Source organism: Sorex fumeus, unplaced genomic scaffold (genome assembly GCF_029834395.1).
Source record: "Sorex fumeus unplaced genomic scaffold, SorFum_2.1 ptg000029l, whole genome shotgun sequence".
NCBI lineage: Eukaryota > Metazoa > Chordata > Mammalia > Eulipotyphla > Soricidae > Sorex > Sorex fumeus.
The window spans coordinates 18,477,584-18,620,070 of NW_026606086.1; the positions used below are offsets into that span (position 1 = coordinate 18,477,584).

The 142,487-nt window shown below is 44.0% G+C and overlaps 3 protein-coding genes and 1 pseudogene across 5 annotated transcripts; 1 reads left to right on the forward strand and 3 right to left on the reverse strand.

Moving 5' to 3' along the window:
• Nucleotides 1-54,637: 54,637 nt before the first annotated feature.
• ANHX (anomalous homeobox) lies at nucleotides 54,638-65,372 on the reverse strand. The gene is made up of 9 exons (XM_056115565.1): nucleotides 65,124-65,372; nucleotides 62,832-62,959; nucleotides 61,826-61,949; nucleotides 61,064-61,274; nucleotides 60,494-60,611; nucleotides 59,153-59,433; nucleotides 57,208-57,355; nucleotides 54,932-55,016; nucleotides 54,638-54,765 (listed from the first exon to the last, which is right to left on the reverse strand). The coding sequence occupies exons 1-9, from the start codon at nucleotides 65,370-65,372 to the stop codon at nucleotides 54,679-54,681; spliced, it is 1,431 nt and encodes a 476-aa protein (XP_055971540.1). The 3' UTR covers nucleotides 54,638-54,678.
• A 15,011-nt stretch (nucleotides 65,373-80,383) lies between these two features.
• Nucleotides 80,384-82,806, reverse strand: ZNF10 (zinc finger protein 10). The gene has a single exon (XM_056115558.1). The coding sequence runs from the start codon at nucleotides 82,561-82,563 to the stop codon at nucleotides 81,181-81,183; it is 1,383 nt and encodes a 460-aa protein (XP_055971533.1). The 5' UTR covers nucleotides 82,564-82,806; the 3' UTR covers nucleotides 80,384-81,180.
• Nucleotides 82,807-83,608: 802 nt separating this feature from the next.
• Nucleotides 83,609-120,161, reverse strand: ZNF140 (zinc finger protein 140). 3 transcript variants are annotated; one of them, XM_056115557.1, is made up of 7 exons: nucleotides 120,081-120,161; nucleotides 117,518-117,644; nucleotides 117,002-117,097; nucleotides 104,054-104,368; nucleotides 89,051-89,139; nucleotides 84,569-84,695; nucleotides 83,609-83,889 (listed from the first exon to the last, which is right to left on the reverse strand). In XM_056115557.1, exons 1-7 carry the CDS (start codon nucleotides 120,087-120,089, stop codon nucleotides 83,726-83,728), a joined length of 927 nt encoding a protein of 308 aa, XP_055971532.1. In that variant the 5' UTR covers nucleotides 120,090-120,161; the 3' UTR covers nucleotides 83,609-83,725. The 3 variants fall into 3 exon arrangements, with proteins under 3 accessions (XP_055971532.1, XP_055971530.1, XP_055971529.1); XM_056115555.1 differs by having other exon boundaries at nucleotides 83,609-83,892; XM_056115554.1 differs by lacking the exons at nucleotides 83,609-83,889; nucleotides 84,569-84,695; nucleotides 89,051-89,139 and having other exon boundaries at nucleotides 103,207-104,368.
• Nucleotides 120,162-139,053: 18,892 nt separating this feature from the next.
• LOC130024972 (uncharacterized) lies at nucleotides 139,054-139,172 on the forward strand (annotated as a pseudogene).
• Nucleotides 139,173-142,487: the final 3,315 nt, after the last annotated feature.

Consider the following 142,487-nt stretch of genomic DNA (forward strand, 5'->3'; position numbering starts at 1 on the left):
GGAGTAGCCACATGTGCCTGTGATTTTTCTTATCTCCTGAGACTGTTCACGAACCTGGACTTCCTGCAGGCTAGTACAGGACTGAGAAAGAGGAGACAGGGTTTGGATACATTGCTATGGACCAGCTATTGCATTGACCTTCCTGTTGACATCAAATCTTGGTGCAACTGACAAACCCAAGGTCATGTACAAACAAATAAACACTGTCCTCCCATTGTTCATCGATTTGCTCAAGTGGGCCCAGTGACATCTCCATTTTGAGACTTGTTGTTACTGTGTTTGGCATATTGAATACGTCACGGGTAGCTTGCCAGGCCTTGCCAGTGGGCGAGATACTCTTGGTAGCTTGCTGGGCTCTCCGAGAGAGGCAGAGGAATCGAACCCGGGTCGGCCGGGCTGTCTGCGCGCAAGGCAAACACCCTACCACTGTGCTAGTTCCCATCATATTCATGCAGGAGGGATATCCTGGGCAATGAGCACTGGCCATGAAGCTGGGTGCCCTGAAGAGAAAATCATAGGCATTTAATGATAGTAATAGGCTGCATGTGACAACAGATGTGTCTTTGCCCACACAGATTTTCTTTCCTTCATTTATTGCTCGTTCTGCATCTGGGGATGGCTGAACACAAGGGCCAACCACAGGAATGTGCCTGTGGTTGACACAGTTACTACCCATACCAGTAAGTGTGGCTTAGAACTACCTGTGGACCCATTTGTGAAAGATACTATGTGACTACCCTGGGATAAGAAGAGATTAGAGGTTCATATAGACACAGAGACCACAAACAGACTCAGGTACAGACATGTACAACAATAATCTACCGAGAGAAACAATCAAATATATTCACAAACGCGTACTCGCATACAAAGAACCCTCCCATATCACACACGTAGAAGAGACCCACACCACACACGTGCACACAGAGAACAACCACACCACATACATAGAACACACATACACACAAAGAACACCCACATCACATGCTATACATCACATACAGAACACACAGAAAACCCAAATCACACACAGAATACAACCATATTATACATATACAGTACATCTGCATTGCCCAGGCACACACACAGAGAACAGATCAACAGCATACAAACATCTACAACATACATACAAAACACATCCATCTCATGCAAACAAAGTATCCATATCACATACACAGAACACACACATCACATACATCACATACAAAACACATATATCACACAAAGAGAACACCTACATCATATACACCCAAATCACACACACAGAACATCTATGAGATACACAGAACACACACATACACACAGGACCGACTCACAACTACTACATCACAGACACACACAACACTTACATACCACACACAGAACATACAGAGAACACCCAGGTCAACCATAAATATGCAGAGAGAACTCTCCATTTGCATGTCCTCAGACATCTTTGCACTTTGCATGCCCGGAGCTAGGTGGATAAGCTGAAGATGCATGGTCTAAGTAGGATCGGAGGAAGATGTGGTAGTCATCAGTGGGGATTTAGAGAGGCCCATGTTGCCTTTCTGCCATGATCCCTTCACCATGTTCACATAGGATCCTGCTCTGCCCATCTCTACTTCCTTGTCCATGTATCTGGAAAACACATGAGGTAGTGGTGCAGACTTGCTATAGGCAATTGTCTTAACACCAGGACTTGGGAGGCCAAGCTGTGGTTCTGGCTGTCCCCTCACTTTGAGCCCAAAATCCCAGCAGCCAGGGAGCCTGAGGAACTACCTCTGCTCCAGGGAAGGGTCTTGAGGAGAAAGTCTCACAAGTGCTCCTGCACCGCCACCTGTTGGCTGTGGAGAGTCAACATACACTGGACCCAGAGCTCACAGAACAGACCACAGGTGTGGTGTAGGCTGCCAGAGACAAAGCCCCAGTTCGAGGGGAGGCAGAAACAAACATCTGGGAGCAGTCTCAGTTCCCAGATTTACCCCTTGAACGTGGGCAAGAGTGGGAGGGATCCCATTGCCTTGGCTGGTTCCAGAATTGAGGTTTCTTCCTGAAAGAGCAGCATTCCAGGTCCGTTAAAGTGTGCTCCTATGGGACACAGACATAGGTCCCACAGACACAGGTGGCCATTGCCATGGACATGCCAGAGGCTCCAAGGAAGGGACAGGTGGATGGATAGACAGAAAAATTTATGAAAATACAAATAGGGAGATGAATGGATGGCAATAAATATAGTTTGGATGAGAAAGGAAGTGGGATACAATTGAGAGAAAAAGAAGACATGACAGAGAGGAGGTTGCAGGGGTGGGGGTGAGTCCCTTAAGAACTGATTACAGGAGCTCTCTCTTCCCTTCCCCAGGGTTTTGTTGACTGGTAAGCCCTTGGTCTTGGTCCAGAAACCATGGGTGCAGATGGTGCTTCCTGAAAGCCCACACTTAGGTGCCTTTTCCCACTGTGGGATTACCCTAGTTGATTTACCAGGGTAGGTCTTGGTATGGGCAGTAGGGTTGATTTTAGAAAAGTGTCCCTAGCTCCACCCCACCGGTAGTCTATGTGCTCCTATATGCATACACATATATGCACCGTTCCTTGTCTTCATTGTGTGCTTCGTGCTCAGGGATTTGTTCAGGGGATCATGTGATGCTAAGCATCGAATCTGGGCCACCTACATGTCAAGTTCATTGAGCTACCTGGACACAGGTTCTAGTCTCTAGGTTGCAGAAAAGTATTTCCAGAGAAGATAGTCGAGTGATACATTTTATTTAGGAAATAGGAGAGAGAGAGAGAGAGAGAGAAGATTAAAGAGCCCCCAAAATCAAAGGAAATGGTTTGTAAAGGAGAGCACAAGTACTTCCAGAGGGGGGGGTGCCATAAAGTAAAATGAGATCAGATGCACCAGAGCTGGGATGTGGAAAATCCTGGATGCAGACTGCAGAGCTGCTTTGGGAACTGAGTTGAGAATTTTCTCCTCCCAGGCTGTCTCCGCTTTAGTTGAGGGTTGCTAGACTTGTCAAAGAGAAAGGTTTTTGACCTTGGGGATTTCTTTGTTCTCTGGGTCTTCTCAAGACCTCATTTCTGCCATCTCAGACAAGACCTAGATTTCATGCTGAGTTGGCAGCAGAGTATGCCTTTTCAGACACTGCCTGGGTCTGCAAACATTCCCTGTTTGTTTTTTTGACTTTTTATCTCTTTGAAATTTACTGCCAAGGGGCTCCCTATCTGACTGCTGCCTTATCACCACCTAGCTCATATGATCACAAGGAGCAGGTCTTCTGTTTGCTTGTCTCTGGAACACAACTGGTGGTTCTGGGGATGAGGGGACCATGTAGTGCTGGGGACTGAACCCAGGCCTCCTACAGGCAAAGCAAATGCTCAGATCTTTGAGCCCTCTCTCCAGCCCCAAGACGTTTTTGTTGCTTTTTTTTAATAGGAAGATTTTTTTTAAAGTTAGAAACTCTTTTATAGGAAAAGAGAAGAGGGAAGCACATCTTTGGGAAGGGCGAGTTGCAGAATGGTGGGCATTAGAGTGATCAATAAATTTCCTCCTGGGCTGGTTCCTGAAGCACTCGCCATCTTTTTTTTTTTTTTATATGAGTTAGTATTTTTTGCTTGTTGAGCCACATCCAGATTGTACCAGTATGGGGCTGGATGTCTTAGCATCAAAGGGATGTAGGGACACAAAGCTAGATGTAATTTCAGTTCTTTATGTTTGTTGGAGAAAAACTTCAAGGACAAGCAATGTGGTTAACAGAAGAGAGATTTATTAAGAAACAGTATATATATATATATATATATATATATATATATATATATCTCCTGTCACTGTCCTCCTGTTGTTCATCGATTTGCTCGAGCGGGCCCAGTAACGTCTCCATTGTGAGACTTTGTTGTTACTGTGTTTGGCATATCGAATACGTCATGGGTAGCTTGCCAGACATTGCCATGCGGGCAAGATACTCTCAGTAGCTTGCCGGGCTCTCCGAGAGGGGCGGAGGAATCGAACTCGGGTTGGCGATGTTGGCTGCTACACACACACACACCCTACACACACACACATACACACACATATGTGTGTGTGACGGAAGACAGACACTGGGTTTGGGGTGAAGACTTCTGAAGGAGTGAGTGAGCTAAGGGGAGGAATATATATCAGGGACTGGCATGGGGGGTGTCAAAGGCACACGTGTGTAAAAGGACTACACACTTGCTCCTTAGTTGCCTGTATCACAAGCATCTAATTATGCAGTCTGGGATGTATGTACAAGTGAAATGTATCAGATTAAAACCACTGGGCTTGCTCCAGCAGCTGTGTGGAAATGCTTTTCCAAAATCCTCTCTTTATCAGGAAGTCAGTGATCACATGATTTTCTGGATAGGAATCTCCATGCCCTTTTGTTCTTTAGACATGTGAGATGGCCTGAACACTGGAGGGCCACATGGTGCTGGCAACGGAACTCAGGCCTCTCGCATGCAAAGGTATGCTCTTGCTTCCAAGCACAGACATACTCTTTCTTATCTGCAAACCTAAATACAGGTTTCCAAAGGAGGGTTCAACCTGCCCTTATCCTAGCTTTGGGGGAAGGGCAAAAATCAGAACAACTTTCCCCCCCAACAAAGTAACTTGTTGGTCTTTCCTTAATTTTGAACTTTGCTCTTAATCTGTTTTGGTTTGGTTTTACTGAGTCCCATCCTGCTCTGCCCCTGACTAGGAGCAGAGGACACTGAACTGCTTCCTTGGGAACTAGACTTTTGTTGATGAAGCCCTATTACTTTTTCCAAGGCTATTATTTCTTCCGGGCTGGAGCGATAGCACAGTGGGTAGGGCGTTTGCCTTGCAAGCAGCCAACACGGCTGACCCAAGTTTTATTCCTCCGCCCCTCTCGGAGAGCCCGGCAAGCTACCGAGAGTATCTCGCCCACACGGCAAAGCCTGGCAAGCTCCCCGTGATGTATTCGATATGCCAAACACAATAACAACTGTCACAATGGAGACGTTACTGGGCCCGCTCAAGCAAATTGATGAACAACAGGAGGACAGTGACAGTGATTATTTCTTTCGTTCAAGCCTCTCTTCTACTGTAAAGACACCCACTAAAGAGTCCAGGGTTTATGTTAGCAAACCTTAGCAGGAGCTCTGGGACCTTTCTGACTGGGATTTTATGCACTACTGCAATGGGCTGGTACTAAGAGCACCCATCTGGGTGAGAGTTCCTCAGATGTGTTACTTCTCCAAAGGGAAGGAGGTTTTCCTTGTCAACAAACAGTACCACTGGGATGGTGGGAGAGAGGCAGGACATTATTCAGGTAGCACAAAGTCCTTCATCTGTCTGGGTCTTACATGGCCCTGGGGGTACTGATTGCCCCCAGGTGTTTGGCATCCGGTCTGTTTGGTATGGTCCCCCAGCACCAAGCTAGGAGTAACCCTCACCCCACCTGAGTACCACAGAATGTGGCCTCAAAACAAAAAGCCACTTCCAGTTGCAGACTCAGAGCACCTCACCAAATCTGGGTATTGGGATCAGAACTTGCCCTAAGGAAGCTCAGATCAGGAGAAAAGCAAGCAGCAGAGCTCAGCAAAACAAAAGAACTGAATAAAACCTTCTGCTGCAGTCCCTAATGCACAGCTGCCTGGTCCTGGCACTGAGAGCTCAGCCCTGTCCTCTGCTGCCCTCAAGCGTTCTATATGGAGAAGTTGACAGAACCTCTTCAGTTTACCCCTGTTTCACCCCAGGAAAATGCTGAGGAAAAAACTACTTAAATGAGAGGAAAAGCCAGTTTATTAGGAAAATGCATAACAAAAGACTGAAAAATCCATAGGGTCATCACAAGGATTCTGGATAAATAGTATCATTTTCAGAAGACCTAAGATTCTGACTGTGACTGGGAGTGGTGCCACACTTTGGTCATGCAAGCCCTGGCTTCCTGAGACTCCAGTGCAGACACCAGCAGTCACTGTGAAGTTCTGAAGGCACATGGAGGGGGAAGTGAAACAGGATTCCAAAGCTGTGGGGTGACCACATCCAGCCCCAGAAACAATTCCAGACTCTACCAAAGTGAAATAGGTATAGATATGTAACCGTGAAGGTCTAGTTTGACAGCCACTTGAGGGCCCATCATTGGTGACAGGCTAAGAGAGAACTTTATTTAAGTTGACAGGAAGATGGAGATGGACAATTATGTCCTCAGAGTGGCCACACTGTCTTTGTGGCCACAGAAGTGGTAGTTATAATGACAGAGGACAGGGAAGCATGTTTTTAGGAAGGTCAGCTGCAGACAAGTGAGCGCCAGAGTGATGTGTAAATTCCCTCACGGTGGGGGGGGGGGGTCCCCAGGTACACACAGTTTAACTACAGACCTAAACAGAAGTTTCCAAATGAGTTGCTTTCAAGGTCATATGACTTAATGATTGGGAAAAGTGCTAGCTGTTAAATCAAATATTACCATTGGGTAGATAAATTATAAATGGTGTGGAGATAAAGAGTTGTGAAGCAGACAGTTTTTGAGAAAGAAGAGAAAGAAGAAGAAACAGATCGGAGAAAATATGGGTCCCCACTAAGGGTTGAAAGGCATATATGTAGATATAAGAAAAGGACAACGCAAAGGGAACAAACTTAGTGACCTATCACCAGATGTCTCCTTTAGAGTCTTAGTTGTTGGCATTAGGAAGCTTGGTTTGCATAAGCAGATATTTTGGGGATGAGTTTTCAGCTACTTGTCACTTGCATGACATGGGCAGTGTTATGTTTTTACATTGAAGTCTTTATTTTTTATTTGTATTTTTGGTCACCCTCCCCTCCCCCCCAAAAAAAAACCTCTCCTGGTTCTGCACTCAGGGATCACTCCTGGTGGGCTTGGGGGACCATATGGAATATAGGGAATCAAACTGGGTCAGCTGTATGCAGAGCAAGTGCACTCCCTGTTATACTATTGCTCTGCCACCACATGTACCTGCTTTGCATTCAAGAGGCCTGGGCTTGATTCCCAGTACCACATAGTCCCCCTTCGCCACCAGGAAGTGATCTGGACATAACTGTCTTCATGTTTCAGTCCTGGAGCTCAGGTGAATAGCCCAACATCCTGGTGGCTGACCCGTGTCACCGTCCTCCTGGCACTTGCACATACCCTTCTAGCACTTGGACAAAGCTCCTACATAACACCCACAGAAGGTGCAAGACATCAGGTGGGAGGGGTCCAGCCTTGGACTCTGAAGATTGGGACAATGTGCAAGAAGAGTGGGCACTCATGCTCTGTTTGTGCACCTGCCACTCATGTACCAGCAAAGCCTGAAGCCCATATGGGTGAACTGTGATGGGGCAAAGGACTGTCTGCATGCAGGTATGACTTTGAGACCTTCAGGAGGGAATTTTGGGAGGGACCAGGCACTCACATCCACCCAGTCTTGGGTTGGGTGTGTATAGGTTGGCGCTCAATGGTATCAGTACCCTCCTTTCCTTGTTAGCTGTGCCTCCTCCTCCTGTGCATAGCCCCCCCTCTTGCCCCTCCTGCTACCCTTAGATACTCCTCACTCTGAGCCTCCTGCCCCCCTCAGTCATGACACAGTGTCCTCAAGCTTCTGAGTCTCTGGTACACCTCGTGTCCATTGTTACTAAATAAAATGGACAAATACAGAAATATAAAATAACAATTAGAGTGGAATTAGAAAAATCAAACACAGAAAAATTAAAATAAACTAAGAAAATAAATGTTAATAAGATAGGCCTAGTGAGCAAGTGCAGAGGTTAAGGCACTTGTGCATGTGGAGGACTCCAATTTAATTACTGGCACTGCACTGGGCTCCTCAGCAACCCCTGGAAGAACCCCGAAGCACAGAGTGGCGGTCACTGAGCACTACCACACTCTTCTAGGTGGTTCTGAGAAGTCACATGGGTTGGATGGGGCATCCGGAAGTGAGTGCAGTGTGCAGGCCCGCTGCAGGCTCCACCCACCCTCACCAGCTGGCCAATCGCGACAGGTGACCGGCGCACATGCGCACAGAGGAGCAAGACCTTGGTGAGCCATAGACCTGGCTTCCCCGTCCCGCGCAGAAAGCTGAGGCTGGGGCGGGGGGGAAGGGGGGAAGGAGGGATGTGCCCGAACACTGCCCCGGAGTTCTGGTGGGCGCGGGGCATGGGGTTGAGGGGGACCTGGGGAGGGGAGACTGTAGGCGGTCACGGGCTGTGGCCACTTCACACGTGTGGGGGTGGGGAATGGCCTGTGGCCCACCTCCCAGATGCTCCCGTGGGGTGTTGCCTGTCCCAGCACCCCAGGTCTGTTTATTCAGGCTGTAAGGTTGGGTCCCATGTGCCCCTCATCTGGTAGGTCACCACGTGTGGGGGTGTGTTCCTCTCAGGGCTCCCCAGGGGCCACCATGCCCCACCGCATCCCCGCATGTCTGGTTGGTCAGCATGTATGGGGGTGTGTTCCTCTCAGGACTCCCCAGAGTCCGCCATGTCCCATCCTGTACCCGTGTGTGTTTGGTCAGCGTGTGGGAGTGTGTTCCTCTCAGAGCTCCCCAGGGTCCGCCACACCCTACCGTGTACCCACGTGTCTGGTTGTTCAGCATTGTGGGGTGTGTTCCTCTCAGGGCTCCCCAGATTCCACCACGGCCCACCCCATCTCCCCGTGTCAGTGTGGTTTGGGTTTCTCCGAGGAAAGCCTCTGTGTGGCTCTGGAGACTTTCCTCGGAGAAGTCCGTCTGTGTCTCTTCAGCCTCAGGCTGCTGACCAGCTGCCTCCCTGGAGGTGGTGAGGAAGCCTATTGCTCTCCTCTGCCCTGGAACCGGGCCTTCCCTGTGCCCCTCACCCCGAGTCCCTTGCGGGGCTGACGGCGTGGCCCTGTGCTGTCTCTTGCTCCCGCTGGTGGCTCCTCAAACCAGAGCCTCACAGTTCATGGCAAGGGCTCTGTTGTTAAGACTCCGTGTTAGACTGCTCCAGACAACCCACCCACTCCCGGCTTTGGATTTGGGTTCTGAACATGACACGTTTTAGGTGTACACACGTTGATAAGCTGCCATTGTTCCATTTTAAAATGGAGTAAAAATCCATTGTATTATCCTCTTATTTTTAAAATTTATCTACCGAAGTCTGGTTTGGAGTAATAGCACAGTGGGCAGGGTCTTTTGCACGAGGCCAGCCTGGTTCGATTCATGTTTCTCTCAAAGAGCCTGGCAAGCTACCTAGAGTATCCTTCCCACAGGGCAGATCCTGGCAAGCTCCCCATGCCATATTCGATATGCCAAAAACAGTAACAACAGGTTTCATAATGGGGACTGTAGGATAACATTGGCTTTCCTTTCTCCCTTGCCCCAGGGAGCCTAGGTTTATTGGGTTACACCCATCACAGTGTTCCCGAGTCATTCCCATTCCTCTGTTTATCTGTAGACTCTTCTCTGTGCTCTCCTCCCCAGCCAGTTAATCACCTTTTTCCTTAATCAGATTCTGTAAGATCAGATCCTTTTAGGACATTGAATTTGAATTGTAGGTTAAATATTGCCTTTCTCTGTCTTTTGCATCACTTGATCACTTGATACCCCATTACTCATCAATTTGCTCAAGCGGGCACCAGTAACGTCTCCATTCATCCCTGTTGCGTGCTAGCGTAATTTTGCATAGTTTACCTTAAAGCAATGTCCTTTCTGTATGGACACAGGAAGACAGTTAATAGTATGCTTTGTAACTTGGGAGTTGATTAACTCCAAATAATATTTACTCCAGGACATCTGCTTTCTTGACTCGATTGCCCTTAGTTCCTAGCACCTCAAAAGCAGGGTCTCGACAAGGGACTGAATGGACCCAGGGAAAGCTGTGAGCTACCCTGGCATCGAAATGGGCCAGGCCAAAGCACCACAGTACTAACTGTAAGTTAATAAATGCTGTCATGATCCAAAAGTAACGACGAGACTAGGACCTGCTGGGGTTAGGAAGACTAACCTGGCCTGAGGACTGCGGTCTACATATAGATAGATAGATAGATAGATAGATAGATAGATAGATAGACAGATATTGTGGAATATAAGGTGAGATGTCCTCAGGAAGAATCAAACCTTAAGTTTATCTCTTACTGTGCTCATACAGAATGACACTGCTAGAAATATTAGAAGTAGATTTACTACAACTATTTAAATGGGTTACTAGCTGAGACTATAAAACCAAGCTCCCTGAAGAGAATAGCACAGAGTCTCTTGCCCCCACCTGGCTGTCCTCACCGGGGCCCCTTGGAGGGGAGCAGGTTGAGTATCCCACCTGGAGCAGAGCTGAAGACCTCCGGAACCAGCCACAGCCATGCTTAAGATGAGCCTCCACATGTTTGGATGAGCCTCACGCATGGAGGAACCAGCAGAGGAACCCGGGTGTGTGGGACCTGGGGCTGAGATCTCCAAGCCTGCTCGGATCGGGACTGGGCCTCCTCCACCCAGATCCTCCATCATCCAGTAGCTAGGCGTTACACCCACCAACTGTCCCCGGCACCGTGTTATCCCATCAACAGCCAAGACCCAGAGACTATAAAACCAAGCTCCTGGAAGTGCGCGGCCGCAAATGTGGCCCCACGACATCTTATTATCTAGTTCTTACTTTTGGAGAACCCGGCAGGCTACCAAGAGTATCCTGCCCACATGGCAGAGTCTGGAAAACTCCCCATGGAGTATTCGATATACCAAAACACAGTAACAATGATGGGTCTCATTCCCCTGACCCTGAAAGAGTCTCGAATGTGGCACTTACTAAAATCTCAGGGCTAGGATGAAGAAAATGTTACTGGTGCCTGCTCGAGGAAATCAATGAACAACAGGATGACAGTGATACAGTGATACCAGCTGAGGAAAGAACACACCCTTGTTGGGATCCTTGAGCGGATCTCCTAGTAATCTGGAGCAATCTCTTTAGATGAGATTTTATCCTTGAGTTAATCTCCTGGAGGAGTGGTCTTACCTCTCTTTGTTGATTTGTTAATGTTCAACCCACATTTGTGTCACCACCCTACTTAATTGCTATATAAACTAAGACGGTAAGATTGGAGGGTTCGCTCCAGAGGGCAGAGTCAGATCCAGAGGCCAGAAAGAGAATGATGGGGAGAGTCAGAAGTGAGGGGGCTGAGGCTTGAGAGAGAGAAGCAGAAGGGGAGTGGAGATTGGAATTAACTACAATTGATGCCAACCAGCCTGGCCCTCATTCCGTTCCTTCCTTCACCTACCTCGCCGTCGGCCTCCCCAGGGTAGGGGAAGTGGCCTGAGACCACCGAATGCATGCAGCAAGAGAGACAGAGCGCTGCCGGCCTTTTGAAAACACACAGGAGATATTACTGGGCCCGCTCGAGCAAATAGATGAACAACGGGAAGACAGTGACAGTTGTGAGTCATGCTGCTGTTGGGATGGGTGTACAGATTTCTGTTAGAGACTCTGATTTCAGTTTCCCATTGCATTTGTGCTTGACATGGATTTACATTTATGCCTATCAAGACTTATTGCTGTGTCTTGTAATTTTGATGCTTTAGTTGTTTGAGAGGATTACATAATTTTCCTCTCCCAGGAGTTGACCTCTTTTACTTCTCAGGTTGCTGAATTGTCTTCGAGTTTTTGGACTTATCACATTTTCTCTACATGCCCATTGGTGGACATTGGCTCTGTTCTGCCTTTCCTTTGCTTTGAACATTGTTGCCGACATAGCCACATACAGTTCTTTGAACACTATTAACTTTTGGTGCAGAGATGTTAAGACTTCTAGTGAATTTTTTGAGGTCATGACAAATAATTTCAAATATAGGGTCACTTTAAATTTACTCAAGCAGCCTTGCCATATTTGCTTTGCATTGTGTTTATCATAGCTTTTCCATCTGTGTATGCTTTAAGTTTTCATTTCCTCTGTGGCCAATGATATTTCCAATGAATTTCCTATTTCTCTTGAAAATGAACTTTAGCAATTATTGTGCAGTAAAAATTTTCAATTTGTGGATAGATAAATAGTTTAGCACAGGTGAGTTTGTGTTTTAGATCCTATAGGCACATGTTGGAGTTCTTCCTGGCGCAGCTTCCTGGCCATCTTGGCTGCTGGGCTGGTGCAGGAAACCCGGGTCCCCACCTTGAGGAGGGTGACCTGTTGCCAGTGGAACCAGCATTTCCCAGCTCAATGGCCTTGCAACTGCCAGTGGCTGGGTTTGAGATCAGAGAGAGTCGACACCTATAGTTTTTGTAAAGCTTATTATTTCACCTCTTCATTAGCTCATAGAAATCCTGTGACTCCTCGTAACACTCCATCTCCCATCTAGCTCATGTAACCATAGATTTCACCTTCCTCTTTCTATCTCATGATCCCCACACGATGGTATAATTTAGTTTGTGTTTAAAGTTGAGAGTGACAATAAGGTGTAGGCAGTTGTTTAATTTAGGCTAATTAGGTTTAGGCCAGGGCTGGAGCAATAGCACAGCAGTAGGGTGTTTGCCTTGCACATGGCCGACTTGGCCGACTTGTTCGATTCCTCCGCCCCTCTCAGAGAGCCTGGCAAGCTACCAAGAGTATCTTGACGTATTCGATATGCCAAACACAGTAACAACAAGTGTCACAATGGAGACGTTACTGGGCCCGCTCGAGCAAATCAATGAACAACAGGAGTGACAGTGACAGTGACAGGTTTAGGCCAAGCTTGGGTAAAGTTAGTCTAGGGTTAGAGTGAGGATTAACATTAGGATTAAGATTAGGGTTTGAAGAAGATTATAATTCTAGTTTTGCAGTTTTGAAAGTTGAAAATGAAAATTAATAATAGGGTGATTGTTAAATTTAGGCTAATTGTTTAGGGCTATACTAGTGTAATGTTGTATGGAGTTAGGGTTTGTATGAGAGTTAGGGTATATGTTTAATTGTGTTTAAAGTTGGAAGTGAAAGTTCTATATATGTCAATTGTTCTGTTTAGGCTAATGGTAGGTTTAGGCCTAGCTCATGTAAGGTTAATCTAGAGTTAGGGTTAGAATTAGCATTAGAGTTAAAGTTGGAGGAAGATTAAGCTTCAGGTTTCCCCATTTTCAAGGTTTAAAATGAAATTTCACTATAGGGCTATTGTTAAATTTAGGCATATTAAGTTTAGGCCTCAGCTAAGGTAAGGTTGTTATAGAATTAGGGTTGGGATAGGGTTAGGGTTTATGTAAGAAGATATATATTGGATATGTATAAAATTGAGAGTGTAAGTTAGATATAGGGCAATGATTCAATTTAGGCTAGTTAGTAGATTTAGACCTAAATGGGGTTGGGTTAGGTTTGGGTTCAGTTTTGGACTAGCATTAAGGGTAGGGTTGGTGAGGATTATGTACAAGTTCTGGCTGTTTTTGAAGTTGAAAATTAAATTTAATTATAGGGATTTTGTTAAATTTAGTGTTATTATATGAAGTTGGGTCTAGACTAGGGTAAGATTGGTATAGCACTAGGGTTAGGGTTGTGGTTAGGTTTAGGGTTTTTGTGAGAGTTAGGATAAACTTTTTGCTACATTTAAAATTGAGAGTGAATGATTCATATAGGCTTATTATAAATTTAGGATAACTTTTAGGTTTATGCCTCGCTCAGGTAAAGTTAGTCTTAGGGTTAGGATTAGCATCAGAGTTGAGTTTGAAGGAAGATTACAGTTCAGGTTTGGCTGTTTTCAAAGTCTAATTTGAAAGTTAATTTTAGGGGTATTGTTAAATTTAGGCTTTTTAAATTTAGGTCAAGGTAAGGTTGCTGTACTATTAGGGTTGTGGTTCAGTTTAGGGTACATATGAGATTTAGGATATATGTTTAGTTATGTTTAAAGTTGAGAGGTAAAGTTTGGTATGGGGAGAGTGTATAGAATTAGGGTTCTATTAGGGTTCTATTCAATTTAGGCTAATTGATAGGTGCAGGCCTATCTTGGGTAAGATTAGTTTCCCTAGGTTTAGGATTAGTTTTAAGGTTAAAGTTGGAGGAGTGTTATAGTTTTAGTTTAGGCTGCTTGTTAAATTTAGGTCTCACCTACGGTATGGTTGGTATAGGGTTAGGGTAGAAACTATTGCTAGGAAGTAAGTATTGCTATGTGTGATATAAAAAGGGAAGTGAAGTACTGGGTGATAATTAAGTTTGGACTAATTGGTAGGTTTATGCTAAGCTAGGATCAGGCTTATTATAATGATAGAATTAGCCTCAGGCAAAGTTTAGGCTTAGATTTTTGGAGGTTGTAGGTGTTAGGTTTTTCTGTATATATTTTTTTAAATGGAAGTATAGAGACACATTAAATTTAGAAAATTTGCTAGGTTCTGCCATCAGTAGAGATCAGGCTTACTATGCTTTAGGGGTTGGGTTATAAATCAGGCTAGGGTTAGGGAGTATAAGATTAGGATAGCAAGTATTTCCATGTTCCAAGATAAAAATGGAAGTGAAGTATTGGGCAACTGTTAAATATGGGCTAATTGGTAGGTTTGTGCCTATGCTGATTATATTGATGGGATTAGGTTTACTCGAGTGATAGAATTAGTTTTGGGCAAGTGTTAGGGTTAGGTTTCTGGAGGTTGTGTTAGCTTTTCTGTGAAAATTTTTCAAAATGGAAGTCAAATGTAGAAAAATCATTTAGGAAATTTGATAGTTTTGGGTATCAGTAGAGATCATGCTTTCTATGGGTTAGGGTTAGATTTCGGGCTAGGGTTAAGGTTGTGTAAGGTTTAGGTGGAAAGTATTGTTGTGTTACAAGATATAAAGAGGAAAGCAAATTATCTGATGATTGATAAATTTGGTGTAATTGGTAGGATTATGTCTATTCTAGGGTCAGGCATATCATACTGATAAAATTAGCCTAGGGCAAGGATTAGGTTTAGGGTTTTGAGGTTGTAGGTGGTAGCTTTTTTCTGTATAACTTCTTAAAAATGGAAGTTAAGAGAGAGAGAGACATTAAACTTAGGAAATTTACTAGTTTTTATTATCAGTAGATATTAGGCTTCATAGGGATAAGGGTTAGAATTTGGGCTAGGGTTAGGGATGTGTAGGGTTTAGGTAACAAGTATTGCTGTGTTCCAAGATAAAAAGAGAAGTAAAGTATTGGGTGAGTGTTAAATATGGGGTAATTTCCCTCTCCCTTTGTCTGAGGGTTCCCTTCTCTAAATTATCCTCCACACCCCTGCCCCAGTGTCAAGCTTCCTATTGAGGACCAGTTCTATTATCACTGGGCATTGATATTCCCTTTTGAAGTTTCCTTATATCCCAATACGAGAGAGATCATTCTGAGTCTATTCCTCCCTCTGACTGATTCTATTCAGCATGATACTCCCCAGATCCATCCACGTTACAGCAAATTGCATGACTTTATCTATTTTTATGGCTGAGAAGTATGTACCATAGTTTCTTTATCCAGTCATCTGTGTGACTTTGGGTTGTTTTCATATTTTTGCTATTGTGTATAGTGTTTCAGTGAATATAGGAGTGCAGATGTCTTTTCTGCATTGCGCTTTGGGGCCCTTGGGATCTATTCCCAGCAGTAGAATTCCTGGGTCATAATGGAAACTCAATTCCTGTGTTTTTTTTTTTTGAGGAATGTTTGTACTGTTTTCCAAAAAATCTGAGCTATTCAATGTACCAACAGTAGTGAGTGAATGTCTCTTTTCCCCCCACATCCTCCCCAACACTGGATGATGTTGTTCTTTTTGATGAGCGCCAGTCTCTGAGGTGTGAAATGATATTTCATTGTTGTTTTGATTTGCAATTCCCTGATTATTATTGATATAGAGCTTGCCAGGCTCTGCCGTGCGGGCGAGATACTCTTGGTAGCTTGCTGGGCTCTCCGAGAGGGGCGGAGGAATCGAACTCGGGTCGGCCATGTTGGCTGCGTGCAAGGCAAGAGCCCTACCTGCTGTGCTATCGCTCCAGCCCCACATCTCACCATATTTTCAGTTATTATGTCACTAAAGTTTTTTTCTTAAAACTTTTGCAAGTTTTCTTTTTAAAATATTATTATAAAGTTGTTCATGATTTATTACATTCAGTATTCCAACACCAATTCCACTGCCATTGCACCTTCTCGCCACCATTATTTCCAATTTTTCCAACCACCCCTCAAGCCTACCACTATATCAGGCCCTGAATAATTTATTTTATATTGCTTGTTATAATTCACTAAAAATGATCAAAAATATTTCCTCAGAATAAAGTGTGTGAATATTATTGTATCTGACCATGGAACCCTTGTAGAAGAGTTACATGTTGTTACAGGTTAAGTCTTGTGTGTTTGTATTTTCTTATGTTTGTATTGGTTGCCTTCTACTTTACATGCAGTCCAATGTGATGTGCTATTCCTGGTTTATCATTAGTTTAGAGTTTGTGCTAGGAATTCAAAGAGTTTGAAAGGGTGATACAGCTGGAGTTAAATTTTAACTGGATGGTGACTTTGGGTGCCCTGGGTGACTCAGTGAAATATGCTTTTCTCGTTCCCTTATATTCTTTGCATAGTTTACTTTAGAGCAATGTCCTTTTTGTATAGACACAGGAAGACATTTAATGCTATGCTTTTATAACTTGGGAGTTGACTCCGAATAATATTTACTCCCGGACATCATCACATTTACTCGTATTAAGCCTCAGTTGCCCTTAGTTCCTTACACCCCAAAAGCAGGGTTCCAACGAAGGGACTTGGATGGACCCAGGGTAAACTGTATGCTATCCTGGCATCCAAACAGGAAATACCAAGTGCCATAAAATTTACAATAAGAGCACAGCCATTGGACAAATTCTGTCATGACCCAAAGGGAAATTAACTGGACAAGGACCCTGCTGGGGTTAGGAAGGACTAATCTGACCCGAGGACTGTAGTCTGGGATCTATAGTGAGATGTCCCCAGGAGAGCCACCCTTTAAGCTTACTATATCTCTTACTATGTCCATACAAAATGACAAATATCATTAAGTAGAATTGTGATGATTATTTATATGTATATGAACTAAGAAAAGGAGAAATACGCCCTTAGATGAAATTTTACCCTTGAGCCCCTTAGATGAAATTCCACCCTTGAGCGGCTAGCAGGATGAGTTCTTTCTCTTAGAAGCTTCTCTCCCACCCCACCCAGAAGGAAGGGCTTTACATATGTTGATTGTAGCTTCTCACCCATGTGTATTTGCTACCCCAAACTCCAGGGGATGGGATCATGACTAAGGCAGCAAGACTGGGCATGGGGGGGGGGTCTAGCATGAGGAACAATAGGAGATGGGAATGAGCGGCAGATGAAAACTGGAATGGGGCATGCAGTGAGACTTGAAAAGGCGTGTGGGGAGAATAAAATAAATGGCGAGATCGAGGTTGTAATAAATGGAGACTGATCAATGACCAGCTTGGTGGCCTGTTCCTTCCTTTGTGTGTCTGTTTGTGGTGGTGACAGGATAAGTAAAAGTAAAGTAAAGGCCCTCCCGTTGATCATCGATTTGCTCAAGCGGGCCCAGTAACGTCTCCATTGGAGACTTTGTTGTTACTGTGTTTGGCATATCGAATACGTCACGGGGAGCTTGCCAGGCTCTGCCTTGCGGGCGAGATACTCTCGGTAGTTTGCCGGGCTCTCCGAGAGGGGCGGAGGAATCGAACTCGGGTCGGCCATGTTGGCTGCGTGCAAGGCAAACGCCCTACCGCTGTGCTATCGCTCCAGGATGGGGTAGGGAAATGGCTCATCGCCACTGAATGCATGCAGCAAGTGCACCCACACACATTTTGTGAACACACAGCTAGGCTCTCCAAAAATATTACACAGAGTCAGAGTTTTATCTTGTATCGAGCAGTATTTAATAGCTGGCAAGCAACTCCTCTCTCAAGCCAAGCCTGGTTAAGGGAGGCAGCCCTGAGGGCAAAAAGTGAGTTTTTTTTTTTAATAGGGCAAAATCACATCCTGGAATTCCACTAAACAAGCAAGCAAATTACAGAAGCAAGACAGTAAAGCAATTAGTGAATGCATCTGGACCTAAGCTGCAACTCAGTCATAGTGTAATTATTCAAGCACTTGAAAACAGACACAGTAAGTTCCCTTTGAACCTTTGAGAACAGAGCTTAGTAAATTCCCTTTTGTATTTTCCTGCTCTAACTCATTTTAGGTGGAAAATTCAATGGTTTTGGATAAGTACTACTGTGAAATATTGTTAGACAAGATACAGATTCAGAATATATCTACCATTCCAAGTGAATTTCTTGATACTCTTCTTGCCAGTAAACTACAGTAATTAGCTGCATCTCGTTCCTAGGCACTTAGCAAACAGAGTTTTTGTCATATAATTTTGCTTTTTATGGCATTTTTACATGATTGCAGTCATAGAACATGTGTATTCTTTCATTTTGGTCACTTTCACTAAGCTTATATCTTAATTCATAGGAATATTAAAGTTCTTTCTACTGCTGGCTAGCAGTCCTTTGTGTAGATGTATAGCACAGTTTGTTTACCATTTACTGATGTAAAAATTTTTTGTTTGGGATTATAAGCAAACCTGCAAAGTTATTCAAGTACAAGTCTTTGTGAATGCATACATACCTACAAGTGGGATTACTGGGTCATTTTGTAAGCATGTCTCAATTTCTGGGCTGGAACACAGCAGGTAAGGTGTTTGCCTTGCATGCGGCCGACAAGGTTCGATTCCTCCGCCACTCTCCGAGAGCCTGGCAAGCTATCGAGAGTATCTCGCCCACACAGCAAAGCCTGGCAAGCTCCCAGTGACATATTCAATATGCCAAAAACAGTATCAACAAGTCTCATAATTTGTTGTGAGATGTTACTGGTGCCCACTCGAGCAAATCGATGAACAATGGGAGGGCAGTGCTACAGTGACAGTGTTCATTTATGTCATACAACTATTTTATGAGTGTGTTTATTTACATCACTATAAAACATAGTAAAGGATTAGATTTTAAGAAATCCACCATTTGCATCATTAAGGAGTGACAATTATTGGCCTCTAGTTGTATTTCTTAAAGTCCTGGTACTATGGAACTGTATCTACACATTAGAGGGATGCTGTTTGTCTCTTAGGCTGTCAAATCACCCAATTTCATTATATATATTATATATATGCCCTAAGAATAGGACAGGGGTTCAATTATGAGCATATGGACAGGGTTAGGCATTAATCACCTAGACTTGAAATTAATGCTGAGGCTTGAAACTGGGGTATAGTCCAGAAATATCTCCTAAGGCATGATTATAGGATTTCTGCTTTCCTCCAGGTGCTGCAGATGGGCCCATGGTAACCTTCGGGAATGCTTGGTTTGCCTTATCATCAGGCCACTGGGAACACAGAGGAGGCTGGTAAGGGACCACCAGTCTTGCACATTACATTGCTATGGTTGGGACTTAAGTGGCAGTTACTTAGCTCTGGATCTTGTATGTGTAAGGGCTGTGCCCCCACCCCCTTCCTGAAGTGTTTTTTTTTGTTTTTTGTTTTTGTATTTTTACCCTTGATTTTAAGCGGGTGAGGATCCAGACAGAGGGTACTGCAGCTTGCAGGAGGTTCAGATTTCATCCCTACCATTAACTTCATGATCCTGAACCTAGATCCAAGTGTTACCTCTGAGCACTGGTCATTGTATATGTGTGATTTTAGTGCAAAACCAAGTTAGAGTAAAATGTATTTCTTTTCCTTTTAATTTTATTAAAAGTTTTCCCCCCTGTACTTCAGTATTTTAGTTTATGTCTCATGTTGCTGAGTGAGTGCTAGGGCAGATTTTGTAGATCCCACTTTCTCTACATGCCCATTGTTTTGCATTTACTCTCTTTTGAGCACTGATGCTATGAATAGCACATACAGCTCTTTGCCCACTGTTTGATTCTGCCCAATGTGGAGATCTTGAGACTCGTAGTGAAATGATTTGAGGTATAGTATTTGTTTATATTTCCTTAAGCAGCACTGCCGTATTTGCTTTTGCCTTGCATGCAGCCAGCCGGGCCAACCTGCGTTCGATTCCTCCGCCCCTCTCGGAGAGCCTGGCAAGTTACCGAGAGTATTCCACTCACATGGCAAAGCCTGGCAAGCTACCTGTGACGTATTCAGTATGCCAAACACAGTAACAACAAGTCTCACAATGGAGACATTACTGGGCCCACTGGAGCAAATCGATGAACAATGGGAGGACAGTGCTATAGTATTGATGTATGATCTTATTTCAGATGTTTTTTGGCGGGCACAATAGAGCTTGACAGAACCAGGAGTATCACATAAGCAACACTGGTAGTCTATTTAGTACTACTGATAAAAACTAAGGAAATTTGTGTTGATAGGTTCACTTTTAGGTTTCATGCTGGGGTTTGTATAACATGGTGGTTCCTTATATCATTTTGGAGCTGTGAACAATTTACTCGATTCAAAAGCCCATTTGTTGTTCAATGACCCCTTTGTTGTGATGCAGGGTGGCTTTTTTGGGGGGTGGGGTGAGGAGGGGAGTGTGTGCTGTTTGTTGTTAAAGTAGGAATTGTGTACATTGATATTCACAACCAGGTCTTTTCCGTTCCTGCTCTAGACATGTATGCATGTCTTTAGTAATCCCCTACAGATTATTTTAGATTTCCAAAGTGGTCCTATGCTACCCTCACTTCACTTGTTTGAATTTATGAGCCACCAAACTGTGCTTATGCCTTTGGATGCAGTTTTGATTCCCTCTTAGTGTCATATGCTTCATTTGAATTATTATGACCTGACCTTGGCCATTTTTGCTATTTTACACACCTGTTGCTTTATGCACCCTGCTATTCTTGTCTTTGTCTTCCAGGTTTCTCTCTCTAGTCCAGTACAATGGTACTTTCATTGCATATTTAAAGGTGCTGTTATCAGGGCCTGAAGTAAGCAGCTAGTAAAGTAGCCAGGCACTTGGCTTTCACAAGGCCACAATAGGTTTGATCCCTGGCACTCCATGAAGTCTCAAGCCATGCAATAGTGATACCTGAGCCCTGAGCCAGGAGTAAACCCTGGGTGCTGCCTGGTGTGTCACAGATAAACAAAACAGGCACAGTTACCAGTATTTGTCATTAATTGACTTTGAAACTGTTCTTATGCTCAGGTTGCTGCTATAAAATTTTGGCTATGACTTACAGTCCTTTTGCAGTATTCATTGCCTTGCTGGATTCTATATTTGTTTATAAAGCCATCCATCTGAATGGTCCAGTCTGCTGTGATGTACTATTACTGTACACTTTTAACCATTGCAAAGTCCTTTGATTGTGAAGTTCACCTCATGACTCGCAGTTGTTCAGATTGTTTTACCAGGCCCTGTATGCAATAGCCCCGCACTTAAGCTGTGTGCATTTCTGCTATACACAATGTTGTTTCTGCTACTTGCAGTACCCTATGTCACTGCAACCTTTTTTAAGTTTTATTAAAAATAGGTATAGCATGATTATTACCATAATGCTATCCAAAAATAAAATAAACTTTAATGCAATATACTTTAGATTCCAGAATTATACTTATTTAAATGGGAATAAGAATTTTATTATATAGTATGAAAGGGTTTTATTTTCCTTAGTTAGATAGGTTGAAATCATATATCAATCAAAAATTGGCTCTTGCTGATTTATTTTCTGATCATTGTACTTACCATTTTAAAAAAAATTTTATTAGTGAAACACCATGAGATACAGTTCTAGATTTACAAACTTTCACGCTTGGGTTTCAGTTATACAATGATCGAGTACCCATCCCTCAACCAGTGCCCAATCTCCACCACCAATGATCCCAGTAACCTTCCTACTCACCCCCAAAAAACCTCTGTGGCAGGACATTCCCTTTTGCTCTCTTTCCTTTAGGGTGTTGTGGTTTGCAATAGAGATATTGAGTGGCCCTCGTGTTCAGTCTAAAGTCTACTTTCAGCACTCATCTCCCATCCCAAGCATGTTGTTCCCTTTACTTGGTGTTCCCTTCTCTATCTAAGCTGCCTTTTCCCCCAGCATGTGCTGCTGGCTTCCAAGCCATGGAGCAAATTTCCTGGTACTTATTTCAACTATTCTTGGGTGTTAGTCTCCCATTCTGTTACTTTATATTCCACAGATGAGTGTCACTGATAACTTTAATCCTCTAAATTTCCTCCTGCTGGTTTTAATGCTCTTACAGCCTCTGACAATCTATCTTATCCTTGTCAAAGACTAGATACACAGCAGCATATCTTAAGCTCCACGAATGGGAACAATCTTATTTAAGCTATCTTTTAATTGGGCAATGAATGCCACATAAAGTTACTCAGGCTCTTGCTTAACATTAACAAAGATCTGGTCTGTGAAACAGGAGCAGAAATTTTTCCCAAGCTTTCAGACAACAGTCATGAACTTGGGAAATAACCTTATCACCATAAGCAGATGGTAGTTCTATATCTGCCCAAATCCCAGTTTCTGTCAATTGATTAATGGAGATATGGATCTGGGTGTTAGCTTTTGCATTTCTAATCTCCCACCACAAGCCTCATCCCCCCAGTATGTTTTAAGTTGTAAAAATTTGGCAGGGGAGAGACACGTGCCAGGCAATTGTTCCCACTCTGCAGGAATTATCCATCTATTGTAGTTAAGCCAAGAAATCCCATAGTATAGGGAGAGTCAGTTGCTTACTACATGTGAGCCTGATAAAATTCTTTTAAAGTCTCAAAATGGAAGAGTATGTGTGTATTTGTCCGCCCCTTCTGGAATTCATTTTCAGCTACGGGAATAATGGACACAGGGTACAAATATGCATTTGTAGCCCCTCCTAGTGAGACTGCCTAATTCCTTGCTGAATTCTAGATAATATTGACAAACTGGCTTCAGCTATGACTATGTTTTTCTGGTGGAGCAGAGGGAGGAGCAGGTGATCTGGGAGGCCAAAGGCACTCTTACCTTTTTTTCTGACAGATTTTTCCAAATTTTCTAAGAAATTCTTGTGATGAGTTTGGGTGGATGAAGGTTTAACCTTTTGAACAGGAACGAGTAGAAAACCATCACTTTCCTTAGATGGTTTCCTCTCAGATCTGTTCAGATTCCTCCTCACGTTCCTTTTACTCCTTTTCATCTGGTCCTCCTCCTAACTGTAATGATTCTAAAGCTGATAAGACAAGTAACAAAGGGAACACACAGAATCAGGTACGGATGCCCCTTTTCTTTGGGTCTCTCAGTTCTAAGGTCACTTTCTCCCATTGTTTGGAACCTAAAATTCCCTGTAAGGATAGCCAAGGATAATGTTAATAATCTGAAATAAATGTTAAAAGACTTCCTTTTAAATTTGTAATCTTGATGTGTGCATTAGTGATTTTGAATGTACTCCCCCTCTTCGGAAGTACTTCGCATATTCATGGTTCTGTGTCCCTCTGGTGGCTCTTGGTTGGATGTCACATCAGACAGTCTGCAATGGCATCCTTGTTATGTTGTCCAGAATTTGTCTTGCAGTCTGTGCCATTTAGATTTTGTGGCACGCATGCAAAAGTTTTAATGGCTTGATTTCTGAGAGAATGCACAGAGAGCATTACTACTAATATGCTGTATAGTGGGAGTGCTTTTCCTACTGCAGTTACACAGCCCACTTCTATCACAGTATCTGGCGGGATCAGAAACATGGCTGCATCCTTGTCTCAGGCACCATTACTTCATAATTTTCTAGTGCTGTGTTCTTGTATGTGAATTCTTGCACTCCATTTCTGTGTGACACATGATTTACTAATCACACATATGCACATACCCACACCTAGAGACAGGGAACTGTGTTTTATGCCTTAGTTGCTTGCACATATCTTTCTGGCATGTGTAAGCCTGCATAATTCGTTCCCTGTGTACAACTGCTATTGCTTTATTTCCTTACTGAAGTGTCCTCACAACAGAATCAGGCATATGTGTTCACTCACATCAATTTGTGTGCACATTTACTATGTGTTCTCTTTAATCATGCATACTTCGAGATCAAAGGCAGATGCAGAAATGCTAGTCACTCAAATCTTTTGTTTCTTGCATGTGCACACACACATTTGCACTAGACCACTTGTGTTTATGGATGAACCTATACATGCACACAGGTACTCTCTCCTTAAACAGTATTTATAGCTCAGATAGTCATGGGTGGGCATACTAACAGGTGTGCACTTGATTGTTCCTTTACTCCTTTTGGTTGTGCAAATTTTCTTTACCCTTAAGTCTGTCACGTTTGCATTTGATTCTCAGTACTGTTGTTTGTAAACTCAAAAAGACAGCAGCAGTCTATCTCTCCCCGCCACCCGCGTTTGGTAGTCTCAGGCTGTTTCCCCTACTCTGGGGAGGTTGATGGCGATGGGGCAGGTGAAGGAAGGAAACGAGGGCCAGGCTGGTTGGTCTTAGTTGCAGTTTATTCCATTCCCATCTTTATTCTCCTCTGATTCTCCTCCTGCTTCTTCCTCCCCCATGCTACTTCATTCTCCTCCTCAATCCCCCTTCATTCTCCTTCTGGCCCTGGAATCTGAATCCCCCTTTCTCCTCTTGCTCTGGAATCTGGATCTTGATCCCCCAGCCCACACTTATCCCCCAGCATGAGGGGTTGGGGCTTACACATAGATGTGGTCACAATCAATATGGGTCAAATTCTTTCCCTTGGGGAAAGCTGCTTCTATGACAGATACTCTCTCAGCAGGATGACCCACCCAAAAGTGGAATCCCGTGGGTGTGTTTCTCCTCTCCTTGTCCAACAAACATATAAAAGGCCCTCCCGTTGATCCTCGATTTGCTCGAGCGGGCCCAGTAACGTCTCCATTGAAGACTTTGTTGTTACTGTGTTTTGCATATCGAATACGTCACAGGGAGCTTGCCAGGCTCTGCCGTGCGGGAGAGATACTCTCGGTAGCTTGCCGGGCTCTCCGAGAGGGAAGGAGGAATCGAACTCGGGTCGGTCATGTTGGCTGCGTGCAAGGCAAACGCCCTACCGCTGTGCTATCACTCTAGCCCCTTTGTTTTTACTGTGTTTGGCATATCGAATACGTCATGGGGAGCTTGCCAGGCTCTGCCGAACAAACATATAAGCATTCATAATATTAATCATTTTGTATGGACACAGTAAGAGATACATTAATCTTATAGAATTGCTCTCCTAGGGCCATCTTGATCTCAGACTACAGTGATCAGGCCAGATAGTCTTTCCTATCTCTAGCAGGGTCCTAATCTCATTGCTACTTTTGGATCATGACAACATCTGTCCATGATTGAGCTCTAAACTTATAGTTAAGAATCGTGGCATGTTGGCCTGGCCCATTTCGATGCCAGGGTAGCTCAAGTTTGTCCTGGGTCCATTCAGTCCCTAGTTGGGACCCTGCTTTTGGGGTGCTAGGAACTAAGGGAAACTGAGGCCTAAGTCTAGAAAGCAGATGCCCGGGAGTGAATAATATTCAAAGTCAATTAAATCCTAAGTTACAAAAGCATAATATTAACTGTCTTCCTGTATCTATACAAAAAGGACATTGCTTTAAAGTAAACTATTCATAAGACATAAGGAGAGGAGAAAGACAATATTTCACTCATACATATAAAATCACAGATTTCTGAGGAATCTGACCTTACAAGTTAACAGAGTCTGATTAGGGGAAAATGCTGATTAACTGGTTGCAGAGGAGAGCATAGGGAGGAGCTTACAGATAAACACAATGGAATGGAAGTGCCCCAGGAGCACTGTAATAAACCTGAGTTCCTTGTGGCAAGGAAGGAAGGACAGATCAATGGCATCCTACAGTTGTTGATTTGTGGGGTGCACTGACAGCTTGTGCTTTCACAAGCAAGTCTTGCTTCAGTGCACGTTTCACTGGTTCCAGCATCCTGGAGTGTGAGTATGTACACACACTCATAGACACACACATGCACAGAATTAGGCTTATTCCATTTTCCAGCTAGTAAGCACTGCAGTTTTCCTCTGGGTTAACAGTAGGACATACTGGCGAATATGTGCCCAGTCTTCTTTACTTCACACAGTATATTTCTTTTTTTTTCTTTTGGGGTCATACCTGGCGATGCACAGGGCTTATTCCTGGCTCTGCACTCAGGAACTACTCCTGGTGGTGCTCGGGAGACCATATGAGATACTGGAGATTGAACCTAGGTTGGCTGCATGTAAGACAAACACCCTATCTGCTGTACTATAGCCCCAGCCCCACACAGTATATTTCTTAATTGGGACTTCTGACCAGCTTGGGAAAAAAAGGGCATGCTTCAGCCTTGTCTTTCATTGAATAAAGGTTTTGTACTTTAGTCACACACACTGTTTTCTTGCTCCCTAACCTCCCCTCCCTTCGAGCTCACAAACACACATGTGCACATCTTATGCTGTAAGACTGTGGTGCTAATAATACTACTGGTTCCCTACACATACTAATTCTGGATGCCATAGATCTCACCAGAATTCAATTATTTTTATTTTTATTTCCTACTTTGTGGCATGGAATAATAGTGCAGGAAGTAGAGAACTTCTTTGGTTTGGGTACAGAACATTTTGGGATTGCATGCCGTTTGCTTGGTGTGACATAGCTATCAGTCATTGAAAATTGGTCATCTTATCCCATAAGGAACTTCCTGGGAAGTGCCATCTGTATTTTATGACAGTGAGTCCTGAAGAGCTTAGGTAAACAACTCCATAGCAAAGCATATGTTGAAAGACCACTGTCAACATTTTCATAATTTTATCATATATTGCTTATATGCAATATTTCTGATGGATTTCCACTTTCACATAGATGCGAAATGAGTCCTCAAGTTTCTTTTGGGCTGTCCAGACTAGTTGCATTCACATATGGATTTGCCACCCTTGCTTATGCACTGTGGCATGCTATACTCTGTTTCCATATATTGTCTAAGTATAGTTTTAGTCTCTACTGAGAATAAGACACTGCCAGTGTTTTGGATTGTCTGCTACTGCATTCATCCTGAAAGATGATTATTCTTATGGACTCGTTCTCTCAATGTGTGGCTTTGCAAAGTTTTCTCACTTTTCCTGTGCCTTAAAAAGTGGGCCAGACCTAGATTAGTACCAGGAATTTTACGCCATGGCTTGGAGGCCAACCACACATGCTAGGGGAAAAGGGAGCTCAGATAGAGAAGGGAACACCAAATAAAGGTGTTGGGAGGATCCTCCCAGGATGGGAGAAGCATGCTGAAAGTAGACTATAGATCAAACATGATTGTCACCCATTGCCTCTTTTGCAAACCACAATACCCAATAAGAGAGAGAGAACAAAAGTGAATGCCCTGCCACAGAGGCAAGGTGGGATGGGGGGGGATAGGGGGTGGGAGGGATACTGGGATCCGTGGTGGTGGGAAATGGGCACTGGTAGAGGGATAGGTATTTGATCATTGTATAATTGAAACCCAAGCACAAAAATGTGTAAGTCTGTAACTGTACCTCATGATGTCTCACTATTAAAAATAAAAAAAAATTTTAAAAAGTGGGCCAGAGAGGAAGTCCCAGTGAGGAAGGGGAAGGAAGTACAGTGAACTGGAGGACATGGGAGGCCCACATTTTCAAGGCACTAACTGATCCCTGAGAACATGCATCCATGATGACATTCTGTAAGATAGGCACAAAATAAATTAGTGTTCAGAGTATTCACTATCAGTAAGAACAGGAGACCTTTATTTCTTTTCTCATTTTACTCTTTGCCTTTTCTTGTCTACTTTTAGTGAAACCATATACTTCGGGTAGATTGCTCTGCAAGTTATGTGTGTATTGTCAAGTCTATGGTCTGTGGATGGACATTTTAATCCCTGTTTCTCTATTTGGCATTCTGGTAGTAACTCAGGAATGCCCCGGTGAGTAAACAGATGAGTGTTAACTGTTATTCTGACCTCAAGACTGCCTCGTGGACACTTGCGTGTCTGTTATGATGTTGGCCATTGACTTTTATTCTGGAATTATTGGAGAAGCTGGATTTTGTGTGGTGTGGGGTGCAGTTGCAGTGTGTCTTTATCACCATGGTGTCGGATGTTTTAAGTTTTCTTTACAGGTTGGCTGTGGTCGCCCAGCCAAGCTGGGACCACCCACCCCCCATTGCTGGGTGTGTTTTGAGGAGACCAATAAAAGACTACAAAGCCTGTGCCTGGATATTTTTTATAAATTCACTTATTTTCTTTTGGTAATGTTTGTTTGTGCTAGTGTCCCCATGCTACTTCCATATATTTATGTGATGCGTTTGTTTATGCTTCATGGTGCTGCTTCTTTTGCTGTTATGTTTTACATCGTTGTTAGGATGACCATGTTTCTGAACATTGGTATGGTTACATTAGAATAATGTTATAGTGGTTACACGGGTATGTTAAAATTGTTGTTACTGGTACATAAAAACTTGTTAAAACTGGGATCACAGGATACAGGTGAACATTAATGGTCTCAAATTCATTACTCACATAAGATGCATTTGCAGAAATTACCTTTTATCCAGCCAGCTGTTGAAAACAAGTTTCAAGTTATTAGTCATTCTCTCATGTGTTGTGGTTTTCATGCCCTGGCTTTGACTTAAGTAAGCTGTTGCTTAGCATGAAGTGCTAACAATTTTCTTAAATTCTCTATGTTCTTTCTTGTTTTACCAGTGTGTTTCATATTTCTTGTTATGACTGTATGTTTCATTTCTTGTGTACCTATATTTTCCATATTTCTAATTCCATAATTCTGTGTCATATATGTGATTTAATAACCATGATTTACCAATTATGGTCCACTAATCACACATGGGCTGGAGCAATAGCACAGAGGGTAAGGCGTTTGCCTTGCATGTGGGCGACATGGGTTCGATTCCTCCCCTCTCAGAGAGCCCAGCAAGCTACCGAGAGTATCCTGCCCGCACAGCAGAGCCTGGCAAGCTCCTCGTGGTGTATTCGATACGCCCAAAACAGTAACAACAAGTCTCACAATGGAGACGTTACTGGTGTCCACTCGAGCTAACGGATGAACAGCGGGAGGACAGTGCTACAGTGCAATAATCACACATGAGCACACACACATAGACACGAAGTTTTGTCTTCTGCCTTAGACGCAGGTACAAGCTGCATAGTTCACCACCTAGGTATGATTGCCTTTGCTTTATTTCCTGATCCTTAGAGCAGATACAGTCATGCATGTTCATTCATATATCTGTGGAATATCATCCATGTGTGTGCACATTCACTGAATGTTCTCTTTAATCATTCATGTTCTTTGGAAGAAACTGGCAGATGCAAAAATCAGACTCAGCCATGCTCAGGCCATGGCAATTTATTCTTAAACAAGAAATTTTTGCTAAGCTTCTCATACTAACACGCACCTGCTTGTGTTACGTTAGTGCTTACTTGGGTGTGCAAATTCGCTTTTATGTGCACCGACAGCTTAAGTAGTTATGCACAAGCAGCTCTTGCTTCAGTGTACATTGTTCTGTTTTCAGGACAGTCTGGCTTACGGCACTTTGCAGCACTTCTCAGGGTGCTGCTGCTATGGGCTTTGGTGGCTCACAGTTACGTGTGACTTTTGATAGACTTCCAGAAATCCTAGGTTCTGCTGTCCAACATTCCTATTTTGTGGTTGGCATCATTATAATTTCGTCACATGAATATCAAAGTTATAAGTATTTTATTCCTTGATCACATATGTCCGGCATTAGTACTAGTCAGCACACAGTTGAAGCATGCACATCTGAACTAGTTCTAAAATAAGGTCATGATATTTTGGTTGGTGCAGTCCAATGTACGTATCCTTCTCTGGGAATATTTTCCTTGACTACTGCTATGTGCCCCTGTGTGCATTCTTGTAATATTTGTGTGAGCACAGTTAGTTTCCCCTTTGCACAAAACATTGAGTTGCTCCTTCTCACATAATCACATGCAGGCATTTGTTCTCTTGAGCTATCCCAGCATTCAGTGGCTTATTTTCTTGTTTGCTAAGCAGACACATGCCATTGCTGCTGCTTCATTTATTTCATGATACTCGCTGTAGGCAGTCACACGTCTGTGTGTGTTAATGTGTTTGAATGTGCGTTTTTATCAACTAACTGTCTCCATTAGGGTTCTACAATATTTTTCCAAGTTTCACATGCATGCTGACATCATGACAAATCGTCAGTTTATTGTTTCCCTCCCTCCCTTTTCCTCTTTCTGCCAGTCTGTAACACAGATGTGTATAGAAATAAACATACACACAGATTTTGGTATATTCCATTCCATTAAACAGGAATTTTATTGACAGGCATACTAACATGGCTGTGTGTTAAGTGATAACACACAGTTACGTGTGACTTTTGATAGACTTCCAGAAATCCTAGGTTCTGCTGTCCAACATTCCTTTAACCTCACTTGTATTACTTTAACCTCACTTGGATGTTCAAATTTGATTTACCTTTCAGTTTGCCATATGCTTGAATTTGATTTGTGGGGTGTGCTGATAGCTTAAGCTTTCACAAGCAGGTCCTGCTTCAGTGCACGTTTTACTGGTTTCACTGTAGTGTGACTTACAGCACATTACACTGCAGTCTTCACTGCAATCAGCAGTAACAAGTAATCACTGCACTTTCCCTCAGGGTTAACACCTGAACATAGGGTAAAATATTTGACCACTCTTCTTGACTTCACATGGTATGTTTCCTAAGTGGCATTTGTGACTTGACTTAAAACAAGGGTGTGCTTCAGCCTGTTCTTTCATTGAGTCAACGTTTTATACTTCAGTACACACCAGCATTTTTTACTACCTAACCTACACTCTGTGTCTCTATCTTACCCTATAGCACTGTGGCACTAATACTAATTGTCCTCTACTCAGACTAATGATAGTGCTCTTTCCAGCATCAATAACTGTTTATATTGCCTACTTTGTGGCTTGAAGTGATAGTGCAGCATATAGAGCAGTTCTTTGCACTTGGCCAACTTGGGTTCAGCCCATGGCCTTCCATATGGACTCATAACTGCCAGGAGTCATCACACACAGCCATGAGTAAATCCTAATTGAGGATTGCTGTTATGGCCCCAGTAACATTAAGAAAAGGCACCTGTTTGTTACCTGGTCATTTAGCAGCTATTCTGAGTACCCTCATTCCTGTGATCACAGCGATGCCTGCAGGCACATTTTCATTTCTGTTCAGGGTATGCACTTAATGCTTTCATTGTGGACTTTCAATTTGAATATTATTTCCTGTTTTGCTTCACTGTATAGTTATATTATGTGCTTTGGTGCCATGCAATGTCAAGTTAGTCAGTCTTATTGACATCATATAGGTGCCTTTTGATTGCAGGTGGATCATGTGCCCTGCAGTGGTTGAACGGTCTCAGGTAGGTGACTGGGTGGTTGGGTGATTGGGTAGATGGTTATGTAGGGGCAGTTGGAGAAGGTGATATAGAGTATAGGATTACTGTTAAGTGTGCAGTTGAAGTTTGTATATATGTGAGGTAAACTATAGGATTATCTTCAGCCATAACTCAACGCTAACTCTAACCCCAAACTCTAACCCCTAATTCTAACCCTAAACCAATCCTAACCCTAACCCTTACCCTAAACTACCCTAATCCTAACCCTAAACCTGGACAGTGAGAGTAGAATTCGGCTTGGGTTCCAGTTAGGGTTTAGGTTAGGGAGTTAACAGATTAGTTGTGTGGGTTTGAGATTGGGGTTATGGTTAGGGTTAGAGGGTTACTGGTAGGGTTAGAGGGTGGTATTAAGGGTTATAGTTGAGAGTTGGGGTATGGGTAGGAGTAAAGTTAGAAGTTAACTAAATTTTGGTTGAGGTCCTGGTTGTGCTTGGGGTCTGAGTAGAGAACAAGGGTCAGGGGTTACAGTTACTGTTACACTTAGGGTTAGAGGGTTATATTACAGGGTTAGGGGGTGGGGATTAAAGGGCTGTAGTTTAAGGGGTTGGGGTTAGATTTAGGGAAAGGGTTAAGATTTGAGGTTAGGGTTAAGGGATTAGAGTTGGGAATAGGATTAGGGGGTTAGGGTTAAGGTTAGAGTCAGGGGCTTGGGTTTGAGTTTGGGGATAGGATTAGGAATAGGGTAAGAGGCTAGGGCTGGGGTGGAACTGGGGCTGAGGTTAGGGTTGGGGTAGGGTTAGGGATTAGGGATTATGGCTAGGTTTAGGTTTAGGGGTTACGGTTTGGGATAGGGTAGAAGGTTACAGTTAGAGGGTTAGGGATTGGGGTTGGGGTTGGGTTAGGGTTAGGGTAAGGGGTTTGGGCTAGGGTTGTGGCTGGGGTCATGGTTAATGTTAGGTTTGGGTTAGGGTTAGGGCTAGGTTTACGCTAGAGGTTACAGTTCGGGGTTTAGGGTTTGGGCTTGGGGTATTAGGGGTTAGGGCTAGGGCGAGAGCTGGGTATTGGGTTGTGGCTGGGATGGGTTAGGGTTAGGGTTGGGTCAGGGGCGGGTTATGGTAAGGGTTAGGGTTAGGATCGGGATGGGGGTCGGGGAGAGAGTAGGGTTAGGGTTGGGGTTAGACTGAGAGTTGTTAGGGTTAGAATCACAGTGTTAGAGTTAGGGTTTAGTTTTAGGGTTTTAGGGTTAGGTGTAGGGACTGGGTTAGGGTTAGGATCGGGATGGGGGTCGGGGAGAGAGTAGGGTTAGGGTTGGGGTTAGACTGAGAGTTGTTAGGGTTAGACTCACAGTGTTAGAGTTAGGGTTTAGTTTCAGGGTTTTAGGGTTAGGTGTAGGGACTGGGTTAGGGTTAGGGTTGGGTTAGGGTGGTTAGGGTTATGGGTAGGGTTGGGTTAGGGTTAGGTTTAGAAGGTTAGGGCTAGGGTTGTGTTAGGGTTAGTGTTGGGGCTAGGTCTAGGTCTAGGGGGTTAGGGTTAGGTTGGTTTTGCAGTTAAGGTTAGTTTAACCCTATCCCTAACCCTATCAGTACCCTTACCCCAACCCCTAACCCTAGCCTTAACCCTAGCTCTATCCCTAACCCTATTTCAACCCTAACTCTATCCCAACCACAAACCCAACCCTACCCAAACCCTAACCCAACAATAGCCTATCCCAACACCTACCCCTAAGCCCAACCCCTACCACTACCACAACCCTAACCCCTACCCCAAACCCAACCACCTAACCAAACCCAACCCTACCCATACCCTAACCCTAACCAGACCCTAACCCTAACCATAACCCAACCCAAACCCTAACCCTCTGACCCCCTAACACTAACCCACTAACCCAACCCAAACTCTAACCCCCAGGCCCCAACCCTAACCCCCTAACCCAAACCCAACCCTAACCAACCAAACCCTAAACCCTATCCCAACCCTAACCCCCTAACCCTCCAACCCCAACCCAAACCCTAATGCTAACCCATAACCCTAACCATCCTAACCACCTTAACCTTAACCCTAACACTAACCCAACCCCTAACCAACTAACCCTAGCCCTAACCCAACAAAAACCCTAACCCCCTAACCCTAACCCTAGCCCAAACCCAGCCCTAACCAAAACCCTTACCCGACCCTAACCCTAATCCTTTCTAACCCTAACCTCTAACTCCTAACCCTAATCTAAACCCCCTAGCCCCTAACCGTAATGCCCTAACCCTAAACCCAACTCCTAAACCAAACCTCAACCCTAACTCTAAAAGCCTAACCCAACCCTAACCCTAAACCTAACTCTAAGCCTAACTCTACTCCCTATCCCCAACAACAACCCAACCCCAAATCCAACGCTAACTATAACCCTTAACCCAAACCCTAAAACCCTAACCCTAACCCTAACACTAAAACCCTAGTTCTAACCCTACCCCTAATCCTACCCTACCCTAGCTCTGGCCCTAGCCCTAACCCTACCCTACCCCTAACCTTATGCAATCTCTGACCCTATCACTAACTCAAACCCTAAACCTAACCCCTAACTCTAACCCTGACCATGACTCTGACCCTAACCCAACCCAAGTCTAATCCTATCCCTAACTCTAACCCCCTAACCCTAACCACCCTAAGCCTAACCCCTATCCTAACCCTAACCCTATCAAAACCCTAACCCTAACCCAACCCTACCCCTAACCCCTACCCATAACCCAACCCTAACCCTAACCCCCAATCCCTACTTCTAACCCTATGTCTATTCCCTAACCCTAAACCCTAACCCCTCACCCCAACCCGTGCCCTACCTCTAGCCCTAATACTAAACTCTAACCCTATCCATAGCCCTAACCCTTACTGTAACCCTAACCACAAGCCCTAACCCTCGTCCTTGACTTAGCTCTAATACTAACTCTAACCCCAGTGATCCTAATCCTACCCTACCCCAACCCCCATCCCTTAATCATATACTTAATTCTTTAACCTTAAACTTAACCCCCTAACTGAACTATAACCCTGTATCTCTAAGCATAACCCTCTAATCCTAACAGTAACCCCCAATCCCATACCCACACTCCTAACCTGTTAACTCCCAAACATGAACACTAAAACTGGTATCATAGTCCTATGCAACTCACACTGAAAATAGTTCTATTGTTTACCTCACATATATACAAACTTCAACTCCGCACTTTATACAGTAACCCTGTGCTCTCTACCACCTACTACCACTACCCCTTCGTAACCATCTACTCTTGCACCCAACTACTCAGTCTCCTTCCTGAGACTCACCGTTCTGCGACTGTGGGGCAAGTGATCCACCTGCAAACAAAGGGCACCTATGTGATGTCACTGAGGCTGACTTACCTGGAATTGCAGGACACAAAAAGCACATTAATATATATGTATAGGCTGGAGCGATAGCACAGCGGTAGGGCGTTCACCTTACAAGCGGCCAACATGGCCGACCCGAGTTCAATTCCTCTGCCCCTCTCGGAGAGCCCGGCAAGCTACCGAGAGTATTCGATATGCCAGACACAGTAACAACAAAGTCTCCAATGGAGACGTTACTGGGCCCGCTCGAGCAAATCGACGATCAACGGGAGGGCCAGTTTGTTTTTTGTTTGTATAGTTATACAGTGAAGCAAAAGAGGAAATAAAACTCAAATTGAAAGGAATGCAGTAAGTGCATGACCTGAACAGAAATGAAAATATACCTGCATGCATCACTGTGATCACAGGAATGAGGGTATTCAGAATAGTCTCTCATGACCAGGCAACAAAAATATGCCTTTTCTTAATGTTACTGGCGTGATGCACAGCAATACTCAGTCAGGGTTTATTCATGGCTGCGTTGTGATAACTCCTGGCAGTGGTGAGTCCATATGGAAGGCCATGGGTTGAACCCAAGCTGACCAAGTGCAAGGAAATGCTCTACATGCTGCACTATCACTTCAAGCCACAAAGAAGGGAATATAAATAAACAGTTATCAATATGCAAATAGTACCATCATTAGTATGGAGTAGGAGACAATTCGTTTTAGTGCCACCGTGTGTACGATAAGACAGAGAGAGTAGGTTAGGTAGCAAAAAAATATGGTAGATGTGTACTGAAGTACAAAATGTTGACTCAATGAAAGAACAGGCTGAAGCATACCCTTGTTTCAAGTCTAGTCACAAATGCCACTTAGGAAACATACTATGTGAAGTAAAGAAGAGTGGTCAAATATTTTACCCTATGTTCAGGTGGTAACCTTGAGGGAAAGTGCATTGCATACTTGTTACTGCTTACTGGAGTGAAGACTGCAGTGTAAAGTGTTGTAAGCCAGTAAAATGTGCACTGAAGCAAGACATGCTTATGAAAGCTTAAGCTATCAGCACACCCCACAAAGCAAACACTTTGAGAATCAAATTTAATCATGTGACAACCTGGAAGTTAAATCTAAGTTGCACATTCAAGTGAGGAGTAAAGTAACACAAGCAGGTGCATGTCAGTGTGCCCGTGCATGATTAGCTGATCAATACAATTCCTATGTTTAACAGAATGTTATATGCCGAAGTCTAAGTATGTATATACATTTATTTGTGTGCATCTCTCAGAGACTGGCAGAGAGAGGAAAAATAAGGGAGGGAAATAATTAACTGACATGATTTGTTTTGATGTCAACATGCATGTGAAACTTGGAAAATATTGTGGAACCCTATTGAAGACACTGAGTTGATAAAAATACACATGCATACACATGAACACACACAGACATGGGTCTGCCTACAGCAAGTATTATGAAATAAATGAAACAGCAGGTGTCTGCTTAGCAAACAAAAACATAAGCCACTGCATGTTGGGGTGGCAAAATAGAACATACACATGCATGTGACTAGGTGAGAAAGGGAGCAACTCAGTGTTTTGTACAATGAGGAAGTAACTGTAGTCACACAAATATTACAAGAAAGCACACATGGGCTTCATAGCAGTTGTCAAGGAAAGGATTTCCAAAGAAGGGTCCATACATTGGATTGCACCAACAAAAACATCTGACCTTTATTTTAGAATTGATGTGACAAACACTCGTTGAGATGTGCATGCTTCAACTGTGTGACTGACTAGGACTAATGCTGGACATGTGTGATCAAGGAATAAAAAATTTATAACGTTGATATTCATGCCATGAAACTATAACGATGCCAACCTCAAAACAGGGATGTTTGACAACTGAACATGATTCCTTGAACAGTCTATCAAATGTGATAAGTGGGAGCCTCCAGAAACACAGAGCAGCAGCATCTTGAGAAGTAGTCCAAAGTGCCTTACGCCAGACTATTCTGAAAACAGTACAACATGCACTGAAGCAAGAGCTTCTTGTGACAGCTTAAGCTTTCAGCACACTAAAAAGTTTAACACAGTACTCAGAATCAAATTTAAGCATGAGATAAAACTGAAGGGTAAAGCAAATTTGCACATCCAAGTGAGCACTAAGGTACCACAAGTAGGTATTAGTATACCCAAGCCTGAGAAGCTTAGCAAAAAAATCCTGTTTCCTAGGCAAAGAATAAATTGCCATGGTCAGAGCATGTGTGTGCATGTAAGGGTGTGTGTGTGTGTGTGTGTGTGTGTGTGTGTGTGTGTGTGTGTACATGCAAGAGATAGTAGGCAGACATTTGGCTGTGAATTTTGCATCTGCCAGTTACTTCCAAAGAACTGTCACTGTCACTGTCACTGTCACTGTCCTCCTGTTGTTCACCGATTTGCTCGAGCGGGCCCAATAACGATACCATTGGAGACTTTGTTGTTACTGTGTTTGGCATATCAAATACGTCACGGGGAGCTTGCCAGGCTTTGCTATGCGGGCGAGATACTCTCGGTAGCTTGCGAGGCTCTCCGAGAGGGGCGAGGAATCGAACTCGGGTCGGCCATGTTGGCTGCGTGCAAGGCAAATGCCCTACCAGTATATGCACACAAGGATGGGGTTCCACAGGCATGTGAATGGACATGCATGCCTGTGTCTGCTCTAAGGATTAGGATCAGGAAATAAGGCGATGGCAATCATACCTAGGTGGCAAGCTATGCAGGTTTACTTGCCAGCTCATATCTGCATCTAAGGCATAAGACAAAACTTCATGTCTGTGTGTGTGCACATGTGATTAGTAGATCATAATTGGTAAACCATAGTAAATTGTGTGTGACACAGAATTATGGAACAAGAAACATGTAAAATACAGCTACACAAGAAACACGAAACATACAGACATAATAAGAAATATGAAACATAGGTAAAGGAAGAAATAGGGCACAAAAAGAATTTAAGAAAATGGTTAGCACTATGTGTCAAGCAACTGCTTACTTAAATAAAAGTCAGAGCATGAAAACCACAACACATGCAAGAATGAGTAATAACTTGAACCTTGTTTTCAAAAGCTGGTTGGATGAAAGGTATTTCTGCAAATGCATTTTTATTATGTGAGCAATTAATTATCAAGACCAACTGTGTTCACCTGTATCCTGTTATCCCAATTTTAGCGAGTTTCAATAACAATGTAACCATACCAATGTTCAGAAACACTAAATCATGATCATCTCAGCAGTGATGTAAAGTATAACAGCAAAAGAAGCAGCACCATGAAGCATAAACAAACACGTCACATTAATATATGGGAGCACAGGGGAAATAGCACAAACAAACATTACAAAAAGAAAATAAGTGAATTAATAAAAAGATCCAGGCACAGGTTTTGTAGTCTTATATTAGTCTCCTCAAAACACACCCAGCAATGATGCATGGGGGGTCCCAGCTCAGGTAAGCAACCACAGTCAACCTGTAAAAAAAAACTTAAAACACCTGACACCATCTGGTGGTGGTAAAGGACACACTGCAACAGTACCCCAACCACAAAAAAATCCAGCTTCTCCACTAAGTCCAGAATATAAGTCAATGGCCAACATTATAATAGACATGCAGATGTCCACAAGGCAGTCCTGAGGTCAGAATAGGAACCCAGCTAACACTCCTCTATTCAGTCACCAGGGGCGTTCCTGAGTTACTACCGGAATGCCAAATAGAGCAACACTGACTGAAATGTCCATCCATAGACCACAGACTTAACCATACACACATAACTCGATGAGGAATCTACCCAGAGTGTTTGGTTTCACTCAAAGTTGACAAAAGGCAGAGTAAAATGAGAAGAGAAATAAAGCCCTCCTATCTGTTCTTACTGACAGTGAATACTCTGAACACTAACTGACTACGTGCCTATCTTACAGAATGTCATCATGAATACATGTTCTCAGGGATCGATGAATGCCTTGAAAACATGGGCCTTCCAAGTCCTCCAGTTCACTATACTTCTTTCCCCTCTCTCACTTGGACTTCGTCTCTGGCCCACTTTTTAACGCACAGGAAAAGTGAGAAAACTTGCAAAGCCACACATTGAGCAAACCAGTCCTTAAGAATGAATCATCTTTCAGGACGAATGCAGTAGTAAATAATTCAAAACACTGGCATTGACTTAGTCTCAGTAGAGAATAAAAGTGCACTTGGATAATACAAGGAAACAAAGTATAGCATGCCACTGTGCTATATCCATATGTGAATGCAACTAGTCTGAACAGCCCAAAAGAAACATGAGGACTCAATTCGCATCTATGTGAAAGTAGAAGTCCATCAAAAATATTGCATATAAGCAATGCATGTTGAAATTATAAAAATGTTGACAAAGTATACTTTGCCATGTAGTTGTTTACCTGAGCTATTCAGGACTCATTGTTTAAAATACAGATGGTGCTTCCCAGGAAGATCCTTATGGGAAAAGGTGACCAATTTTCAATGACTGATAAGCAGTGCAAGGACACTTGTGTCACACCCAGAAAACAGCATGCAATCCCTAAAATGTCCTGTACCCAAACCAACAAAGTACTCTGTATACTGCACTATCATTCCATGCCACAAAGTAGGAAATATAAATAACTGAATTCTGGAGAGAGCAGTGGCACCCAGAATTAGTATAAGTAGGGGACCAATCGTATTGGCACTACAGTCTTATAGGGTAAGATGTGCATGTGTGAGAGCAGAAAGAGAGAGAAGGAAGGTTAGGGAGCAAGGAAACACCATGTGTGACTAAAGTACAAAAACTTTACTTAATGAAAGACCAGGCTCAAGCACACCCTTTTTCCCCAATCTGGTCAGAACTTCAAGTTAAGAAACATACTGTGTGAAGTAAAGAAGTCTGGGAACATATTTGCCAATATATGTTAACCCAGAGGAAAACTGCAGTGCTTAACTAGCTGGAAAATTGAATAAGCCTAATTCTGTGCATGTCTGTCTGTGAATGTGTACAAACTCACACTCCAGGATGTTGGAACCAGTGAAATGTGCACTGAAGCAAGACCTGCTTGTGAAAGTGCAAGCTATCAGTGCACCCCAAAAATCAACAACAGTACCTAGAGTCAGATGCAAACATGTGACAAACTTAAGTGTAAAAAAAATTTGCACACCCAAGAGGAGTAAAGGATGTAAGAGAGTGCATACCTATTAGTATGCCTATGCATGACAGGCTGAGCTATAAAATACTCTGTTTGCTGTATAAAATACCATGTTTTCTGAGTGTGCCTGTGTGCATGTATAGATTGATGTATATACACACCTGGTCTTGTGTAAGTGTGTGTACACATTTAAGAGACAGAAGATCTGAGTGACTAGCATGTTCTGAATCTGCCTTTGATCTCAAAGCATGTGTGATTAAAGGGAACACGCAGTAAGTGTGCACACACATGGATGTGATTACATAGGCATGTGAGTGAACATGTATGCCTGACTCTATTGTGAGGACACTTCAGTCAAGAAATAAAGCAACAGCACTCATACACAGCGGGTGACCTATGCAGGTTTATATATGCCAGCAAGTATACATGCAAGTAACTAAGGCGTAAAACAAAGTTCCATGTCTCTAGCTGTGGGTGTATGTGCATATATGTGATTAGTAAATCATGATTAGTAAATCATGTGTCACACAGAAATGGAGCACAAGAATGTACATACAGGAACACAGCACTAGACAAAAAATGAAGTAACAGTGCCTGAGACAAGGACGCAGCCACATTTCTGATCCTGGCAGACCCTAAGATAAAAGTGGGCTGTGTAACTGCAGTGGGAAAAGCACTGCCACTATACAGCATATTAGTAGTAATGTTCTGCATGTGTGTATCAGAAATTAAGTGATTACAACTTTTGCTTGCATGCCACAAAATCTAAATGGCACAGACTGCAAACATATTCTGAACAATAACAAGACATGCCATTGCAGACTGTTTGATGTGACATTCAACCTAGAGCCACCAGAGGGACACAGAGCCATGAACATGCAAAGTAAGTGCTGCAGAGCATGTAACATGATTCAATTTTTTCAAAAGCATATACATGAGAATGAGTCATGACTTACTCTTGTGTTCAACAAATTGCTAGATAAATGGTGATTTCTGCAAATGCATTTTATGAGAGGATTGAGTTTATGAGAGCATCTGTGTTCTCTTACATCCATGTTCTCAGTTCATGAGGCCCCCTTACCCCAAGCTTTTTCTCTCTTACTTCTGTCTTTTTCCTTAATCCTTACAGTGTTACTGCTTCAAAGCCTGTTCACTTTCGACTGGTCCCAGGCTACTGGCACCAGAACAGGACCTGAACAGTGAGCAAAGCTCCAAGGGTGAGTGTGTTCTGAGGATTTGTTAATCAGGGTAATAATCTGCCAAAGTACTACCAGAGAGGGGAAGTACATTCAACTCCCAAAATCACCAATGCACACATCAGGATTACAAATTTAAAAGAAAGTCTTTCAACAATGATTTTCAGGCTACTAGCATTATCCTTGGCTATCCTCACTTTAGGTTCCAAACAATGAAAGAAAGTGACCTTAGAACTGAGAGAGGCCCAAAGAAAAGGCAGTTAGGCAGTCTCACTTAAGAGGGACTATGGATGCATATTTGTACCCTGTGTCCATTATTCCTGTAGCTGCAAATGAATTCCCCAAAGGGGTGGATGAATACATGCATACTCTTCCATTTTGAGACTTTAAAAGAATTTCATCAGGCTCACATGCAATAAGGAACTGACTCTCCCTATACTATGGGACTTCTTGGATTAAGTACAACAGAGTAGATAATTCCTGCAGAGTGGGGAAAATTGCCTTGCACATGTCTCTCCCCTGTCAAAATTTTACAATTTAAAACAGTGGGGGGATGAGGTTTGTGGTGGGGGATTAGAAATGCAAAAGCTAATACCCAGATTGGTATCTCTATGGATCAATTGACAGAAATGGGATTTGGGCAGATACAGAACTACCATCTGCTTTTGGCGATTAGGTAATTTTCCAAGTTCATGACTGCTGCCTAAAATCTTGGGGAAAAATTTCTGCTCCTGATTCACAGTTCAAGCCCTTTGTTAGTGTTAAGTAAGGGCCTGAGTAACTTTATGTGGCATTCACTGCCCAATTAAAAGATAGTTTAAATAAGACTGTTCCCAGTCATGGTACTTAAGATATGCGGCTGCATTCTAGACATTTGACAAGGCTAAGGTAGACTGTCAGAAAGCTTTAAGAGCGTTAAGGCCAGGAGGAAGAAAATTAGAGGATTAAAGTTCAAAGTGACATAGGGTACTGCGTATAGCAGAAACAACATTGTACACAGCAGAAACTCACACAGCTAAAATGTGGGCTATTACTCAATGCCTCTTTTGCAAACCACAGCACCCAAAAGGAGAGACAGAACAAAAGGGAATGCCCTGCCAGAGAGGCGGGGTGGGATGGGGGGATAGGGGGTTGGGAGGGATACTGGGATCATTGATGGTGGAAAATGGGCACTGGTGGAAGGATGGATACTTGATCATTGTATAACTGAGACCCAAGCACAAAAATTTGTAAGTCTATAACTGTACCTCATGGTGTTTCACTAATAAAAATTAAAAAACAAATAAATAAATAAGGTAAGGTAAAGGCCCTCCCGTTGATTATCAATTTGCTCGAGCGGGCCCAGTAACGTCTCCATTGGAGACTTTGTTGTTACTGCGTTTGGCATATCGAATACATCATGAGGAGCTTGCCAGGCTCTGCCGTGCGGGCGAGATACTCTCGGTAGCTTGCCGGGCTCTCCGCGGTAGGGCATTTGCCTTGCACGCAGCCAACATGGCCGACCTGAGTTCGATTCCTCCGCCCCTCTCGGAGAGCCCGGCAAGCTACCGAGAGTATTCGATATGCCAGACACAGTAACAACAAAGTCTCCAATGGAGACGTTACTGGGCCCGCTCGAGCAAATAAATAACAAAAAAATTTTTAAATGGGGGTATAGTTCTGCCAGCAGGTCAATCTGTACCTGTGAGGTGAGTGCATCAGCAGCCTGATGGCACCGTCAGACTTTCAGATACTCCAAAATTGCTGCTGTGCCTTTGGCCAGACCCGAAAAACTTGGGGCAAAGTTTCCCAAGAAAGTAAATGACCAAAAGTTAGGTATGTGGGAGACACACCCACAAACCACCTCTGGCTCAGCTATATAATTGGAGGCAAGGCCTCTCTGGTTCCTGATTGAAACTGCTTAATGGCCATGATCCCAGGGACTCAGAAACAAATATCAGAACCCAAAGACTTTTGGCAGAAATGCATTCGGTTCCTGCAGTAGGTTATTGGCGCTGGGCCACTCCAGGTGGGAATAGGTTTTGTGCCTTGGCCTGTTCCTCCTGGCGGCCCAGTGATCACCATCCTCCAGAGGCCACTGGACAGTCAGGTTTGGGCCTGCAGTGACGAGATACATGAGGCCTCACCAGATGGGGGTGGAACTGGCCCTTTCCTCCCCATCCCAACAAGACCCTGAGTTGCCGCCTACAAATGGCCTCTCTGGCTCCTGATCAAGCTATTAATGGCCATGATCCCAGAGACTCAGAAATAAATCTCAAAACCCAGCGGCTTTTGGGAGAAATGCATCTGGACCACATACAAGGTGGCCACCACCTCAGAGCTTATAGGAAAGCCAGGTATGAGTCGGCAGTGATGGGGCAACTGCAGTCTCATGGGAAGGGGGATGGCACTGGCTCATCCTTCACGCCCTACCGAGGTCACGAGTTGCCCCCCACGAGCAGCTCTTCAGCATGGTCATGGCTCCAGAGGCAAAAGGACTTAATCCAGAACCCGGCAGCTTGTGGCAGAAAAGTGAATGGACCATGCGTTAAACTACGGCGCCATGCCTCCCAGGGAGGGAAAGGGTGTTGGTCCCTTCTGCCTTCCACCCCTCCACACCCCCCTGGCAGCAAGGAGGCCGCAGCCTCAGAGCTAATAGGAAAGCCAGGTATAAGCCGGCGGTGACGGGACAACTGCAGTCTCAGGGGAAGGGGGATGGTACCGGCTCGTCCTTCACGCCCTACCGAGGTCACGAGTTGCCCCCCACAAGTGGCTCTCCGGCACAGCCATAACACCAGACACACAGAAAACAATCTCATAATTATCTGGCTCTTTGCAGAAATCCAAAATTGCGGCTGCATGACATTATATGATTCTCATAACCAGCTATAGAAAACAAGCATTTCACAATGCCTTTTCAGCAATTCTGATTGTTGGGGGGAGGGAATTCTAAACAATAATGGTGCATCTTTTGTCGAAATAATGAATGTAATCAATGTAGAGAAGAGTTAAGTAGAAATCATCTGCCTCACAGGCATTGGGAGGGGTGGGGGGTATATTGGGATTCTTGGTGGTGAAAAATGAGTACTGGTGAAGGGAAAGGTGTTTGATCATTGTATGACCGAGACAAACCTGAAAGCTTAGTAACTTTTCCCACAGTGATTCAATAAATAAATATAAGAAGAAAAAAAATAAAATTATGAAAAAAATTTAAAAAAACATACTGGATCTATTTGAAGAATAAATAAATAAATAAAAATAAAATGCAGGCTTATAGAGCCTGGTAAAACAATCTGAACAACTGTGAGTCATGTGGTGAACTTCACAATAAACGGACCCTGCAGTGGTTAAAAGTGTATAGTAATAGTACGTCACAGCAGACTGGACCATTCAGATGGATGGCTTTATAAGCAAATATAGAATCCAGCAAGGCAATGAATACTACAAAAGGACTGTAAGTCATATCCACAATTTCACAACAGCAATCTGAGCATCATAACAATTTCAAAGGCAATGAATGACAAATATTGATAACAGTGCCTATTCTGTTTATCTGTGACACACCAGGCAGTACCCAGGGCTTACTCCTGGCTCAGGGCTCAGGTATCACTATTGCATGGATTAAGAATTTATGAGTGCCAGGGATCAAACCTATTATGGCCTTGTGAGAGCCAAGTGCCTAGCTGTTATACTAGCTGCTGCTTTAGGCCCTGATAACAGCACCTTTCAATATTCAATGAAAGTACTGGACTAGAGAGAGAAACCTGGAAGACAAAGACAAGAATAGCAGGGTGCATAAAGCAATAGGTGTGTAAAGTAGCAAAAATGAGCAAGGGTAAGGTTAGGTCATAATAATTCAAATCAAGTATATGACACTAAATAGGAATTAAAACTGCATCCAAAAGCATGAGCACAGTTCCGTGGCTCATAAATCCAAACAAATGAAGTAGAGTAGCACCTGAGTACTTTGGAGATCCAAAGTAATCTGTAAGGGATGATTAAAGACATGCATACATTTCTAGAGCAGTAACAGAAAGACCCAGTTCTGAATATCATGTACACATTTCCTACTAACTACAAACAACATATATTCCCCTCCCCACCGCCCCCCAAAAGCCACCCTGCATCACAACAAAGGGGTCACTGAACAACAAATGGGGTTTTGAATCAAGTTGTTCACAGCTCCAAAATTATATAAGGAACCACCATGTTATGTGAGCCTCAGCATGAAATCTAAAATTGAACCAACATATTTTTCCTTAGTTTTTTTATCAGTGGTGTTAAACAGACTCCCAGTATCACTGAACCTCTCATATGTAAGTCACATGCCATGGACTACTACAACTAATGTGCAAATTCCAAACATGCCATAAAATAAAGGGTTTCAGACAGTACACAGTACATGAAATTCTATGACTGTTATTGCACACCATGCTTGTCACGTGTGACTGTTTTGGCCTCTGTGATCTAGGTAGAAGGGCCACAACTTGAGAAGCAGAGACTGAACCACAGACCTCATGGACCATACCACAACCTCCACCCACCACTACTTACTATTAGAGGACAGTTATAAACTGACTTCTCCAGATTTTTGCCAGTGTATCAAAAGTCATCAGGCTCACCATAACAGCAGACACACCAGGGATCTCTCAAGTTCCTGAGCTCTGCCAACTTTTCTTGGTGGCCATCATTCCTCCATAAAGCACCTAAGGGGAAGGAACGACAGCATAGACAAGCAGGTAAGACACATTTCTAGCATGCATGTGGATTAACCAGCATCTCCCTGCATAGTGCTGGCACTGCATGCTACCATGAAAACTGCCCAACCAAGAGACTAGCAATGCTGAGCAAGTCAAAATCATCACCACATATCAAGTGGCAGTATCTTCATGAAAAATTCAGCGAAGTCTGTTGCTTAAGAGCAACTGTAGATAGACGAGTTCAACCAGGCCTTGTGACACCATTTCATAGGCAAAGTGTAATTCTGTTGATGATGAGTAAAAAAGCAATTAAGGGACCAGAGCGGTAGTACAATGGGGAGGGTGTTTGCCTTGCACACACCAAGCCGGGTTTGATTCCCGGTATCTCATATGGACCCCCAAGCACTGCCAGGAGTAATCCCTGAGTGCAGAGCCAGGAGCAACCCCTAAGCACTGCTGGGTGTGAGCCAAAAAGAAAAAAAAAAAAACCCAGGCATTTCTAATGCCCTGATGGATGCGTATCATCCCATGACATTCACTGCCTTTCATGTATGGAAGCCTAATATTTGATGAAACGGTTCAAACACAGGAGGGACCCTATCCTGGGTGCATACAAATAATCTGGAATCTATGCCTGGCAGAAATCAGCACTACAAAGTATCTACCTAAAGCACCACCAGGAGCAACATGAAAGGTATGCTATTAATGAAACACTGCAATGAATTTTACCTGCTTACCTCAGAAAACTCAGCAGACACGACCACCACCCCCCAAAGGAAAAGGAAAACAGAAATCTCCACACATAAAAACTTATTCAAACAGGGTCCCACCCATATCCATGCAGAGTGGGGGGGCTTACCAGTGGTGCAACACAGCTACTTGGGTGCCCAGGCTAAAACCGCAGCCCCCAAAGGACAAAACCTGCACTCATCCAGGCTGTTTTCCAAGCCCAGCTCTCAGCCCTGACCACCAATAACTTCCTCTCTCTCTCCCTCCCTCTCCACTCACATCTCTCTAAATCTTTCTCAGAAAGCACTACTTTTCCGGGGGGGGGGGGGGAGAGGGGAGGGTGGAGCCTACACTCCGGCCAAGAAGCTCCACTCTCTGGGCCCTCAGTGGAATAATTTAAGGAAAAAGCCAAATGTGGTCACGCACTTCACTGCGTAGGAGAAAATGGTGCGAGCGCAGAAGCAGCGCTGACAGGGAGTGTCAGGCGGGAAGGGCTGGAGCGAGGCACGTGGCCCCCAGAGGCGGGGGTGGGGAGCAGCGCACGTGACCTCCAGAGGGGGGGGGCGAGGAGCGGGGGAGAGACGCACGTGGTCGGGGGGGGGCGGGGGCGACGCACGTGGCGGGGGGGGGGGGGAGCGATGCTCAAGGCCCCCAGAGGTGGGGGGAGGAGCTACGCAGCGTGGCCTTCAGAGGCGGGGCAGGAGCGATGCGCGTGTCCCCCAGAGGCGGGGCGGGAGCCGCCACAGGCTCGGGGCGGGCCAGCTCTGTGGGAGCTGGTGGGGGGGGGAAAGGCCGCGGTCTGACGGAGGCCTGAGTCTGGAACCCCCAGAGAAGAGTCGTGGCCAAACTACACGGATAGTCAGACCCCCAGTCCCGGCGCACTTCATCCCCATCCTCCGCTCACGCACCAAGCCCCTCTCCCGGAATGGCATGCAGAGGTTAGGGACAGACAAGGGCCCGCTCGATGGCGGGGTTGAGGCAGGAAGAAAGAAACCGGAACTAGTCGAGAGGCGAGGCCCCGCCCCCAGGAGGCGGGCCCGGGAGACCACGCCCCGCAGAGAGAGAAAACAGTAGAACGAAGCAGCTTCGCCCTAGAAGCTGTCTGAAAAGAAAAGAGAAAAAGAAAGAAAAGGAAAAAAGGGGTTGGGGAGGTAGTAGAATGGGTAGGGCATTTGCCTTACACAGTGCCAAACCAGTTCCATCCCAGCACTCCACATGGTCTCTGAAGCGCTACCAGGAGTGATTCCTGAGTAGGAACAAGAAGCAACCTCTGAGGACTGCTGGGTATGGCCAAAAAATAGGGCCTGGGGTTCAATCCCTGCCAGAAATCAACATTGCAAGGTGCGCCAAGCTCCACGTGGAGTGACCCCCAACAAACTGAACAAGAGAAGATAGCTGTTCATGAAAAAGTTTGTTTCAAAGTGGAGGGCATCTTACCTGCAGTACTGGGAGGGAAACCTAAGTAGACACCCCACAAAGAAAGAAAAGTATTAGTCTCCCTCCAGAGTTCTCAAAATAGGGGCCCAGGACACTGCAGGGTGTATGGGATGTGCAGCAGTTCAGGTGGTAGAGCGGAAACGTGTGGCCAGCAACAGCACTGGGGGCTGTTTTCCAAACTTTTGTTCACTCATGATCACAACCCCTCTCTTTCACTCAACTTACACCGTGGCTTACAAAGTGGTTCATTGTTGGGGATTGCCCTTGGTAGCCCCTGCTTGTTTCCCCTGAGAAGGGAATGAGCAGGGGAAAACCTGGGCGTTTGGGACTGCATGCCCTGACGGCTGACCCTATAAAGCAGAGGCGAAGGGAAGGCTGCACCTGATCCGCCTTGGCCGGGCCAGGAGCCATATTCTCATTCCTGAGAGAGTTCAAAGAACTGTCCGCATAGGCAGCTGCAAAGCAGAATAACAGATAACATAGCTTGCTCACCTTGTAAATCCTTGGCTTTCCCATGGAGTGTTCACTACATACTATAAAAGAAAATGAGCTTTGGAATAAAGTCGTATGTTTCAAAAAGTCCTTTCTCCCCTCCCCCCCCCCCCATTCAGCTCTCATTCCCTCTCTGTGGCAGAATTCAAGTTGGCTGTGCCAATGCTGCAGTTCATGATGCATTTGTTATAATCATTCAATATTCCAATCCCAACCCTAGCACCACTATGACTTTCCATCCATCGCTGTCCCCATTTTCCCAACCAGGCCCCCCAAGCCTGCCCCCCTTAGTACCAAAGTAATTTATTCTATATTGCTTGATACTACTGACTAATGAAATTAACAAAAAAATACTTCAGTAAAAGAAAAGTTGTGTCTCTGGATTAGAACTGTATGCTGAAAGTAGGCAAAGGAACAAACATGATAATCTCTCAGTATCTGTATTGCAAACTAGAATTCCCAAAAGAGAAAGAGAGAAAAAGGAAAGTTAGAGTGAGGTTGCAGGAGGGAAACTGGGAACATTAGTGGTGGGAATATACACTGGTGGAAGGACAGGTGTTGGAACATTGTTATGACTGAAACCCCATCATGAACAGCTTTGTAACTGTGTGTCTCACATGATTTAATATAAAAGGAAAAGAAAAGTTGTGAAAATTGTCATATATCACCACTGGGACCTTAAGTCCTTGCCTGAAGTTTACTATGCGGTTGTTGCTAGTGTAGCCATCTGTGTTAATGTTTTTGTTAATCAAGCCTAGTTGGTTTCTACGCTACATTCCCAGCCAACCTAGTGTGCTCCTACTGGGCTGTTAGTATTATAGAGTTTGGAGAATCACAGCCACGCATTCCAGAAAATCCAAAATATTTAACTGAGCAGTGATTTTGCTTGGCAGCAATGTAGGTGTGGCTGCCAGAGTTTCAGGAACTGGGAGGTAGGAAGTTGCCCACTCCAACTCCAAGAAGGCCCTGAGTTTTCAGTCCCCCCAAAACTTGACTTACTTGAAGTTTTCAGCAGTTTGGCATCTGGGAGCTCAGTTGTGAAGTGGTACAGTCTGGCCTAGGCATGGCGGGAGCAGGAGTATGACATGGCATAGGCATAGTGTAGCTGCTAGGGCTTTGGTTGGGCAGAGAGCTGAAATGCCCCACTCCAGAGGTTTCTCAGTTTTTTCAACTCTGGAGAAGCACTTTGTGTGAGTGCACTCTCTCTGTCTCTCTGTGTATCTGTGTCTGCATCCCTCTCCTTGTCTCTCACTGTATTTATGGCTGTCTTTCTCTCTCAGTGTGTATCTGTGTGTCTGTGTATGTCTCTTCCTGTCTCTCTCTGAGTCTCTCTGTCTCTTGCCTTCTTTCTCTGTGTCTGTTTCTGTGTGTCTGTCTGCCTCTCTTTCTGTATCTCTCTGTAAACACTATTTTCCTTCTTAAAAAAAAATGTCTGCACTCTCACATTAGGAACCTTCTCTCTGAGCCCCTGACTGGGGCAGCTGGAGGGTAAATATATTCACCTGCTTCACCTCAGGCATAAGTTAGCACAGGAAAACGCATGCAGAGGATCATGGAGGACCAGGAAACCACCACACAGGATTCTCCCATCACCAGTTCAAAGGCAAGCATGGAATGAAGAACCAGAAAAGCAGAAGCAGCACAAGAACCAGGGTGCAGGGGCGAGGGCAGGGTGAGGGGGCGGGGATGAAGGGTGCAGTGGTAAGAGGTGGGGGAGTGAGCTTGGGAGGAGAGAAGAGGGCAGGGTCAAAGGCCTGACCACCAGCACCTGTGCTGAACCACCAGCTCTGTGGAAGCCAGAGGAGAAAAACAAGGTGCCCTCTGATGAAACCAAGAAGTGCATGAGGTGACCTGAGCCTGGAACTGGGAGAGAGAAACAAGGCACACTCCAACTCCACAGAGATTGAGGCGCGGACACACCTTGAGATCACAGCATAGGAGAGTCGATGGTCTAACTGTGCAAGGCAAGGCTCCTGGTTACAGGACATGAGCTGAGAGTTGTGGAGAGAGGCAAGGTGGTCCAAATGCTAGGTGAAATACTTCATGCTCGTACACGCAGCCAGTCAGCCGTCAAAACTGTTTTCTCAGTGAATGGACTATGCGTTAATCCACGGCACCATGCCTGCCCAGGAGGAAAGGGTGTTGCTCCCTTCCAACTTTTTCCCCGTGGACAGCAATATGGCGGCCACCTCGGAGCTTTTTGGAAAGCCAGGTATGAGCGGGTATGGGCAACTGAAACCTCATGGGAAGGGGGGCGTTCTCGGCTCATCCTTCACGCCCTACCGAGATCACAGGTTGCCCCCCACGAGCAGCTCTCCGGCACAGCCATGGCTCCAGAGCCACAGAAACCAATCTCGTAATTATCTGGCTCTCGGAAGAAATACTTCCAGGCTTAATAAGTAAAATATCAGAAATCCAAAATCATTTGGTTCTTGTAACCAGCTGTAGTAAACAAATCATTTCACAATGCCTTTTCAGCAGGTCTGATTTTGGGGTGTAAACTCTAAACAACAATGGTGCATCTTTTGTTGAAACAATGAATCTAATCAAAGTAGATAGAGTATTAATTAGAATTCATCACAGGCATTGGGAGGGGTGGGAGGGGGGTATACTGGGGTTCTTGGTGGTGAAAAATAAGTACTGGTGAAGGGAAATGTGTTTTATCATTGCATGACCGAGACCTAAACCTGAAAGCTTTGTAACTTTTCCCACAGTGATTCAATAAATAAAATAATAATAAAATTTAAAAAACCTTTTCTCTCCATTTTCTGCATGGCTCCAAGAATTCTGAGAAATACCATTTAAGCTGAAACTTGTGGGTGACTCCCTCCAGTCCTCTATCCCAGCAGAGCTTTCCCACCAAGTGTTTTAGAGCTGTGAGCAGGTACATGCGTTTTTCTCTCCTTTCGGGGTGAGGGAATATGTACCTGGTTCTTCACTCCGATTTCACTGGGGTCTGGGAACCCAAAAACAAAAACGTGTTGTTGTTACCTCTTGTTAAACAGAGTGTAGATAGGGAATAGCTTCATGGCTTATACTGTCCCATACACACTCCATGGAAAGGGGTCTGAGCACACCACCTCACTGCAGGGAGCACAACAAAGCAGCCCTACAGGTACACACCAGACCTCTGTGTGGAAGAGGAAGCAAACCCACAACCGCTAGACTTGTGTACCCATTCCCCAGGTGAAGTCATGAAACCAGAGCATTACAACAGGAGAAAACACGGGAGATCTGATATTTACTGAACTTAGGAATCCAAATCATTTATGAGTGCATATTTATGTCAATGTTTATGTAATTGTAAATTTCTTCCTCATTAAATCGTTGTTGCCTCCTGAAGACAATTCCCTTCCTCAAAACACACCCCCTTTCAAACAACAGTGATTCGAGTTGCTGGATGTGGGGGAGGAGTGAGAGGGGAAGGTCTCTAGGACACTGGTGGAACAGACACACTCTGGTGTTGGGTGTGCTGTTGATATATCCAAAAATACCATTTTTGGTATTTTACAGAATTGTAAAGCATGTATCCAAAAAATACCGTTTTGGTACTTTACAGTATTGTAAAGCATGGTGCCTCAATAAACACAGGATTAATAAATAATGAACACCACCACTGGGCCCAGGGCTGTGACTGAACAGGCGTGAGTCTGCTTGCATACACGTGGCGCCATCCCATATCACCAACACTCCAGCAGCACTGACACATAACTGTGCCACCTCCAATGCTCTACAACCAAGTGTATGATCCCCAGACATCATGGGATAGAGTTAAAGAGTTAAATTTATGTTGGGGCCAGGGCCTAAGCCAGATTTCCTCCCTTGGGACCACATGGCTCCTCCTAATTACTGCAAGGGGTAGCTCTGAAGGTCCCCACGCATCACCAGATGTGGTCCTTCTGGCCCCCAAGACTGCAGGGTCCGAACAACACTGCATCCTCTGACCCTAGCACCAAACAACAGCTTTACTGGCTGAGTGTTACCAGTAATATCCCCTGGGATCCCTTTGGGAAGCTCCTCTTCTCCAAAAGCAAAGACACGTCAAATGCGTACAATGTAGATATGAGAAGAAATTCAGTATTTTAGACATCTGGTTACATTAAAATGGAGTATGACAGTAGGCAGAAGAATTTCCCTATTTTGAGGGTTGTGCAATGGATATGTCAAATTTCTGATCTGAAGAGAACACTTTAAAGTATTGTTACGGGGCTGGAGAGAACATAGCTGGCAGAGTGCTTTCTTTCATTCACTGCATATTGTCCCCCAAGCACAGACAGAAATGATGAATGATTCCTGGACACAGCACCAGGAGTAATCCCTGAATACTACCACCAGGTGTAGTCTCCAAAAATAAGAGCTTAAAATTTTAAGAAGTAGGTGCCACAGATAAAGTATATCAGGCAGGGCACTTGACTTGCATGTGGCTAACAGGGGTTCAATCTCCGGAACCCCATATGGCTTTTTGGGGGGTCACACCCGGTAGTGCTCTACACTCAGAAATTACTCCCTGGCAGGGGCTAAAGGGATCATGTGGGATGCCAGGGATCAAACCCAGGTTGGCCACATGCATGCCAAGTGCCCTACACACTGTACGATCTCTTTGCCCCCCTGCCAAAAATTTAAGTATTAGGAGAATAATAGGATATGAGGTCAGTAATAGTTTTAATGGTTAAAAGAAAAAAGGTCTTTGTATCTTATTAACAGCTCTGAAAGTTGATTATGTTTAAAAAACACACACACTGTCACACTGTCCTCCCGTTGTTCATCAATTTGCTCGAGCAGGCTCAGTAACATCTCCATTGTGAGATTTGTTACTGTGTTTGGCATATAGAATACGTCACAGGGAGCTTGCCAGGCTTTGCCTTGCAGGCAAAATACTTTTGGTAGCTTGCTGGGCTCTCCGCGAGGGGCAGAGGAATCAAACTCGGGTCTGGCTGGGTTGGTTGCGTGCAAGGCAAATGCCCTATCCACTGTGCTATCGCTCCAGCCCATGTTTAAAAAACAGAGAATATATTTAGTAGAGTATATAGGGAATACAGAGAGTGAGTGACTGTCCTAAGTGCAAATACAAATTATTACTGGACATACATTTTGGGGCATACTTGGACATACTGTTTTGGCGATGAAGGTGGATTCCATGGTCCCATAAGAGTGGAAATTAGGGAGATGCATGCTCTGGGAAGGTCCTTGAGCTGTAGGGTTGAGCAAGAATGAGCAAAAAGATTCCAGTAAAGACATTCCCTTCCCAGGGAGCTCCAGTCCACACATCCTGGATTCTCAGTCACCTGCACTGTCCCTTCGTAGCAGCACTCGCTACCCACAATTGCCAGTGTATACAAGTATCATTATCATAATGCTGGAAGTCTCCTGAGAGCAGAAACATGACTTTGGCTCCAGCTATACCCCACAGTCTGTCCGTTAACTCGCTGTACTTGGTGAGGATCTAGAGCCTGAGCATTACAACCCCCCTAAGGGTCAAAGCAGTTTGTTAAAAACAAACACCAGGAGATTCCAGACTCTTGGCCTCCAGGGCACCGTGCCCAAGGGAGTAATTCATTCTTCTCACAATAAAATAAATATACAGGGGCTGGAGAGATAGCACAACGGGTAGGGCGTTTGCCTTGCACGAGGCCAACCCGGGTTCGATTCCCAGCATCCCATATGGTCCCCTGAGCACTGCCAGGAGTAACTCCTGAGTGCAGAGCCACGAGTAACCCCTGTGCATCACTGGGTATGACCAAAAAAAGCAAAAAGTAAAAAAATAAATAAAATAAATAAATATACAATGGGCAAAAGTCAGATGTGATGCTGCCTATAGAAAAAAAAACCGAAGAAACAATCCCTGATTCATTGACAAATGCACCTCCATATGAGGAATGCTGACCAAGGTCTGAAAGGTAGTGAGTAACAGGACAGGTGCTCCAGATACAAGAACATGAGTAAAAGTGCAGTGTTCACAACATCAAACTTATTTTATTGAACAGAAAATTTTGTTTTCCAAACAATAAATTACAACTAGAGGGGGAAAAACACCACACCCCACCATGCCTGAGCATTCCCACCATACCTGTCTCCCTGAAGAGGCACCAAACACACAATGTTAGGCCCTGCCCACACTTCACCTGCCAATGATCTGGAAGAAGTCTGACCTGTCCCTGATAGGACTGGGGTTGGGAGCAGTGGAGGGCATGCTCCTCACACTAAGAAGTTTTCTCTGCCTAGAACCTGCAGGGAGGTTGGCGCTGCAATCTACCCTGCCAGGTGGAAAGACCCTAGCTCTGACTTCAGCTCTCATGAACATTTCTCAAATGCTTCCTCCGGTACAGGAGGTTGCTAAAACATTCAAACATTACATGGGCTAAGCAGCCCTCAATGAAGCTCAAGAGAAAATCCCAGGAATTCCAGGGGACTATTAGTTCCAAATAATGTGCTCTACTCTATGTCGATGAAGTTGTATGTTCACATCTGCTTCCTGTGGGGGCTGAACAGGTTCACAAGTGGCGGCTCAAGCCAAACTGCCTCCAGAAAACTCAAGGAGCATTTGGGCTCCCCAGAAGGCATCACTGGAGGCCTGGATGTCTGGCCATTGCACCTGAGAAATAAACATGACATTACACAGAGGCACCCACAACACCCACGCCATCCCTGTCCCATGCTCATCTCTGCCCACTGGTTCACATCAAAGCATAAGATGACTCCTCCCAGTACCAAGAGCAAAGGATCCAAGAGCTCAAGGAGAAACCCATGAAGAGCCTCACCTGGTTAGAGGGCAGTGGCTGGTTTACCTTTGCAGCAGACATTGAACTGGAGAAGGCAGATGGGGCAGCCTCCAGCTCTGGCGAGCTAGAAGACACACAGCATCAAGGCAGATCAAAGGGCACCAGGTCATACCATCCACCCCTAAGCAACAAGCCCAGAGAGATCTCCGCACATGAGCTCTCCCAAACAGTCTCCTTCCACCGTGCTCTCAGGTGTGCAGGGTGCTGTGTGACACCTGGAGTATAGATGTAGGCAAGTCAGAAAACATACCAACGCAAAACAATATGGACGGTTCTCAAAAAATTAGAAATTGAGCTCCCATTTGACCCAGTAAAACCACTCCTGGGATTATATCCCAGAGAGGCAAAAAAGTATAGTCGAAATGACATCTGCACTTCTATGTTCATTGCTGCACTGTTCACAATAGCCAAACTCTGGAAAAAACTCGAGTGCCTGAGAACAAATGACTGGTTAAAGAAACTTTGGTACATCTACACAATGGAGTACTAGGCAGCTGTTAGAAAAGATGAAGTCATGAAATTTATGTACAAGTGGTACTACATGGAAAGTACCATGCTAAGTGAAATGAGTCAGAAAGAGAGGGGCAGACACAGAAAGACTGTATTCATCTGGGGAATATGAAGTACAAAATAGGAGACTAACACCCAAGAATAGTTGAGATAAGTTCCAGGAGGTTCACTCTATGGCTTGGAGGCCAGCCACACATGCTAGGGGAAAAGGCAGCTCAGATAAAGAAGGGAGCACCAAGTAAAGGGTGTTGGGAGGATCCTCCCAGAATGGGAGATGCATGCTGAAAGTATACTATAGACTGAAAATGATTGCCACTCAATGCCTCTTTTGCAAACCACAGCACCCAAAAGGAGAGAGAGAACAAAAGAGAATGCCCTGCCACAGAGGCAGGGTGGGATGGGGGGGATGGGGGAGTTGAGAGGGATACTGGGATCATTGGTGGTGGAGAATGGGCACTGGTGGAGGGATGGGTACCCGATCATTTTATAACTGAAACACAAAAATTTGTAAGTCTACAACTGTACCTCATGGTGTTTCTCTAATAAACATTTTTTAAAAAATACCAATGCAGACTCACAGAGAAGGCACTGGTTAAGCAGTAACCATAGGAGGAAGAAGTCACAAAAGAGGACCCAGGTTTGGATGTGCATGGGATGTGCAGAATACAAGAGGCCCTGAGGACCAGATCAGGGAATAGCAGGGAGGGTGGCAGGTGTAGTCACTGAGGACAACAGTCTAACTGTTAGAAGGTAAACACATGAGCGGTGGGAGTAAGCCCTAAGCACAGCAGGGTATAGCCCCAAAACCAAAAGGAAATTAGATGGGAGGCCAGAGGTAGCTCAATGGGCTGAGCATATGCTTTGCATGTTGGGAGGACCAGGTTCCATCCTCAGCAGTTCATATACCTCCCCCAGCACCACCAACTGCAGCCAATAAAGGGCGTGAAGTATTGATTTTCTTACCATCCAGCAACTTTCATAGGACAGCAATGAGTTGAAGTGATTTGCTCTCCTACATCCTCTGTGACTCTGTCCTGGATGGATTACCTGGCCTTTAACTCCCCAAACAGGAAGACCCTGGACCTAGCCCTGAGAGTCCTCCACCATAGATTCCCTTATCCATGCCTCTGTACCTCTGCAGACTCCAGGATTATCTCCACAGCCACAGGCTGCAGTACCGAGGCTGGTCATAGCCCTCCATGTCCCTTTAAAACCAATTTCAAATATTAAACACGAATTTTGATGGGGCTAGATTAATAGTATAGTGAATAGGGTGCTTGCCTTACAAGCAGTCAACCTCTGTTCAATTTCTGGCACCTCATATCGTCCCCCAAGTCTGCCTGAAGTTATTCCTGACACCTGAGCACTGAGCCAGGAGTACTGAGTATTGCCTGCCAAAATGAATAAAAATAAGACCAGGCTTTTGATACTGTTCAGAAATTACAATAGAAATTACAATTCTTCTTTGGAGAAAAAAAAGGTGCCATAAGGAGGCTACTGGGGCCCATGGCAATCTAGGAGAAGAGGCTGAGGACCATCCGCAGAACAATTTCCATGTCAGTTCTGTTTCTGCTATCCTGTGGTACAAGGGAAAAATATATGCTCTACTTTGGGTAGACACAGCAACTGCTGTTGCACCTCAAAATCCCTGAGGAAAAGCATCAGTCTGCACCTGAGAATTGAATAGCACCATATACCTGGCACACAAAAAGCACTGCCAAGCCTCGTGGCTCCACAGAGCTTACCTCTGTGTAAGGATGAATTCAGAAGTCTGTGACTGGAGCTGTGTCAAAAGGAAGCCGCCCACCTGTCCTTCTGTTTGGCTACCACTGGTGCCTGGACCTTCTTCTGGGTAGGTCATCTGATGGTTGCTGCTGACCGGGTCAACAAATCCTGCACAGGAAGAAATTCCTAAGCCTAACTTCAGGAGGAAGTACATACCAGGTCCTAGAGGCAGCCCAAACAAGGCTCCCAGAAGAATGTCAGCAACTCCTGGCCATGATGGGAAAGAGGAAGAAAGAGACACTGATCCTTTTAGGGAGTCAGAAACCAGGACAAAGTCACACCACCTCCACTTCAAATTCTGCATTCTCATTCCTGAATTTACATAAGAGCCCATTCCAAAGACAGCCTCTGAATCTGGCCCTGCTCGGGACTGGAGGTGAGGGCAGAGCTGAGCAACTGGTCTCTCAGTTCCTCCTACGCTGGTTTAAGGGGAAACAAATTACCATTTTCCCCTTTAATCTTATACAATTTTACCTTGCCACTTCTCCCTATACAGATGTTTCAAAAAGTATCTCAGCCATCTTTAAAAATAAGCCACTATGGCCCTGACCAGTTTGGGATGACAAACAGGAGTCAAGAGGAGGAGGATCCATCCTGCCCACTGTTCCAAGATGCACAACACACTTGAGTTGCCAGTCTCAGACCTGAGTCGAGGAGTTGCAGGTAGCACTCACAATGGGGTTCCAGAAACAAAGTTTGTTCCAGAAGTAAATTGACCAACATGAAACCACAGCTGAAATCAATGACTTAATTTAATAAAAACTTAACAATTCTTTTATAAAATGGTTTCAACTAAACTAGCTGGAAAAAATTAAAAATCTGCCACAAGGGGTCAGAGTAGTAGTACAGCAGACAGGACGCTACCCTTGCATGTGTCTGATCTGGGCTAAATCCCTAGCACCCCATACCCACCAGGAGTGATCCCTGAGCAACGCATCAGGAGTAAGTCCTAGGTACAGTCATATATGTCCCAAAAACTAAAAATAAAAGTGTGAAACTCCATAATAAAAGGTTATCTAAAAGTGGGGCTGGAGCAATAGCACAGCGGGTAGGGCGTTTGCCTTGCACACGGCCGACCCAGATTCGATTCCCAGCATCCCATATGGTCCCCCGAGCATCACCAGGAGTGATTCCTGAGTGCAAAGTCAGGAGTAACCCCTGAGCATCGCCGGGTGTGACCCAAAAAGAAAAAAAAAGGTTATCTAAAAGTAAGCACTGGTTCACACCAGTTCACTGGTCCACATAAAGGCCAAGGATGCTGATGGTTTAATAGGGAAAACAGGATCAATTCCCGGGCTCAGGCATCAGCAGGAAAGGACCTAACATGAAGAGTAACTCCCTCTACTGCCAACCATCAACAATCCAGCCCAGTTAGCAAACGTGGGAAAACTCTGAGTCTCAACAGAAACCCGCAATGGACAAGATCTGAAAGAGTGGGGGAGCAGACTAGAACCTGCCTCCAGAGGGCCTCAGTCCTCCCTCTTTCTGGCCCTCTTCCTCTGTACTACATTGAAGACAATATCCACTAACCACATCATTTGAAATTTCCAATTAGGACACTAGAAATACAAGACATTGCATCTGCTCAAAGTAGTGTGAGGCTAATCATCAGGGAGATGCAAATCAAAACAACAATGAAATATCATCTCACACCACACATCCAAAAGAACAAGAACAACCAGTGCTGGCGCAAATCTGGGGAGAAAGGGACTCTCTTTCATTGTTGGTAGGAATGCCGACTGGTCCGGCCCTTTAGAAAAACAATATGGACATTACTTCAAAAACTAGGATATGACCCACAATACCACTTCTGGGAACATATCACGACGGTGCAAAAAAGCACAGTAGAAATGACATCTGTACCTGGATGGGGCAGAAACTTGTGTTTCCATGGAGCAGACCCACCTGTAGGATAGGGTTCACCCAAGGCAGCAACAGACACAGCCACGGCAGTATCTGTAGGATGCAGCATGAAGTCCATGCCAGGACTATGGGCCAGAGGCCCCGTCTGGAAGCCAACTTCCTTGGAGGACGCCAGTGCAAGAGACATCAGCCATGATTCAGGAGCAGCCAGGGAGTGGTCCAGCATGTCACTGCCGCCAGCAAGAGAGCAGAAGCCAGAGCCAGGGCAAACAGCAGGGTCATGTCCAGGCCCTTCCCGATACATCTCACCACTCTGCAGAGACCTGGAAGACACAGTAAACACCATCACTGTGTGATCACAGGCTCACTGAGGCTGGGCCAAAGGACCCAGGAGAAGAATGCAGCCCAGTCTGGGTTCCTGGTGCAATCCAGACGCCAACAGCTGTGGGCTCAGCACTGCCCCCATCCTGCTGCCTTCTCCTCTCCCTGTGGCTGCAAGGCCCCAGAGACACTGAATTTATACTTTTACTGGAGACCTAAAAAAAATCAGCAGTTTATTTAGAATGACTTTGAACAAAGCATTGCTCAATAATACTGAAAGCTGAGATCATTAGAAAATGTTCAGAGTTAAGTATATTAATGATTGATCCTAAAGAAGCAATGCAAAGTAGTTGATAACACTCTGAATAATTAACATTTCAAAAATACTCACTGAGTCTAGAATGGTGCACCTGAACTTTAGCGGACACTCCCCACCCTAGCCCTGTGATTTCTAGATAACCTGCATAGCTGGCCCTACCACTATTCCCATTTCACAGATAACAACAGCAAGGTACTAGGAGCTAGGCCAGTATTGGGCAGTACCACAGGCACTGAAATGGTAAATGCATGGCTAAATGATTGCACAAGACACGGACTTGACCCTGCTCTCTGCTCTAAGGCCTAATCCTTTCAATGGCCAGTGCATCACACAGTCACAGATCTGGTGCTCGCTTCATTCTTAAGAGATCAGAGTGTGAGGAAAAGTGTTGGACAATACTTGGCACAAAGCAGGAACTCAGGAAATGTGCATGGTGCTAGCTCACTGCAATACACACCATAAAAGATTCAAGAAAAAAAACAAAACAGTCACATGGACAGCTGAGTCTGTCCTTAGGAAGCAGGCGAAATTATTTTCTTCTCTGTATTCCCAATCCTAAAAAACAAGCATAAAATCAGGTTCCTAAGAACAAGCGTGGGAAGCCATGAAGTAAGTTCCTTGCTAGTAACTCCACATCCTAGACCGGTGGCGGCTTCTGCTCCCTGTTGTCATCATGTGAGATAAGGGAAGCTGAACAAGGAGAGGACCTCAACCTCCCACCCCACCTGTGGGCTTGGCAGTACCTGGGCAGTGGCTCTGACAAAGCCTCTTCTCCACGGAAGTCTGAGGCCAAAGCCAACGCATCCCACAATCCATGGTCAGTCTGTGGGGGCTGCATATGCCCATTTTTCTCATGTGATGCTGAAAACAGGGAAGAGAGAGGAAAGGCCGCCTGATGCTCTAGGTCCCATCTCCCCCCACAGGTAATAAGGTTTCAGTAGACTGAAGAATGGTGTGGCTCCCAACTCATCACAATGTTCCTTTGTCCCTGAGTCTGACACTTGGGTCTGAGTGGAAATCCATAAATACCACCCTAGGACACCCTAAGTCCCAGTGCTCATCCCACTGAGCCCTGGCCACATAGTGCCAGTTAGTGCATAACAACAAAGCCAAGTCCCACCTGGGTCCATTCGCAACATCACCCCAGTTTCAGTGATCTCCTTCCCATGTGGTCAAATGCCAAACAGGCTGACTGTGGTGGGAGCGAGCTTCCCATACTACATATGACCAGACCTAGGCCTGACAGGGGGCCCCGTAGCACTAATGTCAGAAACTAGTCCCCAATACAGGAAACAAGAGCAAAGGTTACTCACCTTTCCAGTGTGGCCTGTCCACACTCTTGGAGTCAACACAGGGTTGAGCTGAGGGCTGTAGAAGGTCCCTCACTGTTGCACTGGAATCTTCTGCTATGGCCTCTGGGGCTGTCTCCATGTGCTGCACAAAGGCCCTTTGGCGCCGCCGATAATTGGCAAACCAGTTGTAAACCTGCTCTGCTGTCAAGTTCGTCTCAGAGGCCAGCTTCTCCTGCCCCCAAACAATACGACCTCACTTGGTCCCCCTCTCCTGACCCACAGGCGAAATGAATGGTGGGAACAGAAGGTATGAGGCAGAGGGTAGTGGGAGTGCAGAACAGTGACCACATGAACACAGATACTCTGCCTCAGACACTGGAGAGCTGGGTGGGGGACAACTGAACTGGTTGATGACCCTGAGCTAATGACATGTGAGTGCCCAGGGACACTGCACACACCTCCTTTCCTGCCTCAGAAGCAGGCCCCAACCTCTGAGTCAAGAAGAGAGCTCAGGGAGAGCCCTGTAACAGGCCCAGAGAAAGTCCCTCTCACCTGAGTACAGTGGCCAGTGGGTACTCATGAGCATCTGCCGCCACACCTGACAGGGGACATTACAGCCCTGGTGAGAAACAAAACTTCTCCCATATAGGCTTGAAACTCGCTGACATCCTTTCCTCGGGTGATTTCAAAAATCAGAAACCACCTAACAGGGGAATCTCTCAGGACTGAGGGGCAGCTGGGAGGTCTCTAGGGATGGGGTCCCTGAGGGGAGGTTGCTCTTACTCGCTCAGCCTTGCTGGGGTTGATGCTCACACCCGAGGCAAAGTCCTGCAACTTCTGGCGAACCTCCCTGGGAAAGTTTCTGCTCTTCAGACCGTCAGGGCAGAGGGAAGGTGGTGGGGGGTTCCTGGTGAAAACAGTGAGATGGGTGTAGATGTCTGCTCCCCTGGATGCACCCCAGATTTCTCCTCTCAGCACCCACTCTTCCACCCTTGCAGTCCTGAAGGGAGCGTATGCTGCAGCACAGGACTGAGCTCTGCTCAGCCACACAAGACTCCACACTCCCCTGGGAGTCTCCAGAGGCATGCGGGATCCCTCACTGAGCTGCAGGCCTGAGCAAAGGACTGTCACTGTTGTGGCTGGACAGTGGAATACAGAAGGAGGTCATGTACTTCCTTTACTTATGTGTTGGCTACAATCCTGGCTTTTTAATCTCCCTCTCATGCAACTGTGGCAGGTCAATAAACCTGTGCGTGCCTTGGTTTCCTCACCCATGAGCGGTGATGTCAGTGACAGTCACTAACAGTCTGAAGCCTACAAAATGCTGCTGGCTCTCACTAACACCTCTTTGGCCTGTCTTGTGCTAGGCATTCATCTAGGCACCACCTGAGGCTCACATGAGTGTCTAAAGAACTCACCGTCACATCTCAGAGATGCCGCAGTCTGCGGGGGGCAATGCTGAGGTTCTGGCACTGCCCCCGCAAAATTGAGGATGGGGAACACGGCACTGAACAGTGCATGTGTTGCCTGCCATGGGAAGGAAATGGATGCAGCTTTCTGCTGCAGTGGGGACTTCCACAGGGTCCGAGGAATAACTCCCCTTGTGATCCTGCATATCAGGGTGCAATCTATCCTCCAGCCAGCAGAGCAGGTAAAGAGCCCAGCCGAGCACTCAGGCTGATGCCTACTGCTTTTGTTGTCATTCCTGATGTGATCCCCCATGCTTACAGCTCATCCTCCATGGGTTGGAGAATGCCAGGACATAAGATAAGTCAGTGTGGAAGAATACCTCTTCCGGCAGCGGAACTTCTGCACTGGAGTCAGCGTGGCCACGCCCAGTCTCTTCATGACCAGGCGGTAATGAATGTCGTTCCAGAGCTGAACTAGCTCCTCACTGCCTCCTGGGGTCCGGCAATCCTGGCAAGAAAAGTCACTGACATCTGGCTGCCCCCACCACCTGGACCACCACCCTTGGAGTGGGCCCGGGAAGAAGAGCTCCTTCTGCCAACAGTGAGGGCAGGAGGCAGATGGCAGCACTAAAGTCACCACCAGGCTCTAAGGCATGTCCTTGGTCACCCTCAGCCACCCACTCAGGGAAGCACTTCAGCCCTACCCGAGCATAGCTCCTGACTATCCCTTAGAAGGGGGCTTATGGCCAGGAGAAGACAGCTGACTGGCCTGCTAGCCACACCTCTGCACAAGTATGACTGAGTTCTTCTCCTGAAGTTCTTCATCACAGATGCCACTCACATGTATCCTCTGGGATGCCTTTATGGCAGACACCACAGCTGAGTTCACTTGCTGGCTCACCTCATTTATTTTGACTAATTTGACACCTCTTATGTTCCTACTCAGCTGTACATGAGGATTCATGCTGCTGCTGCCATGGATCTTGTAATCACCAAGACAGGGGTGCTCATCCCTCAACAAGCTGGCAGTTCAGTGAGGGGAAGCAGATATAAAATACACTAGCAGGGTCGGAGCAATAGTGGAGCATGGCTGGGAGTAAGCCCTGATCACTGCTGGATATGGCCTCAAAACAAAAAGACAAACAGAAATACCCCACCAAATATGTACATTTTTAGTTATGAATTGAGGGAGGCTCCCATGAGTGGCATAGGGGTTTCTGCTGGAAAACCCCTGCCTAGAGAGGGTGACCTTTAAGGCAGAATTCAGAAAGGCAGCAGCCACACCAAGAGGGGGGCCCCAGCCACAACCGAGGAAATGTATTATGCATGGCCCTGAGACACAGAGGTACCTTGGAAGTTCTTGGTACACCAAGGAGCCAACAGAGTAGGTATGGAGAAAACCCAGGGAGAATACAAGGTGACATTGGGGACATGCTCAGAAAACATCAGGCACACAACACAGTCCATCTGCACTTAAAAAATCTCTCTGGGGGGTCCATGAGGACTAAAAGGAATGGGCAGGAGAGGACAGATGGAGAGGAGCCAGGTGAACACACAGCTAGAGGAGAAAGCAGAAACAGAAGACCTTGGAAGGATTGGTTGGATGTTGTGTAGGGAAACTCAGCATGATGCATGCATGGACAACACAAAGGGGAAATGCAAAAAAATAGACCCAAAGTCCATTAATGGAAACCCTTTAGACAGATAAGGATCCAAAAATCATATTTTAGGGTAAAACACATACACTAAATAAAACACTGTATTTGTACCCTATCTGGGGCATGAAGCATCCTGCAATCAGACATACTGGTACTTAGGCAACAAAATATACTCAACATGAACAGCTTCATATCAGTACATGCAAAAGGTACCCAAGCTGTGATTGCATGTGCCATAAGAAAAAGTGGCAGAGAGGCCGACTTTCAAAATTCTCAATTGCAGACCTGAAGATGAGGAAACCTACGTGGGTTTGTTTGACTATTTCTCCTACAGGATGCCAGCTCTCCATACCACCATCCACATTCAGTACTGTCACTGTCCTGTCACTGTCCTCCCATTGTTCATCGATTTGCTCAAGTGGGCCCAGTAACATTGTGAGACTTGTTACTGTGTTTGGCATATCAAATACGTCACGGGGAGCTTGCTAGGCTTTGCTGTGAGGGCGAGATACTCTCGGTAGCTTGCCGGGCTCTCTGAGAGGGGCGGAGGAATTGAACCTGGCTCAGCCAGGATGGCTGGGTACAAGGCAAACGTTCTACTGCTGTGCTATCTATTGCTCCAGGCTAGTCTGAAAGTAGTGAGTGGTCGCAAGGTCAACCTAAAGTCAACCTGCAGCCCCATTCAGTACAGATTTGATAAATGGTTAGTTTTGTCCCTGCTACTGTTCTCTTTGCTTTCCATTTAACTGTTGGGGTACACACCCCGTAGTGTGAGAGGAATATGTAGTGCCAGACATGGAACCCAGGGCCTTACCCTTACACTCTCCCATTTCAATCACCTCTGAACTCTATTCCAGGTGGGGTCACTACAGACATTTGTGCTTAGAGAAATGAATGTGGTCCACACTGGCTAGTGGATAGCACAGCTGCTCAAGCTCCTGCTGACTTCCAGGCATTGTCACTGTGTTTTGGAGCCGATTCCCCTCTTCTCAGCCCTCCAACAGCCAGTCCTACCTCCAGCAGTTGGCAGGCAGCCTCGTGCTGCTCCTGCTGGGCCAGCATGCGGGCACATACCAGGGCCACATCCGCATTGTCCAGAAGGTGCAGGCGGATCTGGCTGTCCAACACAGCTGTGACCAAGGGCTGTACCTGGGCAGGGTCATCCTGAAGGTCGCGACACAGTTTGCCCGTGAGGGTCACCAACTCTGCCAGGGACGGGCCACTGCCCTCATTCCCCCTAAGCAGCGTCAGCAAGCTCTGCATCCTACTGCAAAGAAGACAAAGATGAGGCTAACTGTACAAGAGACCCTGAGACCAGCTCCATGTCTTACAGCAACAGTGAGAACTCGCCCAAGGGAGCACAGAGGATGGCAACAGATTTCCCTCTGGTCTGCCCACCGGTACTTGATGTGTGGGAGACAGAGCGGGCCTGGCCCTGTGACAGCTCACCCCTGAACCTTCTGGTTGTTCCACAGATCCTTGCTAGGTCTTTTTGCCTCCTTCACGCTTATTCCAATGAGGATTGTTTCACACCTTCTTGGGGCTCAGTGGGGGCAGGGACCAGGGGCCATAAATGTGGAGGTCATTCGATTTCCCCAGCACCTAACAGGTGGATGTCAACCCTCTGAAATCGTTAGAAGGTGCCCTGAGCCAGGGTTGGGCAGACATATATTTGTCTTATCTGCAAAGATCAGCCTCTGGGTATGCAACAGCATCAGCTCCATCTGGCTTCAACTATTTTAATTTTAGGAGGGAAAAATTAAGCAACTAAAAGCCACAAAGTTTTCAAGGTTGCCCTAGTTCAACAAATTGTTTTAAGAAAACAAAACTACACTACAAAATGAACAGCCTGGTTCTGCCCTCCCCTCCCCCCCCCAGTCTGACTCCTTCACCTCTTATTTATTTATTTTGGTTCTTGGGGTCACACCCATGATGCTCAAGGGTTATTTCTGGCAGGGCTCAGAGGTCAGTGAGATGCTAGATTTCGCGGATGCTGTGTGCAAATCAAGTGCCTTACCTGCTGTACTGATGCTCTGGCCCCTGGATCTGTCACCTTCTCAAGTGCACTGGGTGGATACACTGACTGCGCCTGGAGAGACAGGTCCTTCCTGAGCAGAGTGGCCAGCAGGTCAGCGTGCAAGTATGTAGCATTCATGTATTACACCCAAACACCACCCCCCCAGAACCCAGTCCACAATCCCACTGCCTTGGTCCCCCTTGCACACACTTATAGGTAGGCTTTATTTACTTTTTATTTTTAATTTGGGACCACACACAGTGGTGCTCAGGACTTACACCAGGCTCTACACTCAGGACTGTACCTGGCGGTGCTGGAGGGACCTTGCGGGAGATGGAACCCGCGCCGGGCGCATGCACCAAAACGCCCTCCCTGCTGTGCTATAGCTCGGGCCCTCAAGTAGGTCTGGAAGGCCTTGCGCCTTCTCCCTTTTCACAGGTACCCAGCGAGACACACAGCACACCCCTTTTTAACAGCAGACAGCTTGGCCGTGTCCTGTAGCTAGTGGCACAAACTTGCTTCCTCGCCCATCCATGCTCCCTCCAAGGGTTGCAGTCTGCCCGTCTGCCCCAGTCGGGGACAGCCAGCGGCAGGTTTCGCTGAGGCCGCTGGCGCCACCCCGCGCGGGGGAGGGGAGGTGGGCACTGCCGACCTGCTCCACGCCTCTCCCAGCTCTCCCCCCAACCCCCGCCCCACCCGCCCCGCCGCGGGCACGCGCTCGGCTTCCCAGGTTCCCCGCGGCATCTCCACATTCCAACTCGCTTGCGCCGCATTCATCCCGCGTGAAGGAGAAAGCCCGAGCCCCGCGTCCTTCGAGGGCGTCGAGCAAAGCGGGGCTCGCCCAGGCCCCAGGTTTCTCCCAGCACCTGCACCCCCGCTCGACTCGGCCTAGCAGGGTCAGGCACTGGGCCCCCCAGAAGAAAGTTGAGTCTGGGGGTCCGCCAGGCCCTAAGCCTCCCATCCAGGTCCCCAGTGGGCTCCGAACCTTTGCAGGTGCGCAGCTCCCTGGCCGTGGCCGGGACACCAGGCCGTGGCTCTGGGCGTGGCTGCCGGCAGGTCGTTGTCGCCACCTCCGCAGCTCGGCTTCCGCCGGCGTGCACGTGCTGCCCCGCACCCCAGCAGGCGCTACAAAGTATCAAGGCGCTGGCCAATCCCCGAGCGCCCCGCCCGATGACCCGGGCTGGCCAGTGCCCCTTGCCCCTCCCTACACCTCTGTAGCCCGCTTGGGGTAGGTTATGGGGGTTCTTGGAGCCAAAGTGTGGCGGGGCCTTCACGCGTTTCTGAAGGTGTGGCACCCTGGGCCGGCTCACCATGTCTGCAGACGCCAGAAGGGGGTGGGCAGGCCAGGGTCCGAGCACTGGAGGCTGCCAAGCCAAGTACGCCAGGGAGAGTCGCATGGTTAGGCCCAAGCAGTGGCGAAGGAGAAAGCTGTGACCTAGACTCACCCACGCTCCTGCCCAGGTTCTGGGGGGTCGACACCCCTGGCATGCAGTCACAGGCCAGCGTCCAATCCCAGAGACCCAGGGAAGCCACCAAACATACTCCACCCCTGCGGGGCACCAGGAGGGGGCTCCATGAAGCAGGGCCTAGGAGTATTCCCAGGGACCAGGGAGTAATGCCACCTCTACCTGGACGATTTCGGTATTTTGCTGTCTTGGAGTGTCGCCTCAGCTGGAGACCCCAGTTCACGATGACCAGGCGCCACCAAAATCCTGGCTCTCGGCTTGCCTAGTTGGTGGGGAGTTGGCAGGAGGTGCGGAGGAACGGGATTGTGGCAGGAAACTTTAAGGGTTCTAGAAATGAGTTCAAAAGGACTTGAAGCTGGGTTTTCTGTTGGTTTCAGTTTTGGTGGCACAACTGGCAGAGCTCAAGGGCCACTCACATGTGGTGCTTGGGGATCACTCCTCCGAGTGCTTGAGGGGACATCTATGAGGGGGATCACTCCTCCGAGTGCTTGAGGGGACATATATGAGGGTGAACCCCTGGACCTCCTGCATGCAAAGCTTGTGGTAGAGCTAGGTTTTATGAGATAAGCCTGTCTTATTGTTTTGTTTTGTTTTGTTTTTGCATTTTGGGTCACACCTGGCATTGCACAAGGGTTATTCCTGACTTTGCACTCAGGAATGACTCCTGGCAGTGCTCAGGGGGCCATATGGGATGCTGAGAATCGAACCCAGGTCAGCTGCATGCAAGGCAAATGCCCTACCCGCTGTTCTATGGCTCTAGCCCCTGAGCCTGTCTTATTGGGAAGAAAATGTCTAGGAAGACAAATCTCATGCAAATATTTGAACAATAAAAGAAAGTTTGCATTTCTTCAAGTGAAAACCCAAATGTACACAACCATCTGAGTGAAGACTTGAAAAATCACACAGAGGGCCCCTGGAGGTGCTTGTAATTACACTGACAAAGGTTTTCTGACCCCACTGTTGGTAATACATTCTGCAGCTAGAATGGAAGGATTCCCACATGGAAAGAGCAGACCACAGGCCACATTGTTAAATTCTGGCTGCCTATGGGTGGTAGAATTATTATTTTATTATTCTTCCTATGCATTTGGCTTTTCTTTCTGCTTACCCATGTTTAACAATCTTCATGGTTTTCCTTTTGCAGTGAGGAAGGGATCAAACCCAGGGCTCTCCACCTACTAGGAATGCCTCCTACCACCGAGCTACATCCCAGGCCCAGGTTCCTACTTCTTTCTTTTTTTTGTTTTTTTTTTTTGTTGTTGTTGTTGTTGTTGTTCCATCCGGCGATGCTCAGGGGTTACTCCTGGCTCTGCACTCAGGAATCACTCCTGGTGGTGCTCAGGGACCTTATGGGATGCTGGGAACCGGTAATGTATTACCATGTGCAAGGCAAATGCCCTCCCCACTGTGCTGTTGCTCCAGCCCCTCCTACTTCTTTCTTTAGTGTCATAGTGACCGTACTTAGAAGCCACAGTGCTGGGAAATGTGTGAGGATGGAAACCAGGGAGTTAACGCACACAAGCCATGTGCTCTACCACTGACCTACATCCATGACTTCTGGTTTCCTTTTCTTGGGGATCGGGGGAAGTGTTTGGCCACATCCTGCAGTGTTCAGGGTGGCTCTCTGGAAGTGGTGGAGAACTACGGATATCAAACCTGGGCTCCAGCATGCAGCCTGTTGAGCTATCTCCCTGGTACCTGGTCTCCTATTTTTACGGTTCTTTCCAAGTACTGGAAGAAAAAAAAGACAAGGCTGAGGGAAACTGCCGGTGTATACTGAAGCTGAAGGAACCTATATAGGTGTAGAAAGACAGGAAATAAATAAGAGACTTGCTGTTGCAAACCCTCACACCGTGCCATTTACCAAAATTTTTTTTAAGGTATAGTAAATGTCAAAAATATTTCAGGAGGAGGGGGCAGAGAGAGCGCAGGGGTTAAGAACCTTTTCTGCATAAGGCTGATCCTATTTCGAATTCCTAGCATCACATGTGGTTTCCCAATCACCACAAGGGGGAGCACTCCTGAGAGCAACCAAACATGACCCAGAAACAAAAAAAAATAATGTTTAATGTTTTATGGGACCAGGAAATAGGGATGTGTTTGCACATCTTGTGGCATATCATAATCCTAGAATGTGATCGGCATCCTGGTTGGTTTGTTTGGGAATGGTAGAGGGGGTGGGGAAGGGTTGGGGCCATATTCAGTGATGCTCAGAACATTCCTCCTGGCACTGTGCTAAGGGATCATTCCTGATGGGCTCAGGGGACCATTATGAGATGCTGTGGAGGAAACCCAGGTTGGGCACATGCAAGGAAAATGCCCTACCCTCTGTATTATCACTCTGGTCCTGGGGTCTGGTTTTGTCACTTGGTATATAACCTAGACAATTAACCAAAAACCAATGTATTTTTGATAGTCCTCAAAGGAACCTATCAGAACTATCTACTTCATTAAATCTACATTCACTTCAACTGTCACTGTCACTGTCCTCTTGGTGTTCATCGATTTTCTCTAGTGAGCCCAGTAACATTGTGAGACTTGCTACTGTGTTTGGCATATCGAATATGTCACAGGTAGCTTGCCAGGCTTTGCTGTGCGGGTGAGATACTCTCGGTAGCTTGCTGGGCTCTCCAAGAGGGGCAGAGGAATCAAACTCAGGTCGGCCGTGTTGACTGCGTGCAAGGCAAACGCCCTACCTGCTGTGCTATTGTTCCAGCCCTCATTTCAACAAATTCTAAGGTAAAGGTAAAGGCCCTCCCATTGTTCGTCAATTTGCTCGAGCGGGCCCAGTAACGTCTCCATTGGAGACTTTGTTGTTACTGTGTCTGGCATATCGAATACGTCACGGGGAGCTTGCCAGGCTCTGCCGTGCGGGCGAGATACTCTCAGTAGCTTGCCGGGCTCTCCAGGAGGGGCGGAGGAATCGAACTCGGGTCGGCCATGATGGCTGCGTGCAAGGCAAACGCCCTACCACTGTGCTATCGCTCCAGCCCAAATTAATTGTTACACAATGAGTTACATTTATTTGGTTGCCACTTGTTGAATACTCAATATATCCTATGTGAGAGTTATTACTTACACTGTCTTATTTGGGCCTCCACCTCCTCCCTCAGATCTTGGGTTTTATTCCCTTGTTACTGATAAAAAAAAAAGATTGGTCCAGTGAAATTTAAATTTAATATCTAAACTTTCCAGAAGTACTGTGTTTAATATCTGTAGGATAACATTGCTTTGTCCTTCTTCCACAAGAAGCTTGGGTTTATCTGGTTACACCCATCACAGTGCTCCTGAGGCACTTCCATTCCATTGTGTTTATCTGTAAACAGTCTTCCCTATGCTCTCTTCCCCACCCAGTTAATCAGCTTTCCCCCTAATCAGACTCTGTTAATTTGTAAGGTTAGATTTCTCAGAAATCTATGATTTTATATGTATGAGTGAAATATTGCCTTTCTCCTCTCCTTATGCCTTATGAACAGTTTACCTTAAAGCAATATCCTTTTTGTATAGATAAAGGAAGACCGTTAACATTATGCTTTGTAAATTAGGATTTAATTGGCCTTGAATATTATTCACTCCCAGGCATCTGCTTTCTCGACTTAAGCCTCAGTTGCCCTTAGTTCCTAACACCCCCAAAGCAGGGTCCCGACGAGGGACTGAATGGACCCAGGGCAAGCGGTGAGCTACCCTGGCATCGAAATGGGCCAGGCCAAAGTGCCATTATTCTTAACTATAAGTTAAGAGTTTGATCATAGACAAATGTTGTCATGATCCAAAGGTAACAACGAGACTAGGGTCCTGCTAAAGGTGGGAAAGACTATCTGGCCTGAGCACTGTAGTCTGAGATCGAGATGGCCCTAGGAGAGCAATTCTATAAGTTTAAGATATTTCTTACTGTATCCATACAAAATGATTTATATTATATATGCTTATATGCTTGTCTGCTTGTCGGACAAGGAGAGGAGAGACACACCCATGGGATCCCGCCCTAGGGTGGGTCATCCTTCTGAGAAAGGATCTGTCCTAGGAGCGGCTTTCCCTGAGGCTAAGAGTTCTACCCCTATTGATTGTGACCACACCTATGTGTAATTATTACCCCAATCCCTCATGCTTTGGGATTTAACTGGACTGTAAGAGTGGGCTGGGGGGTCAGAAGGAAGGAGAAGGGGATCAGAAGGAAGAGAAAGAGGGATCAGAATCCAGACTCCAGAGAAGGAGGATGAAGGGGGATGGAGAAGGAGAATGAAGTAGCATGGGGGAGGAAGAAGGGGAGCAGAGGCAGAGAACGGAGACTGATATAGATGGAGAGAGGATCAGAATAAACTGTGACTAATACCAACCAGCCTGCCCTCGTTTCTTTCCTCCGCCTGACCATCGCCATCGACCTCCCCAGGGTGGGAGAAGGGTGAGACTACCGAACGTGAGCGGCGGGAGAGATAGAGCCGCCTCCGCTGTGTGCCGTGCCCCTTTTGTGTGAGTTTACACAAATATCTAAACTTTTCCAGAAGTAAGTGACCTGAGTTAGCTGTCAGATTACATTAAAAGCTTTATCACATCACTGTTTATTCGAAATCAGAACAAGCTCTTCCTATTTCTCTTTTTGTAGTTTTGACTTTGCAACAGTGCCAAAAGGCACTCACCAGTACCCACTGCAAATAGACTGCCTCTGTTGTTCTGTGCTTTCTAAGGAGAAATACAATCATGATCACATAATACACTTTAAAGCATACTTAATTCTCTCTTTTAAGATGTCGTGTCCTGGGGCTGAAGAGATAATACAGTTGGCAAAGTGCTTGCGTTATACATGGCAGACCCACCCAACATCACATATGGTCCCCACCCCCAAGCACCAACAGAAGTGACCCTGAGAACAAGAGACAGAAGGAAGCCCTGAACCCAGCCAGGTGTGGCCTCAAACAAAATAAAACAAAAAGATGCATTCTTTTCTGGACCGAAGTGACGTAGGATGAACTCCCACTTCAAATATACTATCTGTAAAAGAGTGGGTGTATCACTGATCCTCTGGAACCTTTCTATCCTATTCAGCAACTTGGAATAATAGTAGGATTTCATTCTTTAAGGAAGTGAGATAAAAAGCACCAAGATTCAAAAAGTGCTATCTTCACCATCATCATTTTAACATATTCTAATTTTTTGACATATTCCCTGCCCTTTTCAAAATTTCCTCCTCATAACTAATTGAACGATTTTTTAAAGCTGATCTAGATAGCCGGACATGCCTTTAGGAAGGGTCTCCTATGAAGTTCTGCTTTGCCCTCAGCTCTCCTTACATCCAGGAAATGACTTTCCTAACAAGGGTTTTCCCACCAGCAGTTCCTGCCCCATCCCACATACCCCAATTAAGTCTTCTCCAAGGCCTCAGGGCCAATCCTCTTGAATCTATTGTTTGTGTGCCAGGGAGGAGTGAAGCTCAACACTGAGAGAAATCAGTCCTTTGGGGCCTTTCATTGGTTCCCAGAACTCCAGTGGAATTGTGCTAATATCTTGGGAACCAGATGTCTGGCAAAACGTGTGACATCCTGGGCAGAATTCTGTGATGAGCAGATAGACTATAACCAAAAGATTCAGCTCAGTTTGGCCATCATTTCTTTCTCAGAAGCAGGCAAATACATGTGGGAGCTGGGGGCTGATGGCAGGACCTTCACAATACACAAACCAGAGGGCGTTAGCAATGGCTGCTTTTTTGCTGTGACATAAGGTCAGACTGCCAGCCCTGCCCTGCTCTTTCACTGGCTCTTTCAGTTGAAGGCCTTTTAGGTTGAAAGCTCTGCAGTGCTCTCCTTTGGGGCCTGAGTCACAATCTCTACCATTAACAGTTCCATATTCACTTCTCCAGGCACGAACAGCAGGAAAAAGACCAACTGTATTACAATATGGATCTCTAGACTTAGTCCCCATCATAAAGTACTTTTTTCAACCAAGAAAGTTTGGTTTGGGTGGGGGGGTTGAGTGAGGTGAGTGGCAAACCTCAATAATCAAGATGATATTTGTATAACATCTATTAAAATATAAATTTATGCCAGAGAATTCATGATAAATAAAATATCAAAACTTTTTGTAAAACACGATGATTCAGTACCGAGTTTTCCATTTCCCTTTAAAAAGACGAGAGAGTATTTTCAGATTAGCCCACTCCCATGTGGCTGGCTGTGACAGAAGCAAATTGGACTAAAAACTATTGGAAATTTCCAGTATGACTCTGGGACAAGGGCTTTTGGCCATGAGCATGCCTCTTTACCAATGAGAGTTCTGAGGTGGGTCTACTACAGTTTCCTGTCACCTTGCAGCACACTTGACTTGCAGCAAACCCTCATGCTTCTTATCCTTCAAGCCATGTGAAGATTACTGGTTCAGAGATGAATGAATGTCCCTGCTATGAGGAATCTGCCACCTCAAACAAAAATTGTTGGGGCCAGCGAGATACCACAAAGGCTTAGTATGCATGCTGGAGCCCCTGGTTCGATCCCAGGAGCCACATGATCCCTTGAACACTGCCAGGAATGACTCCCTGTAAAAAGCTGTCAATTCACTATCCTGTGTATGGCAAGATGAAAACTACCTACACATTTTTATTTTACAAAAACATAAGATACTAAACCAAGTGTTGAGACAGCTCAAGTATAGAGTGCATGTCTCACCTTTTAAAGGCCCTGAGAATTTAATCTCCAGCATTACAGGGCCCCATAAAAGCCAAAATCATTTTAGGAAATTATATTTACTTAGATGAAACTCAGCTGAGCCTCACACATGCAAGGTGTTAGGACCAAAGACCACCTCTCAATATTCAAAGAGACAAAGAGTCCAGCGGAAATGCAAACCGCACATCGAGATTTTATTATACCAGCTAGCTGGGGCTGAGACATTATTACAGCTAGCTGGGGCCGAGATATCACATCCTGACTCAGGTCGGAACTCGACAGCCAAGGGTTTTTATAGCCATCCTGGGCGTGCAGGCCTCAGGAGCAGGCACAAAGAAAAACAATTCCAAAGGCAGAAATATCTTCAAACATTTTGTAACTGAACAAAAGCATACAAGAACAATATATCAAGAAAACATTCTCAATTTGGAAGACATTCCCAATTCCCATAAAGAAAGTAAGGCATTTCCATACATCAAGAAAGCAAAACATTCCCATACATCAAGAAAGCATCTTAGCAGCTAGACACAGGATACAAGATATGAGTGTATTGACTCCTGACTCCAGCTCCGAGCTGCTTCCCACCAACTGGTACTCTCAACCAACTAGCTCAGTTAGGTCATAAATCCTTCCTGGCCTGAGCTGTCTCCTACAGTCTTTACGACCAGGGTGAGGTGAGCTAGCTGCTTCTCACATCCCTCCTCCTCCTCTTTTCTATGGTCAAACAAAAAACACTGTCCTCCCATTATTCATAGATTTGCTCCAGAGGGCCCAGTAACATCTCCATTTTGAGACTTGTTACTGTGTTTGGCATATCGGATACACCACGGGTAGCTTGCCAGGCTTTGCCATGAGGGCGAGATACTCTCCGAGAGGAGCGGAGGAATTGAACCCGGCTCGGCCGGGCTGGCTGCGTGCAAGGCAAATGCCCTACCGCTGTGCTATCGCTCTATGGTCATACTGAGGAATCTTCTGCTTCTCACACAAGGCCAGTGCTCTACCACTGAGCTACATTTCCAGCAGTGCTGGCGGTCACAATGGCTACATCAGTGAGTTGTGTGGTGCTAGATCAGAATCAGGACTTACTGATTAGCCCCTTAACTTTGATACACTCCAGCCTTTTGAACTCTCTCCTGAAACATGCAAACTTTGGGGATACACCTTTAATTCTTCATATTTGTATATACATTTGTCATCACCACTTTCAGAAAACTTCAAAGTTCTCTTTGAACTTTGCTCATTATCAGCTTCTCCCAAGTGATTTAGGTCACCTTTCTTTTTCTTGCACTTGACATAAATGGAAAACCAATACTAAGACAAAAATGGGGCATAATTTTACTATCATAAAGATTCTATTTTTCTGCTTTCACGGTGTCCAGAGACAAACACTGTTTTCGTTTTCATTGCTTAGTTTTATCATATTCAAATTATAATAGTATTACCTTGAGTATAACTTCTCTCTCTCTCTCTTTTTTTCTGGCTTTTTGGATCACACCCGGGGCAATGCTCATGGGTTTCTCCTGGCTCTGAACTCAAGAATTACTCTTGGTGGTGCATGGGGGATCATATGGGATGCCAGGGATCGAACCCAGGTCAGTCACGTGCAAGGCAAATCCCTACCTGCTATACTATCACTCTGGGCCCCTTTTTCACTTTTTACGAGTCATCATGCTACTACATATGGTAATGGTTCATTATGTTTTGTGCTGGTGTAGAATTTGAGAATTTGAACATAACACACATTGTTTATCCATTCAACTGTTCAATGTTTGCAGTTCACACATTATCAACAAAAATAACTATGCACATACTTCTGACACTCGAGAGTCACTTGACTCCATTTCACATGGGTATACATCCTGGAATAAAAATGCTGAGTTTTATCACAGGCAGATACACAGTTTTGAAGAAGTAGTAGTTTTTAGATATTCTGCTCTGTATATGTTTCAGTGATTGCTTGTTGATTGGCTGTTCGAGGACCATAACCAATGGTCCACTGGTTCAGTGCACAGGATCAGATAACTCCCAGTGGTGTTTGAGGACCACATGGTGCCAGGAATCAAACACAAGGCCTCATCCATGCAAGACAAGTGCTCTACAACGGAACCATATCCCCACCTCTAAACATGTTTTATCAATGAAGGCTTTTTTTCTCCCTTGATTGTCATTTATTCTGTAATGGTGATAGATTACTATGGTTGATTTTTTTAACACTGAAACATCCTTCTGTGAATACAATAAAATATACTTGATCATTATGCAAATTTTAGATATTATATTGTTTGCTCTGTTTGTCTTTGGGCCACACCTGGAGTGCTCAGGGTTTACTACTGGCTCTATTCCTGGAATTATTCCTGGTGGTGCTTGGAAGACCATAAGGATGCTGTGAATAGTACCCAGGAGCATGCCAGGCAAATGTCCTACCCACTGTATTATCACTGTGGCCCACAGTTTGCTTATTCTTTGTTTAGGATTTTTGCATCTGTGTTCATAAGAGACAGGTATGCACTTTTTTCTTCCAATGCAGTTATCAGATTTTGGCAACAAAGTTATGTTTTGTTCATCCTTTGCTCATCCTTGTTCAATATAACTATATTAATTTGTATTAATATAATTACTATAAATGTCTGGTAGGTCAGACCAGCATTAATTTTAAAGTCTTTCTTTTTAAATTAATTTATTTTTGCTTTTTTGGGGGCACAATCCGGCGATGCACAGGGTTTACTCCTGGCTCTGCACTCAGGATTATTCCTGGCGGTGCTCAGGGGACCGTATAGGATGCTGAGAATTGAACCCGGGTTGGCTGCATGCAAGGCAAATGCCCTACCCTCTGTGCTATCTCTCCAGCCCCACACCAGCATTAATTTTATTTATTTTTTGCTTTTTGGGTATACCTGGTAATGCACAGGGGTTACTCCTGGCTTTGCATTCAGGAATTACTCCTGGCGGTGCTTGGGGAACCATATGGGATGCTGGGAATAGAATCTGGGTTGGCTGTGTACAAGGCAAATGTCCTACTTGCTGTACTCAGCCCTACCACCATTAATTTTTTGTAGGAGTACTGCTATTTATTCAGCCACTGTACCAGCATTAATTTTAAACCCTCTTCTATACTACGGGCTGGAGCGATAGCACAGCAGGTAGGGCGTTTGCCTTACGAGCGGCCAACATGGCTGAACCAAGTTCGATTCCTCCGCCCCTCTCAGAGAGCCTGGCAAGCTACCGAGAGTATTCGATATGCCAAACACAGTAACAACAAAGTCTCCAATGGAGACGTTACTGGGCCTGCTCGAGCAAATCGACGATCAACGGGAGGGCCTTTACCTTTTACCTTTTACCTTCTATACTACATTATTTTGAAACTAGGAAAAAAATAATCAGCATTGTAAAATCTGCATCATGCAAATATCTGGACTCCATCCTCTTTATCTGGTGTATATTTTATCTTCATGCCAATATTTTATTGAGGTGGTTAGTGTAAACTTCAATTAGGCAGTCTAAGTCTTCCACATAGTTTTTTTCTTAAAGAAACTTTGACTCGGCTAGAGTTTATGCTTTGCATGCCCCAAGGTACAATTCCTGGCATGCTATGGTTTCCTGAGCACTGAAGAATCCCCTAAGAATCACTCGGTATGCCCCCCCAAAAAATTACAGGTTAATTTTTGGTTATTACAGGTCCTTTGCAGGGGCTGGAGTGATAGCACAGTGGGTATGGCCCCCCGAGCACTGCCAGGAGTAATTCCTGAATGCATGAGCGAGGAATAACGCCTGTGCATCGCCAGGTGTGACCCAAAAAGCAAAAATAAATAAAAATAAAATTAATACATACTCTTTGAAGAGACTTTGGAAACAATAGAAAATAAAAAGGAAAATGTCAGTTCTTCCAACATGGAGGTTAAGTACTATTAATAGCCTGACAAATTTCCCTTAGTTCAGTTTTTAACAATTTATTTTTACACATTTGAGTTTACATTATATTAGCAATTCTCTCATGCTTTTTCCATACCAGACAACAGCATCAATATTTTCCTATGCTATCAAATTTTTGTGTGCATCTCTGCATAAAAATCCCATCATGTAGCTATTATGACCATTATGCTAGTATACATTTTTATCACAATTCTCACTATTTTAAATGTTGTTTCATTGATTATCGATACCTTCATTAATAAACACATTTTTATATGTACAATTTTTTATTGTACGTACAATTATATGAAGGCATTCTTTTTAGTTTAGTTTTTGTGTTGGGGTCACACCCAGTGATGCTCAGAGTTTACTCCTGGCTCTGTTCTCAGGAATCACTCTTATAGATGTTTAGGGGACTATCTGGGATGCTGATGATCAAACCTGGGTCAGCCATGCGCAAGGCAAATTATCCTACCCACTATACCTTCTGGCCCAATACAGGCATTGTTTTTAGTTTACACACATCATCTCACCTAACCCACACAACAATCTTATGAGGTAGATAAAAGCTGTGCTTCCACTATACATCTGAGGAGAGCTGAATTTTGGTATTTTGATTTAAAATTTTTAAGAAGTAAAATTAAGGGGCTGGCGACACTTTCGTCTCCATAAAGAACCACTACTATAATGAAAATTCTTTCTGATAGGGTTCATTATATGATAGTTATATACACATTAAGAAGAGCAGTGATGCAGAAACCTGGAATGTAGTTCTGGATGTGACTTCCCTCAAAAGTCACCTGGGCTAACTCACTTCCTTTCAACTATATAGTAAGAACACATTTACAATAGGTGATCTCATGTTTCTCTTAGTTCTCAAGTTTTGTCATTCTAAAAATCATTTTACCCTTTACCAGGAGATATATCAAGATCTTGCTGGTCTCAAATATATTTAACTATCCTGCAATAGCCATTGAGCATTAAATACACAGAATTTGCTAGAAAATCTCAAATTGGCAAATAATAGTAAATCCTTAAACACAGTTCCATTTATAGAATGAGAGATTAAAATAGATTTTATTTCTATATTTTTGGCCCAGGGGCTTACCAAAGCAGCTGAATATTAGGGTCTTCTCCCTAGAAATCTTGTACAATGAGTTTTCATACAATATTAAAAGTTTGCTACTCAGAATAAATCCATATATTACAGTTCAGTGATTTCCCAAGGTTCAGTCCTAACATAGGTGAAAGAGATAAGAATGTGGCTGGAAGTGAGAACCAAGGTTTCTTATTAGCCCTAATCAAGCCAAGTTTAAATGTCAGACACCAGGGTAGATCAGCAACAGAAACATTAATAGTTACAGCTGATAATCATCAATCACAATCACAACCATCCTGTTAGTTGTCGATTGTCTCAAGCAGGCCCCAGTAACGTCTCCTTCGTCCTAGCCCTGAGATTTTTTTTTTAAAAAGTGCCATATTCAAGGCTCTTTCAGAGTTAGGAGAATGAGACCCTTCATTGTTACTTCATTGTTATTGTCACAGCTGATAATCATAAAAAATTGATATCAGGTACAATGCTGTTTATGTTTACTCATTAGTACTGACCAACACCTTATGAGGTAAGTACTATTATCCCTAACTTACAAAGGAAGATATCTATAAGTTAGGCAAAGAGAGGTTAGACATGCCAATATCATCCAACAAGTGAAAGGGTAAGATTTCAACGTGGATAGTCTAACAATCCTGTATTTTTAACTGCTAATTTTTTTTCACAGAGGAAAGATTATGTTGGAAGGGGGATGGTTTGGGGACTTTTTTGTATTTTATGAGCATTCCTGCCCAGAAGATCTTCCAGGTGTCTGTTCCCATTCAAGGACTCTCCCTGGTATGTTCAATGTTGTGTTCATGGAGATCCCAATATTCTGAATATCAATGTTTTAAAATTTCCAGCAGTCTTTGGTATCATCTCATAGAGCTTGACTCTTATGAACCCAAATGACATACAATTTATGGGAAGCTTTGTTGGCAAGGGATTCTCAATCTTTCCTAAAAATATAGTGGAGAAACTGAGTATCACATTTTAATGTTTAAGCCTTCAAATACCAAAAGTCTAAATATACTGTAAAACACGGTCTTATTTAACAAATCCATTTTGTTCACTTATCTATAGAAATTCTTATTTTCCATGTAAAATTATATTTTTAAAATGGTACTAGTGTAAATATGTTGATCTTGATCTACTTTATTTTCTCTGATGTTAACCAAAATGTAGTTTACAAATGCATATAAAAGATTGAACTCCTAAGTGTGCAAGAAAAATTTAAAATGGCATAATTTATTCAAATGTTTCTCCAATGTTAAAAGCATAACCACTATATCCATTTCTCAAACCTTGTTTTTATTTTTTAAGCAGAATTCTCCTTTTTTGTGTAGTGTCAGTGATCAACAATAGGGCCTCACAAATGCAAGACAAGTAGCTCTACTGCTGAACTACAACCCTGGAACTTCTCATTTATACTTCAAGTTTAGGTCAACACTCATCAGATCATCTATCTAGTGGCTTCATCTCAGATTTTAGCATTTGGGTCAGTAAAGCTCCCAGAGGAAAAAAAAATAGCATAAAGGGTGAAGTGCAAGCTTTATATATGGAAGCCCAAAGTTTGATTCCCAATATTGCTTGGTTACAAAGCACTCCCAGGGATGATTCCAGAACAGTACGCTAGAAATAGCGACTGAGCACCACAGGATGTACCCCTACCCCACACATACACACACACAAAGAAAGTTACTAGGTCAATTACATATATAGGAATGTGGAGAAAAGGACTGTGGTGTATTGGCTTATTAAAATAAAATTTGTAAATACCCATCCCAGGGCCAATTCTCTAATGCATCAAAGGGTAGTCACAGAATTGAAGGTATATAAATAATGATTACATCTGTACATTTTCTATACAAAAGGAATTTCTCAATACAAAGTAGTTGTTGTTGTTGAAGAAATTCCCATAATCATCATATTACTAAGAATTTTCTCTAATATGATTTGTCTCATACCTATTAGTGTTAGAGCTACTAACAAGTGTTGACCCACAGTGATTACAAGTTAAGAACTGCTCTCCAGTATGAGCTATTTGATGTATTATAAATGGAGAACTCTGGCTGAAGATAAGTCCACAGTGATTACATTTATAGGTCTCTTCTCCCATGTGAATTCTCTGATGTTTCATAAGGTCATTCTTCCGAATAAAGGCCTTTCTACAATGACTACATTCATATGGTTTCTCCCCGGTATGAATTCTCTGGTGAACAATGAGGGCAGAACTCTGACTAAAAGATTTCCCACAATCATGGCATTCATATGGTTTCTCTCCTGTATGGGTTCTCTGATGTGAGAAAAGGTGAGAACTTCGACTAAAGCATTTTCCACAATCTTTACACTCAAAGGGTTTTAGTCCAGTGTGAGTTCTATGATGTACAACAAGATGAGATCGCTGGCTGTAAGACTTCCCACATTCAGTACATTCATAGGGCCTTACTCTAACATGAGTTCTCTGATGCAGAATGAGATGTGTGCTCTGTCTGAAAGATTTTCCACATTCAGGGCATTCGTAAGGTTTTTCTCCAGTATGAGTTCTTTGGTGCCTAATAAGCCTAGAACTATGAACGAAAGATTTTCCACACTGATTACATGTGTACAATTTGTCTCCAGTATGAGTTCGCTGATGAGTAACAAGGTGAGAGAACCAGCTGAAAGATTTTCCACACTCTTTACACTCATACGGCTCCTCACCAGTATGAGTCTTTTGATGTCCAATGAGGTGAGAACTCCGGCTGAAAGATTTTCCACATTCCTTACATTCATACGGTTTTTCTCCAGTATGAATAAGTCTGTGCCTGGTAAGGTTAGAGCGCCAACTGAAGAATTTTCCACATTCCTTACATTCATAGGGCTTCTCTTTATGTATACCCTTTGATGTACCAAGAGACGTACCACGAGTAAGAGAATTATCATCAACAGGACGTTTGTATGATTTATCCCCAATTTGAGGTCTTGAAAATTGAATAAGGTGAATATTCTGACAGAAAGTTTGATCACATGCATTACTATTACTTTCATAGTTTTCCTGACGGCCAGTAAGAACTAAATCATGTTGTAAGCTTTTAGTGCTTGAGTCATGTTTATGGAAATACTCTCGCAGTACTAGCTGAGCAGGAAGAAGACCATTTTCCCCATATTTATCATTTTCACAGATTCTCTCATGATTGAATACTTTCTTTTCAGTATATGCCACTTGTCTCAAATGTCTCTCCTGGTTTTCGTGATATTTGTTTAGCTGGTCATCACATTTCCAGACTTCTTCTAATGACAAATACCAGAGGTCATCCTTTGAAATTCTTTCCATTTTAATACCATAGGGTTGTTTATCTTTAGAAATAATCTTATTTAAAACCGATGACTTAATTTCAACTGCAGTCTCTGCAACTGAAAGAAATGAGAGAGTTTTACTAAAAACAATACTGGTGTGCCGTATATGGAGATAATGTGTAGCACTGTAAGCTATTTAACATTGCTTCCAAATATGGCTTTATAACCTTAATAGAGAATAAGAAAGAGAAAGAGCAATAAACAAAACATGCCATGGTACTTAGTATTCAACAGAAGCAAAAAAAAAGGGGAAAGAGAATCCATAAGACATAATATGAAAGATGGAATGAGAATACTCAAGGGCAAGAGAGATAGTACATCAGGTAAGGCACTTGCCTTGCATGCAGCCAAGCCAAGTTTGAGCCCCAGTACCCCAAATGGTTTTCTGAGCAACATCAGAAATGATTGTGAGCACAGAGGCAGGAGTAAACCCTGAGCACTGCTGGGTATGGCCCCAAAACAATAAATGGTGTTACTGACTAATCTGCAATGTCCTAATCTGCAAAATCTGACCTTATGTGAAACAGAATGATCACAGATGAAATTAGTTGAAGAGGACACAGTACTAGAAAAAGGCTGGCCCCTGATTCACTAAAACTGGGAGACACAGAAACATACACTGAGAAAGTAAGTCATGTGAAGACAAGTCAATTGGAGTAATACTTCAATAAGCCAGGAAATATCTGGGGACATCAGAATCTGAATGAAGCAAGAAAAATTGGCCCTTATATTATTGTTGTTGTCATCATCATTGTTGTTTTGGGGGCCATACCCCGTGGTGCTCAGTAGTTACTCCTGGCTCTGAATTCTGGAATTACTCCAGATTGGGGGACCATATGGGGATGCTGGGGATCAAACACAGGACAGTTGCATGCAAGGTAAACACCATACCCACTATACTATTTCTACAGCCCAAGCACCTATATTGAATCTTCAAAGAAAAATTGGCCCTAACCAGTATCTTCTTCTCAGACTTCTAGCATCTAAGACTGTGAGACAATAAACTGCTGCTGTTTTAAGCCATCCAGTTTAGGAAACTTTGTTTCAGGAGTCCCTGCAAACATAGCAGTTACCTGTGCCAGGCTCTGCTTTCTTTGTAAAATTCCCACCAAAGTTCTAACTTTTCATTTATGTCTTTTTTAGTTCCTAAAGTCTTTTCCACCCCTAATAGTACATCTGAGCCTACTAGGTCTTGCCTGTTCCTCACCTGGAAGGATCTCGTGGTGAATACCCCTCTCTATCAGCCATGGTTCTTCTCCTTTTTCCAACTGAAAGATCACATTTGGCTTGGGAAGCTGATGCCCTGCTTCAGAAAAAGATAAGGAATTGTGTGAGGGGTAAGGAACTCTGAGCTAAATTCAAAGAAGGACCTGAGACTTAACCCGAAACTACAACACCTTCATATACTTTATTTTTTTAATTTATTTTTTATTTTTTAAATGAATCACCATGAGGTACAATTACAACTTACAAACTTTTGTGCTTACGTTTCAGTCATACAATGATTGAGTACCCATCCCTCCACCAGTGCCCATTCTCCACCACCAATGTTCCCAGTATCCCTCCGACCCTCACCCCTTCATATACTTTAAAGAATGGACAAAGTGAGGTTGCAGAGACTACAAAAGAAACCTGAAGGGCCAAGGAGATAGGTATAGGGCAAGTGTGCATGCTTTGCATACTGGAAGCTTGAGTTCCATCTCTGGCACCATATAGTACCTGAAGCACAGCTGAGAGTGAACCTCTGGTAATTGCCAGGCATGAGACCTCCCCACCCCAAAATTCAACTAGTCAAAGTAAATTTTCAAAAATGCAAAGGCACAAAAATCCTATTCATGTCCCAACAAAATTAAGTTCTTAACTCCAAATCCATATTCTGATATTTGTATCATTAGATCTCTACACCTATTAATCAAAAAACAAACAAACAAACAAGCAAAAATCGTTTTAGGGATATTATCTCCAAAAACAGCTAGTCCTACCTAAGAAAACCAGGTTCTTATAGTTCTCCAGCATCACATCTTTGTATAGGACCTGTTGAGCAGCATCTAGTAGCTTCCACTCGTCCCTGGTGAAGTTCACAAGTATATCCTTGAAGGTCACCTGTGTCTATAAGAGGAAATAATTTTATATTGAATTAGATGTCTATCTTTACACTCCCTTTCCTGATGGCTTACAGGAACAGAATTTAGATGGCTAACAACGGGACAGGAAAAAGGGGTCGACTAGAACTTGTTCTAGGAGTGAGAAGTATTTTAATTTCAAGAGATTCTGGTTATCATTAAAAGGAAGGCTTTACAGACTCTGGAAAAAACCCAAGTGCCTAAGAAGAGATGACTGGTTAAAGAAACTTTGGTACATCTACACAATGGAATACTACGCATCTATTAGAAAAGATGAAGTCATGAACTTTGCATATAAGTGGATCAATATGGAAAGTATGCTAAGTGAAATGAGTCAAAAAGAGAGAGACAGACATAGAAAGACTGCACTCATCTGTGGAATATAAAGTAACAGAATGGGAGACTAGCGCCCAAGAATAGTAGAGATAAGTACCAGGAGGTTTGCTCCATGGCTGGGAAGCTGGCCTCACATGCTGGAGGAAAAGGCAGCTCAGATAGAGAAGAGAACACCAAGTAAAATGTGGGCTGGAGTACCCGCTTGTAATGGGAGACGTGTGCTAAAAGTAGACCATAGATCACACACGATGGCCACTCAATACCTCTATTGCAAACCACAACACCTAAAAGGAGAGAGAGAAAAAAAAGGAATTCCCTGCCACAGAGGCGGGGTGGGGTGAGTGGGGATAAGGTGTGTGTGGGGAGGGATACTGGGATAATCGGTGGTGGAGAATGGGCACTGGTGGAGGGATGGGTACTCGAGCATTGTACGAATGAAACACAAGCATGAAAGTTTGTAAGTCTGTAACTGTACCTCACAGTGATTCACTAATTAAAAAAAAAGGAAGGCTTTAGGCACCTATTTCATCACAATTAAAACCCTCCTTTTCCTTTACAAGGATACTGCTGGATCCAGAGGTGGAAGCTCAGTAGAGCTCTTGCTCTATGTGTGAGGTCCTGTATTTGATCCCCAGGACAAAACAAAAACAAACAAAAGAGTCCACACAAATTAAGAGAATAAAAAGGAAAGGTAGAACTGGAAATGTACTCAAATGGAATAGCATATTACCATATCTGTGTGAGATCCTGTTTCTGACCCACTGAACCCTATGTCTCCCTCCCCAAGCATCAATGGATGTGGTCTCCAAAACATTAAACAACAACAACAACAACAACAACAAAAAAGACTAGGCAGAAAGTGTGAAATATAAGAATCTTCAAAACTCAAATTAAGAAGTCTAGTTAAAAAGTGGGCTGGAGTGATAGCACAGCGGGTAGGGTGTTTGCCTTGCACTCTGCCAACCTGGGTTCAATTCCTTCGCTCCTCTCGAAGAGCCCGGCAAGCTACTGAGAGTATCTCGCCTGCCCAGCAAAGCCTGGCAAACTACCTGTGACATATTCGATATGCCATACATAGTAACAAGTGTCACAATGGAGATGATACTGGGCTCGCTCGAGCAAATTGATAAACAATGGGAGGACAGTGACAGTGACAGTTAAAAAGTGAGCAGAAGAACAGACTGGAGTGATAGCACAACAGATAATGCACTTGCCTTACACATGGCTGATCCAGACTTATATGTTTGAATCAAAAGGCTCCTCTGCCCTCTACTATTTAAGTTACCAGTGGTGCTCATCAGCTGGATATGGGGAAAAAATTGCTTAATATGGTATGAGGCTCATTCCAGGCTAATTGAGAAATAAATCTCTAGTGTTCAAAATCTGTCCCTCTCCATCCCCCCTTAAGCCTAATGCTGATAACACCCTTTCCCTATCCCATTCTAGTATTAACCAATTGTAAGTGTTCCCATTGTTTTCCACTTATCTTAATTCATTCATTTAGTGCTGCTTATAAGAAAACTGCCCCATTTTTAACTTATCTAGTCATCTGGTTTCTGGTGCTATGCTTTTAGCATTCCCACTGAAAAGGGAAAATATACTACACCTTCACTGGTAAGAGACAAAGTAAGTCATGTGAACATTAAAGGCAGGAAAGGTGTTATGAGAAGGCAGTTGGAAGTAGATTTGAAATTGGGCAAATTAAATTTTAACTTGAACACATCTTCAAGGATAGAAAATAACCTGATTTTATTTTGTTTGTTTGGGGGTTATACCCAGCAGTGTTCAGGAGTCACTTCTGGGGGTGCTCATGTGTGCTGGGGATAAATTTTATGCAAAGGAAGCAAAACATGTGCTCAGTGCACTGATCTATCTCTCTAGTACAATACTCAATATCTTTTCACTTCACAGTTGTCTCCCTTGCTGTAAAATAACACCTATATCATATTACAGACTGCCACAACAGAGCTTTATGAGAAATGAGAAGGAAAGCATGCCTATTACAGTCCGCAAGTAGAAACAGCAGTTCTCTGTGAATGATGACAACACTTGGGGAAACTTTTTTGTTTTGAGGATAACCCCAGCAGTGCTCAGGGTTTACGGGGCAATATAAGGTGTCAAGAACTGAATCTGGGTTGGTAAGTGCAAGGCAAGCACCTTACCTGTTGCTGTATCTATTCAGTTGCTAGGGAAACTTTTTTTTCTGCTCTCGGGAAGTGAGACTTTTGAATTATTTGCTTATTACTTGTTTAAAAATTGGTTTGTGGTTTACTATTTCTAAAACTTTTGATCAACAAAAGTTGTTTACATATTCTTTATATTATCACTAAGTTACCTATGTGCTGAATACTACCAAAATATCTTAAGAGCCTTTACTTTTTCAAACGTCTTCAAATCTTCCTTCTCCCAGATCTTTACCATCACCTACCAAGAAGTACCACATGCTCAACTCTCTCATGTTTTAAAAGCTCCCAAACTCTCAGCTCTGGAGCATCACTTTTCATCACAACAGTATTTCTTGAAAAGAAATCTTCTCTGATCCAATTTTCCAAGTCCTTCTCAATTCACTACTATCATAAGTTGGTCCCTGAAATCTTTACAGATTACTCCAACCAAAGCCCACTGTGACTTCATTAGCCAATTTATCAGTTGATGAAGCCTGACTTCTCTTAGTATGTTGCACTTTAGTAACTTTCTTATCTAGAAACAAGTCTTCCCTGACACGATAACACCTACCTGCTTTATGGTCTTTATGGTCTGCAGAAAAGCCTCTGTCTTAGCAAACTCATCATCTCTACCAACCTTCTGTCTCCTGGAATGTTTCAGCTCTGCTCTACCCTAACGTTACTCCATATACTCATTTCTGACATACAATGCAGATGCAATTTACAATGCAGATGCAGTATCTGTTTTGTGATTCAGCAAATAAGCCTACAAGGTCCCAACAATCTTCTGATTTGGGCTGGATTAATCTGCTTTTAATATCCCTAACTGGCCATATTCTGTCAAAACTTGACCTTCAACAATCCAACTCACCAATATTTATCTGAAAAAATCACAAGTCATCCTTTTTAATGTCTTGTGCACAATCTTGGCACAAGCATCAGTTCTGCAATACTTCTTGTTTGTTTGGGGCAACACCTGGCAGTGCTCAGGTCTGTCTTCTAGCTCAGCACCCAGGGATCACTCCCAGTGGGGCTCAGGGAACCATATGAAGTACCTGGGTTGGCTGGGTGAAAGGTCAAGCGTACTACTCACTGTACGATTGCTCTGGCCCCAACTTCTGTAATTTCTTTCCAGAATCCTTAAACTATTTTTCTCTTCCCTTTGCTGTTGGTGCAGTGAACAAAACCCACACAAACATTTGAGTGTAGTACCTGTGTATTTGGTGGTGGTGCTCACCAGGGGCAGTGACTTCAAAGTCCCATCCACAGTACTCTAATATGGGACTAAGTCCTTGGTAGGCCATGGAAACTGAATTCTATCAACCAGTATAGCCAAACTACTTATCCAAACCTGAAGTATGACCTCCAGTAAAACAATCTGAATAGGCACATGGAGCTCAGTCTCCAAACTTGATCACTCATAGGAGAAATACAAATTCTGCTTGCCTGATAAGTACCCATCCAAAACTCCTCCAGTCATTACCCAACACAGCACCATTCTTCAGAAAACCAAGGTCCACAGAAACTCTCAAGAAACAATAATAGTCCCAGTTCTCTCTACATATTCAGAGAAAGAAACTGACTGTGAACTCAGCACCTTAGTGTGATAAAGAACACTTTTCACCAGAATCCTCAATAGTATTTCAGTTGACTCATAAATATATACTGATACTCATGTTTCTCTGAACAAGGAAATAAAACTGCAACTATAAAGCAAACAAAACAGTGCTAGTGTTCTGGAGAAGAATGTCTGAGATACTAAGCAAAGGAACTTCAGAACTTAAAGGAACTTCAGAAGATTAAAAAAAAGACTTTCATTTGGAAAACAAAGAAAACTTACATGGGATCGAGCAATCAGAGACTCAGCTTCCATGTTCTCCTCCTTATTACTGTTTTCTTCATTAACAGGAGAATTCTGAGACAGTGAAGCTGGGGAAAGGAAAGAAACATAAGGAAAGTCTGCTGTGATGATAGGCTTCATACATCATTAGTGTGGCTGAGGTATAATACAAACATCCCCCACAAAAACAGCAAGATCAGATATCCTAGAAATACACTGACATTGTCCAAAATTCACAGCAGGGAAGAAAAGAGCAGCATGGGTTGCCTCCTCTGTCCGCCTCCACATACCCCCACTTTAGAGTCTAGGGCTCCAAGATGAATTTAAGTTTAAATTCTAAAAATCCTGGGTCTGAGCAATAGTACAGTGGGTAGGGCACTTGTCTTCCATGCAGCCGACCCTGGCTGGATCCCCAGTATCCTATAAGATCTCCTGAGCACTTGCCAGAATTATAAGATTTGGCCCAAAAACCTTAATAAATAAATATATTCTACAAATCACTTAACAGATAAAAGGAAACAAATGGCCAAAAAGGAAGTCAGAGATCTGAAGCACAATAAAAATGTGACACACTGTTATGTGTGTCACACACTATAGCTTGAAGATGAAAGATGCTAGGTGGCTGGGAGTGTTAAAACTAAGGCAGTATCAAACTGAGAACTAGAAAGAACAGAGACCTGAGTCCCTGTGTGTTAAGAGTTCCTGCTGGCAAAGCTCCAAAACCAACTGGACCACTGAACTGCAAGAATGCTCCCAGCACCTAGGTAGGGGATGATGGAATGGAGTCATCAGAGATATCTCTGATCTTCCTGTTTTTGTGCGGAATGTTTCCAAGCACAGAGCCAGGAGTATGCCGTGAGCACAACCAGATATAATACAAAAAAACAACAACAAAGATCAATAAATAAAAGTTTGGGAGAGTGGGGCGAAAGAGATAATCAAATGGGCTAGATGCATACTTAGCCTGTGAGAGGCCCTGGTTCAATCCTCAGAACCACATAGTCATTGCCCCACACCCCCAACCCCACCAAGCAATACAGAGTGTGGCCCAAAAAGCCACAACAAAAACCCAGTTGTGTTAGACAGATAGCTCAATGGCCTCAGCGCATGCTTTCTGTGTAGAAGATCCATTTTCTATACCTGGAACCAGCTGGTCCCCCGTGGGACTCCCCCTGCCAAGCACAGACCAGGGAGTAGCCTCTAAGTCCTGGGTGTGGAACTGAAACAAAACAAAAGAGTCACTCATGTTTCCTTGACAATTGTTAACCTATAAACAGATAACCTATATACAACATCTTCCCTTTCATCTTTAGTTTTTGTGTGTGTGTGCGGAGCAAGATATTTATATTTTTAAAAAAAACTTGCTTAGAAAGATGCAAGAGGCAAAAAGGAAATGTGTTCAAGAGAGAACACTGGGCTTCTCCATAGTGGAAAAAACAAGCAAAGATGAACAGACAAGCAAGCAAAATATGTTCAATGAAGAACATAGGCTTGAAGAGCCTAATTCTTATTTTATATCACCTACTATGCTTTCGTTCTCATATCGTTTGTTCTCATAATGTTTGTGTGCATCTACAGTTAAAAATACTAATAGATATTATTTTCCAATTATGAATATGTATTCTTTTACAAAGGCATGGATAACTTGCTACAGAGGTTGGAAAAGCAATCTAATAACTTGTCTATGGCCTTTCTAGATACTTTACCTAGTCGATGTTAGTTGAATCTCTTATACAATTTAGGGATATCATATTGCCATTATGATTCTGTATTTCCCAAAAGTATTCCTTGTATCTAAACATTGCTTTATCCTTAGTACATACATACACTATATTAAGCATAGCTCAAGAAAGAGGTTCCCGGAATCACCAGGAGCGGTAACTGAGTGCAGAGTCAGGGGTAAGTCCTGAGAACCACCAGGTATGGTCAAACAATAGATAGATAGATAGATAGATAGATATTTAAAAGGAAGTTGTGCTTGTTACCCAGATACACAATTAACTGTAGCCAACATCTCTAATCCATGAGCTGAAGGGAGAGCAGGCTTTACATGCATGAGGCCCAGGTTCAGTCCCTGGCACCATAGGGTCACTCAAGAACTGTGAGGGGCAGGACGGAGCAATAGCACAGCGGGTAGGGCGTTTGCCTCGCGCGTGACTGAGCACCGCCAGGAGTAATTCCTGAGCGCATGAACCAGGAGTAATTCCTGTGCACGCTGGGTGTGAGGGTGTGACCCCCCACAAAAAAAGCAAAAAAAAAAAAAAGAACTGTAAGGGGCAACCCCTGACCACTGAGCAGGAGGCAGCTCCGGTGCACAGCTTGGGGTGGCCCCTAAACAACAACAAAAAACCCTAACCTAATTAAAATACCTTAGCAGACATTCGGGATGATACAACGTTTTCCCTTTCACAAACGGAAAAAAAAGAAGTTCCCCGAGCACTAAGCAGTTCCTGAGCACTATCAGGGACTGCTCAAAACACAAACAAACAAACAAACAGTATATTCTGGAATTAAGGTACTAAGCTCCGCCAGAACAGTCTTCACTTTCTTCGTACCATTCTGATCTTAGCCAGATCCTGAACAACATCGCTATGACAAGATAGTCGCCCATTCGATAAAAAGGGCTTCACTGGGCTCGAGCCTCTCTGAGGGGCACACAAGGGCGCGGCCGCTGGGAAGGGAGGGAGCGAGCGGCCAGGCGACTTCGACGCAGGGAACTTCGCTCTCTCCGATCTCCAGGCTGTGCATCCGGGTCACACTCGAACCCAGAGCCTGAACATTCCGGGTCGGCACTCCCGCCAGGGCAGCCCTGCTGGCAGACCCCCGGACCAACTCACCCCCCCCACGACAGCTCGTCCTCAGTCACACAGCGGGAAGACGTCGGGAAGAAAACGACTCAGCCCTCCGCTGGGCGCCTCAGACGCGCCGGCAAGGAACAGAAAGAAACGCGTGACCGTTGTCGGCGGATGCGGGAGAGGTACGGGCGAACCCCGAGCTCGGTTTCCAGCGGAAAAAACAAAAACAAAAACGAGCTGGACGGACTGGAAGGACCCGAGCGGCCCGAGCTCACGCGCAGCAGCGGCCCTTACGGCCGGAGGGAGGGTGAGGCGCGCGACAACGGAATCTGCCGGGACCCGGGCACGACAGGCTGCACCCGGCGCCCACCAACCCCGCGCCTGTCACAAAGGTAGCGGCTCGGCAGTCATCAGTCAGTCCCGAGCCGAGCCGAGCCGAGCCGAGCTGCGCAGGCGCCCTCCGAGCGACAGGCACGCCGCGTCCCCCCCTCCCCCGCCCCCTTGCGCAGGCGCCCCAGACACACGAACGCACGCACGCGCTTAGAGACCCACACGCTCGCGCCCGAGGAGTCCGCAGCCCCGCGAGCCTCACGGCCGCACACACTTCCCAGGAACCCATGCGCGGGTTCGTCACGGAGAACCGGACGTGACGCAACCCCCGGAATTCTTCCGAGACGCGTAGCCCCCTGGGAAATGGAGTTCCTGCCTTGCAGCCTCGGGATCGCCTCCACCTGAGCATCGCCTCCCCTGGGTATCGCCTTGCCTTCGCAAGTCGCCTCCTCCTGGACCTCGTCTCCCATTTTGGGTCGCTTCCCCCCCCCGGAGATAGCCTCCTCTTCGCTATCGCCTCCCCCTGGAGTTCGTCTCCCACTTGGAGTCGTTTCTCCCTGGCGGTCGCCTACCACTTGGGGTCGCCTCCCTCTGGGATCACTTCCTTCTCCCTCCGCGCCTTTCTAGTGCCGAGAAGAGAGTGGAGCGAAAACTGGGGGGAATGCTGAGCAGAAAAAAGTGGCGACCAAGGGCCGGTCCCGCGTGCTTGCTCTCCAGTCCTCTCGCACTGGGAGGCCCTTCGTGGACTGACTCTGAGGGACCTGAGGGGGCGAACAGCCGGTCCCGTGGTCAGCAGCGGTGTCGTCCGGGCTGCGACAGGGGAACACAGCGGTTCTGTCCAGACACTTTTATAGGTCAGAGATCAATTCAGAAATGCAGATAACCCATGAGCAAGTGCTGCTCAAGAATCGAGGGACGGAACACGAAGATCCCCGTGCTATCGATTAGTAGTGACAGTGGCACTCCTGGATAAACCCTGATTGAATGGTTATTTCGATTCACGGAGATTTTGCTTCAGGCTTTCACTTGTGTTCAGAATCGAGATGCACTCTGTGATGTCCGGGTGGTGCTGCAGGGAACCTCCTTGTTCTCCAGGAAGTGAGTGATTTCGGCTGCAGGGTTTATTTCTGTGTTCTGTGAAACACTTATTTGTGCCCCTGAAATCAGGGCTCAAAGTTTTTAAAGATATCTGACCTCTTACTCTGTCTTTAATGGCAACTGATGAATTTAAGTTTTATCATTTTTTCTGTGTCAATTTTGAACACGTGTCTTTTGACAGTGTTGCTCATTCCAATTTCTTAATTTACTGACAGTTGTTTTACCATTCTTTTAGAAAAAATTTAGGGTGATCTTGGGGGTTGTTTTGTTTTGTTCTGTTTTAGAGCCACCCTGACTGTGCTCAGAGATTACACCTGGCTTTGCACTCAGGAATCAAGTCAGGACCATATGGGATACCAGAGGTGGAACCCAGGTCGCTTTATGCAAGGAAAATGCCCTACCTGCTGTACTGTTGTACTGCTCAGGACCCTTTTTCATGGTATTTTTTACATAACTGCTCTAGGATTTTAGAGCAGTTGCAAGGGTGGGAGAATTCTGGACTGTCCCTACCTGGAGTGATCCCTGAGCACAGCCAAGTGTGGTCCAGTAACAACAAAATTGTGGGAGGGGTGGTGAAATAGTACAGTGAGTAGGGCACTTGCCTCGCAGATATCTGACCCAGCCATGTTCGAGCCCCAGCACCCCAAATGTTCCCCCAGCCCATCCAGGTAATCCCTGAGCACTGCCGGGTGTAGCCCAATAATCTACCCCCCCAAAAAAAATTGTAGGGTGGACTTTTTCCACTCTGGAGTCTGTGTTCTCCCCTGAACATGTATTCCTCTTTCTCTCTGCTCACATTTCTCTAAGCAAATTTCTTGAATCAAACCTATTTGGCTTCACTATTTTGCTTCCTACTGAAAGTCTTTTCTGTAAGGTAAGATGATGGACCTGGGGGTTGTGAGAGACTGGAAGGAAGAATGTGTGAGACTAGAATTAGGGACAGAGGTGAGACTGGAATTACCATGCAGGCAGAAAATAAACCGCGGAATGGAGATTGAAATAAATAGCGACTGATCACCAATCAGCCTGGTGCCCCCAGGCTCATGAGTCCATTGCTGTAGGCCTGCAGCAAGGGGAGGCAGCTCCTGACCACTGAACGTACATGTCGAGCACTCAAACTTTTTGAATACACAACCATTAAGTTTACATCATCATGGCATTTCTCATATGCCAAAGAGTTGATATTGTCTAAAGACCATATTGATCCAATTTACTGGTTTACTGGTTTAGAGCATCTTTCTTAATAACACTATTGCTGAAGGATTATTCACAATATATTGCAGTAAAATTGTCATTTGTCTTTATAATGCCATGTAACTGACAAGAGTTTATGATTTGAATGTACTGAAACAATTTATTTAAACGATCATCAAATATATATATGTATATATATATATATATATATATGTATACACACACACATATATCACTGTCACTGTCCTCCTGTTGTTCATCGATTTGCTCGAGCGGGCCAGTAACGTCTCCATTGTGAGACTTGGCATATCAAATATGTCACGGGTAGCTTGCCAGGCTTTGCTGTGCGGGCGAGATACTCTCAGTAACTTGCTGGGCTCTCCGAGAGGGGCGGAGGAATTGAACTCGGGTCAGCCATGTTGGCTGCGTGCAAGGCAAATGCTCTACCCACTGTGCTATAGCTCCAGCCCATATACCTTTATAGTTATTTTTAATTTTAATTCAGTGTGTAAATTCCTCAATTACTATGTGGTTACTATGTGGTGTGATATTTCAGGATAAGGCCCTTTTAAAAGCAGCATGCGGTTGTCTTTTTTTTTTTTTGCTGTGGCTAATAAAATTTTCAAAAAAAATTAATTTGGCCCTCACCTTTGGTGCTTAAGGTTCATTCCCAACATGATACTTGGGCATAACAGCAGTTCTTAGGGGAACACAAGGTGCTAAGTACTGAAACCAGGGCTTCTGCAGGCATAGCCCTTTGAACTGTCTCTCCGGCCTAGAACAAATGGTTTTGGTTTTGTGGCCTCAAAACAAAGAAATTCATTTCTGCATTAAATGTTGGACAGAGCAGATATTTTAGTTACCAATTTGTTTTGAGACCAAATGCAGTTTTTCTCAGAGTCCCCACCCAGCTCAGTTCCTCAGTTCTTGGTGGTGTTCAGGGTACCACTTGGGGCTGAGAATCAAATCTGAGACTCCTGCATGCATAGAACACCCTCCAGCCTGTTTTCTCCCTGACTTAAATTTTATTTGACCAGTTTCATCTTCCCAATAGAAACTGTTTTAATTTTTTATTTCCAAGCCAGTTAGTTTTATTGAGATACTATGGTTTATAATCATATTGATACTGTTACCAATATTATTTTTTTATTTGTAATTTTTGGCCACAAACCACAGTGATCAGAGTTTTTACTCCTGGTTCTATGCTCAGGAATACGCTAGTGGATTATCATCTACTTCTTGCTGGTAGGAATGTCACTTTGTCACTTGATCCAGCCTTTCTGGAAAAAATGACATTCCTTTAAAAAAAAAAACCCTAGGAATTGAGCTTCCATTTGATCCAGCAATCCCACTTCTTGGAAAATATCCCTGGGGTTTCCCTCCCCCCCAAAAAAAAATGGGAAAAAGACATTTTTAGCCCTATGTCCCTTGCAGCACTATCCACAATAGCTAAAATCTGGAAACAGCCCAGATGTCCAAGAATAGATGATTGAATGCAGAAACTATGGTAGACATACACAATGGAATATTACTCGGCCATTAAAGAAGGTAAAATCATGCAGTTGCTGGATCTGGAAAGTATTATGCTGAGTGAAGTTGGAGAGAGACCCACACAGAATTCATATAGTATGCAGAATATAAAGAAACATAATGGTACAATAGTGAATTTCTGAAACCTAATCATGAATAACTTAGCAATTTCATGGTGACTTTAAAAAATACATGCCCTGCTGGTCCTCAGGGGACCCTATGGGGTGCCAGGGATCAAAGCCAGGTTGACCTCATGCCAGGCAAACACCTTACCTATAGTCCTGTCTCTCCAGCCCCTCAAGTTAAGAATTTTAAATGCTGAAAACAATTCATCAAATTTTGCAGCTTGGTCTTATACTTACCAAATAAACTCCAACTAAGAAACAGAATATAAAAGGAGGCACTTATGGTCAAAAACCTAACAATAGTCCAAGGGTATTTTGGGTTTGGGGCCACACCTGGTGGTGCTCATAGGATACTCTCAGCTTGGTGCTTAGAGGTTGTTCCCAGAATTCTTGGCGGGGAACAAGTGATAACAGGGAATAAGCCTGGGTGGCCAGCATACAAAGCATTGACTCCATCCCTTTGAACTATCTCCTCATCCCAACAGTTGCAATTCTAGTTTATTTTTTGCAGGGACAGGGAACACCTAGGAGTACTCAGATCTCTCAGCTCATTGCTTGTGGGTTGCTTCCATTGGTTCTCAATGGACCATGCAGCAACAGGGTTTGAACCCGGGCCTCCCACACAGAAAGGCTACACATACTTTGAGTTATCTCCCCTGCCCTAATCATGCTAACTTTATAGACTTGTGAGTACCCAGATTGCAGGTGACATAGGTCCCCTAATTCCCACCAGCAGTAGTCCCTAAATTTACAGGAAATATTAGTAAGGTTGACTGGGGATATAGCTCACTGCAAGGTTAGCATGCAGGGTGCTTCAACCTCAAAATAAAAGGTTAGGGTGGTGACTTTAAAAGAAATATTGGGTGGGGCTGGAGAGATAGCATAGCGGGTAGGGCGTTTGCCTTGCACGTGGATGACCCGGGTTCAATTCCCAGAATCCCATATGGTCCCCTGAGCACTGCCAGGGGTAACTCCTGAGTGCAGAGCCAGGAGTAACCCCTGTGCATCGCCAGGTGTGACCCCCCCCAAAAAAAGAAAAAAAAGGTGTATAAAAAAATGTTGGGTAACACCAATGGTGCTGTGGGTGGCTCCTCCTGGCTTAGTGATTGCTTCAAGTAGTGTCAGGAGGCCATGTGGTATTTGGGCCAGAATCCAGGGTTCCAGTATGTAAAGTATGCATTCAAGCTCTTTGAGTCATTTCTCCAACCCATGATTGTAAATTTCATGAGCTTTTATCACTTTTAAAAAGTCAGCTTTTTATCAATAGTTCTAACATCCAGGAGAAGTAGATAACATCAGTCTTCACAAGGGAAATTGGCAGGAAATTTAGTGGCAACTAAGACTGATCCAGATATTGAGAGTTCTTATAATAATCTTTTCTAACTCAACCAGTCCTTGTGGGTTAAGACTATGCTCATATCTGAGTGAATAAGGGATAAATATTGGAGGCTCAACCTTTCCCTGGTTTGGCCTAGAGAGTCCCAGATGTCCTCAATGTAGTGGTATTTCTCTGATGCAAACAACTTTCGTTCTCAATTGCAGTAAAAGAACATTAGTAAAGCCATTCCTTGACATATCTGAGAACTTACTGTCACTGGGAAAAGGTCACTGTAAATTACTTCGTGGCTGCATTATAACTGCTTTGCTTCAGAGAGATGAAATTATAAGCTAGAGTCCCAGAACAAAACAGCTCTTTATGAATGTGTGGAAAGGCAACATATAGGTCCAGAGGCAGTTCCCATACCAGGCCAAATCCCAGACCATCACTCATTCCTCATTTCCAGATCAGTATTCTGTCCACTGTGAGATTCCTCTCTATAACACCTTAAAAAATACTTGTAGGGGATTCAAGTGATAGTACAGTGGGTAGGGCACTCGCCCTGGAAGTGGCTGACCTGGATTTAATCCCCAGCACCACATGTGAGCCCTACGCCCCACCAGGAGTGAGCCCTAAACACAGAGCCAGGAGTATGCCCTGAGAACCATGGATGTGCCCCCCAAAATAATAATAATTAATAAGCAAAAAGTATTTGTGTGGGAGTAGGCAACCCCTTTCAGCACTGGGGAAGAGTGCAGAGCCACTTCCTACTATGCTTAGCCCAGTGGCAAGACAGGCCTGTCAATTTGGTGCTTGCCCCAATAGTGCCTAAGGGCCACCGCAGAAAAATTCAGGAGCCACCAGGTCCACAACTGGCAGTGATCAGGGGGCCGTGCCCTGTCAGGGATCAAAGTTTGAGGTGTACACATTCTAGGCATATGCTCTATTATTTGAGCTACTTCCCCTACCCCTTCTTATAAAATTTGTATTGCAATCCCTGAATGTATTAACATGTAAGAAGCCATAAACTGCTTGGTGGCACACATAAGAAAAATCCCACCATACAGAGCAGAAAGTAAAGGCATGTAAAGTTAAGGTACATGCCTTGTATGTGGTCAACTCTGTTTCAATCCCAGCACCATATGCCTCCCTGAGGATCATCAGACGCAGTCCCACAGACACCTTAATACCACCAGATATGGTACAAGAGACCCAAACCATAAATGGGTAATCCTCAGCATAGTAGGGCTTGAGCAACACTGCATGCTTGTGCCCTCACACCCAACTGCCAGTTGGGTTGACCAAGAATGGTCAGGACAGGCCCCCAGGCTCCTGAACACCACTTTGGATGCTCTCACCCCAAAATAAAATCCCTCCATCAACCTGTTACTTTTTCTTCTGTAAATTTACCAAGAAAATTTTCCCATAGGGCTAAAAGTAGAGTTTGAGGGAAAAAGAGACAAACAAATTTTCTTGAAGTCTAAACCCTTTTCCTCATGTAGTTTTATTGCATGAGATCTCATGATCCCTATTTTGTATCTTTCCCATTTTATACTATAATGCTTTGTGTAGATATCCAATAACCTAGTTCATGATGAGAAGATTGGATAATACAGTCTCCTGACCTATTGCCATGTATCCTGACACTAGGCACAATCCAGTAATAAAACAATCACAGAAGAGAAGGTATGGCCTTACATCCAAAGCCTAGATGTCTGTGCTATGATTCTTCTGCTGGAACCTGTCAAGACCACTACATTACCATTGAGTCTGCTGTATCATTAGAGCAGTACTATGGGAAACTGAACCACAAGCTGCCCACTTATGCAAAACCCTCTCCTGTTCCAGGAACCACAAAGGGATCATGAAATTCTTCTCTCTGACTTCCACCTCCTTAAAATGACTATGAAACAAGATACATAAGAACACCTTTTATACCTTTTAAAACAATATGGACGGTCCTTCAAAAACTAGAAATTAAGCTTCCATATGACCCCGCAATACCACTTCGGGAATATGTCCCGAGGATGCAAAAACAACACAGTAGAAATGACATCTGTCACAGTAGAAATGACATCTATATGTTCCGCATTATCTGGGTTCCGTGGGACTTCATTCTTGCGTGAAGCTTGGCCTAAGCATCCAGAAAGCGGCCTAGAGTGTGGCGGTGGTTAGGCAGTAGAGGTCGGCTGCCAGGGCTGGGTCCCTTGGGATGGGGAGGGCTCCCACCCACCCCACAGCCTGGTGTGGGGTCCGGTGGCATGGTTCTGGGAGCCTCCTTTTAAACTACCGTGTGGGAGGGGCATCCGTGAGTTCTGGAGGGTGGCCGATGAGAACAACTCCAGAACTCATGGATGCTCTTCCCAGATGGGAGTATAAATGGAGGCTCCCAGAATCATGCCACCAGATTCTACACTAGACTATGGGGCGGGGGAGAGCCCTCCCCACCCCAAGGGACCCAGCCCTGGCAGCGGACCTCCACTGCCCAACCACTGCCATGCTCCAGGACGCTTTCCGAATTATAAGACACCTCCTACCCATTTATGCTTCTCAGAGAGCCTGACAAGCTACCGAGAGTATCCCGCCGGCAAGGGCAGAGCCTCACAAGTTCCCCGTGGCATATCTGATATGCCAAACACAGTAACGACAATATATCTCATTCCCCTGACCCTGAAAGAGCCTCCAATCATTGGGAAAAGACGAGTAAGAAGCAGCTACTAAAATCTCAGGGCTGGGAGTAATAGAGACATTACTGCTGCCCACTTGAGTAATTCAACGATCAATGGGATGACAGTGATACAGTGATACCTATATGTTCATTGTAGCATTGTTCACAATAGCAAAAATCGAAAACAACCCAAGTGCCCTAGAACAGATGACTGGTTAAAGAGACTTTGGTAGATCTACACAATGGAATACTATGCAGCCGTTAGGAGAGATGAAGTCATGAAATTTGCTTAGAAGTGGACAGATATGGAAAGTGTCACACTAAGTGAAATGAGTCAGAAAAAGAGGGATGGACATAGAAAGACTGCACTCATTTGTGGAGTATAGAATAGCATAACATGAGGCTGACACCCAAGGACAGTAGATACAAGGGCCAGGAGGATTGCCCCATAGCTGGAAGCCTGCTTCATGAGTGGAGAGGAGAAGGCAGATGGAATAGAGAAGGGATCACTAAGAAAATGATGGCTGGAGGAATTAGTCGGGATGGGACATATATGTCGAAAGTGGATAATGGACCAAACATGATGACCTCTCAGTGTCTGTATTGCAAATCATAATGCCTAAAAGTACAGAGAAAGTATGGGGAATATTGTCTGCCATGGAGGCGGGGGTGGGGGTGGGGAAGGGGGGTATGCTGGGGATATTGGTGGCGGGGGATGTGTACTGGTGGATGGGATAGGTGTTTAATCATTGTGTGATAGTAACCCAAACATGAAAGCTTTGTAACTTTCTCATGGTGATTCAATGAAATTAAAAATAAATTTAAAAAAAATAAAGAACACCTTTTACAAATCCTTAAAACAGTTCCCACAATATCAATGATCAATAAAGTCAATTTATCCACAGTACCTATTTCTTTCTATAAGATTGCTGCTCTGCAGTAATAGCACATGTGGCAGGTCCAGGTTCTCCGCCCAACTCTGCATAGTTCCTTGAGCACTGACAGTATGACCCTGAGCAATACCAGGAGTAGTCCCTGGGCACAGCTGGGTGTGCCACCAAAACAGAAAATCTCTTAACTACTGGATCAAAACAAGCTCAGTTTTATTGTATAAGCCATCAGCTGGAAAGCGGATGCCAGAGCAGATTCATGCTTACCGATGTTCTCACTGTACACAAAAGAAGTAAATTACCTGGGCATCTTCCTGTGATGTACCTCTCATTTAAGAACTAGTAAGAAATGTGTACTCAGATTAAAAGCTAAAGGAGAACTGTTGGGGTCTTGGCAGTTTGCCTGAGACCCTGGCCAAATTCCCTGCTCTTGGAAACAGGTGCTGGCTCTGTTCACGGGGGCCCAGGGCCTTGGGCCAGCACTCCATCCAGAAAGGCACTCTGGTTGAGAGGATAACGGGATGTAGGATGTACCCTTACCATCTGCCCGTGTAACACACCCAGCCCTGAAGGCGGGAAATGTAAATCATTAACTAACATCTGTACTGCGCCTGTGCCGAGCTGTATGCACTGCCCTTGGATATGTATGTATAAATACCCCTGTGTGAGAGCTAATAAACGGAGAGCTGCTTGACCTCCAGCTTTCCCTCTTCTCTGTGTGGTTCTTTCTCGTGGTGGCGGGGGCCCATGGTACGCAGGAGGCCAGGGCAGAGGCTTCTGTCCATCCCACTCCCTCTCCTATAGGGAGTAAGTTCAGTGACTTGGGGGATCATACTCCAGTTTGCCAGGGTTGACTGACCAGGAACCTGACAGATAACATTACCTAACATTCAAATTGTCTCAAAGTTAAAACTATAAGATATCTAAAATGTTTCTATAATTTTGTGTATATAAGCTCCTACAGAAGTCTGCTACCCTTCATTACTGGTATCAATATCTTAAGTAGTTGTATTTTCAGAATCACACATACTTTATGGGAAAAAACTCAAGAAATACCACTTACTATAAAGCTAGATTTATTCATATCTTCCTTGAATATGCTCAATATAAAAAATCCTTTAAAGGACAAAAAAACTTTCCCGTACAGATACCTTTCAGTACTCTTCAAAACTGGAAGATTATGTCACATTCATTACACACAAAGTTAAGTTTTTGTCTGGTACAACTTCTGCAGGGCTAAAATATTGCAGTTATCTTTTTCTCCTAAGTTTTTTACATTGTTAATAAATATTGCATGGTACAAGAAGGTATTACCAATCAATTAGCATAACTTTGCTTCAGTTTAAATTTTCTGATGTCCACGAAAATGTACATCCTTTCCCATGCATTTTGTCCTGATTAAGCCTAGATACTCAATGAGGACTCATCTCCAATTTGACATGTATCTTTTCCTGGTAAAATTTTACAAATGTAGAGCAGAGATGTAGCTCAGTAGTAGAGTTCTTGCCTGGCACATGTGACACCCTGGTTAAGATCTATGGTACTGAAAAAAATTTTTTCACAAATAGAGATTATGGGAAGCCTATCAGATGAGGAATCTTATCAATACCAACTGATTTTTATCTTCTGGTATTACCAAAAATAACAATCAAAGCTATTCATGGCTTACATATTCCTTGAATTTTCTCCAGAATGTTAAATAAGATATGATTCACATATCTTCACATTCAATACATTTACATAAGGCTTCTTACCATCAGTTCTCTGACGTCAAATTAAGGAACTTTTAAAATCCACACTGGGGTCATGAATGATAATACTGCAGACTTGCATGTCGCTGACCCAGCATCCCATATGGTCCCCCAAGCTTTCTAAGAGTAAGCCCTGAGCACAGAGCCAGAAGTAAGCCCTGAGCACTGCTGAGTATGACCCAAAAACCAAAACCAAAACCAAAACTCAGAACTGGATGGGAGAGAATATAAGAAGCAAAGCACTTGCCTTACATGTGGCTGACCCCAGATTCCATCCCTGGCACCACATATAGTCCCCCAAGCAAAAAGCCAAGAGTAAGTCCTGAGCACAGAGCCAAGATTAGCCCCTGAGCACTGCCAGATGTGGTTAAAATATATGCATATATATACACATATATATACACACATACACATACATATATATACACACATGTATATATGTATATAAATATCCATATTTTGTTAGATTTTCTCTATGGCATGAATTCTCTGGTGTTCAGTAAGGAATGCATGGTAATTAAATGAATTTTCATATTCATAGTTCTCCAAGGTATGTATTCTCTGATGTTTAGCAAGGTTTGAGCTCCAGCTGAAAGATTTATTGCATACTTTACATAGATAGGGCTTTTCACCGGTATGTGTGATCTGATGTAGAATAAGGGAAAAGCTCCGACTAAATGTTTTGTCACATTCAGTACAAGAATAGGGTTTTTCTCCAGTATGAATTTTCATATGCTGTGTAAGAGATGCATGCCATGTGAAAACTTTACCACATTCATCACATTCATAGAGTTTTTCTCCAGCATGAATTCTTTGATGTTTAAGAAGGAATGAATGGCAACGGAAAGCTTTTTTACACTCACTACATTCATAAGAGGTTTTGGTGGTATGGATGCTTTGATGTCGAGTAAGGTGTGACGAACGGCGAAATGCCTTTCCACATTCAATGCATTCATAAGGTTTCTCTCCAGTATGAGTAATCTGATGACGAATAAGTTCTGAGCCACTATTGAAGGCTTTCCCACATTTCCTACAAACATGCTGTTTCTTTCCCACATGAATTCTCTGATGTCGAGTGAGGTTTGAGGCACGGCTAAATGCCTTTCCACATTCAGCACATTCATAAGGTTTCTCCCCAGTATGTGTTCTTTGGTGTTCAATGAGAAATGAAAGGTAACTGAATGTTTTATTACAGTCCTTACACTCATGGGGTTTCTTTCCAGTATGTATCATTTGATGTTTCACAAGGTTCGATATCTGGCTAAAGGTTTTGCCACACTCCTTACATACATAGGGTTTCTCACCAGTATGAGTTCTCTGATGTAAGACAAGGGAAAAGCGCCGACTGAACGATTTTCCACATTCATGACATCCATACGGCCTCTCCACAGTACTGATACTCATTCGCTGAGATAAGGATTTTGGAAGAGCGACTGTCACTTGTCTGATAGATCCTTTACTTCCTTTCATCTCAGTGTTATCCTCACACTTCCAGCCTCCTTTAAAATTGGAATATGCAGGGCCTCCACTTAAAATTCTTTCCATTAATAAATTGTGGGATGATGCAACTTCATATGTGACATTTTTTGGAGAAAACTCTTTGACTGTACCATTTGACTCTGAAAATCAAACAAAGAAGCAGATGTATGGTTTTCTGTATTGATGAAAGCCATTCCTCCCCTTTCCAATGAATTAACAATTACAAGTCTTAGCAGAAAACTAGGGCTGGAGCAACAGCACAGCAGGTAGGGCATTTGCCTTGCATGCGGCCATCAACCCGAGTTCGAGTTTGATTCCTTTACCCCCTCGGAGAGCCCAGCAAGCTACCAAGAGTATCTCACACACACAGCAAAACCTGGCAAGCTACCCATGATGTATTTGATATGCCAAACACAGTAACAAGTCTCACAATGTTACTGGGTCCGCTTGAGCAAAATTGATAAACAACAGGAGGACAGGACAGTGACAGGACAGCAGAACACTGTGTAATTATCACATACAACTCCGAAATCTAAGCAGCATATATAGTATATCAGAAAACATCAGAGTAAGGAAAATGGCTTTTATTGACGATGAAGAAAAGAATTATCAGAAAGCCAAGACAGGTAGTCTTCCCATTTTTTTTAGCAGTTTCATAATGCTACCAATAAAGATGTGCTGCTCAGGTCCCACTGAGATACCACAATGACAGAAGTTTTGAAACATTTTAAAGAGATTATTCAGTATACAAGTAAGTAGGAATTCACTTGGGGAGGAAGGAACAGCTTCTGGGGCTGGACAGAGTGAGATAAGCCAGAGCACAGAAGCATGGTCTTTCAGACAGGAGGCCCAGGTTTGAACATTGCATTGCATGGTCCCCTGTGCACCACCAAGAGCAACACCCAAGCACAAACACAGGAAAAGCTCCTGAGCACCACTGGTGTGGTCCAAAATCCAAAATGGTTCCTATTATCCTCACTGAATTCTATTTTACAAACTATTATCGAAGATCAAATTTAGTTTAACAGTATGGTCACCAGACTATTATTATTATTATTATTATTATTATTATTATTATTTGCTTTTTTGGGTCACACCCAGTGATGCACAGGGGTTACTCCTGGCTCTGCACTCAGGAGTTACTCCTGGCGGTGCTCAGTGGACCATATGGAATGCTGGGAATAGAACCCGTTTCGGCCACGTGCAAGGCAAATGCCCTACCCGCTGTGCTATCTCTCCAGCCCCCACCAGATTATCTTTGACAGATGAACACAGCTTTCCTTTTCTCTATGCTAAATATGAGCAAGGTCCCCTATTATTCTGTCAAAGAGAATTTTATACTACAGTATCTCCCAATTATCTTCAGGGGATACATTCTGAGACCCTAATGGATGCCTAAAACACAAACTATACTAAGCTGTATTTGTCTTCTTTCCTACACATACATGTTGTAAACTTATAAGTGAAAATTCAGGGGATGCTGCAGTGGTGGGGTTTGAACCCAGGGCTTCTGCATGTAGAGCATTCACTAGAGGGCCCATGGAAAGAGCTTAGTATGCAGAGGCACAGGCACCCATTTGATCTCCAGCACTGCATGTTCCACACCAGCATCACTGGACATAGCCCTAGAGGTCCCTGAGCATCACTGAATCCAAGCACTGGGACATGCAGCCCATCTTGACAAGAGTGATCTCCTGTCCCCAGATCAACAATGTTCTAGAGTGCCACCCATCAAAAAAAAAGAAAAGAAAAAGACAAGCATGAAACAAACATGAACTCCAGCTTTCAGTCATCTCCCTTGATCCAGTATAATAAAATTTTGACATTATAAATATTTCAAGAGGGCCAGAATGATAGTACAGTGGGTAGAACATTTGCCTTGCACGTGGCTAACCCAGGTTCATCCCCAGCAACCCATATGGTCCCCAGAGCACTGTCAAAACTAATTCCTGAGTGCAGAGCCCTCAGCATTGCCAGGTGTGACCCCCGCCCCCCCAAAAAAGATGGCTAGTTCACTATCGAGTGCCTGCCTACAAGGCCACAAATTTAATCCCAGGCACTGCTTCACATGCCATGTACAATTTCAATATCATAACAAAGTGTGTGCAATCTTCTGCATACCACAATCAAGCATTGCAGCTGAATTACAAACTCACAATTATAAAGGGAAAGAAGAAGAGAAATCTTCTCATATCCTTTTCTTGGAAAATGTGGATTAATGTAACGTATTTAATGTACATTAGAGTAATGGACTTTTTGCATATTATATAGAGTAATGTCAAGATAAAAGGCCATAACATATACAACATATTTTCAAATGTTCATGTTACTTTCAAATACTACCAATAGATAATTAAGCTTATAATACAAACTTACGGCTTACTCCTAACTCTGTATCCAGGGGACCATATGGGGTGCAGGATATTGAACCCAGGTAAACTGCATGCAGGCAGACACCCATCCTGATGTAGTATCACTCCAGACCAAAATTACATTTTGATAACTTTTTTCTTACTATATATATTATTTAATACCTTTGCATTAACAAAAGATGGGTATTATCCTCTGTGATTCAAATATGCTTCCACAGTTTTCATATTCAGTATGCAACATTGTATAAGAAAATGCCTCAGGGGCTGAGCGATAGCACAGCAGGTAGGGCATTTGCCTTCATGCAGCCAACCTGAGTTCAATTCCCAGCATCCCATATGGTCCCCCAAGCACCACCAGGAGTAACCCCTGAACATCGCTGGGTGAGACCCAAAAATCAAAAAAAAAAGATAGAAAAAAAGAAAATAACTCAAAATTTTTTGCAATACCATTTAGAAGACTTAATTTTGTATCTCTTTGGCATGGCAGCTTAAAAGGAATTTTTAGTGTCATATAAACCCCCAAATTTTTTGTTAATTAAAATGGTCTTGGGGTCAGCAGGATAAGGCACTTCCCTTGAATGCAGCCAATCTCGGATTGATCCCCAGCATCCCAAATAGTCCTTCAAGCACTAAGTAATTCCTGAGTGCAGAGCCTGAAGTAACCCCTGGACATCACTGCCCCTACCCCCAATAAAAAACCCCAAAAATAGGTTTTGAAAGATCAAAATGGTTTTTAATGTATATAAGTAAATGAAAATGAACATCATATTTAGGATAATACATACAAGTGAAAAGGTGAAAGAAAATTAAAAAATAATGTTACTAATTAAAGATTTAATGATTAGAAAAAATCAAACAAGTTCTATTTGCTATTGAAAATGTTCTTATAAAAATAAGATCCTAGAGGCTGGAGCAATAGCACAGCGGGTAGGACATTTGCCTTGCACAGGGACAACCTGGTTTCAATTCCTCCATCCCTCTTGGAGAGCACAGCAAGCTACCAAGAGTATCCCACCCACAGGGCATAGCTGGCAAGCTCCCCGTGGCATATTCGATATGCCAAAAACAGTAACAACAAGTCGCACAATGGAGATGTTACTGGTGCCTGCTCGAGCAAATTGATGAAAAATGGAAGGACAGTGCTACAGTGCTACCAATAGGTGATTATAAATAGAGAATATGTATTTTCTGTATTGTTCTGGGTTTGTAATTTTTTTCTTCCTTTTAAGAGATCTACTGGCCAGTGCTTAGGGGCTCCTGGGTCCATTCCTGGTGACACTCAGCCGGACTGTGCAGACCAAACAGACCAAATTAGTGCAGCGCTGCCAGCAGGCACCAGGGTTACCTGGCTAAGCTTGTGGAACCATGAGACACCAGGAATTGAATTTGGGGAATCCTCTGAACTATTTTCTTAGTCCCTTTTTCTAGTATTCTTGTAATTTTTCTATAGTTTAAAATTGCATCTAGTTGGGGGTATGGTGCCGCCAGCAGGTCAATCTGTACCTGTGAGGCGAGTGCATCAGCAGCCTCATGGTGCCTTCAGACTTCCAGATACCCCAAAATTGCTGCTGTGCCTTTGGCCAGACCCCAAAAACTTGGGGCAAAGTTTACCAAGAAAGTAAACGGCCAAAAGTTAGGTATGTGGGAAACATACCCACAAACCACCTCCGGCTCAGCTATATAATTGGAGGCAAGGCCTCTTTGGTTCCTGATTGAACTGCTTAATGGACATGATCCCAGAGACTCAGAAACGAATCTTAGAACCCAATGGCTTTAGGTAGAAATGCGTCTGGTCTCTGCAGTAGGCTACCGGTGCTGGGCCAACCCAGGTGGGAGTAGGTTTCGTGCCTTGGCCTGTTCCCCCTGGCGGCCCAGTGGCCACCATCCGTCTGAGGCCACTGGATAGTCACATTTGGGCCCCCAGTGACGAGACACACAGGGCCTCACAGGATGGGGGTGGAGCCGGACTTGTCCTCCCCACCCCAACGAGACCCCACGTCATCGCCCACGAATGGCCTCTCTGGCTCCTGATCAAGCTGCTTAACGGCCATGATCCCAGAGACTCAGAAACACATCTCAAAACCCAGTGGCTTTTGGCAGAAATGCATCCGGATTCCACAGTACGTTACTGTCGCCGGGCCACCACAGGGAGGAAAGGGTGTTGTCCCTCCGCCTGCTCCCTCTTGGCGACTTGGTGGCTGTCATCCTCCAGAGGCCATTGGACAGTCAGGCTTGGGCCCGCAGTGACGAAACTTGTTGGGCCTCACGGGATGGGGGGCGGGGGGGTGGAGCCGGGCCTGTCCTCCCCACCCCAACGAGACCCCAAATCATCACCCACGAACGGCCTCTCTGGCTCCTCATCAAGCTGCTCAACGGCCATGATCCCAGAGACTCAGGAGCAGATCTCGAAACCCAGTGGCTTTTGGCAGAAATCCCTCCAGATTTAAGTGTTAAAATTTCAGAATTTCAAAACCACATGGCCCTACTACAGCCACACGACATCATATGTTATTCATAACCAGCAATAGAACACTAATTGTCTATTGTTGCCTTTTCAGCAGATCTGAGTGTTGGGGTAAAATCTCAAATAATGGTGGGTCTGGTGTCGAAATAGTGAACGTGATCAAAGTAGAAGAGAGTAATGTGGAAATCATCTGCCCCACAGGCAGAGGGAGGGTGTGGGATGGGGGTATACTGGGATTTTTGGTGGTGGAGAATGGGCACTGGTGAAGGTACGGGTGTTTCATTGTATGACTGAGACTTAGACCCAAAAGCTTTGTAACTGCTCTCACGGTGATTCAATAAATAAAATTATAAAAAATGGAAAAATAAAGGTGGAGTTCATGCACAATTCAATCAGCTAATCAGTGGCTGAATAAATAGCAGTACTCCTACAAAAAAAAATTGTGTTAATATATGACAAATCTAAGTCATTTGTTAGGATTTTTTCCCTTAAAATATATTTAGGTTAAAAAAAGGTAAAATAAATAAAAATAAGTAAATTTAAAATAAATAAATAAATAAAAAATTGCATCTAGGGGGCTGGAGAGATAGCACAGTGGATAGTGCATTTGCCTTGAACGCAGCCGACCCAGGTTTGATTCCCAGCATCCCATATGGTCCCCTAAGCACCGCCAGGAGTAATTCCTGAGTACATGAGCCATAAGTAACCCTTGTGCAACGCTGGGTGTGACCCAAAAAGAAAAAAAATTAAATTAAACTAAATTGCATCTAAATAATACACTAAAAAATTCATTTTTCTCCAAAACACAATTGACATATATTGTTTTTGTAGAATACTGTTTTTTATTATCACTGACTAAGCTTCTAGAAACAAGTAAATAGACTTTTTTTTTTTTAAGAAAGGCGGACTGCCATGTGCACCGCCTTATCTGGATGTGCCTGGTGTCTTGGAAGCATGAGTACCCTACGTTCCCCCACAAATGGACCTTGAGAGCTTGTCTGGAGGTTCTAGCAGGGGAGCAGAGCTACTCGTATATCCTTGACCAAAGACCGGTCCGAGTCTATTTGGGGAAGGCCGTCCTCTTCAACTGAGCACACGGCTTCAAGAGGGACACACATGGAGTGATGAGGGAGGAAGGGGTATCCCACCTAGCAGCCAGATCAGCTGAGTCAACCATGGCGGTCAATGGGGTGACATATATTGTAGCCAGATCACCCTCACACCCAGACTTCATATTTTTAATACCTATCTAAGTAACTACCCAAGATCTTTATTTATGTGGTAGGCACATAAAAATAAAAGATCAGGATAGGGCCCAAGGAGACAGTTCAACAGGCTAAGCACAAGTTTGCATATAGGAATCCTGGGTTTAATCTCCAGCACCACACAGTTCTCTGAGCATAGTCAGGAGCAATCCCTGATCATCAAGCTAGGATTAGTTTCTGATCACCAGTGGGTATGGCCCAAAAAACAAACAAAAGAAAATTATCTCAATAAAGGGAAAATTTAAATTCCTTTTCTACCTCTTCTATATATCAACTCCATATATATATATGGACTGGAGCGATAGCACAGCGGTAGGGCGTTTGCCTTGCACGCAGCCAACATGGCCAACCTGAGTTCGATTCCTCCGCCCCTCTCGGAGAGCCCGGCAGGCTACTGGGAGTATCTCGCCCGCACGGCAGAGCCTGGCAAGGTACCCGTGATGTATTCGATATGCCAAACACAGTAACAACAAAGTCTCCAATGAAGACATTACTAGGCCCGCTCAAGCAAAATCAATGAACAACAGGAGGACAGTGACAGTGACATATATATATATATATATATATATATATATATATATATGTTGAGCATTTAAGTAAGAGGACTGGGGATATAAACCGAGTAATCTCTTCAGGTGCTAAGATTATAAATGGGGCCTGAGCAGTCAGCTGTGGCTTACTACCCAACACTCAAAAAAAAAAAAAAAAGGATAAAGAGAACACAGAAAAAATATGTCAGATACAGACTGAACTTAGAGTAAAAAATATAAACGGTCAGAAATGAAATATAAAAATACACTGCAACAGATAATCTTTCTAGTTGGAAATTGAAATATCGTCTACCAGCTGAACCTGCCATTTAATGATATCAGAAAAATACTGAGGGCTGGGGCTGCAGCAATAGCACAGCGGGTAGGGCGTTTGCCTTGCACGCGGCCGACCCGGGTTCGATTCCCAGCATCCCATATGGTCCCCCGAGCACCACCAGGGGTGATTCCTGAGTGCAAAGCCAGGAGTAACCCCTGAGCATGGCTGGGTGTGACCCAAAAAGCAAAAGAAAAAAAAATACTGAGGGCTGAGATGTAGTTTAGTGATAGAATACTTGCCATGCATGTAAGGCTACAGGTTTAATTCTGGCTCCACCCTCCCGCCAACACACACACAAAGCTGTTGAAGTTAACTGCAAGATATTTCACTTACTATTAGCCCTATGTTTTCTTAGAACAAGAGTAAAAACATACAACTAATAACACTAGATTCAAGGTGAACAGAATACTATTATGTTTTTCCCTTATCTCCCATAGGCTTCATCAGTGAATTACATCCTTTCCCCCTCCCAGAGAATCTTACCATGTTCTTGCTAAAATCCCTAATTTGGTTAAAGTTATCTTTAACCTTTCCTTTGTATTTTACCTCTTATTATAACAGTTCCCCAATTCGATCTTGATTACTTATAAGCCAAAACTTTCTGGTAATCTGAACTTTGTATTTGTACTGCTTTGTATTTGAAGTGTTGTGTATTGGTACTTACTTTTCTATTTCCCCTATAACCCTTTTTATTTTTTTAATAATGTAGAAGTACTGCTATTTGTTCAGCCATTGATTAAGCTGATTGAATTGGGCATGAACTCCACATAACTTTTTTTTTAATTGTATCACCATGAGATAGAGTTACAAAGCTTTCATGTTTGAGATTCAGCCATACAATGATGGAACACCCATCCCTCTACCAGTGCACGTTTTCCACACTCCAGTCCTCACACTGCCTCTACGACAGACAATTTCCCCGATATTCTAATTTTGGGCATTACGTTTTGCTCAAAATTTCCCACTACCATTCAAGCCTACCTGTCAGGGGCAGATCCTAGATCATTTATCTTCCATTGCTCATTTTGAGTGTAATGAGAGCTCACATGGCCATGACTGTAAATGTAAATTTCTAGATTGTAAATGATTGGATTCTAAAGACATCTCTGGGTGATTCAATTGGGAGTCTCTGGGCCAGGGCTGCTGGTGCGCTAAGATGGCACCCGGAGGCAAATTGTGGGCGTGACAGCCAGTCTCCTGGGCCTATAGCCTTTTTATATTTTACTATAGAGCAATGTTGTTTAGTTAAGCACAGAAAGATCGTTAAGGCTATGCTCCTAATATTTGGGATTTGACTGACTCTGAAATATATCTATTCCTGGGCATAATTACTTGGTCATAATTGCTAGACTCAGGCTTCAGTAGCTATAGTACCTAACACGCCAAAAAGGAGGTCCCACAGTCGGACTGGGATGGACCCGGACAAGTGGTAAAGCTACCCCGGCATCAAAATGGGGCATTCTAGAAAGCTTAAGTGCATGATCTTGACGCAAGCTGTTATGACTTAAGAGACAGGACCTCCAAGGGGAAGGTCAAGCTGAACTTGTCTGAGGAATTAGTTTAGGATTTACAGTAAAAACCTTGCTTGCTCTCAGAGCCCAGAGAACTAAGTTTTTCTCTTACTGTGTGTATCCCAACAACTGCAAGTATTGATAACATATACAACTAGAGGGAAAGAGAAAAGTAATGTAGATATCCCTGGGAGACAGAGTGCCTCTTGAGTTAATCTCCCCAAGAGAATTTCCTCTGCCAAATGTTTATCCATGTAAATGATCAACCACACCTATATCCCTACCTCAAGCCCCCTCAGATGTTCTATAAGTATGCTAGAAGCTCTGCATTAAAAGGGGCCATTTTCACCATCAGGCTGTGGTCCCCTGTCTTCCTCTGTCTCTGTTGGGGAGGCCTGGGGAGCTGGGGAGGCAGCTCAGGGCCATCGAATGCACACGCATCTCAGCAGCAGCCCCCCTCATTTTACTTTGTGAACTCACATCTCCCTTCCTCCCTCAAAATTCCTCCACCTTACCTCTTGCCACTATATTCAACATCCATACCTGTTTTGAGAGATGCCACATGAATTCCTATAACTTAAGCATATATAATTATTAAAAAGCGAGAGGGATATAATGATGTATTTTGAGGGGAAGGGTCATACCCAAGGGCACTAAGGGTCTACACAACACTTGGAGGCAACTCCTGGTTGTGCTCAAAGCAATCAGCAGGGCCAGGAATATAATCAGGAATCCTACATGCAAAACACGTGCTCTAGACCTTTAAGCCAGCTCCCCAGACTAGTCAAGAATTTGTTCTTTTTTTCTTTTTTTGGTTTTGTTTTTGGTTTGGAGGTCACACCCAGCTGACTACCCGGATCCAAGACCATATGTGGTGCTGGGGATCAAACCCAGGTCAGCTATGTGCAAGGCAAGTGCCTTATCTACTATATTCAGGACTAAGAATTTCATTCTTAACAAAGAATTCCTATGAAAGTCAGCAATTAATATACTCAAAGCAAGAATTTCAAATGTATTTACTATTTTCTAAGGGAAAAAAACACCCTCTACCATTAGTATCATTTAAGAGGCTATTAAGGAACTATGGAACACACAGTGCAAATATAAGAAAAAGATTTTTTGAAAGAACAAGAGCAAGTAACTTACTACAGGGAGACTTCTGAATTCTGGTTCTACAGAGATTTCAGAAGCTGAGACTATATGGGTGATTAAAGTGCATGCCTTGCAGGCAGATGACACCAGTTTGATCAAACCTTGTTGGGTACAGACCTGGAGGTCTCTGAACACTGCCAGCCATTTGGCCCTGGAGGTCCCTGGCTTGAATAATCCCCAGCACCAAGAGAATTTTTTTAAAATTTATAGCACTACATCCTTAGATACTCCTTTTTAATTACCCATTACAATCCTCAATTGTATTGAAATGCCGGGCAACCCTGTTGGCTAAGTATCACAAGGAAGGGCCCTGGGATTCCTGTGCAGGTTGGAAGGTATCCAAAAACACAAAACCAAAAATGATCTTAGAAGCTACCATGCCACCCAATCAGATAAAATGGTGAACTAAATCAAAACTCTTCTTAGAGCTGTCAGAGAAATGAGGTCACAGGGCAAATCACTGCCCCAAAATTAGAGAAATGGGGATATAAAGAATCACAAGTTACTGGATCAGAAACCTCAGTGCACATCAGTGTTCTAGTAGGAAAACCTGAACTGCAATTGTCGAATAGCTGGAGGCTCAATATTGGTAAATCCAAGTTAAAAACTGCAAGAGGGCCAGGGAGGTAGCTTAAAGGGATGGCTTATAAACTTTGTGTCTAGAAGCCCTAGGGCTCTGTCCTTCATTTCACCTAGGTCCCTGAGCACCACAGGGTATTATGTGACCTCAGAGGCCCACAAGCAGCGCTGGAGGTGGCTTTGGTGATCTCCAGGACCCCTGTAGCCCAGCAGTACTACACTGCCAGGCCCAAGCACTGCGTCATCAAGCCTGCACCACCAGCCAAGTATCTCCGAAATTAACCCCTTGTTCCAAGCAATAGTGGGGAGGCCCCTGTTAAAATTAAAAAAAATAAATGTGGGACGTGGACACTGGTGAAGGGATTGGTATTGGAACATTGTATAACTGAAATCTAATCACGAATAACTTTGTAATTCACAGTTATCAAATTAAAAATTTTTTTTAAATATTAAAGGAACTTTGAATCATGGTGGGAGCCTCCCACGCTTCTTTAGGTTTTACGGAATTCCAGGTGAAACTACCAGGTCTTCATAATAAGAAAAACATTAAATCTTGTGCTTTAGCAGGGGAAGGGGAAAAAAACATTTAGAAGCATAAAAAAATATTCTAGTTTCATTAAGAAGACATGCTCTTAGCAGAAAATATTTTCCAGAGCCTAATATACCTAAAGCAGAAAAATCCACCCCCACCTGTAGTCAGTCAGCCCAAACCAAGTGGGAAAAAAAAAAAAAAACTCCGAAGCCCTGAAGGCTGACTTCAAGGCTGAAACCTAGTAACAGATTCCATCCTCCAATAGTTTAGCATAGCATTACTAAGGGTCAGTTTTCCACAGATCCCTTTACCCAATACATCAAGTCTATCTTTCAAAGAAAAAACTACCAGGCATTACCAGTAAGAGAAAGAAAATACCACTTGAAGATACTGAGCAAGCATCACACCCAGAGTTAGATATGGCAGAAATAATGTAATTATCAGATCAGAATTTATAAAGTACTTTTAATAACTCTTTTTACTTTTGTGGGACCACAGCCAGGGGGGCATGCAGTGCTTGAGATAAAACCCGGGGCCCAGAAATGCCAGGCAACCCTGGTCTTCAGATAAATTGTGTGTGTGTGTGTGTTTTGGGTCACACCAGGTGGTGCTCAGGGCAAGGAATCTGACAATGTATAAAAACTTGATAACTTCTACAAAATGACTAATGTAAGCAGAAAATGGAAACTATAAAAAAGAATACAAAGACATACTAATGTAAACTACAGACTTTGGGTAGTTACTATGTGTCAACATAGGGTTAATTCTGACAAAGGTTAATATTCTTCTAGAGAATTCTATGGGGAGAAACAGTATTCTGCTTATTAATTTGTGTGGTGATTATGGGGAATTCTATGGGGAGAAACAGTATTCTGCTTATTAATTTGTGTGGTGATTACATGAGTGTTTCAATTAAACAGTAAATTTTGTTTTAGGGCCTAGAGGTCTAGAGCAGAAGCTCTGAGCACCTGCTTTGCAAACATACATGTAGTCAGGCATTCTGATTCCTAGTGTCCCATATGTATAGGAGCATGAGCTTGGCACCTCTGCTGTTTGCAATCTCAGTGCTTCAAGAAACTTCCAGCCTCACCACAACTGAGTGTAAGCAGCACAGAAAAGGTGCAAGCCCTGGAATACACCACAACTAGAAAAGATGTACCAGGTCCATTCCCAGAAAATGTAAACCCGGATGAGCACATGTGTATGCACCCACCACACCGACCCCCAGCAAGCACCACAACCATACTGGTGTACCTTAAATAAGAATGTCATCTCATGGTAAGCATGTGTGCAAGTAATGCATTTAAAAGGAGGGCGCGGGGAGGGGCGTGGGATTGATAGCACAGCAGGTAGGGCATGTGACTTGCACATGGCCGACCTGGATTCGATTCCCAGCATTCCACATGGTCCCCTAAGCACCGCCAGGAGTAATTCCTGAGTGCATGAGCCAGGAGTAACCACTGTGCATTACCGGGTGTGACCCAAAAAGCCAAAAAAAAAAAAAGGAGGTCAGGGGTCACTTCTATGCACAGAGCTAGGTATAGCCCCTGAACACCACCAGGTATGACTCCAGAAAAAAATTATTATTTTTATGTGGCAGAAACATGCCAAATTCAATAAAAGAAGGGGGAAATTGTTTAAAATGAAATTCAATGGAAAAAGAAGACACAGCTATCTGTAAGAAAGTGGGGTCAGAATGAGAATCAGGGTCAGAGGAAGTACAGGGGTAAAGTGCCTGCCTGACATGTAGCTGATCCTGGTTTAACCTAGCACCACATACGTCTCCCTAGTAGCACCAGGAGTGACCCAGAGCACTGACCAGAGAGTAAGCCCTGCTCATAGCCAAGTGTGTTCTCAAAACCAAAAAAATAAAGAGACTTAGGCAAACAGATATAAAGCAGACCCTAAGGAAGAAGCAGACAGAATTTCACAATCTCTATACTTTCAGTATCCTTAAGGAGAAACTTTCTCACACATATATACAAGTTTGCTTTCTTACTAACTAGCATGGTCATTATTTGAATCATTCACCTGAAAACAGATCTCGTCTCACATCTCCTTTCCCCATCCAGGGCTCTTTTCCTTGCTCCAATAAGGAAACCACATCTGGCTTAGAAATGTTAAAACCTGTTTGCAGAAAATGAAATAAATTCAAAATCTGTTCTTGATTCCTCAGAAAAGGGCCATGAGAAGAATGTCAAATATAAATATGAGAGATATCTGAAGATTGGGTGAAATTATAATCACCATCTTAAGAACTACTAATAATGGGACCAGATGGTACAACGAGAGGGGCGCTTGCCTTGACAGGGCCAGATCAGATTTGTTCCTAGGCACCCCAAATGGTTCCCTGAGGCCCATCAAGAGTAATTCCTGAGTGCAGAGCCAAGAGCAAGCCCTGAGTACTGCCGGTGTGCCCGAAAATCAAACCAGAAAAAATATTAATAATAAAATAACTTCCTTGGTAATATTAAATCAGATAATTAAGATTTACAATAATCATTATAAAGGACAAGTTCTAACTTAGAAAAGATGAGGAATACATACCTAGTGAGATCAAATGGCCATAGTTCTCCAACATTACATGTCTGTACAAATCTCTCTGAGCTGGCTGAAGCCATTCCCACTCCTCCTGGGAGAAGTCAATGGCCACATCTCTGAAAGTCAGTGATTCCTGAAAAAACATAAAGTTAACTGCCAAACATTGCCCATGTTTCCTAAAAAGTATGATCAAGGAGTGAAATAAGGAACTGGAGTGACAATACAGTGCATAGGATGTTTGCCTTAGAGATGATTTGAGCCCCAGCACCCTATATGGTACCCCAAGCCCGGTCAGGAGTGATCCCTGAGTACAGAGCCAGGAGTAAGGTTGAGTACTAGCAGATGTGACCCAAAAAAAAGGATTGAAATAAGTCCCACTGGGGAGGGTGAGGGGATGAGGTAGGAGGAGAGGGAAGCCATAGTAGCATTCAAAATTCTGAGAAATCGGGGCTGGAGCAATAGCACAGCAGATAGGGTGTTTACTTTGCACATGGCCAGCCCGGGTTTGATTCCCACCGCCAGGGGTAATTCCTGAGTGCAGAGCCAGGAGTAACCCCTGTGCATCACTGGGTGTGACCCAAATATGGGGGGAAAAAATCTGAGTATTACTAAGACTATAATTAAGAGCCTGGCTTGCTTGTTCCATTGTACAAGTGGGGGGAAAATGTGTTATTTGTCCTGAAATAATTTTAAATTTTGTGAAAAATAAATGGCTATACATACAGGTAAAATGGGTTCCTAGCTTTAATTGTAAAAATCCTTAGGATCTTATGACACTTTATGAATAGTGAAGATGATTCTTTTGTGTTAAGTAGGCAATGTATGATTTTTTTTTTTACTTTTCATGTTGGGGGGGGGGGGCACATCTGGCAAGCTCAGGGCTTACTTCTAGTTGACTCAGGAGACCATATATGGTCCCATGGATAGAACTCGGGTTGGCTATATGCAAGCCAAGTGACCTACCATCTTCCACCTCCCTGTTTTGTATGTTTGTTTCTTAATGAGAATCTATTTATAATATTGACACACCCAGCGGTGCTCAAGGTATCATGCAGTGCCAGGGATCAAACGCAGACCTCCAGCATGCAAAGTACACTATCTCCCTGGCCCAATACTGGACTAAGATTTGGCAGGAATTTCTTCATGCTGCAAATAATGTAGCAGATAACAGCAAAACCCTTGAAATGGGGTACATGCTTTACAGTTTGTTACAGTACTCCCCATTCCTGAGGATGCTACTGTAAAACATAGGAACCATTTTAGCAGTGTCACAGATCAAAGAAAAGAACAGAAAAACCTATGAAGGAATTGACTACAATACCCCTCTTTCCCTGAAGATCAGGGGGGAAAAGCCCCTGTTTGGCAGTTTTTAAAAATTACCACGGGGTGGGGGACATCAGGGGTGTCTTTGACTCTGAACTCAGGAATTACTCCTGATGGTGCTCATGGGACCATATGGGATGCTGAAGATCCAACCCAGGTCAAAAGCCTGCAGTAATTTCCATAACCATATGTCAAATACATAGCTTGGTTTTACATTAAAAAAGGGAGGGTGGGGAGGCATCATTCCATAGTGCTTGGGGAACCATGCAGTGGAGGAATCAAATCCATGCTTTCTGCAGGCAAAGCCTTAGAGACATTTCCCCAGACCCTACTCTATATTTTAAAGTAAAAATCTACATATGGGTAAAACCTGGACTAACCGGCAAAACATGGGAAGGCTCTGAGTCTGGAGGAAAACAGGACAAAAAGAATGAGGGTACGAGTTCAAGCTGGAACACTGAGCTAGCATGATCCTCTAAGCACCACCAGAAAGTACCCCTTGGCACAGAGCAGAGGTGAGCACTGCTGCCACCAGCCCGAAAACCAAAGCATAACAGAGAAGTGGAACTAAAAACAGGCACTAATTGGAGAGACAGCGCTGGCCCCTTTCGGGGAGGCACTAGTGGAACAGTACTTAGACCTGAGGAATGCAAAAACAGGGACCTGAATGCTCAGTTGGTGAAGGGTTTGCATTCTGAAGGGTCCAGCTCAATCCACCCACCAAATTGGCCTACGGTGCATCACCTGGTGTAGTTCAAAAGCCAGAACCTTCCGTGCTCACCACTCAGGAACCTGGAGCCGTTCTGGGCCAGAACGCTTCATGACAAGCCCTGCGCCCGCCACAGCATCCCCAAGCTCTGCGGCACGCCGGGCACTGCACAACGCAGCTCCTTCTTTTGCGGGGCTCGGCCGCGGTCCGCAACGCACATTTCCCCAGGGACTACCGCAGCGCCGCACGTGCGGGGCACCCGGGAGAGAGCAGACCCCCATGGAGAACAGCCTCCGCAGCGGTCAGGCACGAAGATGGTCAGGCCCCGGGAGAGAGCACCCTGGGACGGTCAGGCCCCGAGAGAGAGGCCCCGGGATGATCAGGCCCCGGACAGTCAATGGCCCGGGACGGTGAGGCCCTGAGAGAGCGGCCCCCGACCCCTCGCGGGCCGAAGCACCAATGTCCAAGGAGGCGCTGCTCGGGGCTGGGCGGGCGGAGGTCTGGAGCGCGAATCCGGGCGCGCACCGACTGGCTTACCTGGGCCATGGCTCACGGCAGGGGCAGCGGAGACCCGGAGGGAGTGACACAGCGACACTGACTAGAAAATAACGAGACCCTTAGCGAAAGAGAGCCGCGGACTCCGCCCCAACTCCGCGCGCTCCACACCGGAGCGAGCCTGCACCCCGCCCCGCGCGTCTGCCCCTAACGGGACTGCGCCGCGCTTCCCTCCGCGATCGGTGGGCAAGGGATCGCCGAGTGTGGAAGAAATGACTGCCGTGGCCACCAGCGGGCTCTGGTGCATCAGCCGTGGGCCTAATGCAGATCTCGCGGCGGGGACGCGGCACGAGTGTCGGGCCAGGGGGGTTCCGACTCAGTTACAGAAGAGCCACCAGGGAACGCAGGCAACTACATTTCCCAGAAGGCATCGCGGCTACAGCGCGCCGCCCTAAGCTGCACTACACTTCCCACAAGGCTGCACGGCCTCCACCCAGCCGAAAGTAAACTACATTTCCCAGGGATCGCCGCGCCTCCTAGCGTCACCCTAAAGAAGACTACACTTCCCAGAAGTCTCGGGTTTTCAGCCACTCACGCTTTCTGAGTCTACACTTCCCACAAGGCTGCGTGGCCGCTGCGCGCCACTTTACTACACTTCCCAGAAGGCCCCGCCGCGCCGCGCCCGCTTTACGTTATACAGCCGGCGCTACACGCGCGCATAGGCACGCACTCCCAGAAAGCACCTCGCTCCCGAACGAAGGCGGATGCGATCCTTGACAAAACTACTGACCCGGGACGCCCCGGACCCTCTTAATGAGAGAAAATGCCACCAGCACCCCTCCAGCTCCCCCGCCTTTCACTACAATCCCCAGAACGCGCCCACCAGCAGAAAGCAGGCTCGTACTCTAACACCTCCCTTGTCCCTGCTCTTGGAAGGGCCAACACACGCATAATCACACGGAGACAATAAACAAACGCACGGCCGTACACAATCACACAGACCCACGTTCTCAAACATACACGCTACACCTCTGTTCCAGATTTCCCCGCTTCAACCGTGTAGAAGGAAGAGCCCATCTCAGACGACCCCTCCCAGCGCGCTATGCCCTGACCTGTCTAGGGTGAAGACAAGTGCCTCTACACAAATACCTCCCGCCTGTCTGCATGGAAGAAGTGAAACTTAACGCTCCACAGCTCCCAGGATGCCCTGCAAACAGACAGGCCAGAGGAGCCCTCATACTACATCCCAGTTTTGAGTTTCTATTAAAGTTTAACTGTAAACCCGCAGTACTGGTGAAAGTTCATCTGCAAAGTATGCACCCGGGCCACTGAGCTATCAGCCTAACCTCAAATTGGTAATTAAAGTTACTGACTGAAAATAGAATTTACACTCAGGTTAATGGTCTGAGCCCGCCATAAGAAGGCTAGAAATGACATTCAGTTATTGAGATGTAAGGTGGAAAACTATATTTTTGGTAATCACCTGAATGTTTATCATATGCTTCTATTATGTCTTGTCATTAATTGAATTATTCAAATATCACTGAAAATTAGCGACTGGGCCAGAAAGATTATACAGCAGATAAGGTGCTAGCCTTGCAAGTGACCGACCCTGGTTTGATCCCTCACATCCCATATGGTCCCCCAAGTACCACCGGGGGTGATCTAGAAGTAAGTCCTAAGTACTGCCAGGTGTGGGCCAGAAACAAACAAAAAATGATGCTCCATTAGTGGTCAGTTTATTGCAGTCTTTTAAAGTAAAAAAATCAAAGAACAAAAAAACACAAGGGTTGGTCATTTGTGAACCACAGAAATCCAGTTAGTCATTAATTTTCTTTTTTCTTTCTGTGCTCAGATCTTACTCCTGGCCCTGCACTTAGGATCACTCCTAGTGGAGCTTGGAGGACCCTATTGGATGCCGAGGATTGAACTGGGTTGGCCATGTGCACAGGAAGTGTCTTGACGGCTGTATTATCTCTCCCACCTCAGAAACACCAATTATTAATCAACAGTTTATCTGGTATCCTTATTGTGTGCCAGGCACTTCAAGTGCATTACACACTCATTTAAACATAACAATTGTGGGTAATATTACTTACAATTTTGCACACATAGATTATAGTCACATAATGGGTCTAGGAATAGTGCTCCACATTGAACCTCTAGTTACTTTAGTTACAGCCAAACTGTGGAAAATATCCCCTGTGGAAACCAGTTAATCTTAGAATATGGCTAGCTCAATGTTAGGCTCAACTAACAGTCTGGTTCAGAGCTATATTTCCAAGTGTCGCTGCTCACTGCTGAAGGTTAACATTCCCTCAGACAACGTGGCAGGTGGTGACTGAGATGGCAAATGCATTATTTTTAAGAGAATGATCAAATATTTGCATCTGTATGAAATGAGCGACAGGGACAAATGGAGATGTTACTGGCGCCCGCTCGAGCAAATCGATGATTAACGGGAAGTCAAGTGATCAAGTGATCAAGTGATGAAATGAGCAATGATATACATTAAATAATAAACAATATGCCTACAATTTGCCACAAGCAGTAAGTCTCCTGACATTTATTAAATATACAAGAGCCTGGACCAGAGAAGTAGTACAGAGGGTATGGCAATTGTTGTGTCTGTAGTTGACCCAGGTTTTAGTTCCTAACATTTCATATGATTTCCTGAGGATTTCTAGGAGTGATCCCTGAGCACAGCCAAATGTGGTAAAAAAAAAAAAAAGTTCACTAAATGTACTAAATGTACCTCACAGACTACCATATCGATCCATTACACAGATGACATCAGAGTGATCATGCAAGAATATCTGGAGGCCTACATGAGACACATGCTCTCCAGTGTATAAGACAAAAACCCCACTAACATTTAGGAGCCTGGCATACCCATAAAATGTTTAGTGTTTAGAAGTATACAGAGATATCCCTTCTAATGTGAGTAACTTAAAGTATCTTGACTTCTCTACAAAAATAACAATGCCTGAGGAACATTCTTTTTAGTTCTGGGAACAGCATAATCCTATGGTATTATGTACCATATGCTGCTTTGGTATGATGCAAAAGGATGCTTATTTCTGAGATTGAAGAAGGTCCTATAACAGATCAGCTTTATACATCATCCATTTGACCACTAATGGACATCCTTGGTGTAAAGGGACTATGATTCAGCCGACTATGGTGTTCAAAGTATCTATCAGTGATAGGAAAAGTTCCTGCATGGCAATTTCCAGTGAAAGAGTCACAACATAGGGCTCTTCAGTTCTGGAGAAAGCTCTTGCAGTGAGTAATTTTATACATGGTACTTGAGAAGCATATTTTTTTGTCTTTGGATTTGGGGGCATACATGGCGATAATGAGGGGCTATTCTTAGATCTGTACTCAGGAATTATTCCTGGAAGTGCTCATGGGACCTGAGGATTGAATCAGTTAGCTGCTAGCAAAGCAAGTGCTCTAGTGCCCTGCCTGATGTACTATCTCTCTAGCTACTGAAAAGCAATTTCTAATATGTCATCATGACACCAGATGACCATGTGGCCAGAAATTCTCATGACATGCTGGGTCATGTCAGACTCACAAGGAGTAAATTGGGTAGGTGCAGCCACTAATGTGGAAGTGTACATTTATGGCCAAGTGTGATTAGGATTTAAGGATCAAACTGCGTGAGGATATAGATCAGATCCATGTGCATCACTTCTCTAGCCCCAGTCTTATTCATCTAGTTTATACTTACAGCTGTTTAGAAGGTTTTTCACATGTCACTAAATGAGGGAAAAACCTCAGTATATTGGGTGCAAGCCATTTCCAATAGCAGATTCATTACAATAACACTTGGGAGTGGCCTTAGAAAACAGCTGCAGAGTAAGTTCCTATAGATGGAACATTGGGAGAGGTAATAGGCTACTGTATTGTATAAAGAGGAAGGAGACCCACAATTTGAATACATCAGGACTCATGGGTATATGACCTGGCATGGTCAAGATGGAAATATAGGACTGGAATAAAAGCATATGACTGGAGTGATTAACAGGGGAGTGGTTAAGAAACCTGAAGTTTGTGTCACACTTTAATGTCATCAAAGAGAATATAGCAACGAGGGGCATCAGACACCACAGAAACAGTATCATCATCTGCCACTATTGTGCCGGCACAATAGCATATAAAATCCTCTCAGCTGCAAAGTACAAAGTCTCATTCACTAGGACTTATTTGGTTTCTTCCAATTATCAGTGAATGTATAAAATAAGAGAAGAGGGTTGATCCCTCTCCTCCAATATGACATTATTCCTTGAGGAGAGAAACTGGTACATCATGTCAAATTCACTACTTTTGTCCTGAAAAGTATGGTTTTTCCCCTCCCATAGGAATAAAGACAATTTAGGAATGAGTTTTCTTCTGCCCACAAATTCTCAGTCAACATGACTCTACATAGGTTCACATGCAACCTGGTCAAACCAGAGGATACCCTTTGTAGCAAAAGGGGTGTCCCCCACAGGAATGTGGGGTTGTGGCCCAGAGTGAGAGTACTTACCTTACAAGTTCAAAACCCATCACCACCTCACATTGTCAACCATGATCCACAGCACTGTTGAGTGTGATCTGCAGTGCCACACAAATGTGACTTAGCACGAAAACAAAGTATGTAACCCTAAGGCTAGAGATAAGATAGTGGATAGAAAGCTTGTCTTTTATTTATGTGGCTGAACACCTAGATTTTATCCTCAGCATCCGGTAAGGTCCCCCAAGAACTACCAGGAGTAATTCCTGATTGCAGAGCCAGAAGCATTCACTAGGACTGATTTGGCTGAGCACTTTATAACCCCTGAGCATTGCAGGGTATGGCCCCAAACAAACGTGAACCTCAGCACCATTCCATGACAGTGGTGGCACAAGAACATTCCCCCAACCCACAACAATGTAAAGAATATGTCCAATGCAAAAGGAACTCACTGGAGAGAAAATATACCTCACTTCACAGCCACTCCTGGCACAGAAGTATTGGAATGGCCTAGTGAAAGCACAACTGAAACCCCATCTCAGAACAACATACTGTTATGGATTTTCAGAATGCATAATTAAAGATATTTAGATGATGCTATGGTCCCACAGTAGAAAAATGGGTCTGAATATCACTGCATGGAAGCAGAAATGGCCTCCTCTACCATTAAAATTGACCCTCTAAGGCAGAGAGATAGACCAAAAGGGCTGGAGGGCAAGTTTTATATACAGGAATCCTAAGTTCAGTTCTCAATACTGGTCCCCAGAATACCACTGAGAGAATCCTCAAGCATTGTGCTGGGAGTAGCACTGCTAAGTGTGCATCCCCCCAGTGTCTCTGTGCCCTCCTTAATCACAACTCTGCTCAGTGTCCAGGGCTAAAAGTTTTTCACAGGGACTGTGTAGGATAATATTGGTTTGTCCTTTCCACCTTGCTGCAGGGAATGTAGGTTTACTGAGTTACTCTCATCACAGTGCTCCCATTCCTGTGTTTACTTGTAACTTCTTTCTTTGTGCTGTTGACTTGTAAATATTGTTTTTCTCTTCTCCTTAAGTCCTTTGCATAAATAATTCAGAGCAATGTCCTTTTGTATGGATACAAGACAGTTAATGCTATGCTTTTGTAACTTGGGTTCATTGACTCTGAATGATACTTTCCTCCTGGTCATCTATTCTCCCAACTTAAGCCTCAGTTGCTCTTACTTCATAGCATCCCAAAAGAAGGGTCCCAACAAGGGAATGGATGGACCCAGGGCAAGCTGTGAGCTATGTGCTACCTGGCATTGAAATGGGCCAAAGTGCCACAATATTTAACTATAAGTTAAGTGCATGGTCATGGACAAATTCTGTCATGATCTAAAAAAATAATAACTAGATTTGGACCCTGCTAGGGTTGGGAATCATTAATCTGGCCTGAGCACTATAGTCTGAGTCTGTGGCAATATGTCCCCAGGAGAGCCAACCTACAAGCTCAATGTATCTCTTACTGTGTTCATACAAAATAACTAATATTAAGAAGTAGAATTAAGATGTTAATTAAGTTATTGAACTAAGGAGAGGAGAAACACCCCAGGATGGTATTTCCACCCTTGAGCCTGAACTGCAAGGGCTTTTGATATGTTGATTGTGCTACCTGACGGGGTGTGGTGTCTACCCCTAGTGTAGAGAGTTGGAGAAAGATGAGAGGGAGATCAGGACAGCAAGATGGAGCTCAGGGAGACTAGCCAACATGACAGAGGGAAAAGAATGTAGGGGAAGAATAAAGGAGCAGGCATGTGGAAAGAGATGAGTGGGAGATACAGGAGATACAGGAATGAGGAGCAGTGTGAGACTAGAATGAGGGGCTCAGGGAGACTGTAACAGGCACGTGGGGAGAACGGAATAAACAGCAACTGATCATCAACCAGGTTGGCCTCCGTTTCCTCCTTCATCCATCCCAGAGCACAGGCTGCCTTGGCTGGGGGAGCGGCCTAAGTCCACCGAAAGTGGGCGGCAAGAGGGAGAGCCACCAGGGCTTTCCCCAGCCGCCCCAGAGATTATAAAGGACTGCACCAAGGTTGTTTTCAAGGAAGCCATGTGGTATTGGGAACCACACTGAGGTCTGCACACATAACGTGTACTCTCTCACTTGAAATATCTTCCCCATCCCTGCAGGTTAAAGGTTTTAGACCCTAAAGGGGGCATACCTTTTACCAGGACCCAAGTAAGTTTTCTAGTAAATTGTAAACTACATATACAACATGGGTAATATGGATCTTATGTCTAGGGACAAGTCAGTCATTCAGAAGAGAGAATTTTTTGCAGAAATATTGACACATTGTGATAAAGTAGGGCTGGGAGCAATAAATGGATATAAGTTACCTCTGATTTTTACTGAGGGTCCACACCCAGCAGTGCTCAGGGATTACTCCTGGATTTGCGCTCAGGGATCAGTCATGGAAGGAACTGGGGGACCATATGTACCAGGGATCAAACCTGAAACAGTCACATGCAAGGCAAGCATCTTCCCTTCTGTACTATACTTCTGGTAGAATACAGTATTTACTTCCCCAGTCTTGTTTGCCCTGACCACCCCAGAAATAAACAGTCTCTGACAAGGTCTTAAGTGGGTGTAAAATGAACAAGGGTGGGGTACAGGGGTGGTATGTGGAAGCATAGAAATAAGTGTATGGAATCTCTTCTGAGATGGGGCTGAGCTCACTTGCCCTTTTCTTTTCTTGTCTCCTCTTTTCTGTGGTCAAGCTTTATCCTTTCTGGCTACTATGACCTGCTGTGAACATGCCTCCCCTCCTTCTTCCTGGCAGGAGTCAGCCTTCCTTGGAAAAATCCAGGAACTTTGATTGCATGTTTTATAAATAAAAGGTAAAGGCCCTCCCGTTGATCATCGATTTGCTCGAGCGGGCCCAGTAACGTCTCCATTGGAGACTTCGTTGTTACTGTGTTTGGCATATTGAATACGTCACGGGGAGCTTGCCAGGCTCTGCCGTGTAGCTTGCCGGGCTCTCCAAGAGGGGCGGAGGAATCGAACTCGGTCGGCCATATTGGCTGCGTGCAAGGCAAATGCCCTACCACTGTGCTATCGCTCCAGCCATGCTAACTAGTTACGCAACCCCCGAGCGGTCAGCGTCCCCCAACTTCTTAGAGGGGCAAGTGGCATTCAGCCACCCGAGATTGAGCAATGTTTTATAAATGAAGTTTTATAAACATTTTCTCAGACTCTTGATACAAAAGACTTTGTTAGCTTGTTATTAAACAGAATAGTCTGTGACAAAAGACCCTTTTTATATGCTAACAAGCCATAAGGAAAGAAGTTGTGTGATTTAGTATAAAGACACGACATTACTTACCACGTTTAATCTACTGCTAAAAGAGAAAAACCAATGAGTTGTATCTTGACACCAGAGGCACTGTAAGGTATACTCTCAACTACATTTTTCAAATGCAGTTAAAAAAACATCATATGATACTGGAAAGTAAACCATAAATACGACTGAAAATTATCTTTAGATATTAACCTAATTCAAGTATTTTTTACATATTTTTAAAATGTCTAATTCAGAGTGAACACATGGCAGTCATCTAGTAGTATTTTTGGTACCATGTCTACTAAAACTAAAGCTCCCTTTTAAAACATTATTTCTATGGATACATAGTTCCAAAGTTGTCTAAAATATATTATCATTGAATTACCTACTGATGACTCCATATTTAGCATTACCAAGTATTTTCAAATATTTGAATTATGGTGTTCATAAAAATTATTACCTCATTTGCTGCACTTATAAATTTCCCCTAAATGAATCACAGCTTATCCACAATATTATTCAATTCTTATATTCACAGTATTTTAATTTGGTGTTATTTGATTAAATTTTTTTTCTTTTTAGTTGACTAAAACATTTTATATTTATTAAAACATTTTTTATTTATTTATTTATTTATTTGCTTTTTGGGTCACACCTGGCAATGCACAGGGGTTATTCCTGGCTCTGCACTAAGGAATTACTACTGGCGGTGCTCAGGGGACAATATGGGATGCTAGGAATTGAACTCAGGTGGGCCGCGTGCAAGGCAAACACCCTACCTGCTGTGCTATTGCTCCATCCCCCTTAAACAATTTTAAAATCCACTTAAATCAAAGATTTATTCTATGAATTCTAATATACAAGCACCTCACATGCTAAAAGTTTTTCCTACACAACATAACCTTATCCTAATAAAGAGTCACGTTATTATTAACTAAAAGATTTGCCATTATTTTATTGCATGTCTCTGCAGTACAATAAGATCTCTTTCAAAGATCCATATAACTTCAGTTTTTGCCTTGAATAAAACTTTATTTAAATACCGTGATTTAAAAAGTTTTTCACAATACAATTTTCTAAGATATTCAACATTCCATTACCAGACCCACTGCCAATGTGCCCTTCCCCTCATCAATGTCCCCAGTTTCCAACCCCCCACCCCAATCCTTCTGTATGCTTGCTCCCAAAGCAGGCACAAAATAGTTTATATTTGTTATAACATATATCTCATAATGGTGTCATTAAAGTCATGGCTTGAGGATTTACTGAGTTGTCAGGTGTAGGTTGAGCCTTCCATGTTATTGCTTTCATTCACTGAGCTTATGGGTTTCTACTAAATTTTCCCATCTAATTTTCTATGCTTCTGCTAGGCTGTGTGTCCTGTGTGTGAAAGTTGGGGGTGTTGCATGGCCACATTTTAAGATTCTTAAAATTGGGATTATCAACTGAAGTTGATATCTCTCTGGCATATCTCTGAGATCAGTTGTGAAAATGGGCAATTTCTCTAGCAGAGGTAGGAGCCAGACATAAGAGGGTGGAATGCTGGGCCTTTAGAGGGGAAGGGACTCAGTCTGCCTCCACCACAGTAAGACTCAAGAGATCTGGGCCCGGTGGCAGTTGGGCCTACCTGGAATAACTCAGCTGCTGGCATCTCTCTAAGATTTCAGTAACTTCATTCTTGAGACTTCTTTACTGTATGAGTTCTCTGGTGAGTTATGAGCTGGGACTTCTGGAAGATGGCTTTCCCACATTTACCACATTTATAGGGTTTCTCTCCCATATGAATTCTCTCTTTATTAACAAGCTGTAACTTCTGAGAGAAGGCCTTCCTACATTCACAGAATCCATAGGGTCTCTCACCTGTATGTATCCTCTCATGTATACATGAGGTGAGATTTCGGAAAGCAAGTTTTGCCACACTTAACACATTCAATGGGTTTCTCTTCTGTACATATCCTCTGATGATTAATGGGACTTGACTTTTCTCAGAAGGCTTATCTACATTCATTACATTCATTAGGTTTTGCTCCTGTATGACTTCTCTGATGTCTAATTAACTCAGATTTCTCAAAGAATACTTTCCTACAAAGACTGCACTCATAGGGTTTTTCTCCTGTGTGAATTCTCTGGTGAGTATTAAGCTGTGACTTCTGGGAAAAGGCTTTTTTACAATCCCTGCACACAAAAGGCTTTTCTCCAGTATGAGTTCTCTGATGAATTGCAAGACTTGACTTTTCACCAAAGGCTTTTCCATATTTACTGCATTCATATGGTTTCTCTCCCATGTGTGTCCTCTGATGGAATATAAGATGTGATTTCTGACAAAAAGCTTTTCCACATTCAGTACACACACAGTTTTTTTTCTATTTGAATTCTCTGATGATTAGTAAGGCTTAATTTTTCACTGAAAGCTTTCCCACATTCACAACATTCATATGGTTTTTCACCTATATGAGTTCTCTGATGCCTAACAAGCTAGGATTTTCTGCTGAAGGCCTTCCCACATTTACTACATACAAAGGGGTTCTCTCCTGTGTGTGTCATCTGATGTGATATCAAATGTGACTTCTGGGAAAAAGCTTTCCACACTGAATGCATCCATGTGGCTTTTCACCTTATCCTAACACCATACAGGGTCCTGAGCCTCATTAGGTGTGATCTGAAAGTGCAGCACTAGGAGTAAGTACTGAGTGCCACTGGGTGGGTTCCACAAACAAAACTGTTTTGACTTGGGGCTATATCTGGCTGTGCTCAGACATAACTCTTGGCAGAACTTGGGGAAGCATATGTGATGGCAGTGATTGAACGAGGTCAGCCACATGCAAGGAAAGCACCAGACCCCCTATCCTATTGCTTTGACCCAGAAAATAAAAATTTTAAAAAGTGTGCCCCGGGGCCAGAGTGATAGTACAGCAGATAGGATGTTTGCTTTGCATGTGGCTGACCTGGGTTCAATCCCCAGCATCCCATATGGTCCCCCAAGCACCAACAGGTGTAATTCCTGAGTTTAGAGACAGGAGTAACCCCTGAGAATCGCTGGGTATGACCCAAAAAAGCAGATAAAAAGTGTGCCCAGGGGCTGGTGCAATAGCACAGCGGGTAGGGTGTTTGCCTTGCACGCGGCCAACCCGGATTCAATTCCCAACATCCCATCTGGTCCCCTGAGCACTGTCGGGGTAATTCCTGAGTGCAGAGTCAGGAGTAACCCCTGTATATCGCTAGGTGTGATTCAAAAAGCAAAAAAAATTTTTAAAAAGCATGCCCATAAAAATACAACTGTACATCATGATTGATAACATGAGAAAAATTAATAGGTTTGATACAGTGATTGGCTACTCTATCTCAAGTTTAAAGAATGAAATCTATGTAATGTACTATTTTTTCTATTCTCAAAATTTCTTAAAAGTTTTATTTAAATTTACTATATACATTTTCTTTTAATTTTTGGGTTTTGAGGTCATACCCAGTTGGTGCACAGAGTTTATACCTAGATTTGTGCTCAGGGGTCACTCCTGAAGGGGTTCAAAGGACCATATGTGGTGCTGGGGATCAAATTTGGGTTGGCCACATGCAAAGCAAGCACATCACCTACTATACTATCTCTCTGTCTTCATACCATATACATTCTTTTTTCTTCCCCTGTGTATATATTTTATTACATTAAGAAAATAAACATGAATACTGATATTCTTGTTTTTGTTTTGAGGGCCACATCCAGTGGTTCTCAGGGCTTATTCTTGACTCTACACTCAAGGATCACTTCTGGCAGGCTCCAGGGATCATATGGGGTGCCAGAGATTGAAACTGGGTCAGCCACACAAAGCAAGTGCCCTACCTGTTGACTTTCTTAATAATATGACCAATAAAGTCACATCATGCAACACTTTACAAAACATATCATCGTTTACTTAAACTCGTCTGGTAAAGTGTTCATCCAGATAGATAATTCAGGGGCTAAGGCACTTACATGTGGTATTCTTGCTTCAATCTACAGAACCACATATGGTCCCTGAAGCACAGAGTCAGGAGTGGTGCAGTATTGCCAGGTATGGCCAAACCCCCAACATATTTTTTAAACAAATAAACTTAGGAGATTGAAAAAAGTGTCATGTGTTAACAAAATACAACACACAAGGTTGAATTCTTTTTTGTTGTTGTTTTTTGGCCACACCCAGCAATACTCAGGGGTTACTCCTGACTCTGTACTCAGGAATCACTCCTGGTGATGCAGAGGGGACCATAAGGGACAATAGGGTTTAAACTGGCCTGAGGTTTCCCTCCCTCCCTCTTTTTTTATGGGGAGGGTTGTTTCCCAAGCAATATTCAGGGGGTATAGGACCCATTCATAGCAATACTTTTCTTGGCCCTGTGGGACTACTGATTCAGTACTTAGATCAGATGCTACCTGTTTCAATTCTACTAGTCCTCCAATACACAAGGTCACAACTAACAGTGCTTGGGGCCCATAATGAGGTGTTTGGAGACTATGCATTCAGGGGAATCAAAGTCAAAGACTAATGTCTGCCAAGCATTCACTCCAACCCTTTAGGCTATATCTAGCCAGAGTGATGTGAAAATTTTAAGAATAAAAATATAAGTCATAGGGTAAAACATTGGCAGGGTAGAGGTAGAATTAGCACCAATTAGCTAAATCTGATATAGAGCGAACAAAAGAAAATAAGATATTGAGAACAATCTCCAGTTCTAGGTTTTGAAAAATTTAGCAAAATATCATGCTAATTAGAATTGGGAAAACTAAAGAAGTCTGAAGATGATAATCAAGACTAAAATAGATATTAATTCTTGGATTTATATAAAGGCTTTGAATATTTTTTAAAAATCAGGAAATATGAAAGCATAAAATAGAGTAATTATAAGATACATGTAATTTTTTTTGCAGTGCCAAGTATTGAACCCAAAGCTCACCCATATGTGGCAGGCACCTTACCATTGAGTTGCATCCTATCCTTATATGTACAATTTTACATTAATTGGGGCATGGGGAGGTTGGGCAACCCCTGGTTGTGTGCAACATCTATTCTCCTGGCAATGTTCTTGGAGTAACCCTTGGCAATGCTTTTGGGGAACCATTTGTGCTGGGGATTCAAACTGGATTCAGCAGGATGCAAGGGAAGTACTTTAATCCATATAATAGCTCTTTGGACACAGGTTTACATTATTTTGAATACAGGTACATACACAACTGAGTTTGTAAATTTGTAAATGTCATTTGCATTCCACAAATATTTTCTTGGGAGGGGGGCTATATTCGGCAATACTCAGGGGTTACTCTCCTGGCTCTACATATACACATCACTCCTGGTGCTGCATGGGGACCATATGGAATGCCAAGGATTGAATCAGGGTCATCCATGTGCAAGAAAAGCACCCTATCTGCGTACTATTGCTTGGGTCCCTGCTTCCCAAAACTTTGAGTAATTTTTTTCTCCTTAGAAAAGCAGAATTGTGGGATATCTTAAAAGCCCACTGTCTTCATTAATTTCTTAGGCCTATCACTTTTGTGTGTGTGTTGTCAGGGCTCAAATCCAGAGACTCAAGCATGCAAGGCATGTTCTCTACCACTGAGCCACATCCCCAGTCCCCTTACTGTATCATCTCAAAGAAATATCCTAACTGATTTCCCTACTTGTAATTATACTTTTGACTCTACAATCAGAATACAAATTTTAAGTATAAGTAGGATTTTACATTTATTTAAAATTATTTGTATTGTGGAGCTGAAGCAATAATACATCGAGTAGGGCATTTGCCTTACATGTGGCTGACCTGGGTTTGATCCTCGGCAGCCAATGTGGTCCCCCTGCCAGGAATAATTCCTGAGTGCAGAATCAGGAGTAACCACCGAGCATCGCCAGGTGTGACCCAAAAAGCAAAAATAATAATAAATAAAATAAAATTATCTGTATCAACCTATTGCTTACAAGTTGGTAAGTAAGCTATGGCTTCATCCTCCGATAGGAACTCCAATATGATGGGATAATTTAATATAATATTTAAGGAGACTGAAATCTTTATTTTGCTACCAACTGGGGAAATTCAGGGGAAAAACACATTATTAACCTGTTAATAACGGTGTTCAGGAGGTAAGGCTTAAAAAAAAATACAACAATTACAGGATCGGAGAAATAGCTGAATGAGCAGAGAACATGCTTTGCATGAAAAAGACAATCCCTGGCACCATGTGATCCCCAAGCACCACCAGGAGCAATTTCTGAGCAACAATATCACTGTTGGGATGGGAACAATATCACTAGGTATGGTCCCAAACCAAAACAAATTAATTTTTTCAGTAATTTCCAGAGGTGAAAACACCCAAAATTTTAAGAATGTGAGGTTGGAAGCATACAGCAGTTAGGTACTGTGCTTGCTTTTTATGCAGTCAATCTGGGTCCAATCACCAGTACCATCTTTGGTCCCCCAAACCTTGCCAGGAATGATCTCTTAGTATAGAACTGGCTAAACCCTCAGAAAACCCAAATCACAATCACAAATCACAAATCATCCTGTTATTCGTCGATTGCCTTGAGCAGGCCCTAGTAACGTCTCCTTCATCCAGAAAACCCAAAAGCAAAATAAACAAAAAAGAATGATATAAATAGAACATTCAACGTTCTACATGGTATTTATAGGAAAAGTACAACAGAACTTAATGATAGAAAAAGGAGAATTTGGAAAGGGAAAAGGAGTAATGATGACTATGTTTCTCCTAAGAGAATATATAGTGGGCCTTATAGGGTACTTACTTCTCTGAGCTGCAGAGGATGAAATAGAGGAAGAAATAATTTTTATGTTATTATGGCACTAAGGGCACACACCCAATAATGCGAGGAATATATGCCTCTGGGATACAACCCTGGGATCAAATCCAGGGGTTCACACAAACAAGGGATGTGTTGTAGCATTTGAGCTAAATCTCTGACCCTAAAATTCCATTACATGTGCAAGCAGAGACATCATTAATCAGAGGAGAAAGGAGAACAGAAAAAGAAAAAACAGTAAACAAACAAGAGGCAAAGTCTTAGGTTTGATAAACAGAACTATACAGCTCAAGCTGAAACAGTTCATTTATGGTTACAAAGAAGCTATATCCAATGTAACTTATTGAGAGACTCATGTTAGTTATTATAAACTCATGTTAGTTATTCTGAATCTCTACCAAAGGTTTAGCAAATTTGAAAGAGCTCTCTAAGCACATTTCTTTTTTTTAAATTTTTATTAGTGAAACCCCATGAGACACAGTTATAGACTTACAAATTTTTGTGCTTGGGTTTCAGTTATACAATGATCGAGTACCCATTCCTCCACCAGTGTCCATTCTTCACCACCACTGATCCCAATATCCCTCCCACCCCCATCCCCCCATCTCACCCTGCCTCTGTGGCAGGGCATTCTCTTTTGTTCTCTCTCTCCTTTTGTGTGCTGTGGTTTGCAAAAGAGGCATTGACTGGCAATCATGTTCTACTTTATAGTCTACTTTCAGCATGCATCTCCCATTCTGGAAGGATCCTCCCAACACCCTTTATTTGGTGCTCCCTTCTCTATCTGAGCTTCCTTTTCCCCTAGCGTGTTCAGTTGGCCTCCAAGCCATGGAGTAAACCTCCTGGTACTTATCTCGGCTATTCTTGGGTGTAAGTCTCCTATTTTGTTACTTTATGTTCCCCAGATGAATGCAATCTTTCTATGTCTGTCCCCTTTTTTCTGACTCATTTCGTCTCTAAGCACATTTCAAAGATGCAAACCAACTGACCAGCTAGGACTCTATCTGTGTCTCCTCCCATCTGCCTGATTCTCATCCACTCACCTGGGGAATCTGAACTTGGAATTTCTTCTCCTACCCATGGTTCTTTTCCTTGCTCCAATTTGAAAATGATATCTGGCTTCATAACTTTATAACCTGTTCAGGAGAAATTACAAAGGCATTGGTCCCAACTGTGTGGGCATTAGGGCCTCTGAAGGAAAGGCAAGGTAGATAGTGTTAAGGGTAGATAATAAAGGGTAGATGTAAATCTATCTACCATTTATCAATCGATAGTCAAAAATTCTTTTTTTTTTTTGCTTTTTTTTTGGGTCACACCTGGCAATGCTCAGGGGTTACTCCTGGCTCTGCAATCAGCAACTACTCCTGGCAGTGTTTGGGGGACCACATGGGATGCTGCTATTTGAACCCGTGTCGGTCGCATGCAAGGCAAATACCCTACCCGCTGTGCTATCGCTCTAACCCCCAGAATTTCTTAAAAGAATAATAATAGTCTCTCAGGTAGCCATAAGGGTCTAATTCTGTTTAATTACTTCTGTTATTCAAGTTCAAAACTATTAAATGTCTCAAAGACTGAAGTCAATCTGCCTGGATTCAAATTCAGACTCTTCTTCTTACTAGCTGCCAATACTTAATCTTTAATACCTCAATTTTCATATCAAATAAATCCTTAATTTTTCCCTTTGGTTTCTGGTGTTTGGGCTATACCTGGCAATGCTCAGTACTTAACTGCTAATTCTGTGCTCGGGAATCACTCCTGGCAGTGCTGGGGGATGGGACATAAGTAGTGCCAAGGACTGAATTGGTGTTGGTCACATGTGAGGCAAGTAAAGTAGCCCCGTATTATCTTTGCAGCCCTAAATGCATCTTCTATTTTTTATTTTTATGATTATTTTTCCTAAATATATCTTCTTATGAAAGAAAACAGAATTCAAGGGCAGCAGGCCTGCTCTAAAAGAATTACTAGCAGAAGATCTTCAGAAAAAAGATATTGAATCCCAAAAAATCAATAATAAAAACTACAAATGATAATTATCTGGGCAATTTTTTTAGTACACTAAACTTATTAAGGACATTATCACTGACCAGATTGTCCATTCTTTTTTGAGGGTAAGGGTGGCACACCCAGCGATGCTCAGGACTTACTCCTGGATCTGCACATAGGAATCACTCTAGGAGGGCTCAGGGGACCATATGGGGTGCATTGGATCAAACCCAGGTTGACTGGTGCAAGGCAAATGCCCTACCCGCTTGTTCTAACTGTTGCTTATAACCTATTGAAATATAATGAAAAATAAACCACAAACACACCTGTAATGTGCCCATTTTCTGTTGCTTGTTTGATTAGCAAGTCTGAAATCTGCTCTATACTATACTCTGCTGTCTCTGTGACAAAACTCTTTTGAGAGGTGTTGGTTAAATCTTCTTTGATTTCAGGAACTCTTCTTACCTCCAATAAACAGACTTATTTGTGGAATCCAAGACCTGTGGATTTAAGGACAAATGAACTTCAAACTAGCATATACACGTTACAACTATAATCTTATCTTCCCTTGGAACCAGGGAGATAGTACAGGGGTTACAGTGTTACTTGAATGTTGCCTCTCCCAGTTCAATCCCTGGTACCAATAATGTCCCCTGACCATGGCCAAGGGTGATGCCTGAGCAGAGAGCCAGGAGTTAGCACAAGTGCAGCTGTTGAGGCACCTAAAACAAAACACGGTCTGGAGAGAACACAGTGGGTAGGGTACTGGCCTTGCAAATGGCAGATTAAAAACTGGAACTCCATACAGTCTCCAGAGCCTCACCAGGAGTGATCTCTTAGTGGAGAGCCAGAAATAAGCACTGAGCACTGCCCAGAGTTCCAACTGCCCAGTGTGGCCCAAACACACAAAATAAAACAAACAAACAAACAAACAAAAACAATGTTTAACTTCCCTTGCTAAGAACCAGGAATTTATCATTGATCACCAAGGCCAAAATGTGTATCTGCCTAACTGAAGAACGATTATAAAGCACAGAAACTAGATGCAGTGCAACAGAACATACAGTTCAATGTCTGTCTGCAAACAGGTTAAGTATGAAAGGAAAGAAATTCTGAAACCCAAAAGTCTCTGTGAACAATAAAATGTAAGTACCTTAAGCTTTATTGTAAAGTATATAACATATAAATTTTTTTTGGTTTTTGGGTCACCTGGCGATGCTCAGGGGTTACTCCTGGCTTTGCACTCAGGAATTACTCCTGGCGGTGCTCAGGGGACCATATGGGATGCTGGAAATCGAACCCAGGTCAGTCGCGTGCAAGACAAATGCCCTACCCGCTGTGCTATCACTCCAGCCCCTATAACGTATTTTTAATTATTTTTTCATTTATTTTTTAATTGAATTACAGTGACATACACGTTTACAAAGTTGCTCATGATTGAATTTCAGTCATATAATGTTCCAACACCTGTCTCTTCACCAGTATACTTTTCCCACCACCAATAGTCCAAGTTCAAGTTTCCCTCCTGACCAACACACCCAGTCCCACAACCTGTCACTATGGCAAGCAGCTCTCTCTCTCTCTCTCTACTCTCTCAATACATAACATTTATGGCATATGAGAGTTTGGAAAGTTTATATAACCTGAGTTCCAATTAAAATTGTGATTTAATTTTTAATTAAAGAATAAAGAGTAATCCCTGAGTGCAGAGCCAGTGCAATAGCCCTTGAGTATTGCCAGGTTTGGCCCAAAAACAAACAAAAATATTTCATTGATGGGGGCTAGAGAGATAGTATAGTGGGTGAGACACTTGCCTTGCACACATTGACCTGGGTTCAATCCCTACACACCACTAAGAGTGACCACAGACCAGGAGTAAGTCCTGAGTGCAGCCAGGTGTGGCCCCAAGGCAAACACAATAAAAAATCTCCATGGTTGGCTATAGTACTGGGAAAATATAAATAGCTCTTTTTTGGGGAGAAGGTAGGTGGGTGGTCTGGGCTACACCTGGAGGTTGTCGAGGAAAACACCTGGCAGTGCTCAGGGGATCATATGTGGTGCCAGGGATCAAACTGGGATTGACCACATGCAAGGCAAGTGCCTTAACTCTGTACTACCTATTCAGTCTGTCCCTCTTAAAAATATTGTTTAGTTGTTTTTTTTAAATTTTTATTAGTGAAACACCATGAGGTACAGTTGTAGGTTTACAATTTTTTTGTGCTTGGATTTCAATTATACAATGATCAAATACTGTTTAGTTTTGGGGGCCATAACCAATGGTTCTCAGGGGGCTACTACCAGCACAGCATGTGGAGTTTCTCACTGAAGTCTTCAGGGATTGAACCCAAGGCTCCTGGGCCCAAAGCATGCCTTCCAGACCTTTGAGACATTTGCCAGTCCCAATAAGGCCATCTTTAGTTCCCCATTAAAATCTTCTATAGTCTTCCTAACTACGGCCATGCCACCCCGAACACGCCCGATCTTGTCTGATCTTGGAAGCTAAGCAGGGTCGGGCCTGGTTAGTACTTGGATGGGAGACCGCTTGGAAATACTGGGTGCTGGAGGCCTAGCGCTGGAGCGATAGCACAACGGTAGGGTATCTGCCTTGCACGCAGCCAGCCTGGCAAGCTACCGAGATTATCTCACCCGCACGGCAAATCCTGGCAAGCTAACTGTGACATAGTCAATATGCCAAACACAGAAACAAACAATTCTCAAGATGGAGACGTTACTGGGCCCGCTTGAGCAAATCGAAGAACAACAGGAGGACCGTGACCGTGACCGAGTCTTCCTAAGTTATGTCTACCTGCATTTAAATTTCTGAAGTGTGTTAAAATCTCCCTATATGATTAATGTCCTTTTTTCCTAGTAATACTATTGGTGTTTTGGAGTATATGTTTAATATTATTATTTTGGGGGCATAGGGGGTCACACCCAGTGATGCTCAGGGGCAATTCCTGGCTATGAACTCAGGTATTATTCCTGGCAGAGATTGAGGACCATGTGGATGCCATGGATAGAACCCAGATTGGCCATGTAGCAGGAAAGTGCCCAACCCGTTGTATAATCTCTCTAGCCCTGGATTATATGTTTATAGATGTTATCTAATTCTAGAGGCTATAAATTTATGGGAAATTGTTTTCGTCATTATACAAAAACATTCCATTTCTGAAAGAATCCATCTTTATAGGCTTTTCCTTTGTGGGGAGGTGAGGCTTGGGCCACACTTTTTGGTGATCAGGGGCTATACCATGCTCCTTGTTCCCAGGATTTCCTGAGAGTGTGTGGCAGACCATATATGGTGTGAGGAATGTAGGTCAGCAGCAGATCAGTCAAGAGTCTTAACTCCTATATTATCTCTCCAGCCTCTTTCTAGTCTTAACCATTTCTTTATAGGTCAAAAAGGTAAGAATAAAGTAGACATCACAGTAGAATTCTGAGGGATAAAGGAATTAGCTCCGAGTAATAGAAGCTAACATCTGAGTGCTTCCTATAATGCAAGACAAAATACTAAACCCTAAATAATTTATTCCTCAAAGATTACCAAATAATGCATTTAAAACATAATCTCTATTTTGCAGGAGGAAAACTATAACACAGCGTGATTTTGAACGTCTATAATCACATAGCTACTTCCTGGCCACTATTATTGTAGGAAACTTATCCAATAATGTTTATGAGACATGTAGTGTTTCAGACTACACCCAGCCCTTAATCACTTAATCACTTAATCCCCGTTATTCATCGATTTACTGGAGCAGGTGCCAGTAACGTCTCCATTCATCCCAGTTGCGTGCTAGCGTAGCCCAATGGTATCTGTTAGTTCTAGGAACATGCAGAGCCTCAAACCGATCATTCAGGGTCTTGACGAAGAAGTCTGACCATCTTATAGGTGGGCGTCCACGTGATCTTTTGATGTCCCGTGGAATCCAATCAGTAATGGCTCTAGTCCAGCGGTTGTCTGTAAACTTCATTACGTGTCCAGCCCATCAGATTTTTGATGTCTTGGCAAATGAGACAGCATCCCTGATTCTTGAGCATTGACGAAGATCAGAACTCCGGATTCTATCTCTCATTTGAGTGAATCATGATATTCCAAGCATAGCTCCCTCGATTCCTCTTTGAGAGACCCAAATAGCGTTCTCATCCTGTTTTCGTAGGGTCCAGGTCTCTGAGGCATATGTTAATGCAGGAAGAACAGTGGAATCAAAGAGATGTGCTCGTAGCTGGAGGTTCTTTGTCCTTTTAGTTATTTCTTCAACGTTCTTGAAGGCATTCCAAGCCGCTCTCTTCCTCCTGCGCAACTCAGGTGCCAGGTCATTCATCATGTTGATTTCTCGACCTAGGTATATATAACTGTTGCATTCGGAGATGGTGGTTCCGTTGAGAGCGAATGGAGCGTCAGGAACAAGGCTGTTTCTCATAAACATTGTCTTCGTAAGATTCAGCTGTAGTCCGACCTTTCCACATTCACGGTCAAAGTCGTTCAGCATTTGTGCCGCTTGGCTGATATTTGGTGTTATTAGAACGATGTCATCAGCAAAGCGGAGGTGGTGTAGTTGCCGACCATCTATCTTCACTCCCAGGCTTTCCCATTCCAGTCGTCACATGATGTTCTCGAGGGTGGCACTGAAGAGTTTTGGTGAAATGGTATCACCTTGCCGAACCCCTCTCTTGATATGGATGATTACTTCTTTGTAGAATGGTGAGATCTTGGTAGTGAATCCGCAATAGAGTTCACGAAGGATCCTGATGTATTGAGTTTGTACGCCCTGATTGGCTAGGGCTTCCATGACCGCTTCTGTCTCAACAGAATCAAAGGCCTTCTTTAAATCAATGAACGTTAGACAGAGCGGTATCTTGAACTCCCAAGAAACCTCAATGAGCTTAGTAATCGTGTGGATATGGTCGATGGTACTGAATCCTTTTCGGAATCCGGCTTGTTCACATGGCTGTCCTTCATCTAGTGTTCTGCTAATCCTATTCAGGATGACTAGAGTGAACAGTTTGTAGACGACAGACAATAGGCAGATTGGGCGATAGTTGCCAATGTCGTGGATGTCTCCCTTCTTGTATAGTAGTATAGACCTGCTGGTTTTTCATTGGGATGGAACCTTGCATTCAGACAGGTAGCGTGTGAAGAGCCAAGTCAATGTATTGATGAGTACTCATGGTAAGTTCTTCAGGTGTTCAGGTCTGATCTTGTCTGGTCCAGGTGCTCTTTGTTTCTTTACCAACGAGATGGCATGTTGGATTTCGGAAGGGAGAACATTGGGAACGACATATCCATCATGTGGTATGTGGTATGTGGGCAAGTGGACGTGGCTATTAAAGAGATCTGAGTAGAAGTCATGAATAATCTTCTCCATTGCCCTTCTAGAAGATGTGATAGATCCATCATGATGTCGGAGGGCAGTCATCTTGGTTTTGTAGTTGGTGAAGGACAGGCGGGCATTACGAATGCTTTTCCCAGCTTCTGCCGCATTTACCAGTACTGCTGCTCTCCTGTTTTTGAGGTCATCCTTGATGGCTTCTCTGCACTGTTTTGCCAGTTCGGATGTTCGCTTGTGGTTGCCTGAGGCATGTGCCAAGCCACGTTGGCGAATAAGTTCAAGAGTGTTCGAAGAGAGGTGGTTTTTTGTGGTTATCTCTCTCTTGGCATTCCTCGCACAATCATGGAGGTGCTGAATCATTCGATCGTATTCCTCATCAATGTTGTCAATGACGGCATCTTCCCATGTTGCCGCAACAGAGCCAAAGAGCTCCCAGTTGGTGGTTGTTCTGGGAGTCCTCTTCTTAAACCTTGCATTCTTTTCTCCTCGTTCTGTGAGGTAGAATTTTGCACGAAGAAGACAGTGGTCTGATCCCGTTTGGAATTTTGG

Coding starts and splice junctions, on each gene's coding strand:
- ANHX (XM_056115565.1), bottom strand. CDS start 65,372: ATGCAGAGCTTGCTGACGCTGCTTAGGGGGAATGAGGGCAGTGGCCCG. Junction 61,275..61,825: donor ACCCCAGCAAGGCTGAGCGA/GTAAGAGCAACC, acceptor GTTTGGGGGCAG/GAGAAGCTGGCCTCTGAGAC. Junction 60,612..61,063: donor GGACAGGCCACACTGGAAAG/GTGAGTAACCTT, acceptor CCCTGTTTTCAG/CATCACATGAGAAAAATGGG.
- ZNF140 (XM_056115554.1), bottom strand. Junction 117,098..117,517: donor TGGCCATTTGATCTCACTAG/GTATGTATTCCT, acceptor TTCTGCAAACAG/GTTTTAACATTTCTAAGCCA. Junction 104,369..117,001: donor GAGACGAGATCTGTTTTCAG/GTGAATGATTCA, acceptor TTTGATTTTCAG/AGTCAAATGGTACAGTCAAA.
- ZNF10 (XM_056115558.1), bottom strand. CDS start 82,563: ATGGAAAGAATTTCAAAGGATGACCTCTGGTATTTGTCATTAGAAGAA.